This window comes from Elephas maximus, chromosome 5 (assembly GCF_024166365.1).
Source record: "Elephas maximus indicus isolate mEleMax1 chromosome 5, mEleMax1 primary haplotype, whole genome shotgun sequence".
Taxonomy (NCBI): Eukaryota; Metazoa; Chordata; class Mammalia; order Proboscidea; family Elephantidae; genus Elephas; species Elephas maximus.
The window spans coordinates 38,452,992-38,597,170 of NC_064823.1; the positions used below are offsets into that span (position 1 = coordinate 38,452,992).

The 144,179-nt window shown below is 38.5% G+C and overlaps 1 protein-coding gene across 1 annotated transcript; it reads right to left on the minus strand.

The window, feature by feature from the left end:
* Positions 1–8,629: 8,629 nt before the first annotated feature.
* On the minus strand, positions 8,630–53,760 carry FAM241A (family with sequence similarity 241 member A). The gene is made up of 2 exons (XM_049885516.1): positions 53,422–53,760; positions 8,630–13,978 (listed from the first exon to the last, which is right to left on the minus strand). Exons 1-2 carry the CDS (start codon positions 53,593–53,595, stop codon positions 13,733–13,735), a joined length of 420 nt encoding a protein of 139 aa, XP_049741473.1. The 5' UTR covers positions 53,596–53,760; the 3' UTR covers positions 8,630–13,732.
* Between the last annotated feature and the right edge of the window lie 90,419 nt (positions 53,761–144,179).

Sequence of the window (144,179 nt, forward strand, 5' to 3'; positions counted from 1 at the left end):
CCCCCACAGACCCAGGTGCATCTAAAGAAAACATCTCAGCATCTGGGCCTTCATTATCCTTCTTGTAATTCAGGCATCACCAAGCTTCCCCACCTGTGACCAGGCCTGACCACTCATGCAGTTTTTATGGGAGGAAATGAAAATAGTTTGGAAATTTCCATCTTGAAGGCCAACCTCTCATGGGAAGTCTTGAGAAGCATTTTATTTATTAGTAGAAACTCAGTTTACTAACATTCTTACTATGTATTTTTGAAGCTCTTTTATATTTCATTTACTAGATTAGCCTTTTAAAAATAAAAACAGAACACTTTTCTGCCAGGTAGGGAGCAAGTAGTAGGTACAGAAATTTAATGCACTGAATTTAGCATTGATTAAAAACAACTACCTTTTATTGTTCTAGTACAATATCTATATGTACTGCATTGCAGAAAAAAATACTGATAAGCAAAAATGATAAAATAAGAAAAAAATATGTTCCCCACTCAGAGATTACCATTGTAAACACTTTACTATGTCTACTGTAAAATGAATGTATGTAAAATTAAAAATATAACAAATATTCATAATAAATATAAGTATATATATTTAGCCCAGGTCAAAATGTTTTATAAACATCATTCGATAATATATTTTACCTCCTAGTGAGTTCGATTCAATTGGCATTTACGAATAGGGAAACCAAGGCCCACTGTGATTCCTGGAGAGCTGTTGTTGTTAGATGCCGTCAAGTCTGTTCTGACTCATAGCGACCCTATGTACAAAAGAACGAAACACTGCCCATCAAGCAGACATCAAGAATAGGCTGCAAGTGCAATTCTTTTTTGTCTATTATGTCAACTGTTAAATGTACAGACATTCTCCATAACCTTCAAAAAAAATGATAAAGAATATACGGGAGGAAGACATGTTTTTAAAATCTCATGAAACAGGAGATCTTTTAATGAGAAGAAAACAGGTGTTGCAGTCACAAGTAGCTATCAAACCTTGTAAAGCCTTACACTCCAGAGAGTATGCAACACCTATTATTTCCTCCTGAGAAGGGCTGCTAAATGATATGTGGGTATATTGAAGATGCCCCATGGTTAGGTATGAATGCAAAGGGATATTGCTCAGTTGTAGGGCCTTCCCTACATGCTTCTGCTCCAGGGTCCTCTAAAGCCACAGAGCCACATTGACATCAACCTGGAAAGTCTTTTTAAGATGGTTCTAGCTGGGAACTCTCTTATGGGTAGGCTGGCTCTGAGACCAAGTCTGTTGTGTTTGGGGGTTGGTGGGCGTAGGAGACTGTGTTCCAATTTGGTCTGTCCTAAGCAGATCAGAACACTCAATGGTGGTGAGGCTCTTCAGGACCTCTGAGCCAGCAGACTCTGTCAGTCATATCTCCCCTACTTCCAAGAAATTTTGCAGGCATCCTGAGAGCTTCCTAGTATTCATAGATAGGCTGAAGACCCCACAGCCAGCAGGAACCACTGACATAAAAGTATATGTAAAACTTGAGAAATGACTCTCTTGGGTATGAGCTAATCGCTTTGTATTAGGAATTCAGATTCCTAGTCTTTCCCCCTCCTCTGAAAAGTTAGTAAACATTAATCAAGTGCTCACATGGAAAGTTACAGATCAATAATTTTTCAAAGGAGAATGAGTTAATGTGAATTTTATGTTGCTGATATAAAATAACATAGAAGAACAGGGCAAAAATAGAGAAGATATTAAAAAAACTGTCAGATAACACAAATTACATTTATAGTAAAGGGGATAATATGTAGTAATTGACACAACTAAGGATCCAAGTGGAATTTGCTAAGGTTATTTTTTTAATAAACTTTTGATTTTAGAAGAGTTTTAGAGAAATTGCAAAGACAGTACCAATATTGATACATTATTATTAATTAAAGTCCATATTTTATTCAGAATTCCTGTTTTTACCTAATGCCCTTTTTCTGTCCCAGGATCCCAGTCAGGATACCACATTATATTTAATCTTGTCTCCTTAGCCTCCACTGGTTGGTGACAGTTTGTCAGTCTTTTCTCATTTTGATGACCATGACAATTTTGAGGAGTCCTGATCAGACATTTTGCAGAATGACCCTTAATTTGGGTTTTTCTGATGTTTTTCTCATGACTAGAATGGACTTATGGGTTCTTGCAAAGAAGACCCAGAGATAAAGTGACATTCTCATCACATCCTATCAAGGGTATATGCTGTCAACATGACCTTTCACTGATGAAGTTAAGCTTGATATCCTGGCTGAGGTGGTATTTGTCAAGCTTCTCCACTGTAAAGTTACTGCCCCTCCCCACCTTCCATACTGTCCTCTTTGTAAGGAAGTCGCTATGCACAGACTGCATTTAGGGATGGACGGTTAGGGGCTATCTCCTTGAGGGGGCAGGGCCTACATAAATTATTTGGAATACTTCTGTACAGGAGATATGTCTATTAGACTAGGATAGACTCACAGATATTAATTTTATACTTTGAGTTACAATCCGATGCTATCTTATATACTTTGTTGTTCAAATAGTTACAGATTTGGTCCCTTGGAGCTCTTTCCATTGGCTCCTGTACCACAGCATCATGTGATGTTTGTTTTGAGCACTTCCTTGCCTTCTGGCACTATAAGATGTTCCAGGCCACTCTTGTGTATTCCTGCCCAGCCCTGGAATCATCCATCCCCCCAGGGATTCTTGGTTCCTTTTAAAATTATAGAATAGTATTAGAAACAAAGATCTGGGTACAGGTGTGTTGGTTGGTTGCTAGTGAGTGTTGTTGCTTCTAGGCCCTCTCAGTAGACTGAAGGTGGAAATACATCTGTATATACCAATCCGTGTATACACACATATTTATAATTACTTCTATATTTATCCATGTCTTTATATTAAGGCAAACATGAATTCATACTGATGTCACTTGTTCTGCATTTAAAGAAAAAAGTTGGCAACAGATGGTGTCTCACAAAAAGTTTCATTTCAGTCTTGCTATAGGAGCCTGGGTGGCACAACCTAAAGGTTGGCAGTTCAAAACCACCCAGTGGTTCCACAGAAGAGAGGCCTGGTGAACTGCTTCTGTAAAGATTACAGCCAAAGAAACCCTGTGGAGAAGTTCTACTCTGCAACACAGGGGTTACCATGAGCTAAGGGCCAACTAGATGGTAGGTAAAACACCTACATGATCGTTGGTTCCAAATCTACTTCCGAAATCATTGTCTTAGTCCATTCTCTGGGCCTTCACCGAAGATAAGTTTGCATTGATAAACACAGTTCTACTAGGAAAAAAGCCGAGCATACAAGTAGAAGAGCAGTAAGCATCAGGAAAAAATAGAGGAGTTGGGGAGGTGGTACAATAATCTTGCTCTCTGATTAGATGGTAACTGTAGACACAAAATACGAAGTTTGGATATCCTTTGAGGACTCACTATTATCCTTTCCCTGATATGATCATTTCTGACAGTCACTGTAGAAGAGAAATGAGTCATCTGTAAGGAGTTGCATTAGCAGTTTGTCTTACTTGATTTGGTGGAGCTGAGCAGCACCATTTAGCATCAGTAGAGTGTCAGTAAGGTGCCTGTAATTTAAAATCCGTATTAAAGTCCATGTCGTTTAGTTTCTAAATCTTTTTGGCATTGTAAAAATAATGTCTTCTTTGTTTGCCTAGGGATTTTGCATGGCAGTTTGGTGGAAAGACGCCTTTATCATCTACTTGCCTGTCAGGGACCTGGTAAGGGAAGGAAAAGCACAGTGCATTTTCATTAGAGACAGGTGATTGTGAAGATCAGGTAGCCAGGTATGGAGCTCCAGAAATGTTTGCTAAAACATGAAACAAAAAAAACTTTGATTCTTCCAACTGAGGAAAACTATATTTGGCCAACATTAACTCTATTTGAGCATCTTATAAAAATATCTGCAGACATAAACGGACAGTTAAGGAAAATGTGGGAGAACCAGTTTTGAAAAGCATTTAGAGAGGGCACTAAAGATATGCTGTAGTTTATCATAAAATATTCATATCCTTAAACATCTGATCTGAGAAACTTTCACTTCTCATGTAGAAAGAATTACTTGAAAGAACATGAAACAAGAAAGAGGAGCCCAGGATGGAACAAAATAATTGAAACTTGTTAAAGACTAATTAATTTCATAATATGCTTCTCAGCATGTTTTTACACACTAAAAAGATAAGGCTCTATGAACATATTAATAATACTTTTTAAAATGAAACCAAAGAAACCAAACCCACTGCCATCGAGTTGATTCCAATGCATAGTGACCCTACAGGACAGATTAAAACGGCCTCATAGGGTTTCCAAGGAGTGCCTGGTGGATTTGAACTGCCGACCTTTTGGTTAGCAGCCGTAGCTCTTAACCACTAGGCCACCAGGGTTTCCACTTTTTAAAATACTGCATATTAATCAGCTTTTCTGGATTATACCACCTACCTGTTTACAGAATGTATCCATGTATATTTGGATGTACTAGATTTTTTTATGAGGGTGCTGATATAGGGTATACATTTTGAGTAGGGGTTACACTGGTTATGATTATATATATCTTGGTCAAACATTTTAAAATGTGTATTTAAAACATAATATAGACCAATGAATTAGTTTGATATTTCACTTTGGAATCAAAGCAAGATACTGCATGTGATTCTATAAACATATCATCATACTCTTGGTCTAGGCAATGGAGTAAAACTAAGTATTTCAGGATTTCATTTTGTAAATTTTGAAATCCATCCATAATTTTGTGTGCAATGCTAATATGTGGGAAAAGAAGACCTAAGTAAACTGAAGTTTACTAATGCATAGAGGCAACAGAAAATGCATGGGATTGTGGTGAGTAGATGTTTAAAGAAAGCACGCTTTGTTTCTGTTAATCAACTCTTTGGGATCTTCATTCCTTATTGTTACGACCATTTTAGTTGAAGAAGAACTAATAGTTAAAATTAATATAGAGAATTCATAAAGATTTCAATCACAAAGTATTGAGAACAGAACACTGTAATAGAATTTCATTCTATTTACCTATCTTTTGCCAACAATAAAATAATCAGAGCTTTTATGGCTCCAAATATATGAGTTTTCCATGGATAGTGAAGGACGTCCTCTCTTTTCTTATATGTAAATATTTAATAATAATGGCTAGCTTTTATGGAAACTTGCAATGTGCAAGGCACTGTGCTAAGATGTTTGATAGTTTATTCAGTCACAACAATTACCCCACTTTACAGATGAGGGAATTGAAGTTTAAAGAGATGTAGTATGATTGGTACATATTACAGAGTTAGTAAATAACACATAGGAAATAATATAGAACCAAGTCTTAAATTCAGGTTTGACATAAAGAGAACTTCTTATCTGGAATTTTGTTTGAACATTATTCTAATATGTTCCTGTAACCAAAGAGGGAAATCATGCCTAAACACTGTTATAGTTCTGGTACATAATTGGCTTGGGGCCACTGTCTTGCTTGATCTTGCCCACTCCTAAGATTTGAGAGATAAAAATAGCAGCTAAAATTACTCTTAGGGGCCCAAAATCATTCTGAGCCAAGCTTGGAGAAAGCTCTTCTCAAGAGCCTACTGAATTACCAAATCTGGCTGTTGAGACCCTTTGTGCTAAAAATAAATAGGAAAATTATGATTAGGGCCAAATGTCCAAGTCGTAAATCAGTTGTAGTAGTGTGTTGGGGAAGAGGAAGGGGAAGATATTTTTTCTTTATAAGTGAGTATTGCTCTTGCCATTGAAAATCTTATTTCAAACATGCTTCAAAAGTCTGAGTAATGATTAAAAGTGCTTTTGGGAACTTGGGAAAGGAGTCAGAAAGCATAAATCAGAGTTCTGGAGAGTCTTATCTACATCTAAGCTTGAAACAACCCAGCTCCTAAGACACATCCTGGTAATAGTTTGTACTAATGTTTTGTGAGGTTCCATCTGAGGGACTTATTAACTTAAATGTTGGTCTAAGCGGTTTATATACACAAAATCTCATGTATTTCCTACTCCGAGTGTTAAACAATGGGCTTTTGTGTCAATCATTTGTTCATCTGTCCTAATACTTCCAAGCCTTTGTTGGACCCTAATTGGCTACTGTTTAGTCACTTAAAGCTTTACCATAATTGCAGACCTGAATCTCACAAGAGAAACTGAACAACACAACAGGCTAAATGCTGTGCCCTTCAATTTTTTTTTTTTTTTTAATCCATCTTGACCAATGAGTTTATGGCTTAAGTTAATCATTTTTACACTGTACTCTGAAGAGTGGGATTTTTGGAAGTGTCAGGAGCCATGGAGGGTGAGGTGAAAGAAGAATGAAGTCTTCAGGAGAATGGAAGGATTTACTGATACATGCTGAGAGTGCTGCTAGATGACAACCCCCAACTGCCAGTTGTCTCTGAGAATTGTTCTTGGCTGAAGAGAACTGCCTTGTCCCAACACAGGTCAACCCTGAAGGGCCATTCCAGCTTCAGTGATCCCGAAGAGTCAGCTGAGGCCTAGCTCTGACTGTACTGAGTAACTCCTGCCCAGTCCTGCTTCCTTGACTTTCCTCACAGGTTTGGAGCCCAGAGCACTCCTAATAAACTTCCTGCAGGCTCAAAGTCTGATTCCCAGTGAACTCAACTTGCCGCAAAATCAATTGTTTACATATAGTGGATATTCTTGTAAGAGTTCCCTTAAACCAAACCAAACTTAAAGCCTTTGAAAGTCATTGGTCTAACAATTAAACAAATGCTTCACTTTATATGAAAAATCATCATCAGGGTTTGTGTAAAACCAATTTATTTAAGTTAATCATTCCAAACCAACATCCAGGGAGTATATTTTCCTTTTGTAGTTGTTTCTTCTTAGCTTTTATTTTATGTTGCATTTACACATATACTCATGTGCCTTTTAAAATAGAAAATACATTAAACACTAAAGTCATGAATATTTTTAATATTATACACTTAAAACCAGGGAAACATATAACAAAAGCAATCATAACAGACAAGAGGGCATTCAGTAGATGGCACATATTCTCAAAAGTAGAGAGAGTTTTTATACATCTACCCATCCCAGAAAAATAATTCTCATTATCATGTCTTAAATCAACCATGGTATCAATATACATATTATATATAGAAATTTCATTCTTCTGTTTTTAAAAATCTCACATTAAAAAGTATAAATCAACTGGCCTCTTATAATACAGAGAACCAATAACAGAAAGGTCCATAGTCTTATGATAAAAGTCGCTGTGTTCTAGGGTGCTTTGGAAAACTGGCAAGGAAAATTCCAACTAATTAAGTTGCTGAAAGGTTAAATGATAAAACTTTAATTGCTGAAAGGATGACAACTCAAATTTAATAAATATAAAATTGACTATGTTCTGGATCTTCACAGCCTCTGCAGAGCTCATTCAACAACTTCCACTATGGTCAAGGCAACAGGATGAAGAAATACAGCTTGGAGGTGGGGGTTGATCTTGACCGCAGTTTTCCTACTGTATTGCCTGGGAAGCCATACACATCAGCTTTGGCTTCCTGCTCCAGCAATAAGGAATGAGGAAAACAGACAAGCTCTATTCTGGTGTTTTGTTGCCTTAGCAATTTCCAAGCTTGATGTGGCAGCAATTAACTGATAAGTAGAACATAATATAGGGAATCAGAAGAGAGACTCAGAAAGTAGAACTGTAAAACCACTTTTTTTTTTTATTAGAAAGAATAACAAAGTACTTTATACACATATTATTTAACATATATGGTTTGGACTACTAGGATATTCTAGTAGTGAATTTATTCTGGACTCAAAGACCAAGTTTAGATTCTTGTGGACTCTTACTCAAAACATCAGAGTTTTTTTTTTTTTTAATTAAAGTTTAATAGACAAAGGTCTTTTGAGAAATACTAGAAAATATGAAATTTAGGTAGTATCTGTGATCATATGTATTGTAAAATATGTATGTATTCTGGAGAAGCAGAAGGACAACACTGAAAATACATTTTATTCTAAAAAACAGTAAGTGTATAGTAGCAATACTGTATGTGTATATAAATAATAGAAGTATTCTTCCATTAAAAGTGAATAAGCTTTACAAATGAAAACATATATAAATCCGTTCTCTTTATACACAATAATTTTGGAGTCAAAGAAATCCAAAGTGCGACCAGCTCTAGATTTTCTTTGCTCATACAGTAGAAGGAGAGCTTGGGTAAATGAAGTTTATTTACTCACTTGACAAATACTTTGAGCACCTAGTGTTATGGATTGTGTCCTCCAAAAATATAAGTTGTAAATTCTAATGCCTGTGGTTACAATCCCGTTTGGGAATGGTTGTCTTTGTTATGTTACTGAGACAGGATTAGTACAGGGTATGTCTTGAGTGAATCTCTTTTGAGATATAAAAGAGATTAAAGAAGCAAAGGAGTAAGGAGATGGGGTAAGATAGATGCCAAGACACGTGGAAATCTCCAAGTAACCAAGAAGCACAAGCTGAAGAGACAAGGACCCTCCTCCAGAGCCCACAGAAAGACAAACCTTTCCCCTAGAGTCAGCACCCTGAATTCAGACTTCTAGCCTCTTAAACTGTGAGAAAATAAATTTCCGTTCGTTAAAGCCACCCACTTGTGCTATTTCTGTTATAGAGACACTAGAAAACTAAGACACCTAGTATGTGTTAGACACTCATAACGCAATTAGGAATGAGATAGACATGTTCTCTGCCCTTGTAGAGCCTATTGCCTAATGGAAGAAGCCAACAATAAAGCGTGGGAAATACTGATAGAGAAGTATAAGATTCTTAGAAAGCACAAGGCACCAAAACTGGATTTAAAAGTGTCAGAAGTTTTCCTGGAGGACACGATGTCTAAGTTGAGGCTTTAAGCCTGTGCAGGTGTTGGTCAGTCTGGTGGTGAGGGGTGGAAGAAAGAAGGTAAAGTGTGTAGAGAGGTATGGAAGTGAGAAAGCATGTCTTTTTCAATGAACTGAAAAAAAAAAAAGTTCAGTATAGCTGAGCGTTGGAAAGGGAGTATAATAGTATAGAAAGATGAGGCCTTGTAAAACATATTAAGGAACAAGGACCTGACCATAATAGCAACAGGAAGCCATTAAAAAGATTTAGGTTGAGGAGACTGGAGTCATATTTTAGAAGGATCACTCTGACTATAATGTGGCAAATGAAGGCAGGGAGAACACTGAGATAGCAAACCAGGTGAGATGATAGTAGTTTGAACCAATTTTGTGATTATTGGGATGGAAAGAAGTGGAATGATTAGAGAAATTTTTAGGAAGTAAAATAGACAGGACTTGGTGGTTGATTATATGTGGGCAGTGGATGGTGCGAATAGTTTGCACTCCAGTACTAACCCTGGCGGCACAGTGGTTAAGAGCTACGGCTGCCTGGTCAAATCTACCAGGCGCTCCTATGGGCCAATTCTACTCTGCCCTATAGGGTTGCTATGAGTCGGAATCGACTCCACGGAAATGGGTTTGGTTTTTTATTTTTACTAACCTTACTAGTTGGCGGTTTGAATCCACTCAGCAGCACCACGGAAGAAAGGCCTGGTGATGTGCCTTATAGCCAAGAAAACCCTATGGAGCAGTTCGGCTGTGTAACACATGAGGTCACCATGAGTTGGAATTGACTCAATGGCAACAGATTTGGTTTTTTTGTTTGGCAGGACAGATAAGAGTCAAGGATGTCACCTACAATTCCTGCTTGATCATCTGGGGAGAAGACTGTGTCATTTGCTGAAATGTGGCACATAGAAAGAAGAAAGGTTTGGGAGAAGGATGCTGAATTCCTTTTTGGACATGCTGAATTTGAGGTACTATGGCACATCAAAGTGCAAATGTTGGGCAAGCAATTGAATGTACTGTGTACAGTGCTCTGAGCTGGAAATGCAGATTGGGTACTTGTTAGTATGCAAATGGTGACTAAAGCCATGGGAGTGATGACATGGTCCAAGGTGATATGCGAAGAGATGAGAGAACAGGCTAGGCTGTTGAACTGAACCTCAAGGAACACCCCAAACTGAGAGTTGCCCAGAGAAATAGGAATTACAACAGATCCCAGGTCTGCCAAGAATCTTCAAGCCATAATTTGTATATTATTTTATATTCTCCCTGTCCAAGTTTTTTCTAGAGATACTAAAAAAAAAAAAAAAAAAAAATTAAGAGATACTAACAGGTATAAAATAGCCTTATTTGAATTCTTCTGTTCTCCTTTCACCTTGTAAAGCCATAAATTGGTAATAAAAGTCAATTTTAAATAACCTGAAATCAATAAACATTTGTAAAATAAATAAGTTAGGACATAGTCTACATACCAAATAATTAGCCCTTGATTGTTAGATACTTAGTATTCACTATTAAGCTTTCTACATTAAAACAGACATTTACTTTTTGGGTTTACTTAAGCTGTAATTTGGCCCCCCACCCCATGATTCTTTAACAGTTTCTCATTTCCTGATCCTCTGGGCAGTCTTGAATGGATTTGCAGCTCAGTGACAGGCAGAGAGTCTCTGATCAAAACACGTGAGTAAACAGAGACATGATGGTCAGAAGACAACCATGGCTCATAATCCCCACATGAAAAAGGTTGAAATGCAGTTTTGATGGGTGAATGGGGATTCACCTTGTCTGCCTCCCTTTATTAAACAAAGTGTTTTCTTTTCTTCCCTTCTCTTTTTGTATGAGTAGAAATGGGAACGTGGCCTCTAGGGTGGTTAAATAGTGGTGTACTGGTAAATGTTTGGCAATATAAACCTTAATTAGTACTATTGGCCATTTTCTGTGGTGTAAATTCTCCCACCATAGCCAATTTCAGACTAAGAACTTGATTTCACTGAAGGCAGAATAGGGGGAAAAGATGAATACAGGTAGCCTCCAACTTATGATGGGGTTCTGTTCTGTGACTCTGTCGTAAGTCAGTTCTGATGTAAGTTGAATATCTCATTTCTTTTTTTAAGTTTTCATTATTATTGCCTTTTATTATCAGTATCTTTATAAACATGATCTTTGGGGGTTGGAACATTATATATAAATTTACAGATATATTTAACATCGTATGTAGTACATGGTACTAAGGATAAAATGTACCACAAAAAACAAAAAACAAATGATCGTAAGTGCGGCTCGTCGTAAGTGGAATACGTCGTAAATCCAGGACTACCTGTATAATTAGTTCTTACAAGCCAGTGAAAACTGACTCCAGCACACTACTGGACTGAGAATGATCTGAATGGTAGGTAGGAACAGGAAAATACTCTGCATATGACAGTTTAAGATATGAGAGGACTGAATTCTATAAAATATTGAGTTTCTACTTTAAGGAAAACAGATTTATTCCATGTGTAGTCAATTTGTAGATCTTGATCCTTTTTCTTCTAATTGAGGGCTGACAGTATGGGTGATGTATCCATTAATAAAAAAAAAAAATTTTTTTTAATCTTAGTGTTGTAACTTCTATGTACTTATAATTAATAACATTTTCTAAAATTGGCTTGTATCTGAGATTGAAATGACTGAGAATCATTTTCAATCCAATTCCTTATATCATGAACCAAAGAAATTACCGGTTTCTTTCTGTTTCAGGATATGAGTATAATTTACATTCTAATATATTTTGTAAAAGGAAATAATTTATCTCCATCAAATAGGCAAAGTTTGTTTTTTCCCTAGCAAAGCCAATGATTTAATGGTACACTGCACTAACCAGTGCAGAAAGAATAGCAGCAAAATATCTCATTTCCTCATATAATTTAACACATACCCTAAACAGAGTGTGCAGACACATAGGATTGATGGCTTACTAAGTAATTACCGTTAAAGCTTACTTTAAAAATATTTTCAACACTAGGCACTGGTGGAATCCTAGTTGTTAATATGCACACTATATCTTTTTGCATTCCAAAGGGAAATTAAAATTCTGGGTAGCTTAAGAAAAGAATGTACTTATTAATATTTTATGCAGATACACAAATTCTCATCACTCTTCCATTAAAAATCTTGCAACTCTACTATGCACAAATGAAAACACCTTTTCAAACAACTTGCACTTAGGCTGAGTACATAATACTAGAAAAATATTGCAAACGCAATAAAAACACAATGATATAACACAAAGTCTTTTCTTTTTTAAAAGCCAAATTTTAAAAGGGCCTGTATTTATACAAACACACAATACTTTTTAGTGTCCTCTGGCTGGCATTTGTGTTTAGAATTATCTGATTCCAGAAACTGAAGTCTAACGTTTTTCACTAATTTTGTGCTTTAGAGCGAGAAGACACTGAGAACTCAGAGAATAAAATTTTTAAACAGAATTGGGTAAAAATGTTACACAGTAGAATAATAAGCACTCTATAATAAACATGCTACAAAAGATAGAATGCTCCTTTGTCCCATTTTCCTCTATTTAACTGCATTATCTTAGCTACATCTCCTTCATCTATACAGAATCTTTGAGAGGAAAACGTAAAGATTTTAGGTTCTCTAACAAAATCCAAAATATCAAGTAGACCGTTTTTCACTTTTAAAATGTATTTTTTTTAAAAAATCGTTATTTCAATATAAGATCCCAAAGTGCTGAATTGAGACACATTAGTAATATGGCTAGCCAGTTCCTTACTTGGCTCTAGCTTTAAAGTAATATTATTAAAATTGACTGTGAAATTCCAAATCTAAGCATTTGATTTTATACTGTAATACTATATTTTCCAATACAGGTTTTTTTTTAAAAAAAAAAAGAGCTAATTTTTTAAAAAAGAATAAGAAAATATTTCAGCCATAAAATAAATCAATTTTTGGGAAAAAAATTCATGCCAAGATAGGAATACATTGTTTTAAATTTTAGAATAATTGTTATAAAAGAAGTATAAAATTGTAAATTTCTGGAAAAAATACACTGAAAATGTTTCTCTAGGAAAAAATATGCAGCTTGCTAGGTATAAGAAAATATAGCATTACCATAGAGTGCAACCAATTATGGACCTGGCTCATGAGAATTAAAAAATTCACAAGAAGTAAGTAGCACCAAAATTCTCTAAAACCTAAAATGGTATACTGAAGTGATTCCAGGCCCAAGTGTTACCTTATAAAAAAGTTACATTTAACTTGGGAAATTTCCCCAGCAATAATAATAAATATATATATATTTTTTCAATCTTTAGAAAACAGGCTAGCTTCACTGACTTTCATTGAAATATTAAGGTAGTGTATTTTTTTTTTTTGTATGGTAATTACCACTTGCATTGTTTTCGATAGAGCAGGGACAATGGAAACCCAAACATTTCTGAAATAATATGAAGTTATTTGGTAGAGTGGGGGTGAGTGGAGAGCAGTTCTCCAATGAAAACTTTTTTTTAGTTCCTTGTTTCATTCTTTTATAATTTTTTTAGAGATTTCTATAAGAACTTATATTTACTGATTTAAATTCCATTTCCTTTATTTTCCTTGCTTGCTTTTTGGTGATGTTATTTAAGATTTGGGGTGGGAGTAGAGGTGTCTAAAGTGGACACATACCACCGTAACGAAACCAGAGTTCTCAATAAGCTACAAGTTGTATAGTCAACCCTATAGTAATCAAGAGTTAAAGTTTAATTTTAGACAACATCCATTTACAAGTTTAATTAAAAAATAGCCAACCCACAATTTAAAACAAGGTAAAAAATTTTAACTTTCATACAGTGAAATATATAAATTCATCAGTTACATAATATGGCTACCAAACGTCAAACAGCAGTTCATTCGGCCATGTTTTACTGTTGCACATAAATAATGACAAGGCAAAGAACAGCAACTAGTCCGAGGGCTTGTATGCCAAGGAACCACAGCATAATCCAAAAGAAAATGACTATTACTGGTTCCACAATTCGTTCTCCAAAATACAACCTCGTGAAGCCCATGTTGATAAGACTTTTGTTCAGTTCGCCAAAAAGTGTTCCCATCTTTTTGTAGTCATCCACAACAGGCTCGCCACTGTGGTTTTGTGATTCTTTAATATCCTTTGAAAAGAAAACAATACAAAACATCAACATAAAATGAGAACTATGTGAAGGTGTTTAAGAAATAATGACTAATTCATATTTCTTTTTTACCTCCCAAAATACTGGGCATAATTTTGATATTCATTCAATAAATACTTGCTAACTTGATCGACATTTCAAACAATTGTGTCTGTGCTCACCTTCCAAGAACATGAAAAACACTGATTTCTGTGGAATCAAGATAGACTGGAATCTTAACTACTAGAGCACGAATTTATAAGATGAAGGAAGTAGATGATTCATTTTCATTCATTTTCTAATTTCCTGGAACGAAGAGTGATGAGGTTTGTATTTCTCTTGTCAGGTTCACTGACAAAATTTCATAACAACCTTTTCTACCACCCTTCTGTTCTACAAAGGAGCCCTGGTGGCACAGTGATTAAGAGCTCCGTGGCTAACTGAAAGGTTGGGAGTTTGAACCCACCTCATCCTGAGGGAGAAAGATACGGCAGTGTGCTTCCATGAAGATTACAGCCTTAGAAACCCAATGGGGCAGTTCTACTCTGTCCTATAGGGTTGCTGTGAATTTGTAAATCATTCCTCTTTTTATATTTGATTTCTAAATTATTTTTTCCTTCACTGATGTGCTAGGATGGGGTCAATTCTATGTTTCTCAGTTTCTCAAACTTTTATGTGTTCCATGAAAATATGCTACATTAAAAAAAAAAAAAAAAAAAAAACTTGTTCTTGTCTGATATTAAGCCTTTCTTTTCCATAGATAGAACCTGAGTCCTTGATTAACTGGTAATTCTTCTGTCCCTCATCCCTCCCTATTCCTCCAATGTCCAGCATTGTTGATATTATTTCTGACCTCTTTTTTTTTTCTTTAAGTTTTTCTTCTTTTTTCTTCACTGTTCCAGATTTCTTTTAATCTATGCACTCTTTGTACTTTGGGGTTTTATGTTGTTGTTACTGAATTTTTTTTTTTAAGACTTATTTTTTCAGTATTTTTGTGGTTTCAGTTGAAAGGAAAGAACCCTAAGCTGATGTGGTCCTCTTTGAAGATTCAAATTCTTGGGAAGATGATTTAATTCTACAAACTGCTTGTGGGTTTTTCAGGGGGAGAAGTCGGTGTTGCAACACTTAAATCTAAATAGGGGATTAGGTAACTCCTACAGGACAAGTGAGGGGACAGCGATGATCACATCATCTCAGATCTTAGGGATCATAATGGAATTGCAAATGCAACTGGGGTACCCAGTGAGGACTGGTTTGGACAAGCTACAACTTGCTTCTTCTTTTTATAATTATGAAAAGTTTTGTGCATACACAAAATTGGAGAAAATAATACAATAAATCCCTATCTATCAGCCAGACTTACTGCAATACTTCTTAATCTGGGAAATATAAAGGAGAGGAAAAAGTAAAAAAATTCTTAAAAGAATGCCTAAAAGTGACATATCTTCACAAATGAAGTTCTGTGGAAACATCAAAGATATCCAGGAAGGACTGGATAAGAAAAATTAACCTAAAGGAAAGACACTTAAGAACATGGAGAAGTAAATGGGCAGACATTCTTACAGCAGTGAGATTATAATCAATCTCATTAAGGTATTTTCTCTATGCAGAATGCCACTACTTCAGCGGGTTTGGACAGTGGTATGCTGGTAAACGTTTAACAGTAGGCTTTGCGAGGGGTGGGGAAGCTCTGACTTGTAGCATTTGTCAATTCTGCAGTTTTTGGCAATTTGTATAGTGTATTTCCACCAATTTCAAGCTACTAACATTTAACATAAGGAGCCCTGGTGGCACAGCAATTGAAATGCTCGGCTGCTCATCGAAAGGTCATTGGTTCAAATCCACCAGCTGCTCCACAGGATAAAGATGTGGCAGTCTGCTTCTGTAAAGACTTACAGCCTTAAAACCCTATGGGGCAGTTCTACTTCGCCCTAAAGGGTCACTATGAGTTGGAATCGACTCGACAGCAATGGGTAACATTTAACAACAGCTACAACAGACTCAAATATATCAATGATTATGAAGATTGTTTCGTTCTGTCATATATAAGGTCGCCATAAGTCGCAGCTCACTCCAAAGCAAGTAAGGACAACAAGAACATTTAACAACCGAACTCAAAAGAATCCTGAAGTTTTTTGGAGTGTGGTAGGAACCAGCACCAGCATACCACTCTACGTACCAAAAAAACAAAACCACTGAGTCAATCCTGACTCATAGTGACCCTATATGACAGAGTAGAACTGCCCTATAGGGTTTCCAGGGAATGGCTGGTGGATTAAAACTGCCAACCTTTTGGTTAGCAGCCATAGCTCTTAACCACTGTGCCACGAGAGCTCCACCGTAAGTATAGTAGTTGAGATAATAGATGAGTCTGCTCCCTCCCTTCTTTCCACTGCTGCATTTTTAAAATTATTTAAAAAGTTTAGAAGATTGACAGGTTAGGATAATTAAGTAAAATTATTGCATTACAATATACTGAAATTGGGAAAATTGTATTAAGAAACACATTATGACTTGAGTAGTAGGTGTGGTTAGGTATGGTTAGGCAGAATGTAATGCCATAAAACCACCACAAATAGAAGAACTGTGTCGTCTGTCTCATGCAGATGCCAAATGAGCACCCGATTCAATAATCAAAAAAAATTCTTACAATAAAATTTCAGCTGCTTGGATGATTTGTGAGGAAATGGTTCTTTCAGTGTTGTCTAGCTCAGTAAATAGCACCATTATTCACATGCCATATTCAAAAGTCAGAAGCATGAGGCACTCTTGACTCCTCCTTCTTGTCCACCTCCCATATCCAGCTCATCACCATATCTTCTTTATCCTGTTGTTGTTAGCTGCCTTTGAGTTGGCCCCTGACTCATGGTGACCCCAAGCGCAATGGAACAAAACCTGCCCAGTTCTGCACCATCCCCATGATCGGATGTGGATCAGATCATTGTGATCCGTAAGGTTTTCTCTGGCTGACCCTGGAAGCAGATCACCAGGCCTTTCTTCCTAGGTGATCTAGAAGCGACCCTGAAACCTGTTCAGCATCACAGCAACATATAAGCCTCCACTGACGGATGCGCATGAGGTGCATTGGCCAGAATCGAACCCCAGTCTCCCACACGGAAAGTGAGAATTCTACCGCAGAACTACTAACGCCCCATCCCTCTTTATCAGTGTTATACACTATTGCATCTACTGCTATAATCCTAAAACAAATTCCTTAGCTCCCTATATAGGCTATTTACCACACAGTAGCCACAGTGATCCTTCAAATTGCAAATCCAATCACGTCCCCTCCACCCAGCATTTAGGATCAAGGCCAAAACGTTTAATGTGCTTTATGAGGGCTCGCTTGGTCTGGCTTCCATCTGGGTCTCTGGCCTCATCCTGGCATCAGCCTCCCTCTGTCTTTTTCTGCTCCAGCCACACAGTGCTTCTTTCAGCTTCTCGATAGGCCATGCTCTCAGAGATTTATTTGTGCATGTTGTTTTCTCTCCCTAGAACACTTTATTCTCTTTTCTTTACTTCGTTAACACCTACTCTTCATTCAGTCTCAGCTCAAGCTTTAGCTCACTTTCACAGCCCACATAATGCTCTTTCAATGAATTCGAATTTTTTTGTGTATGTGATGATTTGGTCAATGTCTTTTTCTTGGCCTATACTGTAAGCTCCACGAGAGTATGGGTAAGATCTATTTTTGCTGACTACTGGTATCTTCTAATATATACAGAAGCTATGTCCTGGGAATTGCACTACACAATAGGGGATCAACAAATATTTGTGGAATAAATGGAAAGAATTTATCATGTGTTTTTCTGACAAACATTTGAACAATATCTTGAAAGATTTTCCTAACTTGCTCACTTCTTGCCAAACAAAAGATGGTCTTTATTTTCCAATGTATCATTTATTATTATGTTGTGGTTGTTAGTTGCCATCGAGTCAATTCAGACTCACGGTGACCACGTGTGTGCAGCGTAGAACTGCGTTCCACAGGGCTTTTCAAGGCTGTGACCTTTCAGAAGCAGACTGCCAGGCCTTACTTCTGAGGTGCCTTTGGGTGGATTTAAATTACCAAATTTTTGGTTAGTCCAGTCCTTAACCATTTGCGCCACACAGGGACACCTATCATTTCTTATAAAAAAAATTTATAGTAATGTCAAAATAATGTAAAGATTTCATGGGATTAGCAGAACTTCTATCGTGGATATTATTTCGCAGGCATACCCCTCTTTTCTCTCTCCCATCAACCAAGCAGTTGCCATCCATTTGATTCTGATTCATGGCAACCCCATGTGCTCCATAGGGTTTTCAGTGGCTGTGATCTTTTAGAAGTACATTGCCAGGCCTTTCTTCTACAAGGCACTTCTGGGTGGATTTAAACCTGCAACCTTTTGTTAGTATCTCAGTGCTTAACTGTTTGCTTTGCTCAGGGGCTCCTTCCTCTTTCCTATTAGAACTTTAATCCAGCCCACATTTCTCAGGTGAAGCTGATCCTACCTACAGCTCCTGGGATGACAGGTCTAAAGGCGATCCCATCTGCTTTATCAGACGCTGGTTTTAGATAGGGCATGTCATTCACTTTAAAACAATGACTTTTGCCGCGTCTTTCAGAAAAGCTCTTCCTAAACTCTTCTGGGACAACTTTGGAGAAGAATCCTGATCTACCATTTCTCCACATATACCGTATTTTTACGCAAACAACACATGCCTTCTCCATTTGTTTGCTGGCAGTACCTTTCCCCCCACAAGGCACCTTCACAAGCTCCACCATGACAATCCTCTTCCACATGTTGTTGTAAAAAAAAAATTAGCATAGTGCGCTTAGGAAAGTACCTTGGGGTGGGGGGTGCGGCTGGTGAACCAACGCAGAAGGTGAGCGTTATTTGTATAAAAATATATTACTCTATACGATGAAATCTGTGAGAGCTGGAACTTGATGGAACTGCCTTGGTTTTCTAGATCTCATAAGTTTTCTGCCTTTGATAGGGTGCAGTCTTACCACTTTTCTACTGTTCTCTATTACTGTAAAATGTTTGAATTTTCCTTCTCTGACAGGTTTCTGCCTTACACAGGTTCTGGCTTTAACAGATTTTACTGTAGTAAAGGGAATTTATTGTATTTGTATTAGTTTCCTGTTGCCAGCACAAATTATTATCTTACAGTTCTGTCGGTTAGAAGTCCTATTGGCAGGGCTGTTTCTTTCTTGAGGCTCTAGAGCAGAATCTATTTCCTTGCCTTTGCTAGCTTCTAGAGGCTGCCTGCATTCTTTGGCTCCTGGTCCCCTCCCCCTGTCTTCAAAGCCAGCAATGTTGCATCTCTCTGACCATTCTTGCATAGTTATATTTTCCTCTGATCACAACAGGGAAAGATTCTCTGCTTTGAAAAACCCATGTGATTAAGTTTAGTCCACCCAGATAATCTCCCCATTTTAAGGTCCTTAAACTTAATCACATCTACAAACTCCCTTTTACCATGTATGGTAACATATTCACAGGTTCTGCGGGTTAGGATGTGGATATGTGGTGGGGGAGTATTACTTTTGTTTTTATTTGTCATACTGTGGTGGCTTATATGTTGCTGTGATGCTAAAAACTAATCACAGTTATGAATTTGTTAAAAACCAAACCAAAACAAAAAAACCGTTGCTGTTGAGTCCATTTTGACTCATAGTGACCCTACAAGCCAGAGGAGAACTGTCCCATAGGGTTGCCAAGGAGCAGCTGGTGGATTTGAACTGCCAACCTTTTGGTTAGCAGCCGAGCTCTTAATCGCTGTGCCACAAATATTTATGTAAATATATTCCAGACTAGATTATAGGATATGGTAGATACTAGCTAAAATTTGTATGCTCAGCTCAATTCCTTAACCATTGCATTTTAAGAGCAAAGACTAATATGAACAGATAAGTCCTAGATGTCTAATTCTCAGGCGTCTGTAATTTTCAGAGTAACAGCAGTAGTGGTAGTATCACTAAATAGTATAGTATGAAAGCTTACACTGAGTGGCTATTATGTGCCAGGCACCGTGCTTTACATGCATTATCTTGTTGGATCTTTCCAACTCTCTGTAAGGGTGTCATTGTTATATTCCTCATTTACAGATAAGGAAACTATGTTTTGAAGGTGTTATAGGTCTGGCCAATGATTTATACTTAGTTATATTTGGCTGTGATATGAATCCAGACATTCCTACTCTAGAGCCCATACCATTATTCTCCATACTCTACTCCCTCCTGTTATTGTTACATTATTAATAGCTAACATGTCTAATGCTGCTCAGTTTTCAGAGAAAGTTTTACAAATATAATTTTTAAAAAAAGAAAAGTTACGGAAACACTTTTCACTTAACACGGAATGCACATATTTAACATTGTAAATGAACATCAGTATTTTTTTGTTTCACATCTTTTCTCATAGTTTATAAAAACCAAAAGCCAAACCCAGTGCCGTCGAGTCAATTCCGACTCATAGCAACCCTATAGGACAGAGTAGAACTGCCCCATAGAGTTTCTAAGGAGCACCTGGTGGATTCGAACTGCCGACCCTTTGGTTACCAGCCTTAGCACTTAACCACTACGCCACCAGGGTTTCCTCATAGTTTATAAAAAACTTAAAATTGAGTTTATCAAGCAGAAAAACTGAGGTTTAAATTTTCATACAAGATTAAACTTAAATTTAAACACAAGTTTAAATTTAAGTTTAATAGCCCTTTTAGTCATGATTAGAATTTAGATTCAAATATGGAAGAAAAAAAAAAGACTACAAGCAAGTAAGTACAAGCAAATACGCTTGACAGAATCGCAAAAAGGCAAACACACGTAACACTTCACACAAAGTACAGCAGTGCAGAAATGCAGATGGCACATTTTTCCCTGTTGTAACATTAGTCATTTTGTGTCTTTGCCAATGTTATTCTTTGAACGTGAGGCCTCATAGGAAGAATATTTATTAAATGCAGTTTCCTTCTTGATTACAGAGATAGTACTATGACATGTTCATTGAAAAGTGCTTCCACCAAAATAGTATATTATTCTTTTTTGTCTGTGGTTAAAGATACACATAAAAGGAGGGTTCTAACTGGTTCAAAATCTTTCTTAAAAGATACCTAAAATTAACAGATGAGAGAATAAAGGTGAACCTTAAATAATGATAGGGTTTTTGAGAGAAAGATCCTTAAAGATAATTACTAAATCAAAGTGTCTTATTTTAGAAACAAGAAATAAAGAGGGTGAGTCACACACTCAACGAGATAGACTGACACAGTGGCTGCAACAGTGGGCTCAAGCTTCACAATGATTGTGAGGATGGCACAGGACTGGGCAGTGTTTTGTTGTACATACGGTCGCTCTGAGTCGGAACAGACTTGATGGCATCTAACAACAAGTCACACAGCTTATTAACAAAAATCACTGGCTTTGGAAACCAGTAGAACAGATTTAAATGTTACATATTAGATGGGTGACAAATAGCAAATTACCTAACCATTTAAACTTCAGTTTTCCCATCTATATAAAGGGCATACTAATTAACTCATAGAGTTGTTGTGATCAAAAAAAAAATATAAGATAATGAATAAAAAACTTTTAGAACATACATAATAAGCATTCAGTATATGGTAGCTATTATTATTATTGTTTTTGGCAGAATTTATGTCTTGTGATTTTCACTTGTATTCTTTCTACTGTACCATGCTGCCTGAGATAATTAATACTTTGACAATTCTCTTTCTCATGATAATTAAATTCAGTAGTGCTTTTCTTCAAGTGTTATGACAACTTAATTACATAGAAATTGAGGTGGGATGTTTTCTATGGAACATCCTTACCCATGAAGCAATCTATGCACATTAGTATGGTAGAACCTCTGTCTATTCACTTTTAGAAGAACATAAGCTACATTCTAGAAACAGACTTTTCCTGAGTGAACAATTTAAGACCGACTTTCAAATGTTTTCTCTGATCCAGTATTATATGTCGTATTAGTTCATGGTATTACATGTGCAGTGTTGAAAATCTGCTGTTTTGGCCTGCCTAGCACTTATTCCTACAGGGTCACTATGAGTCAGAATTGACTCGATGGCAATGGGCTTGGGTACTTATTCCATGTTCTTCTGTTAGTGGCACCATGATTTAACTTTGGAGACACCAGCCCTCACCTACTCTTAGTGCATGTGTTTTGGGTGAAGGTATCCTCTTTCCAGTTCCAGGTCTGGCTAATCAGAACATTTCATTTCCTTAGGCATAATGATTAATTAAGGAATGAGCATGTAAACCCCAGACAAGCCAACGAAAGCTCTACCAAGATGTTTGTAGCACTACTGAAAAAAGGACACTTTTTTTCTCTTTCACTGGGGTTGGTTAGCTGTACTCCCATTGTTCTTCAACTTCACTGAGTCTGTACTTCACTGATATCTAATTTCTCCCGCACCATTAGCCCTCTCCTTTTTACATTTTCCTCATTCATTTTGAGTTCTATGGTCCAGAATTTCAGTAAAACCATAAACTCCTTTGCCTTATCGGCAAACCCTAATCTTACAGAACCTAACTATTTTTTCTGCCTATACCTGAGTACTGGAGTACTGAGTATTGGTGCTAGAGAAAGTCACACCATCGGGCATGTTAGTATTGCTCCAGTTTATGATCTCATCTGCAAACAGGTCTTCAAAGACCCCACATTCCTACTTCATTTCCCTACTCAGCTTTTTTTTTCTGCTCTCCACAAAGGCTATTTTAAACCTCTAGACTTTTTTTTCAAACAACTGTTCCTCTCTCTCTCCTCCTCCCCCCAAGGAAATAACCTGGCCTCCTATTTCTCAGGGAAAGGAGAAGTGGTCAGAAAAGAACTTCTTTAACTTTGTGATATAAATGTACCAAGCACCTAAGTCTGTGTTTATCTTCCCCACATTCCATTTTGTTACAGATAAAGGAGCCACTGTTCCTCCTCCTCTATTCAATTCTTCTGCCTGTTTAGGATCCCATCCCTTCCTGCCTTACATTATTCCTTTTCCATTATCCCTTCTCTCTCATATGTTCAATCTCTCTCTCTCTCAAATGGATCCTTCTATTAATAAATAAACATATTTAAATCTTTTCCCCTTTAAGACAGCACCCTGTCTACCCTCCATCCTTCACTAGTTTGGCTTTGTCTTTCTTCCCCTTCATAACCAAACTGTTTGGAACAATGATCTCTCTTTATTTCCATTTCTTCGTCTTTTTCAAGAACGGTGAAGGGACTGAGATTTTATCCTACCTGCCAGTTAACAAGTTAGCCTGCCACAGTTTCATGAATGCTGGCAGAAGACACAAGACACATAGGTCAGACATAAAGGACCTTATTATTCATGCCACAGCAATCAGCATGAGTTTTATGTTCATGTTGGCTTCTCTTACCCCCTAAGTCCTACGGGGGTGACAGAATGACCCAGATTGACACTGCATGCAGTGGACTTGTGTCACAGCTGAGGAACATTGAATTTAGGGAACTCTGGTGGCGTACTGGTTAAGAGCTACGGCTGCTAACCAAAAGGTCAGCAGTTTGAATCCACCAGGCATTCCTTGGAAACCGTATGGGGCAGTTCTACTCTGTCCCATGGGATCGCTATGAGTCGGAATCGACTTGATGGCAACGGGTTTGGTTTTGGTTTAATCTTTTATAATGGGCTACAAACAAACCTGCCCAATTTTTGTCCTAAAACCAAACCAAAACCTATGCTGTTGAGTTGATTCTGATTCATAGTGACCTTATAGGACAGGGTGGAACTGCCCCGTAGGGTTTCCAAGGAGCAGCTGGTGGATTTGAACTGCTGACTTTTTGGTGAGCAGCCATGCTCTCAACCACTCTGCCACCAGGGAGACATTACCTTTATTATAATGGACAGCAAACAAATCTGCTCTCCACTCTAGAGGGAGATACTATCTCCTCATTCCAAGGCTGTTAGCTTAAGAACATCCCTGAAAAAACAGTACTGAACAAGAGCTCTTACTGCCTTTTGTAACAGGATATGCAGAGGTGTGAAGGACCCATTTTTACAGACTGAGTTGTGCCCCCCCGCCCAAAAATACGTGTTGTAAAACCTAATCCCTATGCCTGTGGTAGAGCTCGGCTGCTAATCAAAAGGTCAGCAGTTAAATCACCAGCCACTCCGTGAAAACCTTAGGGGGCAGTTCTACTTTGTCCTGTAGGGTTGCTATGAGTTGGAACTGACTCGATGGCAACAGGGTTGGTTTTTTTTTTTGTTATATACCTGTGGTGGAGCCCTGGTGACACAGTGGTTAAGCACTCAGCTGCTAACTGAAAGGTCAGTGGTCAAACCCACAAGCTGCCCCATGGGAGAAAGATGAGGCAGTCTGCTTCTGTAAAGATTACAACCTCAGAAACCCTATGGGGCAGTTCTACTCTGTCCTACAGATTATATGAGCCGGAATTAATTCAACAGGTTTTTTTTTTTTTTGGGTATACCTGTAGTTATAATCTCATTTGTGAATGGGTTTTCTTTGTTATGGTAATCAGACATATATTAATGTAATGTGTCTTAATCCAATTACCTTTGAGATATAAACGAAGAGATTAGGCACAGAGAAGCGAGCAGAAATGGGGGAAGATAGATGTCAGGCCACATGAAGATTGCCAATGAATCAAGAAACAGAAGCTGAAAAGAGACAAGGAATTTACCCTACGGGTGGAAAGAGAGAGAGAGCGCCTTCCTTTAGAGCTGGTACCCTGAATTCAAACTTCCAGTTTCCTAAACTGTGAGAAAATAAAAGGCATCCATTTGTGGTATTTCTGTTATAGCAGCACTAGATAGCTTAAACACCTAGGAAAAACTGTCCCCCAATCTTCCATTCATATCTCAAACAAAAAAACCAAACCCACTGGCACAGAGTTGATTCCGACCCCTGGTGACTCCACAGGACAGAACGGAACTGTCCCGTAAGGTTTTCAAGGCTGTAAATCTTTATGGAAGCAGGCTGCCATATCTTTCTCCCTCAGAGCGGCTGGTGGGTTTGAACTGCCAACCTTTTGGTTAGCAGCTGAATGCTTTAACCACTGTGCCATCAAGGCTCCATTCATATCTCAACCTACCCCAGTCTGGCTTCAGTCTCCATTTATACAACCAAAACAGCTCTTGATAAGGTTATGGATAAACCACCACATCAAAAAATTAAATAGACATTTTCCAGTCCTCATTTTACTCCACTGCTAAGAAGCACTCACTACTGGTGACACTTTTTCTCTTCTTTTGAATTTTATGATAGCACATCCTTCTGGTTCTGTTTTTATCCCTCTGGCTGCTCCTTCTCAGTCTCTTCTGTGTCTTCACCACTCTCCACCCAGCTATTAAATATTGGTCCTCAACCTTTCGTCCTAAGCTCTCATCTCTTTTCACTCTATACTCTCTCCAAATAAGCTCATCCAAACCCGACAGTTTCAATTACCACCAATAAATCAATGATTTAAATATTTTCTCCAGCCGAGACTTTTCTTCTGCACTCTAGACCCAAATATTTAACTGTCTTCTTGACATTTATAGCTAGATATCTTGAATGTACCTCAATGTTCAACACACTCACGGCCAAACCCATGATTTTGCTCTTCAAACCTGGTCTTCATTCAATGAACAGAATCTCAGGAATGAAATCTATCGTAATTTCTACTAGCCAGAACACTAGGGATGATGTATAACATCTTTTTCCTCATTCCTATACCCAATTTATCAAAGAGACCTGTTGATTTTTACACCTAAATCCTAAATATCTCCCAAATCTATCCATTTCTTTCAATATGATTCTACATTCCTGTCTCACTCAGCCTCATCTTACCCTTGTTCCCTCCCCTGCTTTCTCTGCTTTAGCCTCCATGTTGTAATTTTAGTCCCTCATGCTCATCTGCTTTTTCCTGACCAAGAACTTTTTACAAGTCATTCCCTTTGCCTAGTATGTCCTATCTTTTTCTTTTAATCCCAACTTCTATTCATTCTTCAAATCTCAAGACAGCTTATCTTGATCTCCTTGCTGGAATTCTTATTAAATGCTCTTGACACACCACACAGCTATACTGATCACAGATGAATTTTATGTTTTGCTTGTGTGATTATTTCTTTTATGTCAATTTTCCTCACTGGCCTGTAAAAAAAAAACCCAAATCTTGTTTTTCCTCTTTAACTGCTGTATTCTTAGTGCCTGCCACATTTTAGGTACTTCTATTTAGACTACAAGGATTTACAAGGTAACCCATGTCACCATTCTACTAATTCAGCCTACTTTCTTACTGTTTCATAAAATGAGCTCTATTCCAGTCAAGTCCCCCTGCTCTGCTCATACTTCCCATTAAACTTAATGCTAATAAACATTGTATTAAACATCTACTATCTTTATCTCCTATGTTATCTTATTTAGAACTCAAAACAATCCTATGAGGTAGGTATATTAGGAGGAGTCTAAGACTTACAAATATTATGTTACTTTTCAAGTACAGATAATGCATTGATGAGCCAAGACTGAATTTTGGATTGACTCCACAATCATGACACCATATTAGTTATGTAATATTCCCATTTTAAACTCAGCATGTAAAAGGTTGTTTGTAGCTTATAAAGTATGAGATGACCATTTATAAAGCCCAAACCTGAGTTTTTGGATAAAATAGAAAATTTGGGGGCCAGGGCAAGGAGAGCCTCTTAAATGTAGGAGAACTCTTCTACGTGAGTGGGAGCCAATTACTGAATGCCAAGGAAATCAATATATGAAGAACACTATTAAAAAGTGCTTTATAAACTAGTTAAAATACTAACCTCCAGAATAATGTTTTCATTATTGCATTAACCATAGCATTCGGCAAGATTGTGCACTGTAGTGGTTTAAGAGGCTTATTTTAGCATGTATGCCCCTCCCCCAATACATTTATAGACATACTCATACACATACACTTTGTCTTTTGTTCTAAATCTTGATCTTTGTCCTTGTCAGTGGGATTGCATAAGCAGGGACGTAGTCCTGGTTCCTAGTCATAAGCAACTGTGAGGGCAGTATTTCAACAGAAGATAAAAACAAACAAAACAAACAAAACACAGGGATATATTGTTCTTCTACTCCACCTTATTCTTTCACTGGTATATAATCTTCCTTCTTAACACATCCCTACATAACTGAATGTTTCCAGAAAATGACCACTCTAATCCCAACACACTGTTTCACCATGCTTTTTGCAGCCTCAATGCAGGCAACATCTATCCTAGACTTTGCCCACATCTTGATGAAGGCACATATCCTACAAGCTGACTTCTCACATACTAGCTCTTGAATTAGAGTTTCACTTGCTCAAACTAGCCAGTTGATGAACGGCAGCTGCAAGTTTTGCAGACACTAACAAAATTGTGAGAATTTCTTTTAAGGGTGGGCTGAGGTCTACATGTTTCCTACTCAGCAGAGACTTGACTTCTGAATTTGTTATTTAGTTGGCTCCAGGAGGCTTGCACTCTTCAATGGCCAAGGTGCAACAGTGGTAGCAGAGATGAAATGTCCAGGGAGGCTTACAAAGTTGACCAGGAATATCTGTTTTTAAAATATACTTATTTCTGCTGTAATGAGAGTCCAACCTCTCTTGCCTAACTGACCTGGTTAGAATCTCCAGTACAATGTTGAGTAGATGTGACAAGAAAGGGCAACTTTGTCTTCCGATTACAGGGAGAACACTTTCAGTCTTTCACATTACGCATGATGTTTAGTTGTGGGCTTTTCATAGATGCCCTTTATCAGGTTGAGAAAGTTCCCTTCTAGTTTGAGCATTTTTTATCGTGAAAGTGTGTTGTATTTTGTCAAATGCTTTCTTAGTGTCTACTGTGATCATGATATGGTATTTGTCCTTTACCTATTAATACGGTGTTTTACATTGATTGATTTTTGGATGTTAAATCAACCATGTATTCTTGGGAAAAATCCTGCTTGATCATGCTGTATATGTTTTTATATGTTGCTGTATTCAGTTTACTAGTATTTTATTGAGGATTTATGCATCTCTAAGGTATACTGGTCTTTAGTTCTCTTGTGATGTCTGTCTGGTTTTGGTGTCCGGATAATACCGGCTTCATAGAATAACTCGGGAAGTGCTCGCTCCTCTTCATTTTTTATAAGACTTTGTGAAGAATCGGTACTAATTCTTCTTCAAATGCTTGATAGAATTTACCAGTGATGCCATCTGCCCTGGGCTTTTCTTTGTGGGAAGTTCTAAAATTACTAATTCAATCTCTTTACTTGTTAAAGATCTATCCGGATTTTCTATTTCTTCTTGACTGAGTTTTAGTAATTTGTGCCTTCTTAGGAAATTGTCCATTTTATCTAAGTTTTCTAATTTGTTGGCATGTACTTGTAGTATTCCCTGGTAATTTCTTTTTACGTCTATAGGGTTGGTAGTGATACCTGCCCTTTCATTTCTGATTTCAGTACTTTAAGTCTTCTTTCTTCTTTGTCTTTTTTCCCTTGGCCAGTCTAGCGAGAGGTTTACCAATTTTGTTGATCTTTTTAAAGAATCAACTTTAGGTTTTGTTGGCTTCTCCTATAGTACTCCTATTCTCTATTTTATTTATTTCCATTTTAGTCTTTATTATTTCTTTGTTTCTGCTCGCTTTGGGTTTAGTTTGTGCTTCTTCTTCTAGTTTTTTAAGTAGAAATTTAGGTTGTTGATGTGAGATTTCTCTTTCTTTTTAATACAAGCCTTTGCAGGTATAAATTTCTGCATCCCATACATTTTACTATATTGTGCTTGTTTTCATTCATCTCAAAGTATTTTCTAATTTCCCTTGTGATTTCTTCTTTGACCCACTGATTATTTGAATGTGATATTTAATTTCCATATATTTTGAATCCTCCAAATTTCTTTCTGTTATGAATTTCTAATTTATTTTCATTATGGTCATAGAACATGTTTTGTATGATTTCAGTCCTTTTATGAGCAGCCCTGGTGGCACAATTGTTAGGCACTCAGTTGCTAACTAAAACATTGCTGGTTCAAACTCACGAGGCACTCTGTGGGAGAAAGATGTGACAGTCTGTTTCTATAAAGGTTTATAGCCTTGGAAACTCTATGGGGCGGTTCTACTCTGTCTATAGGGTCAGTATGAGTCAGAATTGACTCGACGGCAATGGGTTTTTGAGTTCAGTCCTGTTAAATTTATTAAGGCTTGATTTATGACCTAGCATATGGTCTATCGTGGAGAGTGTTCTATGTGCACTTGAGAAGAATGTGTATTCTTCTGTTGATGAGTGTTGTATAGATGACTGCTAGTTCCAGTTGGTTTATAGAGTTGTTCAAGTCTTCTATTTCTTTGTTATTCTTCTGCCTAGTTGTTCTATTATTAAAAGTAGCTGTTACTGTTAATTTGTTTATTTCTCTCTTCAGTTCTGCTAAGATTTTGCTGATGTTTTGGATGTATTTTGTGGTTTTCTTGATAGGTACCCGTATGTTTGTAATCATTATATCTTCCTGATAGACTGACCTTTTTACCATTATGAAATGTCTGTCTTTATCTCTAGTAATAGTTTTTATTTTCAAATCTATTTTGTCTGTTATTAGTATAGCCGTTACAACTTTTTATGGTTGATATTTGTATGGCATATCTTTTCCTATCCTTTTACTTTCAACCTACTTGTATCTTTGAATCTAAAGTATGTCTCCTATAGACAACATATAGCTGGATTCTCTTTTTTTTTAAAACCCAATATGAAAATCTCTGCCTTCTGATTGTTTAATCCATTCATATCTAATGTTCTTATTGATTTGGCTGGACTTATATCTGCCATTTTGCTTTCTATATGTCTTATGTCTTTTTTGTTCTTGTATTCCTCTTATATTAGTTTCTTTTGTATTAGGTGAATATTTTCTAGTGCCACAAATGTAATCCTGAAGTAATTTTTTAACTATATTTTTTAGTTGCTTTCTTAGTGGTTGCTCTTGGGCTGAAAATATACACCTTAATTTATAAAAATATACCTCAGATTTATATTAAAGTAATTCCAGAATATGGAAACTTTACTCCCATATAGCTCTATTCCTCCATTTTGTGTGTATATACTACTTATCAGAATCTATCTCAAGATTTACACTAAATTAATTTGTGAAATGTAGAAACTTTACCTCTATGTACCTCCACCCACTTTTCCTTGGTTGTGCTATTACTGTTATACAAATCTATGTCTTTACATATTACAAACCCAAAAATATACTGTTAAAATTATTACTTTATATAATCTTATGTTTTGTAAAGAAGCTGAGAAAAGAAAGAAGAAAAAGCATATATCTATATAATTATAATACTACATTCTTATTTACCCTTCCTGGCTCTCTTCATTCCTTCTGTGAATTTGAGTTACCATTTGGAATCATTTTCTTATTCCAACACAACTTTATTCTCTCCTGCTTCCTTTGTGTCAAACATGTTACATTCCAGTTTGTTATAGGCTTAAGAACACAATTATATACATATTATTCTATGTAATTGCCTTTAAATCAGTCAAGAGATGATCATATATGCAATTATACTGTCTTTTATAATTATCTATATAATTATCTTTACCACAGCTCTTTGTTTTTGTTTCTTTGTGCGAATTCAAATTATCGTCTTATGTCATCTTGAAGAACTTCCTTTAATAGTTGTTAATAGATAGGTCTACCGGCCAAAAAAAGAAAAAAATTCAGTTTTTATTTATCTGAGAATTTCTTTATTTCACCTTTATTTTTGAAAGATAATTTTACTGGATATAAACTTCTTGGATGATAGGTTTTTACTTCCAGCCCCTTGAATATACCATCCCAATGTGTTCTGGCCTCCAATGTTTCTGATGAGAAGTCAGCTGTTAATTTTATTGGGCTCCTTTGTATGTGATGATGCTTCTCTCTTGCTGCTTTTCAAATTTTCTTTGTCTTCCAATATTTTGACTATGATATGTCTGGTGAGGCTCTCTTTGCATTTATCCTTCTCAGAGTTCATTGAATTTCTTTGATATGTACATTAATGTTTTTCATTAAGTTTGGGAATTTTTCAGTTATTATATATTAGGTTATTTTTTCTGCCCCCTTCTCTACCCACTCCTACTGTTACCACATTATTTGTATGTTGGTGTGCTTAATTGTGTCCCACATTTCTCTAAAGCTCTGTTCATTTTTTTTTTCTGTTCTTCAGATTGCATCATCTCTATCAATTTATTTTCAAGTTTACAATTTTTTTCTTCTGCCAGCTCAAAGCTACTACTGAATCCCTCTAGTAAATTTTCATTTTGTTTATTGTACTTTTCAACTCTAGAATTTCCTTTAAAAAATTTCTCTTTATTGATATTCTCTACTTAATGAAACACTGTTATCATATTTCCTTTCATTCTTTTAAGCATTGTTTTAATTCTTTGAACACATTTATAATACCAATTTTGAAGTCTTTGTCTGCTAAGTCCAGCATCTGACCCCTTCAAAAGCAGTTCTTATTGCCTGTTTTTTTTTGTGTGGGTCCAATATTAAGCATGTTTCATAAATTTTTGTTGATAACTGAACATTTTAAATAATATATTGTAGCAACACTAAATACTGATTCCTCCCCCCTCCCCAGAGGGTTGTTGTTGTTAGTATTGCTGTTTGCTTGATTGTTTTTTTGTTCAGTAACTCAGCTAAACTAATCATGCAAAGTCTATTTTCCTGTAGTGTGCAGCTTCTGATATTCCTATTCATATTTCCTGCCCCCACCCCCCTTGTTTTCATCCTCTAGCCTGCCCTGGGTTAGCATAAGCCACTTATTGGCTTAAGTCCCCTTAGCCAGTTAGATTTTTACCCTTTACCATTAGATGTATCTGTAGCATGGAGACTGCCATCACAGTTCAGGAAGTTTACATTTTTGTCTTATGTTAATCCAGGAGGTTCCCATTCTGATTGCTCCTAAGAGGGTGCCTTGGGCTTTTAGACAGTTTTTCAAACTGCTAGGGATGACTACGATATTGTTTTTAAGCCTAGCGTCTTAGGAGTTGACCCTGTGTCACAGTAACTTATTGTTCAATCAGTGTTTGGTCAGAGGCTGTGTGTTTAAGCCCCTTGTCCAGTGACGATTTTGCCCTGTGTTGACTGCTCTGTGTGAAGTTTGAGGGATGCTTTCAAGTCTGCCCCATATCCTGCTATAGTAGCTCCTGAGTGGGTGCAGCCTAGCACATGCACATTGCCTTCCTAATCTTCAGAGCTGACTGTGATCTTCTTGGGTGACTCTTGCCCTGGTTCTCCTTTTCAAACTTCTGTCTGCTCTGTTATTTTGATGTATCATGGAGCTATTAACCAAAAAACAAAAACAAACAAAAAAACCCATGGCCATCAAGTCGATTCCAACTCATAGTAACCCTATAAGACAGAGTAGAACTGCCCCATAGGGTTTCTAAGGCTGTAAATCTTTACAGAAACACATTGCCACATCTTTCACAGAGCTACCAGCCTCCACTTAATTGCACTCCACTAAGATCTGTATTGTTTTCAACACCATTTTAGGCATGGAGTTCTCCACTCTCTTTTCCAAATAAAGTCAGTACTCTCAGGCAGGTCTGGGGAGTCCTTTACCCTTATGATTTGCTAGTTTTCTGAATCAGTCCTGAAACTTTAAACATTTTAAAGAGTGTTTTTTATTCTTTATATGTCCTGTGGTGGTCAAATTCTGGGTACCATTCAACTTTTGAGGACGTATTTAATCAGATAGTTCTTCTAACATAGGAAAAAAAAAACCTTACATATCAATATAAATATATTTTATAAATATATGTGGATTTATATAAATAAATATAACTTTATTTATACTTAAAGTTTAAATTAATAAAAAACAATGGCTTCCATTTTCTCCTTCCTCGTCCTCTCACACCCACCATTAAGTAGGCAATTTCCCTTCTTTGCTCAGGACAGCCTACCAAGTATTTTAGCTGGTAATTAACTCGTGTTTTTCATTAAGACTAAGGCAAGTTTAGGAAACCCTGGTAACATAGTGGTTAACAGCTTTGGCTGCTAACCAAAAGGTCAGTGGTTCGAATCCACCAGGCACTCCTTGGAAACCATATGGGGCAGTTCTACTCTGTCGTATAGGGTCGCTATGAGTCAGAATTGACTCGATGGTAACTGGTTTGGTTTTTTTTGGTTAAGGCAAGTTTGGAGCCCTGGTGGACAGTGGTTAAAAGCTACTACTGCTAACCAAAAGGCAGGCAGTTCAAATTCACCAGGAACTCCTTTGAAAGCATATGGGGCAGCTCTACTCTGTTCTACAGGGTTGCTATGAGTCGGAATCGATTCCACAGCAAAGGGTTTGGTTTTCTGGTAAGGCAAGTTAACTGGAAATTCTAATCTCAGAATAGTCCTGTTTTTCCCTTAGTTGCTTTTACTATATTAAATATCACACTCAAATATGTTCTTTAAAACACTTTTTAGCATAATCAAAGTATTTTCTACCAATATTTACAGTCCTCTAGAAAAATTCTTAACTGACGCATGAATGTTGTTAGAAGTAAATCAAGAATGCTCTGTGAGCCTTAAAATTATCTTCTCTTTTTTACTCCCCACATGAAATAACTGGCAGTCCAGGAGGAAGAAAATAAAGACAAACATACTAATACACATAAAAACAAAAGAAAACTACCTTATGCTATCATTAATATTCAACATAACACTTGTGATTATTTTACTGTAGAATCATTTTCACTTTATAGAACCAATTCAATAAACATTTTTTTTCCTGATGCCTATAATATATTAGATAAATAAGACTACATCCTTAACTTCAAGAAGCTAACAGTCTAATACGGAGGTTAAGATTTATATACAAATTAGTTTATTTCAGAGTATAATGTGACAAGTGTTTAATAGTTCAAAATGCTTGGCATTTAGCTCAAAAAAGGAGTTGACCTAGTAAAAAAATTTTATCAGAAGAATTGGCAAAAAAAAAATTAGTGCAATCGTTTCAAATATTTGCCTGTTAGATGCTGTTCTTAAAAATGTTTAACTGCTTTTGTCTTGTTATATAACAGGATAGGTGCTTAAAGCACTGATGTACCACAAACTGAGTGTGTGGTTATCAAAAACATCTTTACTTCAGCATTCAGTCATGTGCAAAGACTCATTTCTTGTTTTTTTATTCCTCTTCATCTCAAAGTCTGGCTTTATATAGGGATGTTCTGAAATGTGTAAGCCTTGAAAACAAGAACTAAATAATGTTTAAATTAAGTCTTTAACCAATTTCACAACACATTTATTAATAAAGGAGCCCTGGTGGTGCAGTGGTTAAGAGCTCAGCTGCCAACTAAATGGTCCGCAGTCTGAATCCACCAGGTGCTCCTTGGAAACCCTACACGGCAGTTCTACTCCGTCCTGTAAGGTTGCTATGCGTTAGAGTTGACCTGATGGCAACAGGGTTTATTAATAAAAACAATAGCTAACATTTATTAAATATCTGTTATGTGTCTAGTATTGTTTTAAGTACTGCTATCTTCAAAACAACTCCATGAGATAAGAATCATTATTATCCTGAAATAAGGAAATTGAGCAAGAAAGATTACATAATCTAGTTAAAATCATATAGTAACTGGTGAAGTAGACACACATTTAGGCAATCTGTCTCTGAAGCCCATGTTCTAAAATCCTATACTACCTGCTTTCTTATAATTATAAACTCAATCTTATGATTATTCACATTCTATTTACTTTAATATATCAGTATTTGACAGCAGTTCAAACAGTTAAACTTGCTTTGATTCATTTATATTCAACAAAAATAAATTATTTAAAAATGGTTTTGTGGTGTTTACATTTGGCCTTCTGTACAGTATAGTACCTCATCTCAATAGTGATTCTTACTATTTGGCCAGGATTTTAAAATTTTCTTAAAAATAAACACCAAAATCAACCTCTAACTCTTAATCCCACTCCTGTCCTTCCAGAAGAAAAGGAAAGCAACAGAAGTTGGTATAAGGACTAAGCACACAGAATACTTCAGAAGCAGATTTTTCCTCCCAACCACCTCTAATTAAGAGAGAAAATGTATCTTCTTTAGCAAGAAAACCACCACCTTTTTTTCATGAAATTTCTTGCCTTAGTAGTATATGTTTAATAATGACCAAGAACAATAAATTAGCATGTGCAAAATGACCATGGAAAGGTTACCTTTACTGATAACAGAATTTTTGATTGAATATTATTATGAAGTGACAATAAGAAGGAGGAAGAACAATGATAGAAAGAAGCAGGTTGGGCGTCAGTTTTGGAGGGATTTTGAGTCACTAAAAATTCTTCTTCCAAAAAGTAACTGAGATTTTGCTCTACTTCATCTTCTCCACCATCCCACTCTGCCTCTCACAAGGAAGACTTTTTTGAAAAAGAACTTGTTACCTTCTTATGAAGGGCAGGAGTACCATATTTGGGAAACACCAATTGGATGCAGTATCGCACAGGAAGAAAAGAAGACAAACACATCAAAATTATTGAGGAAGAAGCATTATGAGTTTTAGCTGCTCATATAAAATGGTTGCATATTTAGCCCATTTTTGCTCCATTTTTAGGTTAGTAGTCAAGTGCTAAAGACTGGTGGTTCAGTGGTTAAGTGCTTGGCTGCTAACAAAAAGGTTAGCAGTTTGAACCCACCAGCCACTCCACGGGAGAAAGATGTGGCAGTCTGCTTCCGTAAAGGTTATACCCTTGAAGACCCTATAGGGCAGTTCTACTCTGTCCTATAGGGTCCCTATGAGTTGTGATCGACTCAATGGCAAACCACTTGTGCTACCCAGGGAGTTGGTATGTCTAATGGACCCACACAAATATATGAACCATCCTTGTTAGAATTAAGTTGTCTTTAAAATTAACTTCTCATTATTAATTTCTTACTCAGATCTGTAATAGAATTTGTCTCCTAAAGAAGTTAACAGTACTTACGCATCTGACAATTTTTCAAAAAGCTATGAAAATGCCATTCATATAACGATGCTGGGGAGTTGTCTATTATGCCTTGCATTCTAAGAGCTTCTTGTTTTGTATGCTGCACTTTTTGTCAAACCTAGTGACTTGCCTGATTCTTTTCTTTGTAGCTCTGAAATAACCATTGTTGTGTTGGAACTGACCTGAAGGCAATGGGTTTGGTGTTTTGGTTTTTGGTGCAATTCTTAAAGAGCCCTGGTGACTCAGCGGTTAAGTGCTCACTTGCTAAACAAAAGGTGCAGTTCAAACCCACCAAGTGCTCTGCAGGATAAAGATCTGGCAATCTGCTTCCATAAAGATTTACAGCCTTGGAAACCATATGGGGCAGTTTACTCTGTCCTATAAGTTACTATGAGTGTGAACCGACTTGACGGCGATGGGTTAACAGGTGCAATTCTTATTAAATGAAATGCCTATTAAGTTATCAATCCATCACTTGGACTAAGTGAGGGGAAAAGTTTAATTATTTTTCAATATTTATTTATGGCACTAAACAATCTGCAGTACTCTAGTCTTTAGGTAAAGAAAACTATATGTTTATGACATTTTTTATGGAAGAAATTCTTTGAAAAGCAGTCTATCTATACGAAGCAGCCATATTTTATAATGAAGATTATTAGTTGTTTTAATTTTAGGTGCAGGATGGTGTAGTGAGAAAGACCAGAAGTTTTCAGCTTATATGATAAAACTTGTAGTTACATTCCAAAGTTATGATCTTCTCGTCTCAGAAAGTTTTGCACCTGTACTTTATGCAAGATGCGTCGTGCCTTATTTGTGGTAAGCCTGCAGGCCTTTGTGACTTACCAGACTGATAGCTGCTTACTTTCAGGAAACCACACTCTGGTTTCTTGATGTCTCCCATGTTCTCCCTGAGTATCATTAATCTTTGATTACTGAACTCTAGCTCCGATAATTCACAAAACTTGACTCACAGAATATGCTGTCTTGTTAAAAAAAAAAAAAATCAAAACAAATAAGCAAAACCCTTCAGCCAATTTAGTTCAACAAATAATTAAATTCCTACCAGGAGCAAAGTAAGTACTGTGAGATATACAAAATAAATGATCCATATTCTCTGCTATTAAGCTGCTTAATATATGGGGAAAGATATGTACCCAAATCGCCACATTAAAACACTGCTGCACTCTTCTTTACTAAAAAAAAAAAAAAAGATGAGTACTTTTATAAAAGATTCACAGTTTTCTTCTTACTCTTCTGAGTATTCTCCGCTCAGGTAACTTCTGATTCCAGATTTGTGTGCTCAACTGCATATTCAACATTTCTACGTGAATGTCTTAAAGGAGCTTCAAACTCAACATGCCTAATATTAAACTCAAAATTATTTGTCCTACATTTGGGTCTTCATCTAGGGTCCCCTACTTGAATGAATAGTAGCCCAGCAGTGCAAGTCTGAATGAAGCCTAAGAGTCATTCTAAATGTCCTCACCTCCTTCATCCTCTTTGGTTTACCTTTGCTGGTTTGTTCCTTCTGAGTTTATGTGTTAGAACTCCTCAGGGGCTTATTTGTAGGCCATCTTCTCTTCTTACTTTATATTCTTTCCTGATGGAGATTTCATCTAATGATTTAATTGAGGGAAGTGGTAGTTCAGTAGCATAATTTTCACCTTCCATATGGGAGAACCAGGCTGGATTCCCAGCCAATGCACCTTAAGTGCAACCACCGCTAGTCTGTCATTAGAGGCTTGCGTGTTGTTACGATGCTGAACAGTGGAACTTCCAGACTAAGTCAGACTAGGAAGAAAGACCTGGTAATCTACTTCTGAAACTCAGCCAGTGAAGACCCTATGCGTAACAACAGTCCAATTCCATTGTGCATGGATTTGCCATGAGTCAGGGGCCGACTTGGCAGCAGCTAATAACAATGATGATTTAATTAATGCTTATATGGTTTATATGCTGAAGCCTCAATTTTTAATCACACCTTGGCTAACAGAAAATTAGTGAAATATTTTTCATCTTTCAGAAAAAAATTCTGTAGTTTTAATTTGATTTTCCCATTTTTAAATAAAAAAGTTTTTTTTTCTAACTTCACTTGCTTATTAGCCTTTTGTTCAATAAACTTGTTAAACACATATATTCCAAGCATTAGCTTCTCACAAAAACTCTTTAGAATAGGTGCCATTAGGCTTTAGAGGTCAAGTGACTTCTTGAGAGTCAGACAACCAACAAGGATTTGAACCAGGAATCTTCTGACTACAAATTCTGAGCTTTTTCCAATAAACTTAGATTCTAATTCATGGCAGTCCCGCGTGTGAGAGTACAACTGTATTCCATAAAGCTTTTAATGGCTCGAATTTTTAGAAGGAGGTTACCAGGCCTTTCTTCCAAAGCACCTCTGAGTGGACTTGGACCTATAACCTTTTGGTTAGCAGTTGAGTATGCTAACCATTTGCACCCCCCCAGGACTCTGTAGTTTACCAGAAAATGCCTTTTTTGAAAATGCACTTTGCTACAGGTAACTTACATCTATACTTCTTGTCCTCGCCCCCTCATATCAGGTAATCAAACCCCAAAATCTCTTAGTGCAAAGGAACTGAGCCAGGTATTAAAAATAAAGAAGAAAGCAAAATCTTTAAACAAACTCATTATAAGATACAATACCTAATTCTCCTTAAGAAATTCACTTAAAAAAATTGCGAACTGAGGTAAGTCCGTAATTAATTGACCTTTTCCTCTCATCTTTCCGCAAAGGAACAAACGAATAAAATGATAATAAGAAACAGAGAATGGAAAGGGGGGGATGGGTGAGAAAAACTGAGAATCTAGGTTCAGGAGAGATATAAGTTATCACGATTACTAAGACTGAACTTCAGGTTCGGCTATGCTCTCTCGGGGAGTCAAAGCAAAAGGAGGGGCACTGTCAAATGAGTAATTCTCACTTCCTTTAGGTGTCTGCTCAAATATCACCTCTGTGAGCCCTTCTATTACCACCTAATTTAAAATAGCAGCCCCATCCCACACCCATTATCCCCCTTCCCTGCTTTTATTTTTCTCCATAGCACTGATGTACTTGTTCATTTATTCATTGTTCCTTTCTCCCTACTACTGATAGTAATGCAAAATAATTCTTATCTACAGACCTGCAAGACTCATGAAGGGAGAGATTTATGTTCGTTTGTATACCTGGTACCTAGAACAGTGCCTGGAAAATAGGAGCTGAATATATTTTTTGAATGAATGGATTAAAAAGCTATCTGGTAACTATATGCTAGCCAGAAAGATAAGAAACAAACAAATAATAAGTACAAAAAAAGTCTGTAATATAATGACTACAATCAGTTATTAAAGCAATTGACATTCAGTATGATGTAAGTGGAGAAAGAAAATACCTTCATTACATAGACAGGTTGTCAGCGCAACTAGTGTCTTAAAACAGCCAAGTACAGAGTACCCAAGGACATTGATAACCAAACAACTAATCATTTAAATTTCAAGGGAAAAATATTATCATCTAGAAATGGTAGAGTCATTATGCATTTTTTAAATTATATTACTGTTAAATAAATTCTACATAGCAAATAACAAAGGAAGAAGTTCGGTACTTTAATTTTTTTCTTCACAAATTTATTCTCAAGTGTTTTACATCGGGTAATTTTATTGCTGTCAGTGATGGTCATGCTAAATGGTTAATTCTCTATGAAGAAATCATTCATGCTTGCCCTGCTTTAAATTTAAAAGCTTAAACTACATCTGTTTCACTCCTGTGAAACTCTTCAGTAGACAACCCAAAAGTTGTCTCTGAAACCAATGACCACTCAACACATGGAAAAATATGCTAGGATCACATGAACAACCAACTGGGATTTGTATGCTAAATAAAAACTTGACATAGATATGGAATCCCTGGAGCAGCAATCTTGTTCTCATCAAAATTTGTTTTTCAGCAGTCATATTAGCATCAGGTTAATTTTAGTTATATACCTCAACAGAAAGAACTAAGAAAAGGAAATCAAGCCATGCTTTTTTACATGTGTATAAACTATGCATTTTTACATGTACACTAAATGTATGCATTCAGTATTTCCATGGGAGAAGATCAGAACAGAATTAATATTTTCTAGAGCACAACACTGTAAAGGGAGAGATGAGGTACCCTCAATATCCTCATTCAGTATAAGCAAAAAAGATAACTGAGTATCTCCAATGAAAAACTATGCATTATTTAGAACACTGTTTAGTCTTCATGACCTTCGAGCTGCTCTACAAATCTGTAAATTATAGATAGCTAGCAATGCAAACTAATTCTTACAGATAGACATGTAAACAAATTCTGTTCCAGTGGCAGTTAAATTCACCTCCCTCCCCATCACAGAAAAATCCAGTTTCATGTCTATTTGTAAATTCATCTCAACATTTTCTTTACTCTCTCTCTCTGTACATATATTTGGTTCTTTGATTTCTCCTTTGAACATGTGTAACATTTACCTGGTTCCTTCATTAATAGTGAGATAAACAATATCTTTAACGTTCACTTTATATTTAATGAGAGCCATGATTTTACCCGCCCCCCCGCCTCCTTTTTTTAAAAGTATCCTTTAGCATGGCCATTATTGAAATGGCTGGTCTGAATTTTAACTTAAGCTAGCTCTGGGCTTCATTTACTATCTTTTCTATGTTCAGTTCAGGAAAAAAAAAAAAAACAAAAACGCAAATTTAGATCAAGCACATTAATTAATACCAGGTAACATTCTAAGTTCCTATGTTTGTTAGCCTTTCATCTTCCTTATATTGCAGTGGTTTTTAAATACAGCATAAAAGTAATCTAATCTTTGTCTAAATTCTTACAAACCTTACGGTGGTCTTTAGCTCAGTGCACAACGAACACCACCAGTTTCTTTTCTGTTGATTCTAACAAGACAGTATGCTCCTACTATACACAATGACCAAGTTTTTCCCTCCTCAAAGCTCATTTTTGTCGTGGTAATTTCTCCTGGTAAGCCATATTGCTTCAGCAAAGATATAAATTGAGATTTTTACCAGCAGTGTCTTTTTAGAGAGGAGTTTCGATAGAAGCTCAGAGAAGTTTTATACTAGCTCAGAGATGCCGAAATAATTTCCTGAAGCACTTGCCATATGATGTGATCTCTGCTCTCATGGAGGTTATGTTGTGTGTGTGTGTGTGTGTGTGTGTGTGTGTGGGGTGGGGTGGGGAAGAGAATGGGAGAGGAATGGAGAACAGAAAACAAACATGTTAACAAACGAATAAATGAGGTGATTTCAAATAGTGATATAAGGTATGGAAAAGAAAAGAGGGTAATGGAATAGAAGAAGACAGGGTGGGGTTGTTCCTTCTATAAAGCAGTCAGAGTTGAGATCTTTGAGAAGGTAACAGTTAAGGCAATGACATAAAGATCTGCCAAGGAAAGGTCTGGAGGAAGGAGTTCCAGGCTGAGGTCCTGAGATAGAAATAAGCTGGCTGTGTTAGTGCAGTGATTTGCACTGTGACCCACAATAAGAGATATATTTTATATCCCAACCCAGTACATACAAACTAAAGTTCCACAAAATGGCACTCATACTATGTGGGATCACTCTGACAATTTCTATTCTATCCTGTCCTATCCTAACCTATCCACAATCCACTAAATTGATTTCATGGCCCAACACTGGCTTGGTGGTTAAGAGCTTGGGCTTTAAGCATAGAGTTGAAGCTCAACTCTGCAACTTACTAGCTGTGATACTTTCAGTATGTTATTTTACCTCCCTGTGCTGCAGTTTTTTCATCTTTAACGTAGGAGTAATAATAGTATGTACTTCGTGAATTTGACTGATACCAGATTGCCCACCAGAAGCACTGCACCAATTTATACTCCTAACTTTGTTGTTGTTGTTGTTAGGTTCCTTGAGTCAGTTCTGACTCATAGTGCCCTATGGTGCGACAGAATGAATCACTGCCCGATCCACTGCCATCCTCATAATCGTTGCTGTGTGTGAGCTAATTGTTGCAGCCACTGTGTCAATTCAACTTGTCGAGGGTATTCCTCTTTTTCACCAACCCTCTACCTTATCAAGCATGATGTCCTTCTCCAGGGACTTGTCCCTTCTGATAACTTGTCCAAAGTACGCAAGAAGAAGTCTTGCCATCCTCGCTTTCAAGGAATACTCTGGCTGTACTTCTTCCAAGACAGAATTGTTTGTTCTTCTGGCAGTCCATGGTATATTCAATATTCTTTGCCAACACTATAATTCATAATTCATTAACAACCTGTGATATGCAGATGACATAACCTTGCTTGCTGAAAGCGAAGAGGACTCGAAGCACTTACTGATAAAGATCAAAGACTACAGCCTTCAGTATGGATTACACCTCAACATAAAAAAACCAAAAATCCTCACAACTGGACCAATAAGCAACATCATGATAAAAGTAGAAAAGACTGAAGTTGTCAAGGATTACATTTTACTCGGATCCACAATCAATGCCCTTGGAAACGGCAGTCAAGAAATCAAATGACATATCACAGCGGGCCAATCTGCTGCAAAAGACTTCTTTAAAGTGTTAAAAAGCAAAGATGTGACTTTGAGGACTAAGGTGCGCCCAACCCAAGCCATGATATTTTCAGTAACCCCAAATGCATGTGAAAGCTGGACAATGAATAAGGAAGACCTACGAAGAATTGATACCTTTGAATAATGGTGTTGGCAAAGAATACTGAATATACTATGGACTATCAGAAGAACAAACAAATCTGTTTTGGAAGAAGTACAGTCAGAATGCTCCCTAGAAAGGAGGATGGCAAGACTTTATCTCATGTACTTTGGACATGTTACAAGGCAGGAGCAGCCCCCTGAGAAGGACATCATGCTTGGTAAAGTAGAAGGTCAGCAGAAAAGAGGAAGACCCTCAATGAGACAGACTGACGCAGTGACTGCAACAATGGGTTCAAACATAGCAATGACTGTGATGGCCCAGGACTGGGCAGTGTTTCGTTCTGTTGTACATAGGGTCACTATGAGTCATGTTATAGGTTGAACTGTGTCCCACAAAAATGTGTGCCAACTTGGCTAGGCCATGATTTCCAGCACTGTGGCTTTGTCCTGCATTTTGTGATCTGATGTAGTTATCCTATGTGTTGTAAATCCTAACCTCTATGATGTTAACAAAGCAGGACTCAACCTACATGATTAGGTTGTATCTTGAGTCAATCTCTTTTGAGATATAAAAGAGAGAAGCCAGCAGAGAGAGAGGGACCTCCTCTCACCAGAAAGAAGAGTCAGGAGCACAGCATGTCCTCTGGACCCTGGGTCCCTGCGCTGAGAAACTCCTACACCCAGGGGCCATTGATAACAAGGACCTTCCTCTAGAGCTGACAGAGAAATCATTCTTCTGGAGCTGTCGCCCTGAATTTGGACTTCTAGCCTCCTAAACTGTGAGAGAATACATTTCTGCTTGTTAAAGCCATCCACTTGTGCTGTTTCTGTTATAGCAACACTAGACAACTGAGACAAGTTGGAGCCCACTTGACAGCACCTAACAAGAACAAAATGTAACTTGGCTGCAATTTTCACTTCCTGCAAAATATACAAAAATTGTATGTCATATATATAAATTTACTAACTATATAAAGCTTTACCTAACTGCAACATTGTAGAATTATATGACTTATAACTTGCTTATCATTTACAACTAAATGCAAAGTTATAGCATTGTCTTGAACACTTGACTCCCACTAAATTATGCAGAGCCAATAAAGGAAGAAAAAGCTTTTTGGGTGGATAGATAAAATCAAATGTGACTACCAACTAGTTCATGAATTAATTTTGAAATGGCTATAAATTGAAAAATACTAAAATTTGTTTTCATTTTAATCAGTAATGATCATTATTTAAAAAACCATAAATTACAACTGCAAACATACACAGCCCTTCTCCCCTCCCCAAGTATTTAAAGAGATACACACAACTTCAGGGCTATCTAGCAAATATATTAAAACATTTGTCTAGTGTAGGGGAAGGAAATGGGTATATGAAGAAAAAAATAAATAAGAGAAGTGCTTTGTCTGAACTAATGATAGATAAGAGTAGGCCATAAAGTGAAAAATATGATTAAACTGCAGGTTAAAAAAATGCTCTATTTGTACTTTTCCTAAAATCTACTTTAAAAAAATTAAGTCTCTGGTGACATTATCAAGTTGCATATGCAGGATTACCCTGGTGGCGTAGTGGTTAAGTGCCACAGCTCCTAACCAAGAGGTCAGCAGTTGGAATCCGCCAGTTGCTCCTTGGAAACTGTATCGGGCAGTTCAACTCTGTCCTATAGGTTCGCTATGAGTCTTAATCGACTTGACGGCACTGGGTTTGGTTTTTTTTGTTTATGCAGGATAGTTTGCTAGATGGTACTACAAGTAGCCGGAAAAGCTTATCTATTGAAAGTAGCCAAAATCAAACATCTTTCCCTTAAAAATGACTTTCCCTCTCAATTCTCAACTTATGCCAGTGACAATTTCACTTTTGCTATGTGTTCACCTCCGAAAACTATAGAAGAGGAAACATTAATTCAAGCACAGTCATGGATTTGCGATTCACAAGACATTAAACTTCAATTTCTTGTCCCCGCAGATAGGGTGTATACATGCAAGTAAAATTTTGATCAGGAGAATAAAAAATAAAAATCAATTTTTTTGATTAGTTGGAGAGGAAATGTAAAAAAATCTCAAACACATATTAGAAACAAAGCTATCAAAGGAAATACAGTGAAAAGCACAAATGGAAATTTGTTTAATTTTTTTAAACATTATGTTTAGATATTAAATATTAATAATAAATTTATTTTTCATTGTCCATGAAGTTCAAAACATTTGCACCATGCTTTCTTTTTGATCAGAACTCTGATAAGCTACAGTTGTTGCCATAAGAAAACAGCAACAACAAAAGTCAACCATTTCCTCTTTCCATGCCAAGAAAAGGCACAGTTAAGAATGAGACTAAATGAAAAAAGCAAAACAACCCCCCACCACTGGATATGGGGGAAAAAAATTAGATCAGAAGCTAGAATGTATCTTTTGCATCAAGTCCGTTGGAAATTGAGTTTCTCTGCTCAAATGAAACTTCTCTTAGAATGTCTTATCAATTCCTTTAAGCACTCCCCCATCCCCCACACATAAAAAAATACACATGCTTAATGAGTCAAAACACAACTAGTAGGGACCCTTAAGGTTTTTGAAGACATGTGGCTGCTACTACAAGATAAGACTGTAACTCCAGAGACTAGCAAAACTGAAGGTACTGTGGCTAAGGCTCAGGAAGATGGGGATAGAGATACAGAGTTTCCACTTCTGTCTCTCATGGCAAGGCTGATGTCATGGTACTTTTAGTTTTTTCCCTCTAACCTTAATTCTTTTTTTTTTTAATATACCACTTCTTTTGAATAGAAAATTGAGAATAACGTCTACAAAGGCAGGTAGGCACTCTTTTTCCTACTAACGGTTAATGACCATAAGAGAAAAACAAAACAAAAAAACTGAATACACAAAAAGCAATATAATTTAGGTTGGGAATTCACCTTTGTCTTAGATAAATATAAAACACTTAATTTACCCGATGTTTAGATTATGAACTGTTAATACTTCATTCAATAAATAAATAATATTCAGTAAATCTGAAACCTACCTGTACTAAAAACATAGTTCTATAATGTGGTTAGTTGAGAGGAAAAAGCAGAAGGGAGTAAGAGAAAAAGATGACAAAGAGAGAAGGTGAGGGAGGAACAAGTAGCTAGTATTTATTGTGCTATGCATTTTATATACTTATATACTTCACTGAATCCTCATAAGAACTTTAAGAGGGGAGTAGTCTTATATCCATTACAAAGACGAAATTGAGTTTCTGAGGGATTAAGTAATTAAGATCACAGGGCTAATAACGTAAATTCAGGACTCAAACTTAGAATTGCCATATTCCAAAACTTTTCATTTTTCTATAATGCTCAGCTTCTGAAAAGGAGAGAAAAATGGAAAGTGGGGAGGGGATGGATGGAGAAGTGGTGAAGATAAAAGAATAAAAGAAAATGGAGTAATGAGACAGACAAAAGGAAGCAATAGAAAGGAGATTAGTAGCAAAGAGGGACAGAAAAGGAATGGGAGAGGGAGAGTGAAATAGAGAAAGTCACAAATGAGGAGTTGTTGAAGAAGTGACACAGAAAAGATCTGTTGGGAATTACCTGTTTGGAATGTATGCATCATGAAAATAAACATTTTTTAACCTATCCATTGGAGTATCTATTAGCAGAGTAATTATCTTGACAACTCAAATCACTGTAACCCTTATATATTCAGATCAGGGTTTCTCAACTTTGTTGCTATTGACATTTTGAATTGGATAATTCATTGTTGTGGAAGACTGCTCTGTGCATTTCTAAGATGTTTGGCTGCATCCCTGGCCTCTCTGCCCATCAGGAAGACCTCTGCCATCTTGATTATAAAAATATCTCCAGACTCTTCCAAATGTCACCTGGGGGGCAAAATTGCTCCCAGCTGAGAAGCACTGATTTAGAGATTCCACTCCTGATAATGATAAAAAAAAAAAAAAAGAACAAAAAATGCTTACCATAGTCAAAATTATCCTCCTAGTTATTCTAGTAACTGGAGTATCTTTAGGAACAAAATGAGATTAAGTTGAGGGCTGAATTCACCTAAACTCAAGTATAGGATTGCCTGCAACCTGCTTTTAAAAAGGAGGTGGATTTAAATGAATATCTTTTGTCAAAGTCTCTGTTCTCACATCATGTGGGAGGGTTCTTTGTATATATGGAACGAACACTGGTTTGGGAGTTGGGAGACTTGGATTCTGGCCTGCTGTAGTACTAGTTAGTTGCAGGTTGTAGTACAAATCATTTGGCCTGGGGGAAAAGTGTTGGCTTCCTCGTGCCTTACGAAGCGTTCAAATATACACTTTTGGGGAAACAGGTGAATAACTTCCTTGTATATATTACTGATACTAGGTTAAACAACAAGTATGGTGAATACAGTGAATTGGCTTGCTTATCCTCTATTCCCTTGCCAATCTAAGTGTAGTTCATGGGCACAGTATCCGTATCACTCAGAGGCTGGTTAGAGATGTAAAATCCCAGGCCCAACCTCAGACCAACTGAATCAGAATCTGCATTTAACAAGATGCTGAGATGACTGGTACGCGCATTAAAGTTGACAAGCACAGTTCTATTCCACTTATAGCCTAGGGTACATCTCTAACTGCAGAGGCTGGAAAACTTAAAAATTACATTTCTCACAATTCTTTTCAGTTAGGAGTCTAGTTGAAAAATAAGTTGGACTGTTTGATCACAGGTAATACTTATATGCATAATATGTGCTGGCAATTGCTCTAAACACCTTACGTATATCATTAACTCATGTAATCCTCCCAACAGTTTTATGAAATTGATACAATTATTATTCCTATTATACAGATGAAGAAACTGAAGCTCAGAGAGGTTAATGAACCTGCCCATTTACAGTTAGTGAATGTCAGAGTCAGGATTTAAACTTAGGAATTCTGAATCTAGAATCTGCGCTGTTAATCATCTGTCTAATGATAGATCAAAAAGTAAGCATAGAACCCTCCGTCCCTCCTGTTTCTTTTTCCAAGCTCACCTCACGGAACATACTTATGTAAATGCTTTTATAGAGGTTCTTTCACTTATTTACTTAACAAATATCTATGAGCTAGGTATTGTTCTGAAAGTTCCAGGCATTATAAAAGGTATGAATTATGAAATGAAGCATTACCATTTGAAAGTAAGCAAAATTATTCTTATCTATAGACCAAAACCACCAAACCCATTGCCGTTGAGTAGATTCTGCCTCATAGGGACCCTAGACAACACAGTAAAACTACCCTATAGGGTTTCGAAGGTGCGTCTGATGGATTTGAACTGCCAACCTTTGGGTTAGCAGCTATAGCTCTTAACCACTGGTACCATCAGAGTTTCTATCTATAGACAGGATGATTATTTACAAGAATATGCAAAAGAATTAAGTCTAAGAGGTATTAATGTTAAAATTAATAAAATAATTCAGAAAGGTAGCCGGTTAAAAACTACATGTATAAAACCCAATAGCAAGAAATCAACAAGAGGAAAACATGATGTGAGGGGGAAAAAAAGAAATCCCTTCTACAATACTAACAAAGGTATAAAAGTTTAATATAGACCTTAGTATATATAACTACCACAAACCATAAAACCAAACCCATCACTGTCAAGTCGATTCCAACTCATAGTGACCCTACGGGAAAAGAGTAAAACTGTCTCATAGAGTTTCCTAGGAACAGCTGATGGATTCACCTGCCAACCTTTTGGTTAGTAGCTGAGGTCTTAATCACTGTGCCACCAGGGTTATAACTACAATAAAGTATCATGAAGCAAGGGAGAACATGGATTATTCAATGATTAGAAAAAAAAAAAAATTAGCTCCCAATTTCATACAATCCAACAAATCATTCAAAAGAGATTAACACATAAGATTGAAAAAGAAAAGCATAAAAACACATATACAAGAAAATATAGGTAGATATTTGACTGTAGGATTAGAAAGACTTTTCTAAACAAACATATAAGTATGTGTAGGTACATGTGTGTGTTTTGTGGGTGTATGAAATTACCAAAAAAAGAAATTCCATTGGCAAATAAAAAGTTAAAGCATTTCTTGGCAAATGTTTTATTACCTATATATTTACCACATAAAAATAAATAATTTCTAAATAAAAAATATCACAAACAAAATAATAATGTAAATAGCAAATGGAAACATTTAAAATCAATTTGAAATAAGGGATTAATGTCTTTATAATTTAATATTCTTTCAAATTATTAAGAAAAACATTAATATGCTAAAAATGGTCAAAGAGCTGATTAAAAAGAAATACAAATGCCCAATAAATATACGAATGGTTTAGTAAACTTCTCTAGCAATATCTTATAATAACAAGACATAATTTTTTCTACTAAACTGGCAAAGATTAACCTATAATTATACTGTTCAAAGTTGGCATGGCTGGTTTCCAATCAGCACTCTTACACATCAGTGCTGCAAGTGTATACTGATAAAACCTTTCTTAAATGCAATTCTTTAGGATTTTCAAGAGGCCTCTTGAAGACCTAGTTCTTCCACTTCTAGGACTCTATTCCAAGGTAGGACTGTGGACAAAGATTTACAAGTAAAGATTTTCATTACATTATTTATAAAAGAAAGTTGGAAACAACTTACATGTGCAGTGTTAGGGGACTGGACCGTTAGGCAGCCCTAAAAATAGTTTTTATAAAGAATTTTTGGTAGCAAAGAGAAAATCAACAATATGTTAGGAGATAAAACAAAATGCTAAATTCTATTTGTGTTAAATATGTCAAAAGTATAAATGTACACATCTATATACACACACACACAGGGATAGATATATGAATATAGTAATATCATATATTTGATACCAACATATTACCTGGAATGGGATTTCAAATGCTACTGTTTTCTTCTTTACATCTTTCTCAATTTCTTTATTTTCCAAAGTATGTATTAATTTTATAATAATAAAGAACTTAAAGCCAAAGTCAACCTAAGGATAATGGGGACCTCCCAAACTCTAGGTAAGTAGGGCCATCTTAAGTTACCCAGGTTGTGAACTGTACGCTATGCCACACCTAAGCAGGTGCCATTCCATTATAGTCATATAGTAACAGGACTGGTATTTAGTCTCCCAGCTGGTCAGTAGGGCAGAGAATCTCTTACATAAAGCCACAATGGCTCTCCCAGTCCTGGACACAATGGGATCACCTCTCATACACATGATTATCAACATGCATGTGGGATAGTTATGCCTTGCTCCTTGGGTGTTCCCTACAGTTGCTTTTCTCCCTGCTCATCTCTCTTAAAGGCCCGACTTCAAACCAGAAATGGTTCTTTAATCTAGTGGGTTTGACCCTTCCTTCCCTAGGCTACTTGATTTTAACCAGGCCTCCTTCATCAATCATCCTACCTGGAAAGAAGGACAGAGGAACTTGTTTTCTCTTAGATGGAGTAGTATGGCTATAATACTTTAGTTATTAATAAAATACCTCTATTAATATCAATATTTCAGTATTATATGAAATAAATACTAAAAAATGGATACATTTTGATAAGGCATTCTAAGCTAATGCAAGAGCCTTCCAGGTTGAGGGAAGGACAGGAATCTTTCAGACGGGGATGGAAATCAGTGATAACGCAAGGATGTATGTACGGAAGCGTTTAGCTTGGGGAAAAGCCCAGGCAGAAACCTCCTTAATCAACATATGGGGCAGGGAAAAAACTCTCTGTGATGGAAACTGAAAGAGAAAGGGGTTTAATACAAATAAAATAAAATGTTTACAAAATCATTGAAAGAGCTAGAGGGGCAAAAGCTCCCGGAGTTACTGAGTTCAAGAGCACACCACCATAGCCCTGATCAAGATGTGAAGAGGCCTCTGCTGCTGCCACAAGTCCCTCTCCACATCCACCAGGCTACTAAGGTTCTGGAACACCGAATGAGAATATTAAGCAGAAAGAACAGCAGGAAGATGGCCTCTGTCTCATTTCCAGCTAATTAGTTTTGGTTCTGTTTCTGTTTATCTTGTTTCTATGGGAAATTTTACTCTAAGTTCTAAATAACCAACCTACAAACCAATTTTTCAAAAATAATCCATTTGTATCCATTGTAATTTGGAATCTCTATGTCCTTAAAATAATCAACAAAACAAACAAGTGAACAACCCCCGCAGCCCCATCAACCTTAGGAAAAAACTAAATGACTCCTTGGCCTATGTTTGATAGTTGTTAATTTCATTTACCTTTTCCTCAAATATTTTTATACCCATAAAGTTATCTATGAGTCGGAATCGACTCGACGGCAGTGGGTTTGGTTTTGGTTTTTGGAAAGTTATCTCAATCATCATTGCAAGGCAGTATACAAAAATTAAAAATTTCACTTGCAGGACCCAGAAAAAAGGCTACAAAAGAAATCTTTGTGATAGCATCCCCAAGAGCTGATTTATCATGAAAATTTGCTTCTTACACCAATGGGTTGGGTTGGACCAAATTTTTGCTTGTTTTTGGCTTATTCATAAGAAGTTCTTTGGTGCTGATGTAAGAAGAAATATAGCATATCTAATTAAAACATAAATTTTAATTATTGTGGATGTAAGCTTAAAACCCAAAACCAAAAAAAAAAGCTTAGAGTACATAAATAGGTCATGAAATAAAGTAAAAGCAATAACATTTTCAAAAGAGAACAGGAAAATGAATTTTCACAACACACAATGAAAGAGAAAGAAGTGGGTATGCAAATTGATATCTTTTTTAATAGCATACATGTTTCCTTCTTTTTCGTTTTGTTCTTTTTCTTTGTATGAAACAATTTTGGAAGTCCAGAGCTATTGATGGTACAAAATCCACAGAAGTTTAAATGAAGTATTTTACCTGATTCCTGTGATGGTTAATATTATGCGCCCACTTGGCTAGGCCATGATTCTCAGTATTATGTAAGTATCCTCCATTTTGTGATCTAAGAGGCGTTTCCTTGGGGGTGTGGCCTGCATCCAATATCTATGGATCTCTCCCAGTCTTTTTCACTCTCTCTCTGCCTTGATCCCACATCTGACTCATTATCATCTGACCTCCAGTTCTTGGGATGTGAGCCAGCAGCCTGTCGCCTGACAAGCAGATTTTGGGATTTGCCAGCTCCTGCAGCTCCGTGAGCCAGCAGCCTGCCATCCAACCTGCTGATTTTGAGTTCGTCAGCCCTGCAACCATGTGAGTCAGGAGAAAACTCCAGCCTGACCCAGGGATTTGGGATTTGCCAGCCATCACAACTGTGTGAGCCATTTCCTTGAAATAACTCTCTCTCTCTCTACATATATATACATATATATGGAGCCCTGGTGGCGCAGTGATTAAATGCTCAGCTGCTTACCTAAATGTCAGCAGCTGGAATCCACCAGCTACTCCTTGGAAACCCTACCAGGCAGTTCTACTCTGTCCTACAGGGTGGCTATGAGTCAATATTGACTCTACGGCAATGGGTTTACACACACACACACACACACACACGTATGTGAAGCCTAAGACAACCCCTCACAATCATTTGAAAATTTACTTTGGAAACTTCACCCCCCTCTCCCAGGTGAGTTCCTGTGGGGTGTTTTCTTCACTTTTCCAGTTGAGCAAGCAAGGTAAAAGGAAACCAAGTCCTTTAACTACTGAGTCATGGTACAGTTAACACAGGAAAACCACCAGGAAGGGAATCAGAAAGATCTCCTAGCTACCAATTATTTGCTTCAGTCACCATCTCTTAAATTATCACATGGATGAAAAATTCACTCCTTCAGTTTCCTAAGTAACATAATTATATGTTGAAATTATATTATTGAAATAATAGAAGTTATGCTTTATCTGTTAATGCATTTAGCGATGAGACTCAAGGTTGTGAAATGTGACAAAAAGGGCAAACGGAGAAAGAAGGATGATGAGAGGAGACAGGTATCAACTGATTATCCCAGCAGTACAGGCTCTAGTAAAGGCAAATAATCATTTGAATTACTCCTCCTTAATGCATTATGAAGGCTGACTTATCTCAGGAATTTTTGAAGGTCTAATTACTGTATTTGCTGGTGAAAATTCATCCCACATGTAACTCAATTTCTCCTGCCCACGCGCTTCACTTTCTTTCATTAAACTTCTTGCCTGATATTGTACACATTTAATGTGTTGGAATGCCCACTGTCACACTTTACTTAGTGAGATCAAATTCAGGGAATTTCAAAAATTAGTCAGCTTCTCTTTTCCCTTAGCATGGCTGGTCTCTTATACTCTTTCCCTTTGATAATTTCTCGCAAACGTTTCCACCTTTTAACTCAAATTTAGATCTCCTTTCTTTCCACCATGTGAAGACCTTGCTCAGAGAGTCTCTGTCTGTTGTAACACTCGCTCCTACACATGCCTTCAGGCACCGACTGCACCGTCTAGAGAAAGGCACCCACACCTTACAGACACGCTATTTATCCACTCCCGCAGGTCTGGGTGTGTGTTCAGAAACGCAAGATGGAGGGCGAGGGGAGCAGCACGTCCCCTAAAACACGGCACAGGGATACGGATTTGAACCTGAAGTTTTATATGTAAGGTTTTCCCGTAGGTGACCGTTATGGGGGGGCATTTCCACAGAGCCTGGAACGCCGACCCGAGCGAGAATCGCCTGCCCGACGGCGTAGCAGGGCCGTCTGTCACCGCGAGCTGCCGGACCCGGGGCGGAACTTCCCTTCGCACGCGCGCCACCTGCAGCCCGGCCCGGACGCGCCGTCTAATCGCTCCTCCGGGCGGCTTCCCCGAGCGCCGCGGCGACAAGCGCCCCAAGAGGGGCAGAGCCGAGGCGCGGCCGGCCAGCCGGGCCACTTCCCTCCGCCGCCGGCTGGGGCTCCGGGCCGGGGCCGGGCCACTTGCCTCCGCCGCCCCTCCCCGGGCTCACCTGGTCGTGATCCTCCTTTGGGAGCCGCTCTTGCCGCCGCGGGCTCGCCCCGGGCTCCGGCTCGCTCCCCGCCGCCGCTCGCTTCGCCAGCGCGTTCCCGTCCTCGTCGCGTTCCCCGCCGCCGCCGCCGCCGCCTCCATCGCCGCCCCGCAGCAGCTGCCCGGCCGAACACATCCCGCTGCCAACTGCCGCCGCCGGGCACGGACGCCGGAGGGCCGAGTTGCGACGCGCGAGGCAGCGACCGCCGCCCGAGGGCCGCCCTAGGATCGGCCGCGCCCGCCGCTGACAGGCGCTCGCAGAGCCCGCCCCACCGGCCTGGGAGCCAGAAGTGCCAGCCCGGTCGGGTCCCTCCTGTCACCGGCTCACCCCGCCCGGGCCGCCGGGGCGGAGCCCACGCGGGGGCGGGGCTAGAGGGGGCGGAGCCAACAGGGCGGGGCGGGAGGTGCGCGTGAGAGAGACTGAGAAAGGACGTTTGTGTATGTAAGTGCCTGTGTGAGAGAGAAGGACACACACACACACAGTCACACTCCAGCGGGGTTCCTCTGTTGTTGCTTGGCCTTGGAATGTGTGCTTGGGTGTGCTGCTGACTGCCTGTCCTTCCAGTAGCTCTCTGTTGTTTGCAAGGAATACACATTTCTCTTTTGCTCCTTTCAGGTATCTCTCTGAAGGCCTGTGTCTTTGTGTCTGTTGAGTGCTTTTCTGGTGTGTGTTGGTTGCTGGAGGCTTAGGGGCATTTGGTGGTGTATCTGCCTTTGTGTATGGTTGTATAAAACCAAGCCAAACCAAACCGGTTGCTGTCCAGTATCTTCTGACTCATGGTGACCCTACGAGTGCGTCAGAGTAAAAGTATGCTGCATAGAGTTTTCAGCGGTTGATTTTTCAGAAGTAGCTCATCAGGCCTTTCTTCCAAGGCACCTCTGGGTGAACAAATGGGTAAATATATGTCTCTCTCAGTGGATGGTAAAGGATACAGCTAACTTATAATTCTTTTTTTCTTATTACTCCCACCCATTTTGTTAAAGAGAAATCGAGGTACCTTTAAATAAAACATCAATTTTTTCTTTATGTCTTCTCTGTGCATTGAGAAAATGATGGACTATTGTATTGATAAAGTACCGGGCTGTCCGCCAATGGTAAGTAAATATGCCTGGGTATGGAGAACAATAAGTTACTTGGAATCGTCTATTAAAATTTCATCAAGCTGAGAGAATGAGATAAAATCAGCAGTAACTCAGTTATTTTAAATATCTATTTCCTGTTTTTGGTAGTCAGGACAGTCAAAAGGACTAGAAAATATGTCTTTGGATATCACAAATTAGGAAGAAAATAAATCTGGCTTATTTTCTTTCTTAAAAGACTCTAAAGCCCTTGTTGTTGTTGGTTGCTGTATAGCCAATTCTGATTCCTGGCAATCCCAGTTGGACAGAGAACTGCTCCACAAGGTTTTCAAGGCTGCGACCTTTCGAAAGCAGATCACCAGGCCTGTCTTCCAAGTGCTTCTGGGTGGGTTTGAACCACCAACCTTTTTTAGCGTAGTAGTCAAGCACTTAACCATTTGTGCCACCCCAAAACCTTAGAGGAATGTATTTAACATTAAATATATACCATCTGCCATGGAGTCAATTCTAACTCATGGCAACCCTGTGTGTGTGAGAGTAGAACTGTGCTCTATAGAGTTTTCAGTGGCTGATATTATTTCAGAAGTAGATCACCAGGCCTTCTGAGGTGCTTCTGGGTGGACTCAAATCTCCAACCTTTCCGTTAGCAGCCAAGTGTGTGAGCTACAAATGCCACCATGGGAACCAGAAACGTTCCATGATGGCCCTTATTGTTTTCTTCAAATGACATTTTCATGCCTGAATTTTGCTTTGAGTGTTCGTAGTGTTTCTACTGAAAAATGACCTTATTATTATTTTAACTTTAGAATTATATACAGTGACAAACAGCGTCAGCCATTTATTGTCAATGCTGTGGAACTTATGGCACTTTTTTTTGCAGTTCTCTCTCTTTTGACTCGTATCTGTTGATAAGTCAAGCAGCTATGCACGCTTCAATAAGGCTAAAGAGTGAACAGAAACTCCTTGTATATGTAAGGACTCAGCAGGCACAGAATATGTAGAGGTAGGCAGGTAAAAAAGGGTAATACACAGCTTAGTTTTATTCAGCTTGGGGAAAAAGTCTTCCAGAAGTCCTTCAGTCTAGAATCTACTGTTTGGCCTATTATATGTTCAACTTCTTCTTGATTCTTTGAGAAGTGTATTCATTCATTTAGCAGGTATTTATTGAACTCCACTAAGTATTAGGCCCAGCTCTAGGTCCTTCAGAGCTCTGGTAGCACAGTGATTAAGAGCTCGGCTGCTAACCAAAAGGTCAGTGATTTGAATCCACTAGCCTCTCCTTGGAAACTGTATGGGGCAGTTCTACTCTGTCCTATAGGGTTGCTATGATTTGGAAACGACTTGTCGAGAATGGATTTTTTGGTTTCTAGGTCCTTACTCTCATGAAGCTTTCATTTTAATGCCCTTCCAATTCTAGTCTGGAGCCCTGATGGTGCAGTGGTTAAGAGCTTCAGCTGCTAACTAAAAAGACAGCAGTTCAAATCCACCAGCCGCTCCTTGGAAACCTTATGGGGCAGTGCTACTCTGTCCTATAAAGTCACTATTAGTGGGAATTGACTTGATGGCAACGGATTAATTCTAGTCTGTGTGTCGTGGAAAAGGCCAAGAACTCTCACCAAAGGGTAGCTAGAATCTTCTGGCCCCCACCTAGAACTGAATCAGACCTTTTTGTTCTTCTCAGTATTGTCTGCCTTTGATTTAACAGACAAGATTTTCTTTAAACTGTTATTCTTTTGTTCATAGAGACTTTGGTCTTTCCTGGGACCCAGAGAAACATCTCTTTTAAAGATATCTAATAACAGCATTGTACACAAAAGACATTGTTCAGATTATGTCACAGATATCACACTTTCAAGCACACCTTGTGGGAGAAGAAGGCTCTTTTACCCTCATGTATAATATGAGTAATATACACATAAAGAAATTACTTCAGTTTCCCATGGGAAATGTAGGATTGTTATTGCCTAGACAACTGTAACATGCTGGCCTCAAATTGTATGTAATTTAGTAGTAAATTTAATAGTGTGTTTACCTTCTGTTTCCTCAGATTTAGTAAATGGCAAGAAACAGATGCATGTGTAAGGTGGGGCCTGTGGAACAAATACACTCGCGTAGTTGCTGTGGGAACAAGGACTTTTAATCACTCACTTTTATGCCGTTATATCTTATTTTTAATGTGCTTCTACTCTTATTTTATTTGTACATCTTTCCGGTGAGGAAAAATGAATAAATCAGAGTGATCAGTACTTACTTAGTAGAATAACCTTAGAAAAACAAATGCAGTTATTTGTGGAAGCTATCTCAAACTTAATTTCCGCTTTGATTTTTGACACATTGTTGTTATTGTTAGTTGCTGTCAAGTTGGCCCCCAACTCATGGTAACTCCATGCACAACACCAGGCCTTTCTTCTTAGTCCATCTTAGTCTGAACGCCCCACTGAAACCTATTTAGCCTCATAGCAACATGTAAGCCTCCACTGACAGAACTGGGGCGGCTGGGAATCCAATCCAGGTTTCCCTCATAAAAGGCAAGAATTCTACCACTGCACTGTGAATGTCAGCATACTGTGGTATTACTTTATTATGTACTTCCTGTGCTTTAATTTTTTGCCTCTCATACAAGTTTTTATCAGCTATCCTCTTGTTTAGCAAAGCCTTCGGTATTGGGAATTATTTTTGAGATGTTTGAAATCTTGACTAAAATTCCAGGAAACCGTGTGGTTTCTGGACAACATATGTACATGTAAAGGAAAAGGAACTTATTAGAGAACTCGTTTCTTTTAGAGTTCCTTTGGTTTAAGGAAGCTACATGAGGGTGATGCTGAATCAATGCTCACACAGTGTTCTCTGTATTTCCCAGAAAAATGGAATCTGATTGGGAGAAGAAAGAATTTGCCCTTCCAAAAAAAAAAAAAATTTTTTTTTTTTTTGGAATTCATTTGCATCCCCTCTGTTGTATCCCCATTCTCTGGTTTGTGACTTCTTTGCATTCAGGTGCATGCTGAGTTCCCTTCTACTGTAGGGATGTAGACTGAGAGGTGTGTTTTTACTTAAAGGGGGAAGAAAAAAAATTAGAGGAAGGCATTCAAACCCACTTGTAGAGAAGAAAAATGGAAATGTAAACAATTATAATTTGCCACTTAATATCTGTTTTTTTTTTTTATCTGTTAGCAATTTTTTAAATGTTATTTTCTCCTTTTACATGATGTTGCTTGTGAGGATTTTTGTTTTCTTCAGGTTGAAGTGTAATCCATACTGAAGTCTGTGGTCTTTGATTTTCCTCAGTAAGTGCTTCAAGTCCTCTTCACTTTCAGCAAGCCAGGTTGTGTCATCTGCATAATGCAGGTTGTTAATGAGTCTTCCTCCAATCCTGATGCCCTGTTCTTCTTCGTACAGTCCAGCTTCTCAGATTATTTGCTCAGTATACAGATTGAATAAGTATGGTGAAAGGATACAACCCTCATGCACACCTTTCCTGATCTGAAACCATGCAGTCTTCCCTTGTTTTGTTCAAACAGGTGCCTCTTGGTCTATGTACAGGTTCTGCATGAGCACAATCAAGTGTTCTGGAATTCCCTTTCTTCACAATGTTACCCATAGTTTGTTATGATCCACATTTGAATGCCTTTGCGTAGTCAATAAAACACAGGTGAACATCTTCCTGATATTCTCTGCTTTTAGCCAAGATTCATCTGACATCAACAATGATATCCCTCATTCCATGTCCTCTTCTGAATCTGGCTTGACTTTCTAGCAGTTCTCTGTGGATGTACTGCTGCAACCATTTTTTAATTATCTTCAGCAAAATTTTACTTGTGTGTGGTAATAGTGATTAGTTTCCACATTCTGTTTCATCACCTTTCTTTGAAATGGGCACAAATATGGATCTCTTCCAGTAGGTTGGCCAGGTAGCTGCCTTATAAACTTATTGGCACAGATGAGTGAGCACCTCTAGTGCTGCATCCATTTGTTGAAACATCTCAACTGGTATTCCAAAAGAATATGGAAGAAATACACAGAGTCACTGTACCAAAAAGAACCTCTTCCCCAGTCGTATTTTGAGTGCCTTCCAACCCCAGGGGCTCATCTTTCAGCACTACATCAGACAATGTTCTGTTGCTATTCATAGGTTTCCACTGGACGGTTTTTTAAGAAATAGATGGCCAGATCCTTCTTCCTATCCTGTCTTAGTTTGGAAGTTCTGCTGAAACCTGTCCAACATGGTTGACCCACCTGGTATTTGAAATACCAGTGGCATATTTCACGACACCCAGCATTACAACACCTGAGCCACCACAGTATGACAAACTGTATGATGAGTGGTGGGTCCCAGGAACTAGGCAAAAAGAGTAAGTAATACAGAGCTTAGCTTCATTCAGCTTAGGGCACACGTGTTACCAAAGCGAAATTATGTAAACATGTAGGTCAAGTGTGGAAGAATATTTTAAAAAATGCTATTTTGGATGATGAAATTATGAGTGACAAGTTTCCTTGTAAAATTAATTTTAATGTTGTAATTTAAAAATAACAATTTGAAAAGATCTTATCTGTATTCTTTGAAAATGGGATTGCTGCTTCCCAAAGTCAGGTTGGTTCAGCTTCATAGCTGAAAGTTTTCTTACCTTTTGTTGAATAATTTAGTTCTTGAATGGGTTTGGATCTTTTATTCATGCTGGTTTCAATAATTTAGAATCTTAGAGCTGGAAGGAATCTAAGAGGCAGTTTAGAGCAACCTCCCACCCATTCTAGGGATCCTGTCTATAAAATTCCTGACAGATGGTCACCCTTCTGCTTGAAGGCTTCCAACTATGGGAAACTCATTACTTCATGATGCCACCTGTTCCATTACTGGATATCTCTAATTGTTAGAAAGTTCTTTCAATCTACTGAATTGAAATCTGTCTCCTTCTCTGCCTATTGGCTCTCATTCTTTCCTGAAGTACAAGAGAACAAATTTATCTTTTTTTTTTCCTCTGATCTTTATTTTTTTAAAAAGCAATTTTTATCTTGCCTTAACCTTTTCTTATATAAGATAAACATTATTCTTTCAGCTATTCTTTAAGGATAGATATTGTAGAACTTGTGGATTGTGCCATTTGTTATTTGCACCTACTTGTTATGATAACAATACCCCGATGTTTTTAGTGATCCATCTCTTTCCCACTCTTGGTTTGTGCTTTCAGTGAAGATGCTGCTGTCGCCGGGTCTAGCTGTGGAGCACATGACCCTTACTGGGTAAATAAAATGCATTTCACCTTCTCCCCCTCCCGTATCCACATTAATTGGTTCGGAGATGGGAAAGGCCAATCAGAGCCAATAAAAACCCAATTCTGGCTGATGGAGTACTGAGTTTCAGTTTACAGTGAGGAAAAATCACATTGATTAAATATAACCTATTCATAATTCTAGCAATGTCCTTGCAAAAAAAAAAAAAGAGCTATGTATTATTTGAGTTTTATATGCAAGCATTGTATGGGGTGATTTATATGAAGGGACTGGCACAGAGAATATAAGATCTAATAGGGAATATAAAGCATTTCCATAACTAGGAATAATGTAGTGTAGAATGAGGAAAGTGTCATAAAAAAAAAAAATAAATGAAGTGCTATGTAGTTTAGAGGAGAGGGAAATTACATAGTTACCCAACTTCCTTTCCTACAGTATACATCTGAAATAGCAAATTTTGGGAAGGGGAGGCTTGCTGTTGTCAGCTGCTGCTATTACAGCTGACAAGTCAGCATCAAGAGAGGACTTAGCAATACTTTAGAAAGCAGGTGCATGAACTTAAAATGTGTAGTAGTCTGGAGATGCTCAGTATAAGGGCAAATTTTAATAGACTTTGAGGACATCAGGGAATAATACGATAATCAGTATCATAATAATTCATAGACTTTTAAAATTAGAAGTTCTCTTAGAGACCATCTAGGCTCCATATTTTACTCATGACGCTTAGAAAGGGCAAGTGACTTGCTTAAGATGGTCTGGGGGTCATCATCTGTGACTCCTTTTCCTCTTTCCCCAACCATTCCATTCTTTCCACCTCCCAACCCCATCTAATCTGTCACCTTGTCTTTCTGTCTCCATTTCTCTCAAATTTATCTTCTCCTTTCTATTTTGTTTTTCATTCCTTTGTATCAGCCCTTTGATATCTCTTGCCTGGAATTCTTCCAGGGTCTACTAATTCATCTTTCTCCTTCCATTTCTTCTGTCATTTTGGCCAATGGGTTATTGATTTTGTTAATCCTTTCAAAGAACCAGCTTTAGGTCTTGTTAACTCTTTTTATTTTATTTTGTTTTTTCATTGCACTTTAGATGAAGGTTTACAGAACAAACTAGTTTCTCAATAAACAGTTAGTACACATATTTTTTTCCCACACATATTGTTTGATGATATTGGTTAATGTCTGAGTCATCTAGTGCTGCTATAAGAGAAATACCATGAGTGGACGGCTTTAACAAAGAGAAATTTATTTCCTCACAGTAAAGTAGGCTAAAAGTCCAAATTCAAGGCATCTGTTCTAAGGGAGGGCTTTCTCTCTCTGTCAGCTCTGGAGGAAGGTTCTTGTCTTCAATCTTCCCATGGTCGAGGAGCTTCTCAGGCGCAGGGACCCTAGGTTCAAAGGACGCGCTCTGCTCCTGGTGCTGTTTCTTGGTGGTATGAGGTCACTGTGTCTTTCTGCTTCCTTCTGTCTTTTATATCTTAAGAGAGTGCCTCAAGACACAATCTAATCCTGTAGGTTGAGTTCTGCCTAACTAACAACTGCCGCACATGCCCATTCTCCCTCACTACCATCATAAAATTTACAACATATAGGAAAATCACACAATACCGGGAATCATGGCCCAGCCCAATTGATACACACAATTTGGGTGGACATAATTTAATCCATGACAGTCAACAGCCCACAACATGTCAACGCTCTCCCTTCTCAACCCTGGGTTCCCTGTTACCAGCTTTCCTGTGCCGTCTTGCCTTCTAGTACTTGCTCCTGGGCTGGTGTGCCCCTTTAGTCTCGTTTTCTTTCATGGGCCTGTCCAATCTTTGGCTGATGGGTGAACCTCAGGAGTGACTTCATTACTGAATTGAAAGGGTGCCCAGGGGCCGTATTCTCAAGGTTTCTCCAGTCTCTCTCAGGCCAGCAAGTCTGGTCTTTGTTTTTGAGTTAGAATTTTGTTCTACATTTTTCTCCAACTCTGTCCAGGACCCTCTATTGTGATCACTGTCAGAGTAACCAGTGGTGGTAGCTGGGTACCATCTAGTCATACTGGACTCAGTCTGGTGGAGGCCATGGTAGATGTGGTCCATTAGTCCTCTGGACTAATCTGTCTCTTGTATCTTTGGTTTTCTTCATTCTTCCTTGCTCCTGAAGGGGTGAGACCAGTGGAGTATGGCTGCTCACAGGCTTTCAAGACCCCAGACACTACTTACCAAAGTAGAATGTAGAATATTTTCTTTATCAACTATGTTATGCAAATTGAGCTAGATATTGTCGGAGGCCATGGTCCCCACAGCCCTCAGCCCAGCAATTTGGTCCCTCAGGGAGTTTGGATGTGTCTATGGAGCTTCCCTGACCTTGCCTTGTACAAGTTGTGCTGGCTTCCCCAGTATCGTGTACTGTCTTATCCTTCACTGAAGTTACCACTTATCTATTGTCTATTTAGTATTTTTCCATCCCTACCCCTCCCCTCCCTCAAAACAAAGATTTTTTCTTTTTGTGTGTAAACCTTTTCATGAGTTTTTACAGTAGTGATCTCATACACTATTTGTCCTTTCATGATTGACTTATTTCACTCAGCATAGTGCCCTCCAGATTCATCCATGTTATGAGATGCTTCACAGATTTATCATTGTTCTTTATCATTACATAATACTCCGTTGTGTGTGTGTACCACAGTTTGTTTTTCCATTCATCTGTTGATGGGCATCTAGGTTGTTTCCATCTTTTTGCTATTGTGAACAATGCTACAATGAACATCGGTGTGCGTATGTCTATTCGCCTGACTCTTATTTCTCTAGGACGTATTCCTAGGAGTGAGATTGAAGGATCACATGGTGTTTCTATTTCCAGCTTCCTAAGGAAGTGCCATATCATTTTCCAAAATGGTTGTGCCGTTTTGCAATCCCACCAGCAGTGCATAAGAGCTCCCATCTCCCCGCAGCCTCTCCAACATTTGTTATTTCCTGTTCTTTTGATTCATGCCAGTAATGCCAGGGTGAGATGGTATCTCATAGTGGTTTTGATTTGCATTTCTCTAATGGCTAGTGATCACGAGCGTTTCCTCAGGTGTCATGTGGCAGCTTGGATGTTTTCTTTGGTGACGTGTTTAATCATTTCCTTTGTCCATTTTTTAGTTGGATTATTTGTCCTTTTGTTGTAGAGGTGTTGGATTTTCTTGTAGATTTTAAAGAATAGACCTTTGTCTGATCCGTAATAGCCAAAGTTTTTTTTCCCAGCCTGTAGGTTCTCTTCTTCCTCTTTTGGTGAAGTCTTTTGATGAGCATAAGTGTTTAATTTTTAGAAGATCCCAGTGATCTAGCTTATCTTCTGAAGTTTTTATGTTGTTGGTTGTGGTTTGTATCCTGTTAATGCCATGTATTAGGGCCTCCCGCATTGATCCTATTTTTTCTTCTATGAACTTCATGGTTTTTGAGTTTATATTTAGGTCTTTGATCTATTTTGAATTAGTTTTTGTATATGGTGTGCAGTATGGGTCCTGTTTCATTTTTTGCAGATGGACATCCAGTTTTCCAGCATCATTGATTAAAAAGACTGTCTTTTCCCCATTTGATGGACTTAGGGCCCTTGTCAAAGATCAGGTGACCATAGGTGGATGGATTTACATCTGGATTCTCAATTCTGTTCCATTGGTAAATGTATCTGTCGTTGTACCATACCAGGGTGTTTTGACTACTGTAGCTGTATAGTAGCTTCTGAGGTCAGGTAGTGCAAGTCCTCCTATTTTATTCTTCCTCTTAAATAGTGCTTTACTTATCCGGGTTTTCTTCCCTTTCCATATAAAGTTAATAAGTTTTCCCATCTCTTTTAAGAATGTTGTTGTTATTTGGATGGGTATTTCCTTGTATTTGTAAATTGCTTTGGGTAAAATTGTCATTTTCACAATGTTGAATCTACCTATCCGTGAGCATGGTATGTTTTTCCCTTTATTTAGATCTCTTTTGGTTTCTTGCAATAGTGTTTTGTACTTTTCTTTGAATAGGTCCTTTACATCTCTGGTTAGATTTATTCCCAAGTATTTTATTTTTTTAGGGGCTATTATAAATGGTATTGTTTCCCTGATTTCGTTTTCGTTGTTCTCTTTATTGGTGCATAGGAATCCAACTGATTTTTCTATGTTTATCTTGTATCCTGCTATTCTGCTGAGTCTTTCTATTAGTTCCAGTAGTTTTCTTGTGGAGTCTTTTGGGTTTTCTATGTATAGTATCATATCATCCGCAAATAGGGAGAATTTAACTTCTTCACTACCAGTTTGGGTTCCCTTTATTTCTTTTTCTTGCCTTATTGCTCTAGCTAGAACTTCCAGCACAATGTTAAATAGGTATGGCGATAAAAGGCATCCTTGTCTTGTTCCTGTTTTCAGCCTCTCTCTATTAAGAATGATGTTAGCTGTTGGTTTTGCATAGATGCCCTTTATTATGTTAAGAAATTTCCCTTCTATACCTATTTTATTGAGAGTTTTTATCATGAATGGGTGTTGGACTTTGTCGAATGCCTTTTCTGCATTGATTGACATGGTCATGTGATTCTCTTCTTTCCTTTTATTTATGTGGTGGATTATGTTGATTGATTTTCTAATGTTGAGCCATCTTTGCATACCCGCTATGAATCCTACTTGGTCGTGGTATATTACTTTTTTGATATGGTGCTGAATTCTATTGGCTAGAATTCTGTTGAGAATTTTTGCCTCTATACTCATGAGAAATATTGGTCTGTAATTTTCTTTTTTTGTGGTGTCTTTGTCTGGTGTTGGTATCAGGGTTATGCTGGCTTCATAGAATGAATTCAGAAGTATCGCTTCCTTTTCTATGTTCCGAAGTAGTTTGAGTAGTACTGGCGTAAGCTCTTCTCTGAATGTTTGGTAGAATTCTTCTGTGAAGTCATCTGGGCCAGGGCTTTTTTTTGTTGGGAGTTTTTTTTTTTTTTAATTACCTTTCCAATCCCTTCTCTTGTTATGGGTCTGTTCAGATTTTCAACCTCATTTTGTGTTAGTTTGGATAGGTAATGTGTTTCTAGAAATTTGTCCATTTCTTCTAGGTTTTCAAATGTCTTGGAGTATAGTTTTTCATAATACTGTTATGATCCTTCTTATTTCAGTTGGGTGTGTTGTAATGACCCCCATTTCATTTCTTATTTGGGTTATTTGCATACTCTCTTGTTTTTGTTTTGTCAATTTGGCAAGTGGTTTGTCAATTTTCTTGATCCTTTTAATGAACCAACTTTTGGTTTTATTGATTTTTCTATTCTCTGTTTCATTTATTTCTGCCACAATCTTTATTATTTCCTTTCTTCTGGGCCTGTGGGCTTCTTTTGCTGTTCTCCGTTTGCTCAAGTTGTGTAGCTAATGTTTTGATTTTGTCCCTTTCTTCTTTTTTGATGTGTGTGCATCTACTGCTATAAATTGACTTCTGAGGACTACCTTTGCTGTGTCCCAAAGGTTTTGGTATGATGTGTTTTCATTCTTGTTTAAGTCTAGGAATTTTTTTATTCCATCGCTGAATTCTTCTATTACCCAGTGGTTTTTAAGCAGGGTTTTATTCAGTTTCCATGTAATTGATTTTTTTTCCTTGCTGTTCCTGTTGTTAATTTCTACTTTGATGGCATTGTGGTCAGAGAAGATACTTTGTGTTATCTCAATGTTTTGGATTTTGTTGGGGGTTGCTCTGTGGCCTAAGATGTGGTCTACTCTAGAGAATATTCCATGTGTGTTGGAAAAGAATGTATACTTTGCAGCTGTTGGGTGGAGTGTTCTACATGTCCATGAGGTCATGTGAGCTGATTGTGCCCTTTAGCTTTTCTGGTATCTTTGTTGAGTTTCTTTCTACATGTTCTGTCCTTTACTATGAGTAGTGTGTTAAAGTCTCCTACTGTTATTATGGAACTGCCTATCTCTCTTTTCAGTTCTGTTAGAGTTTGTGTTATGTATTTTGGAGCCCTGTCATTGGGTGTATAGATGTTTTTTATGGTTAAGTCTTCATGATGGATCATCCCTTTAATCATTATGTAGTGCCCTTCTTTGTCTTTTATAGTGGATTTTGTTTTAAAGTCCATTTTATCTGAGATTATTATTGTCACTCCTGCTCTTTTTTTGGTAGCTGTTTGCTTGATATATTGTTTCCTATCCTTTGATTTTTAATAAATTTACATCTTTTTTTCCAAGATGTGTCTCTTGTAGACAGCATATTGACGGATCCCGTTTTTTTAATCCATTCTGTCACTCTCTGTTTCTTTATGGGTGCATTTAGACCATTTACATTCACTGTAATTATTGATAGGTGTGAGTTTATTGCTGTCATTTTGTACTGCTTTTTTTTTTTTTTGTCATGTTGACATTTTCTTTGTTCTTCTTACTGTCCTGTGCTGAATTCCTTTTGTTTGTGGATTTCTTATGTTTTCGTAGATTTTGTTTTTATTGAGACTTTTTTTTCCCTTCATTTTGATGAGTAGGTTTGTTAACTTTCTTTGTGGTTACCTTGAAATTTATGCTTATCTTCCTCTATTATTGCTTAGTATTGCCTTGCCTTCCTCTTCATTAGAAAGTGCTATACCTACACCGTTTTTTCCCTCTTTTATTTTTCTGACATTATCGTCATTTACAGGTTAACCTTTCTGGTTCCCCGTTGTAATTCTTGTTTTAGATAGTCCTCGAGAGTTAATTTCCTAGGTTGGTATCTGGCTGGTACAATCTTGTGTACTAGATTCAGGCCGTGGTCTGGTATTGTTTGTTCTCAGACCGAAGGACTCCCTTTAATAATTGTTGTACATTTGGTTTGGTTTTTATAAAAAAAAAAAAAAAAAAACCTATTGCCATCAAGTCAATTCTGACTCATAGCGACCCAATAGGATGGAGTAGAACTGCCCCATAGGGTTTTCAAGGAGCCCCTAGTGGATTTGAACGGCCAGCCTTTATGGTTAGCAGCCGTAGCGCCTAACTACTATGCCACCATGGTTTCCTTAGTTTTTACATATTTCCTTAATTTCTGTTTATCTGGAAATGTCCTAATTTCACCATCATATTTGAATGAGAGTTTTGCAGGATATATTATTCTTCATTGGCATTTTTTTTTCTTTCAAGGTTTTAAATATGTCATCCTATTGCCTTCTTGACTGAATGGTTTCCGCTGAATAATCAGAGCTTGGTCTTATTGTTTCTCCTCTGTATGTGACTTTTTTTTTTTTTTTTGAGCTGCTCTCAGTATTTTTTCTTTGTCTTTTGTTGTAGTGTGATTATGATATGCCTTAGTGATTTTCGAAAACCCTGGTGGCGTAGTGGGTTAAGAGCTACAGCTGCTAACCAAAGGGTCAGCAGTTTGAACCTGCCGGGCGCTCCTTGGAAACTCTATAGGACAGTTTTACTCTGTCCTATAGGGTCACTATGAGTCGGAAACGACTCAACGGCACTGGGTTTGTTTTTTTTTGTTTTTTTAGTGATTTTCTTTTGGGGTCTATCCTATATGAGTTTCATTGAGCTTCTTGGATGGCCATCTTCTCATCTTTCATGATATTAGGGGAGTTTTCTGTCAACAATTCTTCAGTGATCCTCTCTGTGTTTTCCATTTTCTCCCCCTGATTTTGAACTCCGATTGCTTGCAAATTTTTGCTTTTGATTGTATCCAACATAATTCTCAGGGTTTCTTCATTCTTTTTAAAAAATTTTTCCTCAAACAGAGTTGTATTCAAGAGTATGTCTTCAATTTTGCTGATCCTGTCTTCCGTCATTTCAAACCTGTTCCTCGGCCCTTCTGTGACACTGTTCATTTCTGAAATCTTGTTTATCTTTTGGATTTCTAATTTATTGTTTTTGTATGATTTCTAGTTGTGAATTTATTTTGATATTTTTTTCCTATACTGTTTTCCTGAATTCCTCCATTTTTTGTCTGTATTTTCCACAAATTTTTCTGCCTTTTCCTTGAATTTGTCTATTTTTTTCCTTCATTTTTGTCTGATTTTTGCTTCAACTCTTGGATAGCTCTGAATGTTAGAGATTTGAATTTCTTATCAGGTAGTTCTAGTGCCTTTTCTTCTACTGGAAAGCCATCTAGTGTTTTATTTTGGGTACCTACTGAAACCATCCTGTCCTTTTTCTTTTTTTTTTTTTTAAATATGTTTTGATATTGTCTGCTGTCTTCAGGACATTCAGTAGTTAATTTCTTCATTTATTGATTGTAGATATTTTCATTTCATCCTGCTTTTTTTCTTTTATTTGGTTATGTCTGAGCAGGCGGGCTGTAAGTTCTTTGTTGTTTACTCATCTGTGGTCATGCTACTTTTCACCTCCTTGTCCAATGGGTAGGGCCAGTCACTCAGCTTTGGTGCAGCAGGGCAGGTCCAGCTGAAGGGGAGGGGCTGGGATGGGTTTTTTGTAGCCCATCCTAGGGCTGACAGGGTGGGCCAGGAATCAGTGCTGAGCAGGTTCTGGTAGGCTGTGCCTGTGCTGCTTAGGGATTTGATGTTCAGCACATGGTACAGGTAGGCAGGAAAGAGGAGGAGGTTGTGATGTGTGGAGCTAGTATGGGCATGTGAAAGAGGAGGGAGAAACAGAAGCAAAAAAAAAAAAAGAGTGCTAAAAGATCTTGCCATTGGAGTAGAGAGAGGAGAAATCAAGAAATGGAGAAAAAACAAAAAGGCAAAAAAGAAAAAATTAACTAGATAAAATTTGGGGGAAAAAAAGGAAAGAAAAGCCCCCAGTGTTCTCACCAGTGTGGCTTCAAAGACTGGGGGAGTGGCTCCCAGGCTGCACAGTATAGCCTGACTAGAGGAGGTATAGATGTCACACAGTGCCAGGTGTTCAGGAGACAGGAAAAGAAGGTAAGTATAGACAGACAAGAAGTGAAAAATGGAGGAAGAGAGAAAGGAAAAAAGACAAAAGAAAGAAAAAAGAAATGCCCCAGGTATTCCACTGACACAGATGCGCAGACTGGGGAAAGAGTTCCTGCTGTGCAGTGCAGCCCAGCTAGAAGGGGCTCCCAAACCACGAAAAGAAAACAAAAACAAACAAAACAAAACAGAATAAAGGAAAACAAAACAAAGCAAAAAAAAAAAAAAAAAACCCAGGGATCCCACTAGTGTGGTATCGCAGCCCGGGGGAGTGGTTCCCTGGTCAAGTGGCATGTCACAGCCTTTCAAGAAGAAGCAAAGATGGCACATGGAGCCAGGTGTTCAAGAGAAAGGAGGGGGAGGTGGTTGGAGGCATGGAAGAAACCAAAAGGATCAGACAACAGCAACATCAGCAACAGACAAATGGCACTCAGGGAGCCAGCCAGTGTGGACAGGGTGAATCCAAGCCACCTGGGGCAGAAGCAGTTGCCTCCCAGTTAAGAATCTGTGGCCAGCAGGAAACAGAGGAGGCTGGGGAGGTGGGTAGAAGGGTGGAGGTTAGGAAAGCATATATCAATGGTTACCGGGTGCTCTGTCTCCTGCTGGGAACTTTGTGAAGCTGCATGCCTGTACTCCCTGTCCACCGATCTCCGACGTGGGTGGGGCAAATCCAAGTGGCGTGAATGCTGCATATCCTGGCCAGCTGAGCCACCGCTGCCAGTCAGGAAATGTGGAGGTAGAGCAGCAGGGAGAGGACGGGGGTGGGAAAACATGTATCACTGGTTACTGGGTGCTCTGTCTCCTTCTGGGATCTCCTTGAAGCTGCTTTTTCATGCTCCCTGTCTGCCGATCTCCAACAGGAGTCCAAGATGGCTAATCTGTGCTGTTAGCTGATAGGGGATGTTTGCACGAGTCTCTTCTCGCTCTCTCTTCTCTGTCAGTTTCTTATTCCATTTGGTGCTTGGCTGAATTCTTTATCTCTTCATTTGACACTTCAGGTTCCAGTATTGATGTTTGTCTCTGTTTTACTTAGTTTTTCGGGTCTTTGCTGTGGAGGGAGGGCGTGGTGCTTCTGTGTATGGCACCATGTTGGCCGGAAGTCTTGTCTCCTTCCATTTCTTACACTTCTTGGATATGTATTCCAGTTATTAAGTCAGAGCTTTCTCACTGAATGTAAATCTGATGGTGGCTTTATACTTCAACAGTTTTCCACTGCCTACAACGTAAACTTCAAACTCATTATCAGCCCTTCCCTGCTTTCTACCACCAACTCTTGACACTACATGTATAATTTAGGGGAGTGGTTAGAATATTGCCTCCTTTTTCCTTCTCATTCACTCTCCAAATTCACTTGGCTAATCTCTCAACCTTAGGACTTACTTCAGATATCATCTCCTCCAGGAAACCCAGGCTAAGTTAGTTTTTCACTGTCTAGGAGTAGATTTCCATTTTGTCTTATTACTGAATTGACCTCACTACACCATAATTATGTATCTATGTATTTGGCATCCCTATTTGAATGTTAGTCCTGGCAGCACAGTGGTTAAAGTGCTAAGACTGCTAACTGAAAGACTGGCGGTTCAAAACTGCCAGCAGCTCCATGGGACGAAGATGTGTCAGTCTGCTTCCATAGAAATTTACAGCCTTGGAAACCCTATTGGTTGAAATTGACTCAATGGCAGTGGGTTTGGGTTGGGGTATTTGAATGTGAAGGAGCCCTGGTGGTGCAATTATTAAGCACTTGGCTGCTAACCGAAAGGTCTAAAGGTCTGCGGTTTGAGCACACTGGTAGCTCCTTGGGAGAAAAAACCTGGTGATCTGCTTCCATAAAGATTATAGTCTAGGAAACCCTAAGGGGGCTGTTCTACTTTGTCCTATAGGCACACAACAGCAACAACTACAACAAACTTGAATGTGAACTCCTTGAGGACTGAGACCATGTTTTAGTCATCTTTGATTATGCCAAAGCCCAGCGTTGAGCCAGGGCGTATTAGATGCTCAGTAAATGTGTGTTGAATGCACGCACAGCTATCAGAAGGAACACTACACAAATATTGGTGGTCAGGCAAGTGTTCTATCTCTTATACTCTTACTTCCTGAAACTGGTTATGAATCAAAATCACCTGGGAAGGACTTAAAAAGCTGAGTTTTGAGCTTCACTGCTGCCCTAGTGAGTCCAGACCTTTTCTCTGTATTTTTATGAGGTTTCCCAGGTGATTCTTATGAGTCAACATAACACCTGTTCTTTCGCTGGAGTCTGTAAATCAGTGACTAGATTTCTTTTCATGAGCCTTTAAGAAAAGTGTTATACTCTTGTTTAAGAAGTCAAAACAATGTGTAATAGATTTAAGAAAGATTTGCATGCAAGGTGGCTGAATTTGTTTTAAATGTGTATTACTTAGAAGAATAAACTCTCAGATCTCCAGAAAACTCCACGTACATAATGATGCATTCACTAATGATCCAGGAGGTGTGAGGTTTTAATTTTTGTTTACATCATTCAGTTATTTACTTTCTTTTTTTCCCCGAATTCTTCTGAAATGAATTGTTTTCTCCTATTTTCTTTGTGTGACTACTTAGTATGTTTTGCTCCTTTCTTGATTTATGCTTAGGAAAACTATTCCTAATGAAAGGAGCCTTTTCAGCTTTTGCTTTTTAAAACTCTGATACTTAATTCAACTGGTCTGTAGGTCAGTCTGCAATGCACCTAAAGATTTTCACTGATGAGAGGAGCAGGTCCTGGCTTTCATCTCGCTATCACAGTGAGCGGGTTGGTTTCCGCGTGTTTTCAGAGCACTGCTGAGGAGAGGAGCTGGTGTGGGTGGGAATTTGGCTGACTCCTCAGTTTTCCATATGCACTGCATGCTCCTCATGCCTGAGCAGGAAGCTGGACTCTGCTAGCAGACCTGAGAGCAGGAAGACAGCCACTGTGTGGGTGGTTTTGAAGAAACCTCCCTCTGTTTTTCCTGTGCCCAGCTGGTTTTCAGTTTCTGGATGGTAGTGCTAGAGCAACCCTCAAGTTTTGCCTTTGATTTATTCTCAGTGTTATAAATGTTTTGGAGTTGAGAAAATGTCAAAATAAGTTAATGGGTATCTCTAGGGTCTTCAAAGATTTACATTCTGAAGAAACATCTTCATTCTGCGTTGTCCCAGAGCAAGACTGGCTGATTCATGTAAGAACAGGAGGGCAATTTGAGTTAGATACCCTATGATTGTTTACATTTGTTACCTAGTTACAGTATAGTCCTGAGCGTATACAATGGCACAGTCCTCAGCACTTTTTATTTGAGTGTCGGTGAAGTGGTTCACTTTTGTTATTTAATGAAATAACCTTTTCCAAATTTTGCTAGACTTTTCTGTATATCTCAGGAAAAGCTGTATTATAATCTCGTATGCTATCTTAAAACATTAGGTTTTATGGTTAAAACATTTAAACCTATCATTTGTTAGGGTTAAAAATCCACAAAGGCTCATGATTTTTCCAAGGTAGTTTTTAGGTAACATAGGGTGATAGTAGTAATAGCCATAGGTTTTACTACTGTATCTTCTCAATGCTGAAAGCAGGTGACAGTTTTACATATAAATGTATAATATAGGAGCCCTGGTGGTACAGTCCTTACAGCGGTCATCTGCTAACCAAAAGGTCAATAGTTCAAACCCACCAGCCACTCAATGGGAGTAAGATGTGGCAGTCTACTTCAGTAAAGATTTACAGCCTTGGAAACATTATAGGGTCGGTATGAACCGGAATCGACTAGATGGCAGTGGGTTTGGTTTTTAGTTTGCTGAGTCGCAATCGACTCGAGGGCACTGGGTACTGGGTATGTATAATATAGATTTAAAAACTTCCATAGTGACTAGTTTTAAGTATCATGCAGTGTACTTTTTAGGTTGTGGTTTTAGAAAAATTCTTTCAGTCATAGCCCTCACAATTGCAGCTATTTCATTTTCAAGGACATATTCCATTTTGAACTATTCCTTAGATAATTGGCCTCGATAGACTTGGTGTTTTTAATACATTCTAACAAATATTAAATACACTGTTTTTTCCCCCATTTAAACCAAGGGAGTGACTATTATCACTTGTGATAATAAGCAATTGAGTGATTGTTACAAAGTCTATGAAATATGATATTTTTGTATATGTCGAGGCTATCGGTAGAATGGGAGTCCTTGGCTGGTTCAAACAGTTGATATACTTGGCTGTTAACTGAAAGGTTGGAGGCTCAAGTCTACCCAGATGTGCCTCAGAAGAAAGGCCTGGTGATCTACATCCAAAGAAATTAGCAGTATAACCCTAGTCAAGTTTCTAATTTCTGTTTTCCATATCTGTAGAAGAGAGCTAAGTTACCCACCTCACTGTAATGATTACATGAGAAAATACGTACTGTACTTAGCATAGTGCTTGGCATGCAGTAAATAGTCAATGTTAGCTTACTTTTCAAGATTACAGTATTTATTATGTGCCAAGCACTATAGGGTCACTATGAGTCAGAATCGAATCGACAGCAATGGGTTTGGTTTTGGTTTTAAGCACTATGATTATAAGCTATTAGGTAAAAATCTTACTCAATTCAGTTTGCCTTGTGCAAAAATATTGTGATTCTAAAAATCTTTTTTCCTAAGCAGAAAGTTATTTTTAGTCAAACTTTTTTGTAGAAACGTTTCTGATTTAAAAAAAAAACCAACAACAACTGTATTTTCAAATTGAAATCATTGGATGGAAGAGCTTGAAAAAAACTATTGAGAACATTTAAGAGACCATTTCTTCCACAGATTTACTGGTGAGGGGACTGAGTCCTTTAGAATTTAACTGCGTTAACTCCAACTGAAGTATAAAGGGAAGACATATCCATGGATTTGATCATCGTTTTTTATGATGGTGGATGTTAGTCCCTTATGGAAAGTGGAGAAATGGGGTGGTCATCTGGACAATAGAGACTGGATACATTGTTAAATAAACTTCAAATATTTAATGATGACATTTTCCATATATAGATATATAGATATATATATATCATGGTCTTCCATTGTCCAATTTTTAGTTGGGTGTATCATATATTTTTTGAAATGGTATTGACTTTTATATGTTTTTCAATTACCACTCATCTGATTACATGGGTGACTAACATTTATTGACAATTGTGCCTTGTTCTGTGCTAAGAACTTTCCATGCATTATCTCATGAAATCTTTACATGAACTGTCCTCTCTGTTCATCTGCTTTATACGACCAGATGAGACATCAAAGTGGAATATAGTGACCATGAAGCCCATTTGTGTTTTTAGCATTTCGACACTTTGAGTAGATAGTCTTTCTTTTTAAGTCAAATGGGCATAGAAGACATCTTAATAAGCATAGAGTAGCCACTTGCTTCTTTCATCAATCTTGCCTTTAACTCTCCTTATATTAGACATGGAGATCATTTTTCCCCATGAAATAAAATCCAGTTTGGTGTACCAGTTAGATTCTGGCCACAAACTAAGGGCATAATAATCCTAACTACCTGAAGTAGGATCTAGGGGTTTGAAAATGTGTGAAAGGATTTAAATATAACAAGGAAGAGCAAAAAGCAGGGGGGAAAGAACTAACCAAAGATCAGGCTTATAATCTAGTGGTACTTTTATTTATATGGCATGGGTGTAGACATATTTTCCATTGCCTCACCAGGGCTCCAGACATGCTTTACCTCATACTAATTGAATGCTTTAGAGGCATTAGACTTTTTTGGGTAGTATATTTATGCATCACAGAGTAACTAGTCTGCTAAGATTTCAAATAAACCTCAAAGATGCCTTGTGCATTTAGTGACTTTTACAGTTAGCTTAAAGGAGCCCTGGTGGCATGACGGTCAAGTGCCTGGCTGCTAGTTGATTCTACCCAGTGGCTCTGTGGGAGAAAGACCTGGTGATCTGCTCTGTAAAGATTAAAAACAACAACAACAAACCAAACCCGTTGCCATCGAGTCAATTCTGACTCATAGTAACCCTATAAGACAGAGTAGAACTGCCCCATAGGAGCAGCTGGTAGATAAGAACTTCTGACCTTTTGGTTGGCAGACGAGCTCTTAACCACTGCACCGTTAGGGCTCCCCCATATAGATCACAGCCTAGAAAACCCTATGAGGCAGCTCTACTCTGACACAGCATCTGACAAGAAAAACAATAGTTAGTTTCAGATAGAGTTACCTTCAGATTTTCCTTCTGTTCCTGGTTTTCTTTCCCCTGCTAATTTATCTAGTTATTCAGAGCTTGCCTGAGTTTAAAAACAAACTCTTCTATTACCATTGTCCAAAGGAATTTCAGAAACCCAACGTTCAGTGTCACCTTCATTCTTATAAATTGGCTCTCCTTTTAGGTACTTCACCTCAGAGTGATATTTGTCAAGATTTTCTCTCAGTGCAGATTAAGTCTTAAAGGCTTTGTGTCCTGTTAATGGCAGTTCATATAAGAATAAAACATGAGGGAAAAACTCTGTATTTGGGTAGAAGGGGCGGGAATTCCATATTTAGGGGAGGGGAATATAGGGAGGCACAAAACCTTCCCCTGGCCACCAAAATTCTAATATCCAAATGTCTAAATTTCCTGGGTGAGGGAGGCTGCTTTCTCAGCTAACCTGTTCCACTTTGTGCAGATTGCATCAACTTGGGTTGTTGCGTTATTTCTGGTGGTCACAGCATTTTATAGCATTATCATGGCATCAAGGTTTGAATAAAAACATCCCCATTGTTAAGTGGGTCCTCATTAACAAATGAGAGCAATGAATTGGCCCAAACCTAGCCTGTAATTCTTGAAGAGAATAGTTTAATTGTAGGGTGACCATATGCCATGGTTTGCCCTGTACAGTCCTGTTTTACACCTGTTGTCTTGTTGTCTTGGTGTAACTATTGTTATTTAGTGCCCCTTTTGCCCTCAGAAATGTCTCAGTTTAAGTATACCTGTTTGTGTTTGTATGGGCGAAGAGTAGCAACCACCTGGTGAATTGTGAACTGGGTCGATCTCAGAATAGACTAGTTCTTTTTTCTTATTCTGAAATTGGGGAATGACTGGGCCAATTCAACCGTTTCTTCAACTTCTGGGATTAGTACTCTAGAAGTAGAGTTACTAACTGATGGCTTGGTGAGGAGGGGCGGATCTATTAACCTGCTGGAATTATATGAAAAATGGCGTGTTTGTGTGTGAGAGCATTTTCCTGGGAAGTGTGTCCATATTTTCTGTTAGAATCTCAGTGATTCTGTGGTACCTCAAAAGACTGAGAACCATTGCTTCACCATATGGTCCGTTCACAAGTTCCTGGCCCTTGTTGCCCTGTTACATTTTTTATTACCAAATTTGTAAAAAGCAGGAGGAGGTTGCTTTCAAATGTTTTTATATTTAATATATTTCTATAAATTTAATGCTGTTTAGTGAGAATTATTACATTGAGCCATATGAAATACTGACCAAAATATTTGGAAGTAAGGTGCCCAATAGGAGATCCAGTTACGTGGAGGGAAAAAGATGACTTTGAACAATGGCTTCTGAATTTTGAGGGGGCAAGGGAATAGAATGCTTGCCAATTGGGACCTGAGGAAACGACCTTTTCATATGGTGCAAATGAGTAACCTCACAAGTGAATTCCATTCAACCAACTGTATTGAAAACCCTTTTTATGAAATCATTATTCCAGGGGCTATTCAAGGAATATAAATATCATTTAGACATATCCTCCCCTCAAGAAAGTCCAGTTCTGGTGGGGAGAGGCGCAGACATTTAACTAACTAATGTAATGCACCATAGAATAAAATTAGTATTACATAGAGTGTCAAGTAGCATGCTGAGGAAAGGCATGGTTTTTGTTCTCCAGTGATGAAGGCGGGCCCCTTGGGCAACAATAAAGATCTCTCCTTGTGGCCAGCAGATGGATGACACAGCAGGATTGAGAAACTTTATCTTATTTTTTTAAACTGATATTCCTCCCTTCCTGCTACTAGTCAAACTATTACCTATTTCTTAGCCGCATACTTCATTTATGGAGAAAGGAAAAAAAAAAGATTTCTTAAAATGGCTACTAGAAGAGCACATGCTTTCAGAGTACAAAGCACTCAGCTCCCTAAGATAAAGAGCCTAAATATATAGTTCAAACCAAATACAGACAGGCAGAACAGTATCTGCTGTGTTTCAAGTGGGCACACTGACCAGTTGAAGGAGACGAGCTTTATTCTCTGTTGTATTCAAAAACAAGTTCCATGAGTTTTTGAAAACAGTCACCATAAGAGAGGAAAACAAAAGTATAATCAATGGCTCACTTTTAAATAACTGCGTAGCTAGGGAGCAGAGCGCCCTGAGAGGGCTGGCAGAGAGAGCTTATGCTTCTTTCAGCTGCTTGTATATTAACTCTACCCGGTGAAAAACTGAAATCTATGCAGTCAAAGCATGCACAAGTATAGACAGAACTAGAAAGCCTAAGTTGCTAAGGGGGGATAGAATTTCTTTTTAAAGAATATATAGAAATTTAAATATAATAATATTTTAACACACACACACACAAGGGTTATGATTATATACTTAAAGAGACACAGGCTCTATCAGGAGAAAATAAAAACATAATGTAGTTCTGTTGTCGATGTTGCTAGATGCCATAGAGTTGTTTCCCACTCACTGCAACCCTACGTACAATAGGAGGAAACACTGCCTGGTCCTGCGCTATCCTCACAGTCCTTGCTATGTTTGAGCCTAATGTGGCAGCCACTGTGTCACTCCATCTCTTCAAGGGTCTTCCTCTTTTTTGCTGACCCTCTACTTTATCAGCCTTGATGTTCTTCTCCAGGGACTGGTCCCTCCTGATAACATGTCCAAAGTATGTGAGACAAAGTCTCACCGTCCTTACTTCTAAGGAGCATTCTTGCTGTACTTCTTCCAAGAGAGATTTATTCATTCTTCTGGTAGTCCATGGTATATTCAATATTCTTCGCCAATACCATAATTCAAAGGCATCAATTCCTCAGTCTTCTTTATTAACTGTCCAGCTTTCACCTGCACTTGAGGTGGGTGAAAATACCATGGCTTGGGTCAAGCACACCTTATCTTTAAAGTGACAGCTTTTCTTTTCAACACTTTAAAGAGGTCTTTTGCAGCAGATTTGCCCAGTGTGATTCTTCTTTTGATTTCTTGACTGCTGCTTCCATGGGCATTGATTGTGGATCCAAGTAAAATTAAATCCTTGACAACTTCCATCTCTTCTCCATTTATCGTGATGTTGTTTATGGGTCCAGTTGTGGAGATTTTTGTTTTCATTATGTTGAAGTGTAATGCATACTGAAGGCTGTGGTCTTTGATCTTCATCAGTAACTGCTTGAAGTCTTCTTTGCTTTCAGCAAGCAAGGATGTATCGCCTGCATATCACAGATTGTTAATGAGTCTTTCTCTAATCCTGATGCCCCTTTCTTCTTCATATAGTCCAGTTTCTCAGATTATTTGCTCAGCATACAGACTGAATAAGTATGGTGAAAGAATATAATCCTGACACAGCCTTTCCTGATTTTGATTCATGCAGTATCCACTTGTTCTGTTCAAACAACTGACTCTCGATTTATGTACAGGTCCCTCATAAGCACAATAAAGTGTTCTGGAATTCCCATTCTTTGCGATGTTATCCATAATTTCTTATGATCTACACAATTGAATGCCTTTGCATAGTCAATAAAACAAAAGTAAACATCTTTCTGGTGTTTTCTGCTTTCAGCCATGATCCATCTAATATAAGCAATGATATCCCTCTGAGGTACAATGAATTGCTTAATATGGCCCTTCTAGCCATGGGCTTTGTGACTTACACACAATGACTGAATGGGACTATGCAAGTGAGGTATACAGAAACTGTGATGGCTGAGGTTATGTGTCAACTTGGCTAGGCCATGATTCTCAGTATTATATGATTATCCTCCATTTTGGGATCTGATGTCATTATCCTCTATTTTACATGTTGTAAATCCTAGCCTATATATGTTAATGAGGCAGGATTAGTGTGGGGTATATCTTGAATCACAGACTTGCACGAGGGTATGACTCTAATCCCACCCTTACTCAAGTTATGGCCTTCCCTGGGGTGTGGCCAGCATTCAAGGTATACATGTGGGTGCTTGGCAGAGCTCTCTCTCTCTGCGCCTGGGTCCTGCATCATTGTGTGACCTCCAATTCTTGAGACTTGATCCAGTGGCCTGCAGCCATTGGGTTTGCCGATTCTGGGATTTGCCAGCTTCTGTAGCCCTGTGAGCCAGCAGTCTATTGTCCAATCTGCTTCATCAATTTCCTCAACCTTATGAGCCAGCAGTCTGTCGTCTGGCCTGCTGATTTGGGTTTGTCGGCCCAGTTGCCACATGAGTCAGGAAAAGCACATGTGTGATCACAGATTTGGGACTTGCCAGTCTCCACAACCATGTGAGCCATTTCCTTGATATGGTTCATGAGTTCTGTGAGATGTTGCAGCAAATTACGGAACCCAAAGATTTCATACCAAGCATGATGGTAACAATGGAGAATGCTGAGGGGTGGGGGAGTAGTTGACGTTAGAGATGATGGAGTGGTACAGCAGTTTGCAAAAGCTGGACATTTGGGACATCTTTAACCTTTACCTCATCGGAACCAGCTTTGTGCTGATCCTTAAAGGAATTATTCATTTACCCTCATTCCACATCCTCTTCCGTATACAGCTTCAATTTCTGGCAATTCCCTGTTGATGTACTGCCGCAGCTGGTTTTGAATTATCTCCAGAAAAATTTTACTTGCACATGACATTAATGATTTTGTTCAATAATTTCCACATTCTATTGAATCACCTTTCTTTGGAATGGGCACAAATATGGATTGGTTCCAGTCAGTTGACCAGGTAGCTGTCTTCCAAGTTTCTCGGCATGGATGAGTGAGCATTTCCAGCCTCGCATCCGTTTGTTGAAACATTTCAATATATATAGTTCTACCCACATTTAATAAGAAATATTTTTGTCTGAAAATAATTCTTCTTCTTATTTATTTAATTCATAAACAGTGTCTTTGAAAATCTGATTTTAAAGCTATTTTTCTAGGATGAATGATAGAAACATGCAGATACTGGAGATCATTTATCCAACATTCTCATTTCACAGTTGGGGAAATGGAAGCCCAGGGAGGGATTAGGTGAATTGCTCAGATCATCTATTCCATTGATTATTTAGCCTCTTAGCCTCTCTACTATCTCACTTGTTTTTCATGAGTTTTCAAAATTCACATCGTTGTTGTTAGGTGCCGTCGAGCCAGTTCCGAGTCATAGTGATCCTATGTACAACAGAACAAAACACTGCCCGTCCTGCGTCATCCTCACAATTGTTGTTATGCTTGAGTCCATTGTTGCTGCTGCTGTGTCAATCCATCTCGTTGAGGGTCTTCCTCTTTTTTTGTTAACCCTCTGTTTTACCAAGCATGATGGTAACATATAATTAGACATGTTTATATGAATGTATGAAACTTGAGGCTACTGATTACATTCCAATTTTCTTATATCCTAATTGTCCCAAGAAAAGAAGGAGAACTTTTATTTTTTGATACAGGTTTTCTGGATATAACTCTGTACTTGAAAAGGAAAGAAGAGAATAGAAGTAAATGATGAAAACTTAAAACATTTCAAATTGCAGTTTTGCTGAGATATTATTAACATACCATAAAGTTCACCCTTTTAAAGTATACAGTTCAGTGGTTTTTAGTATATTCACAGAGTTGTGCATCACACACGCACACACACACACACAAAACCCATATTTGTTAGCAGTCATTGCCCATTCCTCCCTCTACCTAGCCACTGGCAACCACTAATCTACTTTTTGTATCTATGGATTTATCTATTCTGGACATTTCATATAAACAGAATCGTACAATATAATTACATTGCATTTGTTGTAGTAAGGTGTTATTGAGTTGATTCCGACTCATGGTGACCCCGTGTGTGCAGAATAGAACTCCGTAAGATTTTCAAAGCTGTGACCTTTTGGAAGCAGATCACCAGGGCTGTCTTTCAAGGTGCTGCTGGGTGGGCTCTAACCACCAACCTTTTGGCTAGTAGCCCAGCACTCAAACTTTTGCTCTACCCAGGGACTCTGGATTCCTTGCATTACATTACAATCGGAGTGGATTAACCAGTAAGCAAGTATACTGGCTTGACGCAACCTGTGTGGTGAGAAAAACCAGGTGAAATTATGCACTACAGATTAATAAGTAAGCACAAGTAAGCTGGTGTGTACCTTGCTTATTGGGTAATCTGATTACAATGATACAATAATTACACAGTAGCTCTTTGTGTCTGGCTTCTTTCAATTAGCATAATGTTTTAAAAGTTTACCCACGTTGTAGCATGTATCAATACTTTATTCCTTTTTATGGGTATTTTATTTTATAGATATACTCACATATATAGGACACATTCTGTATTCTATTCATCAGTTGATGGACATTTGAGTTGTTTCCACTTTTGGGATATTATGAATAATGCTTCAATGAACATTCATGTACATGTTTATGTGTGGACATATATTTTCAATTCTCTTTCAGTTCTAGGAATGGATTGACTGGATCGTATACCATTTCACGCTCACTTGATGTCTATAATGAGCCCTGGTGGTGCAGTGGTTAACAGCTTCGCTGCTAAACAAAAAGTTGGCAGTTCAAATCCACCAGCTGCTCCCTGGAAACCCTGTAGGGCAGTTCTACTCTGTCCTACAGAGTCACTATGAGTGGGAATTGACAGCAACAGGTTTTTGCTTTTTTATGCTAACCCTATGTTTAACTTTTTGATGAACTGCCAGACAGTTTTCCAAAGTGACCCCTCCATTTTAAATTCTCACCAGTAATATATGAGGGTTCCAATTTTTCCACATCTTCCCCAACACTTGCTATTGTCTTTTCAATTATAGCCATCGCAACTCATTGCCGTTGAGTCAATTCTGACTTATAGTGATCCTGTAGGACAGAGGAGCCCTGGTGGTGCAGCAGTTAAAGTATTTGACTACTAACTGAAAGGGTGGCAGTTCAAAACTGTTAGCAGCTCTGTGGGAGAAAAATATGGCAGGCTGCTTCCATAAAGATTTACAGCTTTGGAAACCCTATGGGTTCGATATGAGTCAGAATTGACTCAGCGGCAGTGGTTTTATGGTTCAGAGTAGAACTGCCCCCTAGGATTTCCAAAGGTATGATCTTTATGGAAGCAGACTGCCGCATCTTTCTCCAGTGGAGCAGCTGGTGGGTTTGATCCACTGACCTTTCAGTTAGCAGCCGAGCACTTAACCATTGCACCACCAGGGCTCCTTATAGCCATTACAGTGAGTGTAAAATGGTATCTCATTGTGGCTTTGATACATAGCAAGGTCATTGGGAGCTTACTAGGCTAATGATGTTGAGCAGCTTTTCATGTGCTTATTGGCCATCTGTGTGTTTTCTTTGGGTTAATGCCTATTCAAATCCTTTGCCCATTTTAAAATTGGATTATTTGTTTTTTATTATTGTTGAGTTGTAAGAGTTCATTATGTATTCTGGATATAAGTTCCTTATCAAATACGTGATTTGTAAATATTTTCTCCCAGTCTATAGATTGTCTTTTCTCTCTCTTGATGATGTTCTTTGAAGCGTGAAAGTTATTTATTTTTTTAAATTTTGATGAAGTACAGCTTATCAATTATTATTTTTTGTTGTTGCTATTGCTTGTATATCCGGTGTCATATCTAAGAAATCATTTTCTAATCCAAAGTTGCAAAGATTTACTTCTATGTTTTCTTCTAAGAGCTTTATAGTTTTAGTTCTTACATTTAGACCTATGATCTATTCTGAGTTAATTTTTGTATATGGTATGAGATTGAGGTCCAGCTTCATTCTTTTGCATGTGGATATCCAGTTGTCTCAGCACCATTTGCTGAAAAGATGATTCTTTCTCCATTGAATTGTCTTGGTACCTGTGTTGAAAATGAACTGACTACAAATGTAATGGCTTATTTCTGGACTCTCAATTCTACTCCATTAATCTACGTTTCTATCCTTATGTCAGTACCACACTTTCCTGATTACTGTTAACTTTGTAGTAAGTTTTGAAATCAGGAAGTATGAGTCTTACAACTTTGTTCTTCTTTTTCAAGATTGTTTTGGCTATTCTGAGTCCCTTGCACTTCCGTATTCATTCTTAGGATAAGTTTGTCAATTTCAGAAAAAAAAAAAAACAGCTAGTTCTCAAGATTTATTGAGAAATGGTTGATTATAAGAGCTAAGCACCAGACTACAATGATGAAACCTTGTCCTTAATCTTAAAACAACCAATAACCTAGGAATTACACAGATATGCCAATTATCAATTTATTGCCTCTTAGCTCCAAATTCACCTTTCAGTATATGCTCTTTGATAATGGACAGAATTCTTCCAAGCATCTCACCTTTACAGTTAGTACAATATTAAGCTTTCTTAGTAGAGGGCATTAGAGGGGTATCCCCTGCTGTTTCTGGCTGCTGCATGGTGGGTCAGCCATGGGGTATACAACCTCTGGTGGAACTCAGCTTCAGTTTGGCATCTAGAGTGCATGGTCACTAGGTGACTTTACAGTCCCAGCCTAGGCTGGTGATAACATTCTCGCAGCCCTCTTGACATAGAAACTTGTGGCCTGAAGACTCCATGCCCACGCTAGTACCCTAACTCCCTCTGTAGACCTTTGTAACTTGCCTGCTGCCTGGCCTCTTACCTCCTCCCCATGCCTGTAGCACTGCTTGCTGATAAATTCCATCTGCACTGCAGAAAGTTGCTTCCTGCTTGCCCAGTAACCCAAACCAGTGAACTTCTCTGCTGAGTGGGCTGGACTACTCCTTTCTTTCTCCAGTGGCGTCTGAATCCTGGCCTTGGGGAGGAGGTTCCTTTCCAACTTCGCCCTTCCTTGGGTACACTCCTTCAGCCCAGAGCTTCCTATATACTTGTTTCTCAGGTTTAATAATTCTTTATTTTTGCTTGCAGCCTCATTTTTTTGTTTTTCTTTTTAATTTTATTGTGCTTTAGGTAGAAGTTTACAACACAAATTATTTTCTCACTCAAAAATTTATACACAAATTGTTTTGTGACATTAGTTGCAAACCCCACATGTCAGCACGCCCCCCCCTTTCCATGTACACCCTGGTTCCCCATGCCCATTTGTTCAATTTTCCTGTTCCTCTCTGCCCTCTTGTCTTTGATTTTGGGCAGGTGTTGCCCATTTGGTCTCATACACTTGTTTGAACTAGGAAGCATGTTCCTCACATGTGTTATTATTTGTTTTGATTGTCTTGTTTAATCTTTGACCAAAAGATAGCCTTTGGGAGTGGCTTCAGTTCTGAGTTAGCAGGGCATCTGGGGGCCATAATCTCAGTCTCTGTTAAACCAGTAAGTCTGGTCCTTTTTTTGTGAATTTGAATTTTGTTCTACATTTTTCCCCTGCTCTGTCTGGGACCTTCTCTTGTGATCCTTGTGGTCGTAGCTGGGCACCATGTAGTTCTTCTGGGCTCACGTGGGGGCTGTGTGGTTCATGTGGTCCATTCATCCTTTGAACTAATATTTTCCTTGTGTTTTCATTCTCCTTTGCTCTGAACAGGATGGAACCAATTGATGTATATTAGATGGCACTTTGCAAGCTTTTAAGACCCCAGACGCTAATCACCAAAGTAGAATGTAGAATACTTTCTTTAAGAAATGTTATGCCAATCGACCTAGATGTCCCCCAAGACAATGGTCCCCAGCCTTCAGCCCCAGTAACTTGGTTGGTCACTCAAGGTGTTTGGATGTGTCTAGTAGGCTTCTCAAATGGATTCCAACTCATGGAGACTCCGAGTATGTCAGAGTAGACCTCTGCTCCATCAGTTTTTCATGGCTATGACCTTTTAGAAGCAGGTCACGAAGACTTTCTTCTAAGGCACTCCTGGCTGGGCTTGAACAGCAAACCTTAAGGTTAGTGCCCAACACTTAACTGCTTGTGCTGCCCAGGACTGAATTCTCAACAAAAGGGTGCAGTGCTGGAGGTGCTCACTTGTCAATACCAAGAAATATGGAAGACCGCTTCCTGGCCAACTGACTGGAAAAGGTCCATATTTATGCCTATTCCCAAGAAAGGTGATCCAACCAAATGTGGAAATTATAGAACAATATCATTAATATGACACACAAGCAAAATTTTGCTAAAGGGCTAAAGCAGTATATCAACAGGGAACTGCCAGAAATTCAGGCTGGTTTCAGAAGAGGACGTGGAACCAGGGATATCATTGCTGATGTCAGATGGATCATGGCTGAAAGCAGGGAATGCCGGAAGGATGTTTACTTGTGTTTTATTGACTATGCAAATGGATTCAACTGTGTGGATCATAGCAAATTATGGATAACATTGCGAAGAATAGGAATTCCAGAACACTTAATTGTGCTCATGAGGAAACTTTACATAGATCAAGAGGCAGTTGTTCAGACAGAATAAAAGGATTCTGATTGGTTTAAAGTCTGGAAAGCTGTATGTCAGTGTTGTATCCTTTCATCATACCTATTCAACCTGTATGATGAGCAAATAATCCTGGAAGCTGGACTATATGAAGAAGAATGGGGCATCAAGATTGGAGGAAGACTCATTAACAACCTGCTTTATGCAGACGACCCAACCTGGCTTGTTGACAGTGAAAAGGACTTGAAGCACTTACTAATGAAGATCAAAGACCATAGCCTTCAGCATGCATTGCACCGCAACATAAATCGACGGCACTGGGTTTTTATAAAGAAAACAAAAATTCTCACAACTGGACCAATGAGCAACATCATGATAAAAGGAGCAAAGATGGAAGTTGTCAAAGATTTCATTTTACTTGGATCCACAATCAACAGCCATGGAAGCATCAGTCAAGAAATCAAATGACGCATTGCATTGGGTAAATCTGCTGCAAAGGACGTCTTTAAAGTGTTTAAAAGCAGGGATATCACCTTGAAGACTAAAGTGCGCCTGATCCAAGCCATGGTATTTTCAATTGCATCATATGCATGTGAAAGCTGGACAGTGAATAAGGAAGACCAAAGAAGAATTGATACCTTTGAATTGTGCTGTCGGCAAAGAATATTGAACATACCATGGACTGCCAAAAGAATGAACAAATCTGTCTTGGGAGAAGTACAGCTGGAATGCTCCCTAGAAGTAAGGATGGCGAGACTGGGTCTTACATACTTTGAACATGTTGTCAGGAAGGATCAGTTCCTAGAGAAGGACATCATGCTTGGCAAAGTACAGGGTCAGTGGAAAAGAGGAAAACCCTCAACGAGGTGGATTAACACAGTGGCTGCAGCAATGAGCTCAAGCATAACTATTGTAAGGATGGTGCAGGACCAGGCAGTGTTTCGTTCTGTTGTGCATAGGGTCGCTATGAGTCAGAACTGAGTCAATGGCACCTAACAACAACAACAGTAAGCTTCTATGACTTTGCCTCGGTCAAGTTGTGCTGACTCCCTCTATATTGTGTGTTGTCTTTTACTTCACCAAAGTTAACACTTTTCTACTATCTATTTAGTTATTTTCCCTCCCTACCCTTCCCCTCCTTCATAACCATTAAAGTGCTTGACTATTTCACTCAGCATAATTCCTTCCAGATTCATCCAAGTTTTGAAATGTTTTGTGGATTCATCATTGTTCTTTATTGTTCCATAGTGTTCCATTGTGTGTATGTATCCATTCTTCTGTTGATGGGCACTTAGGTTATAAAGCTGCAATGAACGTGGGTGTGCTTATGTCTATTCGTGTGATGGCTCTTATTTCTCTAGGATATATCCCTAGGAGTGGGATTGCTGGATCATATGGTATTTCTAACTTTTTAAGGAGGTGCCGTATGGTTTTCCATAGTAGTCATACCATTTTATATTTCCACCATCAGTGCATAAATGTTCCAATCTCCCCCACAACCTCTCCAACATTTGTTATCTTCTGGGTTTTTTTTTTTTTGATTCGTGCCAATAATATTGGGGTGAGATTGTTTCTCATCGTGGTTTTGATTTGCATTTATGCTCACTTGTCTATGTCAGGAAATTCGGAAGATAGCTACCTGGTCTACCAACTGGAACAGATCCATGTTTACAACTATTCTCAAGAAAGGTGATCCAACCGAATGTGGAAATTATCAAACAATATCATTAATATCACACACAAGTAAAATTTTGCTGAAGATCATTCATAAGCAGCTGCAGCACTATATTGACAGGGCACAGCCAGAAATTCAGGCTGGATTCAGAAGAGGACATGGAACCAGGGATATCATTGCTGATGTCAGATGGATCATGGCTGAAAACAGAGAATACTAGAAATATGTTTACCTGTGGTTTATTGACTATGCAAAGGTGTTTGACTGTGTGGATCATAACAAATGATGGATAACATTGTGAAGAATGGGAATTCTAGAGCACTTAATTGTGCTCAGGAGAAACCTGTACATAGATCAAGAGGCAGTTGTTCAGACAGAACAAGGGGATACTGATTGGTTTAAAGTCAGGAAAGCTGTGCATTACTGTTGTATCCTTTCACCATACCTAGTTAATCTGTATGTTGAGCAAATAATCTGAGCAAATAAATCTGGACTATATGAAGAACGTTGGTGGTGTAGTGGTTAAGAGCTATGGCTGCTAACCAAAAGGTCGGCAGTTCAAATCCACCAGGCACTTTTTCGAAACTCTATGGAACAAGTACTATTCTGTCCTACAGGGTTGCTATGGGTCAGAACCAACTCAATGCAATGGGTTTGGTTTTGTTTTTTATATGAAGAAAAAGGGGGCATCAAGATTGGAGGAAGACTCATTAACAACCTGTGTTATGCAGATGACACGGCTTGCTTGCTGAAAGTGAAGAGGACTCGAAGCACTTACTGATGAAGATCAAAGACCACAGCCTTCAGTATGGATTACACTTCAACATAAAGAAAACAAAAATCCTCATAACTGGACCAATAAGCAACAGCATGATAAGTGGAGAAAAGATTGAAGTCATCAAGGATTTCATTTTACTTGGATCCACAATCAACACCCATGGAAGCAACAGTCAAGAAATCAAAAGAAGAATCACATTGAGCAAATCTGCTGCAAAAGACCTCTTTAAGGTGTTGAGAAGCAAAGATATCACTTTGAGGACTAAGGTGCACCTGACCCAAGCCATGGTATTTTCAATAGCCTTATGTGAATGCAGAAGCTGAACGATGAATAAGGAAGACTGAAGAATTGATGCCTTTGAATTGTGGTGTTGGTGAAGAATATTGAATATACCATGGACTGCCAAAAGAACTAACAAATCTGTCTAGGAAGAAGTACAAACAGAATGATCCATAGAAGCAAGGATGGCAAGACTACATCTCACATAATTTGGATATGTTATCAGAGGGATCAGTCCCTGGAGAAGGACATCATGTTTGGTAAAGCAGAGAGTTAATGAGATGGATTGCCACAGTGGCTGCAACAATGGGCTCAAGCATAACAAAGATTGTGAGCATGGCACAGGACCAGGCAGTCTTTCCTTCTGTTGTATATGAGGTCACTATGAGTTGGAATCGACTCGACAGCACCTAACAACAACAACAAAGTGGCTAATGATTGGGGAGCATTTCCTCATGTATCTGTTAACTGCCTGAGTGCCTTTTTTGGTGAAGTGTCTGTTCATATCCTTGGCCTATTTTTAAACTGGATAATTCTTTTAATTCTTTATATTAAACTTCCTCTGTTTAACCCACTGTGTGATTGGCCTACACTGATAGAACAAAAAACTTTTACAAGTCGGAATGTAATAAGTATTGTCCTCAGAGAGCTGAAACTGAGTTCCCAGTCTGATGATGGGATCAGGAAAGTTTTAATGAGAGAGTGCAATTTGAGATGAACCTTGAAGGATAGATAAGGGTTTCCCTTGAACTTGTCATTGGGGAGCTTATATCTTTAAGATGATTGCCTCAGATCTGTACTTCACTGGTAAAGGTATTTGCAAACTGTATTGTACTATTTGTCCCAAGCATCTGCCCTTTACTCCCAACTGACAAGCTCCACCCTGCCTTTTGTTACTGGTCTGGGTAGAGTTGTTAAAGAAGAGATAAACAGAAGAGAGAACCTGAGTGGGTCCCTAACGCCCGAGAAAGAGATTTTTAAATGGCATCATCTCCTTGGAATTGTCTAGTCAAATATTTAAAAGAAAGGCTTTGATGGAATCTTTAGAAAGGTTAGAAACTAACACCCACATCCATATGTACCAACTAATTTTCTTTCCAAATGTTTTTATACTGTTGGGTAGACGTGCCCCATGTTTTGGAAGGATTCTTTTCCTTTGAAGTAGTCATTAAAAAAAAAAAAAAGTCATTACGCTGTTTTATTTCCTATATGAATGCCAAGTACACATTACTTTTCATTTTCCTTTTTGCTTGCCAAAGGCTTTTAATTTTCTTTCATCTCTTCACAAATATCTAATAAATAATTATGAGCTGCAGGGCTATTTAAAGCATGGCCCCTGGACCAGCAGAATCAGCATCATTTGGGAGCTTGTTAGAAAAGCAAATTCCTGGGCCCCACCTCAAACTTCCTGAATCAGAATCTCAGTGGAGAGGGGGCCGTGGGGGTGAGGCCCTAGAATGTATTATTTAACAAGCTCTCTAGGTGATTTTTTCTAGGTGATTCTTATGCACACTAAAGTTTGAGAAGCACCAATTAAGAGTTTTACTGATAGCATTTTACTTAGGACGTGTTCTAGAATTTAAATGATTTGAAATCTTAAAGGCCATCTAATCAATTCAAATCAGTAGTATGTTTCTCCAACATCCCTGGTAGAGGGGTATCTACTTCTGCCTGAAAACTTTCACTGATAAGAGTTCACCACCTCACAATGTAACCTATTACACTCTAGAACAATTCTAATTATTAGAATTTTCTTTTATTCTGGATTTAATCCAGATTGGCTTCATTGCACTTTTTACTCAGTGTTCCTAATCTTCCTTGTCAGGAGCATGACATAAACTTAGTTTCCTTTGTTCAGTCCAGATATTTCAATATTTGAGACACAACTGTCTCCTCTCGCCTAACAGTGTTCTTAGTCCCTTTGCCATTCCCCATCTGATAATCCCTTTTGGGTCTTTTACTCTCAGAATGTACTTACATATCAATATTCTGTTTATAATATAGGGGCTTTGGTAGTGAAGTGGTTAAGCGCTTGGCCGCTAACCAAAAAGTCAGCCCTTCAAATCCACTAGCCACTCCTTGAAAACCCTATAGGACAGTTGTACTCTGGCCTGTAGGGTCACTATGAGTCAGAATCAACTCAACGCAATGGGTTTGGTTTGGTTTTGGCTTACAAGGTAGCTTCCAGAATAAAATATGAAATGTTTCATAAAGTATGACCAGTGAGGGCTATTATGTGACTGTTTCATCTGCTGCCACAGACTAGGAGAACATATTTGTAAATAATAAATCTGATAAAATATTTGTATCCATACTATATAAAGAACTCTTATGACTCAAAAATGGGAAGACCAAGTAACTACCCAATTATAAAATGGTCAAAAGATACGAATAGACATTTCATAAGGAAGATATAAAAATGGCTAATAAGCTCATGAAAAGATGCACATCATTATTTCTTTAGGGAAATGCAAATTAGAATACTAAATACCCACTAAAATGGCTATAATCAAAAAGATTGAAAATACCAAGTTTTGGTGAAGCTGTGGAGAAATTGGAATCCTCATGAATTACTGATGGGAATTCAAATTGTACTGCCCTTTTGGAAAACAATTTGGCAGTTGCTGAAAATGTTAAACAGTATCAAAGATAAAAACTAATAGCAGTCATCTTAACTTTGAGTTTTACATTTTTTCTTATCCACGAAACCAAATATTTATAGTAAAAATTCCTGACCTAAAATTAATCCTTCATGCAGCTTTGCTGGCCCATTTTTTTTTTTTTTTTACCCAAATTTGCTGATGGACTTTTCCTTCCTGTTCAAAGAGCAGCAAATAACAAGACCATCACCTCGTATTTTAATTTAAAAAAGACAGTGGAGTTACTTAATTTAAATTTCAAAAGATCTCATGGCTGCAGGTGGGTGGAGGGCCTAATCTTTCTCGCAGCCAGGCCAGAGACCACCATGTGACCTGATATCAATTGATCTCAGTAAAGGAAGAGGGCAGGGTTCAATTAACCACGTTAAGTTAGTTAATGGTTGATTGTCTATTCTCTCTCCTTTTTATTAGCTTCATTGTAACTGGACTACTTCCAGCCATTTGTATTTTTTTTTTTTTTTTTAATCAGAATGGTCTCCCTATTACACATAGAATAACTGCTCAGAATAAACCTCACGTTTCAATTTCTTTAAGCTTTGATTATTTTCAATAATAGAGTTACCATATGACCCAGCAATTCCACTCCTTTAAGAGAACTGAAAACTTGCACATGAATTTCCACAGCTGCATTGTTTAAAACAGCCAAAAAGTGGAAACAACTCAAATGTTCATCAACTAATGGAGAGATAAAGTGTGGTTTACCTATCTATGCACTGGAATAAAAAACAAAACAAACCCCATTGCTGTTGAGTTAATTCTCTTAGCGACCCTATAGGCTGAGTAGAACTACCCCATAGGGTTTCCAGGGCTGTGATCTTCAGGGAAGAGACTGCCACATCTTTCTACCGCGGAGCAGGTGGTGCATTTGAACTGCTGACCTTTCAGTTAGCAGCAGAGCACTTAACCAGTTTGCCACTAGGGCTCCTTGAGATAATGGAATACTGTCAACAAAAAGGAATGAACTATTGATAAATGCTACAATAGGAATGAAATTTGAAAACATTTTATTTTGTGAAAAAAGCCAGACACAGAAGACGACATATTACATGACTTTATAAGAAATTTTAAGAAAAGGTCAATTTATAGAGAGAAAGCAGATCAGCTCCTGCCTGGGGCTGGGGGTAGGAATAAATCCTAGTGTAAATTATCCAGGAGAGATTGCAAATAGGCATTGGGAAAATTTGGGGTCACGGAAATGTTCTAATACTGGATTGTGGTAGTGGTTGTATAATGTAAATTTTCTAAAAATTATTGTACACTAACAATGAGTAAGTTCTATGATATATAAATTGTACCTGAATAAATCTGTTAAAAAAAAAACCCTGAATGTCACAAATTTACTCTTTTACGTTCTCATTAACAAACAAAAGTACTACATAGATATGTTATGGATTGAATTGTGTCCCCCCAAAATGTGTGCTAACTTGGCTAGGCTACGATTCCCATTATTGTGTGATTGTCCACTATTTTGTCATCTGATGTGATTTTCCTACTGCTGTAAATCCTACCTCTGTCATGTCAATGAGGCAGCATTAGAGGCAGGTATGTTGCCGAGGCGGTACTCAATCTACGAGATTAGGTTGTGTTTTAAATCAATCGGTTTTGAGATAATAAAAGGGAGAAGTGAGCAGAGAGATGGGGGACCTCATAACATCAAGAAAGCAATGCTGGGAGCAGAGGGCATCCTTTGGGTCTGAGGTTCCTGTGCCTGAGAATCTCCTAGACCAAGGGAGAGTTGATGACGAGGACCTTCCCCCAGAGCCCACAAAGACAGAAAGCCTTCCCATGGAGCTGGTGCTCTGAATTTGGACTTCTAGCCTACTAGACTGTGAGAGAATAAATTTCTCTTTGTTAAAGCCATCCACTTGTGATATTTCTGTTATAGCAGCACTAGATAACTAAGACAAGGTATTTAGGGCATTTAATCTTTCAGTTTCAGCTTCCTTTATTTGCTGGCTTCAATCTTGAGTGAGGAGAGTGCGTTCAGAAATATTGAATAGATAACCATTTCTAAAGAAAAAGATATTTGCATTTCTTTTCCATTTCAGAATCTAGCCTAGAAAATGCAAAACCTTTCAGAGTTACATTATAATTTAGAGACAGCTTATGTAGAAATATCACAAAGAAAATTGAGAGACATTGCCAATGGCAAATTTGCCAAAGCAGAAACACTTTTAATGACATAAAAACGGGATTAAATAAAAGCACATTGAAAGGTGAGCTCATGCACGTGCATACACAAACGCACACACACATACCCCAGAAGGACTTTATTCTCAAGGATAGTTTTGCGTTTCTTTATCTAATCTTATTCACTTCTGAGAGAAGCGATGAATGAGGATTTGTCACACAGTGGCAGAGAGATGCCCTGGTGGTACAATAGTGGAGAATTCATCGCTAACTGAAAGGTTGGAACCTGCCAGTAGCTCCTTGAGGAGAAAGATGTGGCAGTCTGCTTCTGTAAAGATTTACAGCCTTGGAAACCCTATGGGACAGTTCTACTCTGTCCTACCGGGTCTCTATGAGTCGGAATCAACTCAAATGGCAGTGGGTTTGGTTTTTCTGGTTTGGCAGAAAGATAATCATAACCTAGTATAAACCATCCAGAGAGACAGCCGTTTTTCTTTTCATAATATTTTCAAGTATGAAACATTATAATTTCCTCTTGGCATTCCTTTTATTATTTTATTGTTCTGATCATAAGAAAATCATTCTTCATGCAATTAGAACTGAAACCTCAGTTCCCTCAGCCTATCCTGACCAAAATGCGAGAAAGGTTTCGCTCTGTTCTAAAAATGGGCTTTTTGAGTCACTCGACAAGCCATAATTTCAAAGTTCCTACTGGTTTCTCATAGATGTAAGGGGAGCTTCTAAGATGAATTTAAAGAAGAAAGTTGGAGAGACTTGACTTTTTTTGCATCAGGACTTTTTAAATTTTCCTAAAGGAGTTGGAGCCTAGAAGACAGAAGCCTGAACATCCTGGCAGGAGGCTCTAGGTCAAGTTGCAGAAATGATCACAAATCGTTTTAGGAACAGGAATTTAAAACTTCAGGGTTTAGGTCATGGAAGCTCCAAGACACAACCAAACTCCCTGAGGGACTGAATTACTGGGCTGAGGCCTGGGGAGCAGGGTCTCAGGTACCATCCAGCTCAATTGGCATAACATAGTTTATAGAGAATACGTTCTACATTCTACTTTGGTAAGTAGCATCTGGGGTCTCAAAAGCTTCTGAGTGGCTATCTAAGATACTCCACGGGTCCCACTGTCTCTCGAGCAAGGGAGAATGAAGAAAACTAAAGACACAAGAGAAAGATTAGTCTAAAGGACTAATGGGTCACAACTACCACAGCCTCCACCAGACTGAGTCCAGTGCAACTAGGTGGTGCCTGGCTACCACCACTGACTGCTCTGACAGGGATCACAATAGAGGGTCCTAGACAGAGCTAGACAAAAATGTAGAACAAAATTCTAACCCACACACAAAAAAAAGATCAGACCTACTGGCCTGACAGAGACTGGAGAAACCCCAAGAGTGTGGCCCCTGCACACATTTTAACTCAGTACTGAAGTCATTCCTGAGGTTTACTCTTCAGCCAAAGATTAGTCAAACTCATAGAACAAAATGAGACTAAAGGGACACACCAGTCCAGGGGCAAGGACTAGAAGGCAGGAGGGGTCAGGAAAGCTGATAATGGGGAACCCAAGGTCTAGAAGGGGAGAATGTTGAAATGTCGTGGGGCTGGCAACCAATGTCACAGAACAATATGTGTATTAATTGCTTAATGAGAAACTAATTTCCTCTGTAAACGTTCATCTAAAGTACAATTAAAAAACAAAACAAAAAGCCCAAACTTCAGTTTTGAGATGTTTATATTTCGTCAAAGCAGATTCTCGCTATCTTTCCAATCGTTAAACAAAGTCAGCTACTCTCACAAGCTTGTGTAAAAGTGCGTGCATAAGTATCTTTTACGGTGGGAGAGTGGGATGGAGAAAGAAAGAAAAGGAGCCGAGCTTCCTGTGTGAATCCATCACAGCTGACAAGTGATAGCAAATTCTTAATTTAGTAGAAGCAGGAGGTCAGGATCAAAAGTGATCATAGAAACATAAACTTCCTGAAAATTCTTGGAAATTAGGGGCAGAGTAGCACCTGTTGCCACTGAGTTGATTCTGACTCATAGTGACCCTATTGGACAGAGTAGAACTGCCCTATAGGGTTTTCAGGGAGTGACTGGTAGATTTGAACTGCTGCCCTTTTGGTTGGCAGCCGAGTTCTTAACCACTACACTACCAGGGCTCCACTTTCTGCATATAGCTTATTAAAAAGAAAGCATCAGAATGTTCTGTTTGTATTTGTTGTTGTGCGCAGTCAAGTGGATTCTGACACACAGCGACCCGTAGGACAGAGTAGAACTGCCCCCTAGGGTTTCCAAGGCTGTAATTTTTACAGCAGCAGACTGCCACGTCTTTTAACCGAGGAGCTGGTGGGGGGTTCGAAATGCTGACATTTTGGTGTGCAGCCAAGGGCTTAACCACTGTACCACCAGGGCTTCTTGTTTGCATTCACACATACTAATTGTTTTGTTTTTAGAGGTCAATAAATTATGTTGTTGGTAGGTGCTGATGAGTCAGTTTAGTAAGGTATATATTATCAATTGCTTGGGCATACTTTTTCTTTTGACTGTGTTAATGCTATAAACCTGACTTAAGAAAAGCTTTCAGAGAAGAGAGCTGGCTTATGTATATGTGTTAAAAACTACCATACAGTAATGGTATCTTTAAACTTATAACAATATTAGATCAATGAGGCTAGTCAGATCCGGGTCACACTTTTAGGATACGTGTTATATAATTTATATATTATATTCACTTCTACCTGTTCCTAGGCCTGCTCTCTGATGCCAGTCTCCCCACTTTGCTAGTTCATTCACTTGGTAACTAATGCCAGATTTCTAAATAGTGTGGCCCTACGGCTATTTCTCAGCTTGTAATTTGGGACGTAAGCTTTCTTCCTGTAGCAGGCGGTATTCAGCTCTGGACATGGAAACCATTCTAGTGATTCAGTGCAGGGAATTAGAAAGAAAAAAAAAAATTGTTGGAGGGACTGAGAAGGAGGTAGAGACCCACCACCACACGACTATGGGTTCAATGAGATACGGTGTAGCCTTGATACAGAGACCAAGAAGGTGCTGCTGGTATTGCCAGTGCTAATGCGCCTACCCCTGCAGTCCTGAATAGACATGGGAATGTGAAGGCAGCCTACTGCACCACTCTTATTGGTCCAACCTTTGTTTACCAGCAACTATTTTTTTTTTATACCCAAAAGGCAATAGCCTTTGCCTCTCTTCTGCCTTCCAAATCTCAAGTGACAGCATCTTAGTGACAGAACTTAAATTGCATCCAGAACAGTAGCTGCAAGACTGCCTGATAAATGTGGTCGGTTTTTAACTTTCCACACTCTGTGATTAAGGGTGTACCTAGTAAGGGTGAGAATGAGTGTTGAAGGTCAAGAGGCCATAACTAGCACACTCCCATGTCTCACTACTTTCCCTCCTTTGCCTCCTAATGTACTATATGACCATTTTTGGCCAAATCAATACACAGTGTTTACATCAGCATGGCTGTGCAAATATTGTGAACGACACCACATGTCTTTCTCATGTAATCTTTTTTCCTGCCATTAATAATTATCTCATCTTTTCATTTGCCAGGTTTGCTAAGAACCTCTTGTTAATTTTTCCAATTGGTACAACATCTCTGCACATGCCCCTTAATAACATTCTGAGTATATTTAAATACAACGTGAATTGGGGATGGAGAAGTAAATGTGAAGGAGCTGGTGTCGAAGTCTGGGTGCTGTTGTGCTGAAAGTAAGGTAGGAAAAAGTAACTGAGAGTCCCAGCATTCAGTATTCAGGTTTTCCCTTAATCCTCTCCCTTGTTTTCAGCCTTCTATTCTCCTGCATGAGTCAGAATCCACTCGATGACAATGGGTATCCCCACTCATTGTGTCTTGAGATTCTGAGACCAGTGTTCTCGGAATGAATTTCACCAGAGGATCAATGCTGCGTCACACACACAGGAAGAGGACCCAGACTGCCAACTTCTTCACATAAAATACACAGCCTTTCAGCTAGCTCTTGATCTCAGCTTGAGTGTCGCCCTACTTTCCATGGGAACTGGTGTGTTCTAGCCCTGAACCTCTTGGGGACAAACTGGTTTACATTTACTGGTATCCCTTTCTTTCTGTAGACACTTAGGTTACATCGCTAAATCAGTTATCTCTGTTCTATCTTCTCTCCCACTGAATTTGTTTGAAATACTTCTCATCTACTGTTGTCTGTTCTTTTTGGTTCTTTATACTTACATCTCTTTTTAATTCCCCTGAGCTTTAAAAAAATCTTTTTAGGGTTTTTTTTTCTGAAAGGAGAAGAAATAGAAATGTGTTCAGTTTACTGTGCTGAGTTAAAGTCTATGTCTTTTCCACTTTGACCCATAGTTTCTCAATAAGGTTTTGTGTAATTTTTCTTAAATAATTATGCACTTTTTTTTTTTTTTTACATACAAGGAAATCAGACTCAGAAAGATTAAATAATGTATTCAAAATCAAATAGCAAGAAAGTAGTAGAGCCAGGAATAAAAAATTTGGCTTCATGAATTTCTAGGATAGCATCAGTGTCTGAAAGAGTGACTGACATTTAGTAGATATAATACAAATATTGATTGAATGAATAAATGATTTCTCATCCAAACTTTGAGTGAACTACCTCATGAGATGTGTTGGTAATATTTGTGTCTTGACTTGGACTCTCATTTCATGGTATGTTCAGCTTTGTGAAAATTCCCTTTTTGGACGTTTCTTACCTCATGAGAGGAATCCCTGGGTAGTTCAAACGCTTACTCGGTTGCTAGTTGAAAGGTTGGTAGTTTGAGTCCACCTTGGAAGAAAGGCCTAGTGATCAACATCCAAAAAAAAAAAAAAAAAATTCAGCCATTGAAAACCTTACACAGCACAGTGCTGCTGTGACACACATGAGGTTGCCATGAGTCGGAGTTGACATGATGGCAACTGGTTTGATTGGTTATCTCATGAGAAAGCCGGACTCAGTGGACACGGAAAGGCCAGAAAGTAGAAGTGGGGATGGGAAAGCTATTCTGTCATTGACTCTGCAGGACATGCTGTGGGGAAGTCTGGCCTGCAGTAAGATGCTGGTATACAGAAGGCATTGGCACGGAAAGCACAGTCCACCCCAGTAGAGTGAATTGCAACAGGGAGATGGAAGATGTAATAAGTACCGTCAAGCTAGTGGAGTGGGGGAAAGGAATATAAAAAAGCTAGAATTAAAAAAAAAAAAAAGAATTAAAGCACGTAAAAATCATACCATAGATTAGAAGTAGATGTTAGGACTCACACTGTTAAGAAGAATATAGGAAACAAGATTTAAAGAGTTGGTAGATTTTCAAGAATAAATTTATGATTCATTTCTTGAATCATCATGTTTACACATATCCTTATAAAACCATGGGGATAAAAATAAATCTAGTGCTATGAAGATATGACTAATATTTTAGTTGGTGTACTACAGTTTAAAAAAAATGAAACTATAGAACAAAAATGAGACACAAGAAAAGGAACTGTTAAGAAAATGTACTAAGCTTATTTTTGTATAATATTTTAATTTTAAACCATTTTAATCTAAAAATACAAATAACTCATGATTCTACAATTTTATTGAATATATAAAAAATTTGGGGGACATAAAGTTACTGACAATATCCAGTTCAACTGCAAACATTAACATATAACTGATACCTACATCCTTGTTTAAACCTTCTTATTCAAGTATGATAAACATGCAGAAAAGTGAGCACGTTATAATTGTACAGCTCAACCAATTTTCATCTGTGAAAATTGAACACACCTATGTTGTGAAACCCAGATCAAGACACAGAACATTCCCAGCACTGCTGAAGCCCTCCTTGTGTTTCAAAGCCACCATCCAACCTCCCACCATCCCCATCATGGGTAACCACTATCCTAGTTTCTAAACCTCATACACTAGTTTTTTCAACTTTTGTATCTTAATAGAATCCTACGGTATACACAGTTTTGTGTTTGGCTTCTATCATTCAATATTGTTTATAAGATTCATTCATATCATTAATTGTGCTCATGAGGAACCTGTACATAGACAAAGAAGCAGTTGTTCGGACAGAGCAAGGGGATACTGCGTGGTTTAAAGTCTGGAAAGGTGTGTCAGGGTTGTATCCTTCTACCATACTTAGTCTGTACGCTGACCAAATAATGTGAGAAACTGGATTGTATGAAGAAGAACAGGGCATCAGGATTGGAGGAAGACACATTAACAACCTTCATTATGCAGGTGACACAACCTTGCTTGCTGAAAGTGAAGAAGATTTGAAGCACTTACTGATGAAGATCAAAGCCCACAACCTTCAGTATGGATTGCACCTCAACATAAAGAAAACAAAAATCCTCACAACTGGACCAATAAATGACATGATAAACAGAGAAAAGATTGAAGTTGTCAAGGATTTAATTTTACTTGGATCCACGATCAATGCCCATGGAAGCAGCAGTCAAGAAATCAAAAGACACATGGCAAATCTGCTGCAAAAGACCTCTTTAAAGCATTAAAAAGCAAAGACGTCACTTTGAGGACCACAGTGCACCTGACCCAGACCAGGGTATTTTCAACAGCTTCATATGCATGCAAATGCTGGACAATGAATAAGGAAGATCAAAGAAGAACTGATGCCTTTGAATTATGGTGTTCACAAAGAATATTGAATATACCGTGGACTGCCAAAAGAACGAACAAATCTGTCTTGGAAGAAGTACACCTAGAAGGCTCCTTAGAGGCAAGGATGGTGCCTCTACATCTCACATACTTTGGACATGTTATCAGGAAGAACCAGTCCCTGGAGAAGGACATCATGCTTGTTAAAGTATGGGGTCAGTAAAGTGAAGAAAACCCTCAATGAGATGGAATGATACGGAGGCTACAACAATGGGCTCAAGCATAAAGACAGTGATGAGGATGGCACAAGACCAGGCAGTGTTTCATTCTGTTGTACGTAGGGTCCTATGAGTCAGAACTGACTTGACTGCACCTGTCATGGATTGAATTGTGTCCCCCCAAAATATATGCCAACTCGGTTAGGCCATGATTCCCAGTATTGTGTGGTTGTCCTCCATTTTGTTATTTTCCTGTGTGTTATAAATCATAATCTCTGCCTGTAGTTAAAGCGGATTAGGGTGGGATGTAACACTTGCTCAGGTCACATCCCTGATCCAAAGTAAAGGGAGTTTCCCTGGGGTGTCACCTGCACCACCTTTTGTCTTACAAGAGATAAAAGGAAAGGGAAGCAAGCGAGAAGGGGGGACCTCATACCACTAAGAAAGCAGTGCTGGGAACAGAGCACATCCTTTGTACCAGAGGTTCTTTTGAGAAGAAGCTCCTAGTCCAGGAGAAGGTTGTTGAGAAGGACCTTCCTCCAAAGCTGACAGAGAGAGAGAGGCTTCCTCTGGAGCTGACGCCCTGAATTTGGACTTCTAGCTTACTAGACTGTGAGAAAATAAATTTCTCTCTGTTAAAGCCATCCTTGTGGTATTTCTGTTATAGCAGCACTACATGACTTAGACAACACCTAATAACAACAACATTCATATCATTGAGTATAGTAGTAGATCATTTATGTTCATTTTTGTATAATAGTCCAAATATACTACACTTTATCCAATCTACTCTTGATGGACTATGCACATACCACTTATTTTAAAAAAGAGAATTTCATGTAATTGGTTTAAATATAAATAGGCATTGGAAGACTAAAATGGTAAAAGGGGTACATTCAGGGAATACAAAGATAATAACTTCAGGTTACACTTGTTAGGTTGGTTGACAAAGGGAAGAGGTTGAAATCATTAGAACCTAGAAGTTTGGAGGAGTAGTTCTGCAGAATTGGGATCAAGACCTCTGAAGACGGGTTGCTGCTGAGCTGGTACTAGGGCCTCCATATCTTGGAAGATGGAACTGGATGTCTCTGAGAAGGGTGCGTGGGCTAGTTATGGGAGTGTGGAAAAACACGGCAACTGCCACAGATGCCATGGTGAAGAACCATTGTTGGGGTGATGCAGACAGAAACAAAAAGCAAAAGAAAAAGGAATCAAATTCCTTTTCCCTCTTCCAGCCCCCCAGCCCCTTTTAAATGGCCCCATTGACAGGAGCTAATACAGATTCATCTGGTAAAGTAGAAATGTGGCTTGCAGAATTTTAACCTCAGGTTTACAAAGCAGAATACAGAACAGTAGTTTTAGAGTTGAGAAACAAGTTAAAAACCAAAACGGATAGTTTCCAAGTTGTGACTATTACTAATATAGTCCTGCTGTGAACATTCTAGTACATGCCTTTTGGTAAACATATGGTTACATTTTTGCTGGTGTTATACCTAGAAGTGGAATTGCCAGGTCATAAACTATGCATGTGTTCAGTTGTAGTAAAAAAAAAAAAAAATTTTTTTTTTTTTAGATACCGCTAAAACGTTTCAAAAGTTATACTAATTTATATTCCCACCAGCAGTGTATGAAAGTTGTAGCTGCTTCACATCCTTGTTATCGTATTAGCTATTCTGGTGGGTGTGTAGTGGCATCGCATTGTGATTTATTTGCATTTTTCTGACAAATTAAGTGGAGCACATTTTTGTAAATTTATTGGCCATTATCATCTTCTTTTGTAAAATGTCTATTCAAGTCTTTTATTCATTTTTCTATGGGCTTGCCTGGCCTTTTCTTATTGACTTTCAAGGGCTTTTTGTATCTTCTGGATAGTAGTTCTTTGTCAGATATATGCATTATGAATGTCTTCTCCCACTCCACTGACTGTCTTTTTATTCTCTTATTTGTTTTTGTCTTTTGATGAAAAAAAAGTTCCTAATTTGAAGTTTCAAAAGTTTCCTTAAGAGCACTTCTTGAGTCTTGTTTAAGAAATCTTTGGCTGCTTCGAGATTGCAAAAATATTTTCCTCTAAAAATCTACTTTCCCCATGCCTTTCACATTAGTATCTGCAAATCACCTGGAATAGATGTTGTTTATGGTGTGTGCCTTAGTTACCTAGTTACAAATGGGCAGCTTTAAAAAAAAAAAAAATGGGGGGGGCAGCTTTAGAGACCATAAATTTATTTTCTTACACGTTTGGGGGCTAAAAGTCCAAATCAGTGTCTCAGCTGTGTCAGTTTCTTCTGTGGGCTCCTCACCTAGTGTCTGCTGGGAATCCCTGGCATCCTTTGCTCATAGGCAGGTCTTCACATGGCATCCGCCTTCCTCCATGTTTGCCTCTGTGTCTATTCTGTTCTTTTTATAAGACACCACTCAGAAGTGATTAGGTTTAGGACCCAGGCTATGCTTGTATGATCTCATTAACATAACAAAAGAAAACCCTATTTCCAAACAGGGTCATATTTACAGATACAGTGGTTAGGATTTTGGAAGGACATAATCCAACCCATAACAGCATGAAATAGAGGTCTCAGCACATTTGGTAAAACTTTAGAAATCAAATTGATGTAGCACTATTTGCTCAAAAGATCACCATTTTCCACTGCTTTGCAGTGTCACCTTTGCTATACGTGTATAAATCTGTTAATGGACTTTCTATCCTTGGTAAGTGTGTCACCTTTCTTTTGCTGCCATTACAAGTTACCATAAATTTAGTGGCTTAAAGCAACACTCCCCCTTTTATTTTTTTCCACAGTTCTATAAGTCAGAAACCTGAGTACATAGTGTGGCTCCACTGGGTTCTTTGCTTAGAGTTTTAAAACAAACAAACAAAAAAAACAGTTCTGACTCATGATGTTGTAGAGTTGAACTGCACTCTACTCTTGAAAATAGGCTGTTACCTTTTGGAAGTGATTGTTAGGCTTTTCTTCCAAGGCCCCTCTGGGTGGGTTCAAACTGCCAACTTTTTGATTAGTAGTCGAGCACTTAATTGTTTTCACCACCCAGGGACTCCTGCTTAGAGCTTAAAAGCAAAAACAAATTGGTTGCCATTGAGTCAATACCAACTCATAGTGACCCTATAGGACAGAGTAGAACTGCCCCACTGGGTTTCCAAGGCTGTAATCTTTACAGAAGCAGACCACCACATCTTTCTCCAATGGGGCAGTTGGTGGGTTCGAACCTCTAACAAGGCCAAAATCAAGATATTGGCAGGACTGGGCTGCTATCTGGAGGATTAATCTGCTTCCAGGGTCATTCAGTTTGTTGGCTGAATTCAGTTCCATGTGGTTAGAGGGCTGAGACTTTTATTTCCCTGTTAGCTCTCAGCTGGGGATCAATCCTGGCCCTAAAGACTGGCCACTTTCCTTCTCATACTTCCTACGACCTTTCTCTAGAAATAGGGTGTTGAGTTCCTCTCACATTTTGAGTCTCTTTGACTTCCCCTTTTGCTCCATCTCTCAGACTGTCTCTTCTGCCTTCCTCTTTTGCTTTTAACGGTTCATGTGATTGGCCTACCTGAATAATCCAGGATAATCTTCCTTTTTTAAGGTTAGCAGATTAGTAACCATAATTACACCTGCAAATTCCCCTCACAGTAGTACATAGATTAGTATTGATTGAATAACCAAGGGCTGGGAATCTTGGGGTAACATCTTTAGAATTCTGCCTACCATAATTTGTCTATACTTGCAGCATTACCACACTGTCTTAATTATAATAGTTTTATAAAAGTTTTTGATGTTTGGCAATATGAATTTTCAGGTTTGTTCTCATTCTTCAAGATTATCTTGGCTTATGGCCACCAGGTCTTCAGCAAAACCCAAAATCTATCAAATGGGGAAACCAAAAAAACCAAACCCAGTGCTGTCGATTCCAACTCATAGAGACCCTGTAGAGACCCTGTAAAACAATCTTTTAAACAAATGGTACTGGCAAAACTGGAGGTCCATCTGTAAAAAAATGAAACAGGACCCACACCCCACATCACATACAAAAATTAATTCAAAATGGATCAAAGAACTAAATATAAAATGAAAAATTAAAAGATCATAGAAGAAAAAATAAGGTCAATGCTAGAGGCCCTAATACATGGCATAAACAGGCTATAAACTATAACTAACAATGCACAAACACTAGAAGATAAGTTAGATAACTGGGATCTTCTAAAAATTAAACATTTATGCTTATCAAAAGACTTCACCAGAAGAGCCTATAGACTGGGGAAAAATTTTGGGCTATGACAAATCCAGCAAAGGTCTAATCCCTAAAATCTACAGGAAAATTCAATACCTCTACAACAAAAAGACAATCCAATTAAAAAATGGGCAAAGGATATAAACAGACACTTTACCAAAGAAGAGATTCAGTTGGCTAACAGACATATGAGGAAATGCTCGAAATCGCTAGCCATTAGAGAAATGCACATCAAAACTACAATGAGATACCATCTCACCCCAATATTAATGGCACGAATAAAAAAAATAATAAAACAGAAAATAACAAATGTTGGAGAGACTGCGAAATAGAAATACCATATGATCCAGCAATCCCACGCCTAGGAATATATCCTAGACGTGTGCACACCCCTGTTAATTGCAACATTATTCACAATAGCAAAAAGTTGGAAACAGCCTATGCACCCATCAATGGATGAATGAATAAATAAACTATGGTACATACACACAATGAAATACCACACAATAAAGAACCTATAAAACATCTCTCAACATAGATGAATCTGGAGGGCATTATGCTGAGTGAAATAAATCAATCACAAAGGACAAATGCTGTGTGAGACCACTACTATAAAAACTCACAAAGAACAACGATGAATCTGTGAAACATTTCATAACATGAAGGAATCTGGAAGGCATTATGCTGAGTGAAATTAGTCAACTGCAGAAGGACAAATATTTTATGAGAGCACTATTATAAGAACTCTAGATAAAGTTTAAACACAGAAGAAAATATTCTTTGATGATTATGAGGGTGGGGAGGGAGGGAGAGGGATATTCACTAGATAATAGACATACTTTTTTTAGGTGAAGGGAAGGGCAACACACAATACAGGGATAATCAGTACAACTGGATTAAACCAAAAGCAAAGAAGTTTCCTGAATACAACCAAACGCTTCAAAGGCCAGAGTAGCAGGGACAGGGGTCTGGAGACCATGGTTTCAGGGAACATCTAGGTCAATTGGCATAATAAAATGTATTAAGAAAATGTTCTGCATCCCACTTAGCTGAGAGGTGTCTGGGGTCTTAATCGCTAGCAAGCAGCCATCTAAGATGCATAAATTGGTCTCGACCTACCTGGAGCGAACGAGAATGAAGAACACCAAAGACATATGGTAAACATGAGCCCAAGAGACAGAAAGGGCCCCATAAACCAGAGACTCCTTCAGCCTGAGACCTGAAGAACTAGGTGGTGCCCAGCTACCTCTGATCACTGCCCTGAGAGAGAATCCCTGATGGAGCAGGAGAAGAGTGGGATGTAGACCTCAAATTCTCATAAAAAGACCAGGCTTAATGGTCTGACTGAGACCAGAGGGGCCCTGACAGTCATGGTCCCTGGACCCTTCGATAGCCCAAGATTGGAACTGTTCCTGAAGCCAACTCTACAGACAGGGATTACCCTGGAATATAAGACAATGATGCCAGTGAGGAGTAAGATTCATGGCTCAAGTAGACACTCGAAAATATGTGGGCAACTCCTGTCTCGTGGCGAGATGAGAAGAAGAGGAGGACAGGAGCTGGTTGAATGGACATGGGGAATACAGGGTGGAGAGGAGGAATGTGCTGTCTCATTAAGAGTAGAGCAGCTAGGAGTACACAGCAAGGTGTGTATAGCTTTTTGTATGAGAGACTGACTTGATTTGTAAACTTTCACCTAAAGCAAAAAAAAAAAAAAAAAGACCAAAAAAAAAAAAAAAAACAAAAAACTCATGAAGAGGTTTACATACAGAAAGAAACAATCTTTGATGGTTACTAGGGAGAGGAAGGGTGGGGAGGGAAAAACAATAACTAGACAATAGGTAAGTGGTAAGTTTGGTGAAGGGTACATAGCACACATTACTAGGAAAGGCAGCACAACTTGACCAAGGCAAGGTCATGGAAGCTTCATAGACACATCCAAACTCCCTGAGGGACCAAATTGATGGGCTGAGGGTTGGGACCGTGGCCTCGGGGGACATTTAGCTCAACTGGCACAACACGGTTTATAAAGAAAATGTTCTACATTCTACTTTGGTGAGTAGTCACTGGGGTCTTAAATTAGCCACCTAAGATACTCAACTGGTCTCACCCCATCAGGAGCAAGGAAGAAGGAAGAAATACAAAGACACAAGGGAAAGATTAGTTCAAAGGACCAATGGACCACAACTACCACAGCCTCCACCAGACTGAGTCCAGCACAATTAGATGGTGCCTGGCTATTGCCACCAACTGCTCTGACAGGGATCAAAATAGAAAGTCTCAGATAAAGCTGGAGAAAAATGTAGCACAAAATTCTAACTCACAAAATAAGACCAGACTTACTGGTCTGACAGAGACTGGAGAAACCCTGAGAGTATGGCCTCTGGACACATTTTAACTCAGTACTGAAGTGACTCCTGAGGTTCACCTTTAGCCAAAGATTAGACAGGCCCATAAAATGAGACTAAAAGGACATACCAACCCAGTGGCAAGGACGAGAAGGCAAGAGGGGACAGAAAAGCTGATAATGGAGAACTCAAGGTCAAGAAAGGGAGAGTGTTGACATGTCATGGGGTTGGCAACCAATGTCACAAAACAGTATGTGTATTCATTGTTTAACGAGAAACTAATTTGCTCTGTAAACCTCCATCCAAAGCACAATAAAGAAAAAATTTGTTTTTCATAGCAGTAGGACTCCAAGCAAAATGATAATAACAATACTCTATTTTAAAAACCATCTAAAAAAAATGATCTTGGCTAGCATACACATAATCAGAGTGCCAGAAGAAGACAGCGATAACGGAGAAGTAATATTCAGATAGATAATACTCAGTAATTTCCCAACACTAATGAAAATCTCAAAGATAAATTTTGCCAAATTGCCCTCCAGAATTTGTGTAACAATTTGCTGTGTAATTAACAGTGTATGAAAAGGCCTATTTCCCTCCATTCATGAAAACACTGGGCTTTATCAAATTAAAAAAAAAAAAAAAAAGGAATGCTTACCTGATAGGTAAAGTACTTAACTTCACCACTTTGATTTCCATTTAAAAAATTATGAATGAAATGAAGTATTTTTCTTACGTTTATTTATCACCATCTTCATTTCTGTGAATGGCCTGTTCATATCCTGTTCCCAGTGGCTTTGTTTTGTTTTGTTTTGTTGCCATGCAGAAAGTTTAATCGGTTTTGTTTTATGGCTTCTGTGTTTGGGTCATGCTTAAAAGGCCTTTTCCTTTCAAGATTAAAAAATAATGTCTCATCTTTTTCTGGATCTTTTATGATTGTTTTGATTGTTTAAACCTTTTGTCTTAAGTCTAAATTTAGTTTTAGTTAAGGAGTGGCCATTTACTTTTGGCGGGGTTGTATAAAGACCCTTTCTCTACCCTTAGGCAACTCTTTCTTCTCACTGCTACCCCTGTTCTCAACCAGAATATTTTTTAAAGAGTAAAAACCATGCAAATTGGAAAGTGCCTCAAATTTCAGAACAAAGATAGGACTCTGACTGAAATGTTGGTCACCAAGGTATGAGGTTTTCTATATGCTGTTATGATAGCCAATGTCATAGTTGAGGCTCATTTATTACCTCTATCAGTAGAATGAGAGTTTGAATGCAGACACACAGAATCTTAGGAATTTTCAGTTTGTAGACGAGTTCTCTTGCTCAGCAGCAGTTTTTAGGAAACCAGTAAGAATTTGGACAGCTTACAGGCGGAGCTAAGACAGTGGAATAGACAGACGCTTCCAGCGAGCCCTCTTTACAACAAAGACCCCCCCCAAAAAAGTGAAACGAGTATATTTCTGAAAAGCTGGGAGCCCTAAGCTTCAACGGCAAGCTTAGAACTGAGAGGATGGGGGAGGAAGAGCCCCTTCAGAAGCAGAGAGGAGTTAACGGGCCTGAATTGTGGGGAGCCTTCAGGCTCCATTCCCGGAGCGGTGGTGGTGGGCTGGTGCTAGAGTTTGGCTGCAGTTTCCTCGGGAAGAAGCAGCCAGCCACACAGCCTACTCACACCTCTGGAACCTGAGGAGAACGGCACTCTCACGTATAATTTAATGCTTCCCCCACTTGCAAACTGGCTTCAGCGGCTGAATTCCCTGGGCCTGAGATAGGCACTGTTGAGCACCTAGAGCCATCCTCCTGGCCTTGGAGAAGGGAAAAATTTGCATTTTGGGGAAAAGATAATTTGCTAGCTCCACTAACCGGGGGAGCTCAGGACAGAAGCAGCTCCTGTCCAGGCATCAACCTTGCATGGACTTTGAGCACCTTTCCCTTCTGCATGGACCTGTGTGGGCCTATTTCAGGAGAATAGGCCCTTGTTGGCAGACTCCAACCATTTCAGCTGTGCGGTGGAGAGGTGGGTGTTTGACGTTTGACATTGCTTTGCATATTAAACAAGGTCTTCACCTACCCACATAAGGGACCTAAGGACTGGTAGCTCCACTTGGGTCACCCAGCCACCCGCGACAGGGGTCCAAAGATAACTGGTACCTCCCAGTCCTTACAACCAAAAACTCTGGGTGCCTATGGTCCATCTGCAGAACACACCCACCTGCACGCTCTAGGGAACAGGGATGTGCTTTCCTCAGAGAAACTCGGGAGTCAGTTCTCAGCCCCCTGCCTTGGTCAGAGCATGACCCCCTGTTGCAATCAGATACCGGTATATATGCCAATCACCCCTGCCCCTCTAAGACTGTAGGACAGAACCTGTACCACACCCTTGATGATAGGCTACCTGGAAACCTGAGCTGAATTCATACAAGAAAACTGAATGGATTCCTAAACTGATATACCTGGTAACAGCTCTAGCTATCTTGGGACAGGACGTCAGAGCTCCAAAGGCAAAAAAAATCAAGCTAGCTCACTCAAGCAACCCACAGGGGTATACCAAACAAAACAAAGCAAGAAGCTATGACACAGTAAGCAAGCATAAACAAATACAATAACTTATAGATGGCTTGGAGGCAACAGTCAATATCAAGTCACATAAAGAAACAGACCATGATCACCTCAACAGGCTCTCAAAACACAGAATCCAGGGATCTTCTAGATGAAGTGCATTCCTGGAATTACCAGATGAAGAATACGAAAGTTTAATATACAGAACCTTTCAAGACATCAGGAAGGAAATGAGACGATACCCAAAACAGGCCAAGGAACACATAGATAAAGCAATTGAAGAAATTAGAAAGATTATTCAGGAACATAATGAAAAGTTTAACAGGCTGGAAAAATCCATAGACAGGCAGCAATCAGAAATTCAGAAGATTAACCATAAAATTACAGAAGTAGACAACTCAATAGAAAGTTAGAGGAGTAGAATTAAGCAAGTAGAAGCTAGAATTTCTGAACTTGAAGATGAATCACTTGGCACTAGTACATTTGAAGAAAAATCAGATAAAAGAATTAAAAAAATTGAAGAAACCTTAAGAATCATGTGGGCCTCTATCAAGAGAAATAACCTATGAGTGATTGGAGTACCAGAACAGGGAGGGATAACAGAAAATACAGAGAAAGTTGTTGAAGATTTGTTGGCAGAAAACTTCCCTGATATCGTGAAAGATGAGAAGATATCTATCCAAGATGCTCATTGAACTCCACATAAGGTAGATCTGAAAAGAAAGTCACCAAAACATATTAAAATCAAACTTGCCAAAACCAAAGACAGTGAGAGGATTTTAAGAGCAGCTTTTTTTAGAGATAAACGAAAAGTCACCTAAAAAGGAGATTCTCGGACTACTTGGAAGAAACCATGCAGGCAAGAAGGCAATAGGATGACATATTAAAAAAATTGAAGGAAACAAATTGCCTGCCAAGAATCATATATCCAGCAAAACTGTCTCTTAAATATGAAGGTGAAATTAAGAAATTCCAGATAAAAACAAGTTTAGGGAATTTGTAAAAACCAAACCAAAACTACAAGAAATACCAAAGGGAGCTCTTTGGTTAGAAAATCAATAACATCAGGTATCAACCCAAGACTAGAACACTGGGCAAAGCAACCAGAAGTCGACCCAGAGAGGGAAATCCCAAAAAACAAAGCAAGATTATGAAAAAAAAAAAAAAAAAACAAAACTCAAAACAGGATAACAGTGAAGTTGTTATATAAAAGATGACAACATTAGAATAATAAAGAGGGACTAAGAAATGTAATCATATGCCTTCCATACGGAGAAGAAGATACGATGATACAAAGAAATAAAAGTTAGGTTTAAATTTAGAAAAATAGGGGTAAGTAATAAGGTAACCACAAAGGAGACAAACTATCCTACTCATCAAAATAAAATACAAGAAAAAAATAGAGACTCGGCAGAAACAAAATCAACAACAACAAATATGAGGAAAGGACAATATATAAAGATAATCTACTCAGCACATAAAATTAAGTGGGAAAAAGAAAGTCTCTACAACAATCAAGAAAGACATAAAAATGATAGCACTGAATTCACACCTATCCATAATTACCCTGAATGTAAATGGACTAAATGCACCAATAAAGAGAGAGTTGCAGAATGGTTTAAGAAACAAGATCCGTCTATATGCTGCTTATACGAGATACACCTTAGACTTAGAGACACAAACAAACTAAAACTCAAAGGATGGAAAAAAATAGATCAAGCAAAGAACAATCAAACAGAGCAGGAGTGGCAATATTAATTTCTGACAAAATAGACTTTAAATCTATCATAAAGGATAAGGAAAGACACTATACAATGATTAAAGGGAAAATACACTAAGAACATATAACCATATTAAATATTCATGCATCCAATGACAGGGCTGCAAGATACATAAAACAAAGTCTATCAGCACTGAAAAGTGACATAAGCAGCTTCACAATAATAGGAGACTTCAACACACCACTTTCGATGAAGGACAGGACATCCAGAAAGAAGCTCAGTAAGGGTACCGATGATTTAAATGCCACGATAAATCAACTTGACCTCATAGACATGTACAGAACACTCCACCCAACAGCAACCAAACATACTTTCTTTTCTAGTGCACATGGAACATTCTCTAGAATAGACCACATATTAGGCCATAAAGCAAGCCTTAGCAAAATCTGAAACATTGAAACATTACCAAACATCTTCTCTGACCATAAGACCATAAAAGTGGAAATCAATAACAGGAAAAGCAGGGAAAAGAAATGAAACACTTGGAAACTGAACAACACCCTGCTCAAAAAAGACTGGATTATAGAAGACGTTAAGGATGGAATAAAGAAATTCATAGAATCCAATGAGAATGAAAACACTTCCTATCAGAACCTTTGGGACACAGCAAGAGCGGTGCTCAGAGGCCAATTTATATCAATAAATACACACATCCAAAAAGAAGAAAGGGCCAAAATCAAAGAATTATCCTTACAACTTGAACAAATAGAAAGAGAGCAACAAAAGAAACCCACAGGCACCTAAAGAAAACAAATAATAAAAATTAGAGCTGAACTAAATGAAATAGAAAACAGAAAAACAATTGAAAGAATTAACAAAACCAAAAGGTGTTTTTTTGAAAAAATCAACGGAATTGATAAACCACTGGCCAAACGGACAAAAGAAAAACAGGAGAGGAAGCAAATAACCCAAATAAGAAATGAGATGGGCGATATTACAACAGACTCAACTGAAATTAAAATAATCATGTCAGATTACTATGAAAAACTGTACTCTTAACAAATTTGAAAACCTAGAAGAAATGGATGAATTCCTAGAAACACAGTACCTACCTAAAGTAATTCAAACAGAGGTAGAACAACTAAATACACCCATAACAAAAGAAGAGATTGAAAAGGTAATCAAAAAATTCCCAACAAAAAAAAAGCCCTGGCCCGGATGGCTTCACTGCAGAGTTCTAACAAACTTTCAGAGAAGAGTTAACACCACTACTACTAAAGGTATTTCAGAGCATAGAAAAGGACGGAATACTACCAAACTCATTCTATGAAGCCACCATATCCCTGATACCAAAACCAGGTGAAGATACCACAAGAAAAGAAAATTATAGACCTGTATCTCTGATGAACATAAACCCTAAAATCCTCAACAAAATTCCAGGCCATCGAATTCAACAACATATCAAAAAAATAATTCACCATGACCAAGTGGGATTCAGGTATTCAGGGACGGTTCAACATTAGAAAAATAATTAATGTAATCCAGCACGTAAAAAAAAAGACAAGAATCACATGATTTTATCAACTGATGCAGAAAAGGTATTTGACAAAGTTCAATACACATTCATGATAAAAACTGTCAACAAAATAGGAATAGAAGGAAAATATCTCAACATAATAAAGGGCATTTATACAAAGCTGACAGCCAACATCACCCTAAAGGGAGAGAGCCTGAAAGCATTCCCACTGAGATTGGGAACCAGACAAGGATGCCCTTTATCGCCGCTCTTATTCAACATTGTGTTGGAGGTCCTAGGCAGAGCAATTAGGCTAGATAAAGAAATAAAGGGCATCCAGATTGGCAAGGAAAATGTAAAAGTATCTCTATTTGCAGGTGACATGATCTTATACACAGAAAACCGTAAGGAATCCTCAAGAAAATTACTGAAACTAATAGAAGAGTTCAGCAGAGTATCAGGATACAAGGTAAACATACAAAAATCAGTTGGAGTCCTCTACATCAACAAAAAGAACATCAAAGAGGAAATCAAATCAATGCCATTTACAGTAGCCCCCAAGAAGATAAAATACTTAAGAACAAATCTTACCAGAGATGTAAAAGACTTATACAAAGAAAACTACAGTACATTTCTGCAAGAAACTAAAAGAGACTTACGTAAGTGGAAAAAAGTACCTTGCTCATGGATAGGAAGACTTAATATTATAAAAATGTCTATTCTACCAAAAGTGGTCTATACATTTAATACAATTCTGATCCAAATCCCAGTGACATTCTTTAATGAGATGGAGAAACAAATCACCAACTTCATATGGAAGGGAAAGAGGCCCCGGATAAATAAGGCATTACTGAAAAAGAAGAACAAAGTGGGAGGGCTTACTTTACCTGATTTTAGAACCTATTATACCGCCACAGTAGTCAAAACAGCCTGGTACTGGTACAACAACAGATACATAGACCAATGGAACACAATTGAGAATCCAGACATAAATCCATCCACATATGAAAAGTTGATATTTGACAAAGGCCCCAAAACAGTTAAATGGGAAAAAGACAGTCTTTTTAACAACTGGTGCTGGCATAACTGGGTATCCATCTGCAAAAAAAATGAAATAAGACCCATACCTCACTCCCTGTATAAAAACTAACTCAAAATGGATCAAAGACCTAAATATAAAATCTAAAATGATAAAGATCATGGAAGAAAAAATAGAGACAATGTTAGCAGCCCTAATACATGGCATAAACAGTACATAAAACATTATTAAGAATGCAGAAGAAAAACTAGATAACTGGGAGCTCCTAAAAATTAAACATCCATGCTCATCCAAAGACTTTGCCAAAAGAGTAAAAAGACACCTACAGACTGGGAAAAAGTTTTTAGCTATGACATTTCTGATCAGCATCTGATTCCTAAAATCTACATGATACTGCAAAAACTCAACTACAAAAAGGCAAATAACCCTATTAAAAAAATGGGCAAAAGATATGAATAGACACTTCACTAAAGAAGACATTCAGGTAGGTAACAGATACATGAGTAAATGTTCACGATCATTAGCCAATAGAGAAATGTAGATCAAAACTACATCTTACTCCAGCAAGGCTGGCATTAATCCAAAAAACACAAAATAATAAATGTTGGAGAGGCTGTGGAGAGATTGGAACACTTCTACACTGCTGGTGGGAATGTAAAATGGTACAAGCACTTTGGAAATTGATTTGGCACTTCCTTAAAAAGCTGGAAATAGACCTACCATAGGATCTAGCAATCCTACTCCTTGGAATATATCCTAGAGAAAGAAGAGCCTTTACATGAACAGATATATGCACACCCATGTTCATTGCAGCACTGTTTACAATAGCAAAAGTTAGAAGCAACCAAGGTGCCCATCAATGGATGGATGGATAAATATATTATGGTATATTCACACAATGGAATACTACTCATCTATAAAGAACAGTGAGGAATCTGTGAAACATTTCATAACGTGGAGGAAGCTGGAAGGCATTATGCTGAGTGAAATTAGTCAGTTGCAAAAGGACAAATATTGTATAAGACCACTATTATAAGAACTTGAGAAATAGTTTAAACTGAGGAGAAAATATTCTTTTGTGGTTTTGAGAGGGGGGAGGGAGGGAGGGTGGGAGAGCTGTATTTACTAATTAGTTGGTAGATAAGAACCACTTTAGGTAAAGGGAAAGGCAGCACACAATACAGGCAAGGTCAGGACAACTGGACTAAACCAAAGCAAAGAAGTTTCCTGAATAAACTGAATGCTTCAAAGACCAGTGTAGCAGGGGCAGGGGTTTGGGGACCATGATTTCAGGGGACATCTAAGTCAATTGGCATAATAAAATCTGTTAAGAAAACATTCTGTATCCTACCTTGGAAAGAGGTGTCTGGGGTCTTAAATGCTAGCAAGCAGCCATCCAAGATGCATCAATTGGTCTCAACCCACCTGGATCAAAGGAGAATGAAGAACACCAAGGACACAAGGTAATTACGAGCCCAAGAGACAGAAAAGGCCACATAAACCAAAGACTACATCATCCTGAGACCAGAAGAACTAGACCGTGCCCGGCTACAACTGATGACTGCCCTGACAGGGAACACAACAGAGAACCCCTGAGGGAGCAGGAGAGCAGTGGGATGCAGACCCCAAATTCTCATAAAAAGACCAGACTTAATGGTCTGACTGAGACTGGAAGGACCCCGGTGGTTATGGTCCCCAGACCTTCTTTTGGCCCAGGACAGGAACCATTCCTGAAGCCAACTCTTCAGACAGGGATTGAACTGGACAATGGGTTGGAGAGTGATGCTGGTGAGGAGTGAGCTTCTTGGATCAGAAGGACACTTGACAGGATGTTGACGTCTCCCGCCTGGAGGGTAGATGAGAGGTAGAGGGGGTTAGAACCCAGGGAAACAGACAGGAAAAGAGAGAGTGGAGGGAGGGAGCAGGCTGTCTCATTAGGGGGAGAGTAATCGGGAGTATGTAAGTTTTTATGTGAGAGACTGATTTGATTTGTAAGTTTTCACTTAAAGCAGAATAAAAATTATTTAAAAAAAAAGAATTTTGACATCTTAGAAATATTCACAGCCTAGTTGTGCATTGGATCAGACATAGGGACCTTCCTTTTAACCTTTTCATTATTCGTTCAAAGATAAAAGCTTTGTTCAAATATGTTTTACTAAAAGGAACCACAGTCTTTCAGAGATTGACCTGTAGATAAGTTTGTGTGAAAATATCACGGGATTAGCCATAGAAAAGAAATCTTCCTCTGAGGTCTCTTATTTCAACATAGATATAAAGATTCAAATAATTAGATCTAATTCCACAAAACTTGTTTTTGTAAAAATGTTGTTATGAACATCTGTGGTAAAAGGATTTAGGAAAGACCTGGGTTGTCCAAGGGAAAGGTAAAGAGAAATGATATAACAAACAACTGTCTTGTTTTTTTTTGTTCAAGATGCTCTCACTTCTTTTTCTTCAGTTTACCTCTTCTGTAAAAGCCTTACTAAAATATACTATCATCAAAGCTTTTACTGCGTGTTTAGTTTCTAGTGCTGCTGTAATAGAAATACCACAAGTGGGCGGCTTTAAAGAATAGAAATTAATTTTCTTAATGCTCTGGAGGCTAAAAGTCCAAATCAGGGTTTCAGCCATGCCAATTCCTTCCCTGTTGGTAACCCCAGGCATTCCTTGGTTCCTTGGTACCCGCACATGTCTTCTGTCTTTCCCCATGTATACATAACTCTGTCTCTGTCATGGACTGAATTATGTCCCCCCCAAAAATATGTGTATCAGTTTGGCTGGGCCATGATTCCCGGTATTGTGTGATTTTCCCATATGTTGTAAATCCTGCCTCTATGTGTGGCAGTTGTGTTTGTGAGGCAGGACTTAATCTACAAGATTGGATTGTGTCTTGAGGCAATCTCTTGAGATAGAAAAGAGAGAAGTGAGCAGAGAGACAGGGAAACTTCATACCACCAAGAGAGTAGTCCTGGGAGCAGAGCACACCCTTTGGCCCTGAGGTTCCTGTGCTGAGATGCTCCCAGACCAGGGAAAGGTTGATGACAAGAAATCTTCTTCCAGAGCCAACACAGAGAGAAAGCTGCCCCCCTGGACCTGATGCCCTCAATTTGGACTTGCAACCTAGTAGACTGTGAGAGAATAAATTTCTCTTTGTTAAAGCCATCCACTTGTGGTATTTCTGTTATAGCAGCACTAGATGACTAAGACAGTTTCTAATCTGCTTTTTTTTTTTTAATAGATAACTCAAAAATGATTAGATTTAGAACCCACCCTACTTCCGAACACGATCACCAGGGGTTAGAATTCTAACATGTATTTTGAGGAACACAACTTAATTCATAATATTTGTACCTCTTTCTGTGTTTTGTTATTTAGTTCATGAGAAAATATAAACAGAGTCTCAGGTGTCTAAAATGTTATAAAATAAAAACATAATTGAAACGCATCATTGATGATAACCAGTCTAATATAATCTTTGATTTAGTAATCTCTACAATATCCTAGAGTGTGTCTTCTGAGCTTTTTTTCAGTGACAGAACACTCAGTGTCTTGTAAGGTAGTCTATGGTATAGCTGGACAATTGTTATTATAGGAAATTTCTTCCTTATTTTGTTACAAATGAACTCAGAATCGGAGGAGAATAATCATGGTGGTGAATGGACATGAAATGAAATCATATAAGGAATAGCTGAAAGAGCCTGAGGGTGTTTCTTTTGTTACTTTTGTATACTCAGGGGAGACAATAGACCTGTCTGAGAATATGTAAAGGACCATTATACATAAGGAGGATTAAATTCGTTCTGTATGATGCCAAAGAAGATAAATAGGTAGAAGTTAAACAAAGAGATGGATTTGAGCTTACTAAAAGAGTTAACAGTGTTGGTTAAGGATGGAATGGGTTGCTTTGGGAGGTAGTAAGGCAATTATGTCAGTGACCCCTTGTTGGGGCTACTGTAGATGATACTCAAACATCCAGTTCCAACAACAGAGCATGTGACCCTGTGAAATCTGCCTCCCTCTAACTTCCATTTGCTCCTGGAACCTGGGAGTCTTCCCTGTTTGTTGGTCCTAGCTTGGATGCATAAGGAAAAAGTGGACCTATTGGATAAAGAGACTGAGGGAGCTTGTGAATTCTAGGAATCATCCAGGCCAGCCAATATTTTGCAAAATATCTATTGTACTTAGTATTGCAATGTAACAAATTACCCCAAAAGTAGTGGCATAAAATAAGTGTTTAATGTGTTCACAGATTCTGTGGATCAGGAATTTGGACAAAGCATACTGTGACTGGCTGGTCTCTGCTCATAATGTTTGCAGCCTCAGCTGGGAAGACTCGATAGCCGGGGCTAGTGGGAGTGCTGGAGCAGGAATCATCTGGAGCTGGAAGCTGGCATCATTGCCTTCACTCTCATGTCTGGTGGTGGATGCTGTCTGTCAGCTGGGATGTTAGCAGAACGGTATACTGAAACACCTGCAGGTAGTCTCTCCTTGTGGCCTGGCTTTTGTTAAAGTATGGTGACTTCAGGGTAATCCCCTTTGTGTGGCAGTCAGGACTCCAAAAATGAGTGTCTCAACAAGCAAAGTAGGAGCTGTATCACCTTTTCTGGCCTGGCCTTGGAAGTCACACAATGTCACTTTTGCTGAATTCTGTTGATTAAAACTGAGTCACCTGTCTACCCAGATTCTAAAGGAAGGGACATAATCTCTTCTCTTAAAGAATTGGTGAACATTAAAAAAAAAAAAAAGGTCATTTAAAGGGAATTTAAATTAACGGACATATTGTAAAAGACGTTAGAAGAGCAAAACAATCTTCTGCTTGTTTACCATTTGGGAGGAAATAGAAAACAGACTGCATGCAGAAGAGAGGCTCATTTGGGGCTTATTTTGGCTTACTAATGCCTCTTCATATACTGGCCATGTGTGTCTTCCTGCGGCGTAAACTAATTTTTGATTTTTAAGCTAATCCCACACTGCTCAGCATCCACAGGGCTTCTAAGAATTAAAATAAATAAAAAATTTAACAGGAAAAGTATAAAATAGAAAGGAGCAAGTATAACCCAGCTTTTCTTTCATCAGTTTCTTGTGACTATTCCAAATGATCACACTAGCAAACTTGTGTAATTTCACATAAACTCCTAACTCTGATCTAGCTAAGGACTTCTGCTAACCTTGATATCATCAATGGATGGCCTTCACTTTCTATGTAATTCCAATTCTCCATTGACTCTATAACTCCACCTCAAAACACGTTGCAATTTATGTAGCCGTTTTGTCAAGTAAGTTGGACTCTGTAGTATACAGACTAATTTTTATTCTTTCTTTTCAAATCTGCTCTTGGATTTACTCTTTTCTGCCCTGGATGAAACATTTGTCAGGTCTAATAGCTTTCTGGTTCCTTCAGTTACAAAAAGACCTGATTTTAGCACATAAAAAATCCTGTGAAGTATAATATCAAAACTCAGAATACATGATTAGTTTGGGGTTCCCTTGTTCCACAGCTTGGGCCTGACCAGGAATGGTGAAAGAGAACATGTTCTGGTTCTTCATGATTTCCTAATTCTACTTCCTTTTTCACTCTGAGGTATGATTTTCTGCCCCTCCAGAGAGGAAAGATAATAGGTAAGAAAGGTTTTATTTGGCTGATATTGTTGTGTCTAGCAACAAAATGGAAGTTGTTTTGCCTTTTCTGAACCAGCCTCTGAAGACACACAATGCAACTTTGGTCGAATTCTATTAGTTAAAGTGAGTCACGTGCCCACGCAAATTCAAGGGGTGGGGACATAGTCCCTATATCTATCTTCACAGGTGGCATGTCAAAGGTGACAGATATAAAATCGTTGGCTCTTTTTTTCGTGGGTTACTTTTGTTCCTGGGGGATCCTCCTGCTAGGGGACCTATGACTACAGTTTCCTTTAAACAAGCAATGTTTCCACATCTGGCTACTCTGGAGTCCCTGGGTGGTGCAAATGGTAACTGTTAACTGAAAGATTAGAGGTTCAAGTCTTCCCAGAGGTGCCTTGGAAGAAAGGAGCCCTGGTGATCTACTTCTGAAAAGTCAGCCATTGGAAACCCTACGGAGGGTAGTTCTTACTCTAACACACATTGGAATCAACTCTACATCTACTTGTAGAGCTTCCAGCAGTCTCTACCTCCATTTTAGGCCTTTGACTCCTTTGAGCCCCGGCTGCCTCCCTGGCCCAGGATCTACATCTGGGTCCTAATAGAATCACACATGTGCTTGGTGGCAGTGGAAATGTAGATCTCGTCCATCACAGCCTCTCCCTCTTTTTGCTGTTCATGATCAGACCAATCTGATCACAGCCTTGCATCTTTAGACTTCTCACAGCAGAAAAAGAGGAAGACTCTCAATGAGATGGATTGACACAGTGACTGCAACAATGGGCTCAAACATAGCAGTGATTGAGAGAATGGCACAGGACCAGGCGGCGTTTCGTTCTGTTGTACATAGGGCCGCTATGAGTCAGACCTAACGACAACAACATATAAGCCACACCTAACACAATGCTTGAAACATATTCAAATATTCAATGAATATTTCTTTGGATCAATGAGTACATTAGTGTTTGCTTGGTTTGCTAAAACTTTCACAGCATTTCTGAAGGGTTTTTTTTTTTTTGGTGTGGCTGTGAATGGCTAAGGTACCGGTACTGAGAGAGGGGATGAATAGTGTAGAGTGTGACTATCTAGGCAACTTCTATATAGATAGTATGCAGCATAAATTAAGGAATAGAGGCATAGGCTTGAGGCAAGGAATTTTTAAAAAATTCTCCAAGTAGCCCAATGAATATGAGCTGGATACTAATTGCAGAACAGGCTTCATTCATTCCTCATGCTCCTTGATTCTATATATGTGTTTCTTAAAGAAACACATGAAATTACCCAGTCTTTTTGTATTCAATAAGAGCAATATGATTGTAAGTGTGCGAATTTTCTGCTTTGTTTGAAGCAAGTTATATACAGCAGGATACACTTAGAGCTGAAATTACGGGAACTTTTAGTCCATTCTTCATAACGATTTTGAATCAAATGAATATTGACTAAGAATGCTTTGTAAATAATAGTACAGTAATTGGTAATGTGCCATGGAACAAGGAGTGGTCTGTGAAAGGGAAAAAAGGCCAAGTTTTACAATCAAAGGTTACTTATTATTCTAGTACACAGACTGCCTTTGTAATCATAATGAAATCCTATAGAAGAAATAGAAATGTTCAGCATTCATAGAATGATATTTATCCCTGCCTTCTGAAAAATGCCACATGGACTTACGGGAGGCAGTCATTGAATACATTTTCGGGAAGTGAGATTAGGTAGAAAGGGGGGCTAGAATAACAGTAGGTATATAGAGTGGTGGGAAGAAAATTTGTTTATTTCCACCAACAAGTTGAGTCAATTCCCGGATACCGAATCACTAGCAAGTTTCTAGAGGAAACGGCTGTTGACCTTTGTTTCTTGTTCACTGACACTGAAGCTCTGTAATTAAAAACAAAAAATTTAACTCCCAAGTTGCTTTTGGCGGAGGCATTGGGAGAAGTTTCTCTGCTCCAGCTCTTTCTATGGATTATACAGGGCCTCAAAACCAAAACCAAACCCGGTGCCGTCGAGTCGATTCCAACTGATAGCGACCCTATAGACAGAGTAGAACTGCCCCATAGAGTTTCCAAGGAGTGCCTGGAGGATTCGAACTGCTGACCCTTTGATTAGCGGCTGTAGCACTTAACCACTATGCCACCAGGGTTTCCATACAGGGCCTCAGCCATCCTTAATAAGCACGTTCATGGAATAACAAATAATATAACTAACACCTAACTTTGGACTTTTGCTCTGTTTATGTGTATAAGATCATGTCATCTGCAAATAGAGATACTTTTACTTCCTCCTTGCCAATCCGGATGCCCTTTATTTCTTTGTGTAGCCTAATTGCTCTGGCTAGGACCTCTAGCACAATGTTGAATAAGAGCAGTGATAAAGGGCATCCTTGTCTGGTTCCCGTTCTCAAGGGAAATGCTTTCAGGCTCTCTCCATTTAGAGTGATGTTGGCTGTTGGCTTTGTATTAAAAAAAAAAAAAAAAAAAAAAATTTTTTTTATAGCCCTTTATTATGTTGAGGAATTTTCCTTCAATTCCTATTTTGCTGAGAGTTTTTATCACAAATGGGTGTTGGACTTTGTCAAATGCCTTTTCTGCATCAATTGATAAGGTCATGTGGTTTTTGTCTTTTGTTTTATTTATATGGTGGATTACATTAATGGTTTTTCTAATATTAAATCAGCCTTGCATACCTGGTATAAATCCCACTTGGTCGTGGTGGATTATTTTTTTGATATGTTGTTGAATTCTATTGGCTAGAATTTTGTTGAGGATTTTTGCATCTATGTTCATGAGGGATAAAAAAAAAAAATCTATGTTCATGAGGGATATAGGTCTGTAATTTTCTTTTTTTGTGATGTCTTTACCTGGTTTTGGTATCAGGGATATGGTGGCTTCATAGAATGAGTTACGTAGTATTCCATCATTTTCTATGCTTTGAAATACCTTTAGTAGTAGTGGTGTTAACTCTTCTCTGAAAGTTTGGTGGAACTCTGAAGTAAAGCCATCCGGGCCAGGGCTTTTTTTTGTTGGGAGTTTTTTGATTACCTTTTCAATCTCTTTTCTTGTCATGGGTCTATTTAATTGTTCTACTTCTGATTGTGTTAGTTTAGGTAGGTAGCATTTTTCTAGGAATTCATCCATTTCTTCTAGGTTTGCAAATTTGTTAGAGTACAATTTTTCATAATAATCTGATATGATTCTTTTAATTTCAGGTGGGTCTGTTGTGATGTGGCCCATCTCGTTTCTTATTCGGGTTATTAGTTTCCTATCCTGTATTTCTTTAGTCAGTCTGGCCAATGGTTTATCAATTTTGTTAATTTTTTCAAAGAACCAGCTTTTGGCTTTGGTAATTCTTTCAATTGTTTTTCTGTTCTCTAATTCATTTAGTTCAGCTCTAATTTTTATTATTTGTTTTCTTCTGGTGCCTGATGGATTCTTTTGTTGCTCACTTTCTATTTGTTCAAGTTGTAGGGACAGTTCTCTGATTTTGGCTCTTTCTTCTTTTTGTATGTGTGCATTTATCGATATAAATTGGCCTCTGAGCACTGCTTTTGCTGTGTACCAGAGGTTTTGATAGGAAGTGTTTTCATTCTCCTTGCATTCTATGAATTTCTTTATTCCCTCCTTAATGTCTTCTATAACCCAGTCTTTTTTCAGCAGGGTATTGTTCAGTTTCCAAGTATTTGATTTCTTTTCCCTAATTTTTCTGTTATTGATTTCCACTTTTATGGCCTTATGGTCTGAGAAGATGCTTTGTAATATTTTGATGTTTTGGATTCTGCAAAGGTTTGTTTTATGACCTAATATGTGGTCTATTCTAGAGAATGTTCCATGTGCACTAGAAAAAAAAGTATACTTTGCAGCAGTTGGGTGGAGTGTTCTATATAAGTCTATGAGGTCAAGTTGGTTGATTGTAGCAATTAAGTCTTCCGTGTCTCTATTGAGCTTCTTACTGGATGTCCTGTCCTTCTCCGAAAGTGGTGTGTTGAAGTCTCCTACTATAATTGTGGAGGTGTCTATCTCACTTTTTAGTTCTGTTAAAATTTGTTTTATGTATCTTGCAGCCCTGTCATGGGGTGCATAAATATTTAATATGGTTATATCTTCCTGATCAATTGTCCCTTTAGTCATTGTGTAGTGTCCTTCTTTATCCCTTGTGGCGGATTTAACTTTAAAGTCTATTTTGTCAGAAATTAATATTGCTACTCCTGCTCTTTTTTTGCTTATTGTTTGCTTGATATATTTTTTTCCATCCTTTGAGTTTTAGTTTGTGTCTCTAAGTCTAAGGTGTGTCTCTTGTAGGCCGCATATAGACGGATCGTGTTTCTTTATCCAGTCTGAGACTCTTTGTCTCTTTATTGGTGTGTTTAGTCCATTTACATTCAGCGTAATTATAGATATGTGTTTAGTGCTGTCATTTTGATGCCTTTTTATGTGTGTTGTTGACAATTTCATTTTTCCACTTACTTTTTTGTGCTTAGATATTTTTCTTTGTAAATTGTGTGTTCCTCATTTTCATAGTATTTGACTTTACGTTTGCTGAGTCGTTACGTTTTTCTTGGTTTTTATTTTGAGTTAGGGAGTTGTTATACCTCTTTGTGGTTACCTTAATATTTACCCCTATTTTTCTAAGTAAAAACCTAACTTGCATTGTCCTATATCGCCTTGTATCCCTCTCCATATGGCAGTTCTATGCCACCTGTATTTAGTCCCTGTTTTTGATTATTGTGATCTTTTACATATTGACTTCAATGATTCCCTGTTTTGAGCGTTTTTTTCTTTTTAAAATTAATCTTAATTTGTTTTTGTGATTTCCCTGTTTGAGTTGATATCAGGATGTTCTGTTCTGTGACCTTGTATTGTGCTGGTATCTGATATTATTGGTTTTCTGACCAAACATTTTCCTTTAGTATTTCCTGTAGCTTTGGTTTGGTTTTTGCAAATTCTCTAAGCTTGTGTTTATCCGTAAATGTTTTAATTTCGCCTTCATATTTGAGAGAGAATTTTGCTGGATATATGATACTTGGCTGGCAGTTTTTCTCCTTCAGTGCTCTATATATATCATCCCATTGCCTTCTTGACTGCATGGTTTCTGCTGAGTAGTCTGAACTTATGCTTATTGATTCTCCTTTGTAGGAGACGTTTCTTTTATCTCTGCTTTTAAAATTTTCTCTTTATCTTTGGTTTTGGCAAGTTTGATGATAATATGTCTTGGTGCTTTTCTTTTTGTATCAGTCTTAAATGGGGTTCGACGAACATCTTGGATAGATATCCTTTTGTCTTTCATGATGTCAGGGAAGTTTTCTGCCAACAGATCTTCAACTATTTTCTCTGTATTTTCTGTTATCCCTCCCTGTTCTGGGACTCCAATCACATGCAAGTTATTCTTCTTGATAGGGTCCCACATGATTCTTAGGGTTTCCTCATTTTTTTAAATTCTTTTATCTGATTTTTTTTCAGCTATATTAGTGTCAATTCCCTGGTCCTCCAGATCCCCCACCCTGCATTCCAATTGCTCGAGGCTGCTCCTCTGACTTCCTATTGCGTAGTCTAATTCTGTAATTTTATTGTTAATCTTTTGGATTTCTGAATGCTGTCTCTCTGTGGATTCTTGCAGCTTATTAATTTTTACACTATGTTCTTGAATAATCTTTTTTTAGTTCTTCAACTGCTTTATCAGTACGTTCCTTGGCTTTTTCTGTAGATTGCCTTATTTCATTTCTGAGGTCATCCCTGATGTCTTGAAGCATTCTGTATATTAGTTTTTTATATTCTGCATCTGGCAATTCCAGGATTGTATCTTCATTTGGGAAAGATTTTGATTCTTTAGTTTGGGGAGTTGTAGAAGCAATCATGGCCTGCTTCTTTATGTGGTTTGATATCAACTGCTGTCTCCGAGCCATCTCTAAGATATTGTAGTGATTTATTCTATATTTGCTCACTGAGTCTTACCTTGTTTTGTTTTCTTTCAATATATGTAGATGGGCTACTAGATTGCGCTGTCTTGAGTGTTGTAGCCCTTGAATCACTTATGTCCTATTACCAGCTGGTTTGAGCTGTTACCAGATATATAAGCCTAATAGTCCATTCACTATTCTTGAGTAGAATCTGATTTTGGGTGATCAAGTGTGTGGTGCAGACTGTCACCTATCCACCTAGAGAAGTACTGGTGATAGTTGTGTGCACCAGATTTTAGTAGCAGCAAGGTTTCACACTCCGGGGGGGGGGCAGGATGCTGACAGGCTTCCCCCAAGTGCCAGTGAGGTAGGTGTGCCTCTATTCCTAAAGCACTTTGGTGGGTGGGCTCTGCAGCTGTACCTTAGGCCCCCAATGCAAGTACCTCTACAGATTGGTAGATGTCACCCTCCTTAGACCCCTAAGGCAGGAGGCTAGGTGGTCTGGGGGGAGCTTCAGCCCTCAGTTCCCTGTTGTGGGTCAGTGAGGGCTCTGTTGAATACACAGAGATATCAGACCTGGGAAACTTGTCTTTCCAGTAATCCGCTAAAACAATTACAGTCAGATCCCTATCAGAAATGTCTTTGCATTATAATAGCCACCTTGTTCCCTGCAGGGATGAAAGCCCAAGACTGTGGATCACATATGTTTGGCTGGAGCTGGTTCTGTGTTTTTAGTCCAATTAGGGAAGGATTTTTGGTCCCTGGGTTTTTTGTAGTCTCTTCTCTCAGGCCAGGAGAATGGGTTAGGAAAAGACCAAAAAAAAAAAAAAAAGAAAGAAAGAAAGAAAAAGCACAGTGCGCTTCTCTCTCTGGCTCAGGAAATTCCAATGTTAATGAAGCCACCTGGGAAAGGGAGGGGAGGGTTCAGAGAAATAGGAGGAAGTGGCACCCCGGAATATAGACAAAGTTACTTATCTTGCTTGGGATGACTCTTTTATCTGAGATTCCTAAGGGATGCTTGGACTGTGTGCGCTGGCTGGGTATAGATTGCCCCCGAGGGTCAGGCCCGCATCCCGTGCTTGCTCTGTCTCCGAAGCCATGGTCAGTTCCTCTGCTCCCAGTCCAAAGCCCAGCGCCAAGGTTCCCCGGCTGGGACGCTGCACTCCAGACTCCAAAAGCAGTCGCTGCCTCCCGGTTACTTCTCCTCCTGTCAGCCGCGGTGCTGTGCTGCCTGCATGCACTGGCGGGGCTTCCCCCGAGGTCACTTCAGGGGGCTAGGGCTGCATCCCGTGTTTGCACCGTCTCAGGATGCTGTGCTCAGCTCCCCTGCGCCCAGTCCAAAGCCTGGGGCCAAGGTTTCCTGACTGGGATGCGGGCTCCAGTCTCCGAAAGCAGTCATTGCTTCCCCATTGTTGTTTGTTCTCATTCTCTGTCACTCAGGTCAACTCTTTAGATCTGTGTTTGATGGTCAGGGTTCATAGATTGTCATGTATGTGATTGATTCACTTGTTTTTCCGAGTCTTTGTTGCAAGAGGGATCTGAGGTAGCTTCTACCTAGTCAGCCATCTTGGCCCCGCCTCTGTGCTCTGTTTCTACATGTATAATTTAGTGATATTGATTACATTCTTTGAGTTGTGCAACCATTCTCACTCTCCTTTTCTGAGTTGTTCCTTCTCCATAAACATTGAGTATTTGTTTTAAAACTTGAATGAATTCTAATTTTGACTTTAACTGGCTATTTGCAGGATATCCAGAAATACACTGTTTTCCCTCTTAAGATTTTTTTTTTTTTGGTAGTCCAAAATATTTGAAAAAGGTTGTGGTGAGAATCAATTATATAAATGAACCCCCCATTTCCACACTCATAATTTAAAAAAAATTTTTATTGTGCTTTAAGCGAAAGTTTACAAATCAAGTCAGTCTTTCACACAAAAACTTATATACACCTTGCTACATACTCCCGATTGCTCTCCCCCTAATGAGACAGCCCGCTCCCTCCCTCCACTCTGTCTTTTCCTGTCCGTTTTGCCAGCTTCTAACTCCCTCTACCCTCTCATCTCTCCTCCAGACAGGAGATGCCAACATAGTCTCAAGTATCCACCTGATCCAAAAAGCTCACTCCTCACCAGCATCCCTTTTCAACCCATTGTCCAGTCCAATCCCTGCCTGAAGAGTTGGCTTTGGAAATGGTTCCTATCCTGGGCCAACAGAAGGTCTGGGAACCATGGCCACCGTGGTCCTTCCAGTCTCAGTCAGACCATTAAGTCTGGTCTTTTTATGAGAATTTGGGGTCTGCATCCCACTGCTCTCCTGCTCCCTCAGAGGTTCTCTGTTGTGTTCCCTGTCGGGGCTGTCATCATTTGTAGCTGGGTACCATCTAGTTCTTCTGGTCTCAGGATGATATGGTCTCTGGTTTATGTGGCCCCTTCTGTCTCTTGGGCTTGTAATTACCTTGTATCCTTGGTGTTCTTCATTCTCCTTTGATCCAGGTGGGTTGAGACCAATTGATGCATCTTAGATGGCCACTTGCTAGCATTTAAGACCCCAAATGCCAGTCTCCAAAGTGGGATGCAGAATGTTTTTTAATAGATTTTATTATGCCAGTTGACTTAGGTGTCCCCTGAAACCATGGTCCCCAAACCCCCGCCCCTGCTACACCAGCCTTCGAAGCATTCAGTTTATTCTGGAAACTTCTTTGCTTTTGGTTTAGTCCAGTTGTGCTGACCTTGCCTATATTGTGTGTTGTCTTTACCGTCACCTAAAGTAGTTCTTATCTACTATCTAATTAGTGAATGCCCCTTTCCTACTCTGCTTCCCTCCCCCCTCTCATAACCATCAAAGGAAATTTTCTTCTCTGTTTAAACTATTTCTCGACTTCTTATAATAGTGGTCTTATACAATATTTGTCCTTTTGCAACTGACTAATTTCACTCAGCATAATGCCTTACAGGTTCCTCCATGTTATGAAATGTTTCACAGATTCCTCACTGTTCTTTATCGATGCGTAGTATTCCATTGTGTGAATATACCACAATTTATTTAACCATTCATCCATTGATGGGCACCTTGGTTGCTTCCATCTTTTTGCTATTGTAAACAGTGCTGCAATGAACATGGGTGTGCATATATCTGTTTGTGTAAAGGCTCTTATTTTTCTAGGATATATTCCAAGGAGTAGGATTGCTGGATCGTGTGGTAGTTCTATTTCTAGCTTTTTAAGGAAGTGCCAAATCGATTTCCAACGTGGTTGTACCATTTTACATTCCCACTAGCAGTGTATAAATGTTCCAATCTCTCCACAGCCTCTGCAACATTTATTGTTTTGTGTTTTTTGGATTAATGCCAGCCTTGTTGGAGTGAGATGAAATCTCATTGTAGTTTTGATCTGCATTTCTCTAATGGCTAATGATCGTGAACATTTCCTCATGTATCTGGTAGCTACCTGAATGTCTTCTTTAGTGAAGTGTCTATTCATATCTTTTGCCCATTTTTTAATAGAGTTCTTTGTCTTTTTGTAGTTGAGTTTTCGCAGTATCATGTAAATTTTAGAGATCAGGCACTGATTGGAAATGTCATAGCTAAAAACTTTTTCCCAGTCTGTAGGGAATCTTTTTATTCTTTTGGTGAAGTCTTTAAAAGAGCATAGGTGTTTAATTTTTAGGAGCTCCCAGTTACCTAGTTTTTCTTCTGCATTGTTAGTAATGTTTTGTATACTGTTTATGCCATGTATTAGGTCTCCTAAAGTTGTCCCTATTTTTTCTTCCATGATCTTTATCATTTTAGATTTTATATTTAGGTCTTTGATCCATCTTGAGTGCAGTGTGAGGTATGGGTCTTATTTCATTTTTTTGCAGATGGATATCCAGTTATGCCAGCACCATTTGTTAAAAAGACTGTCTTTTCCCCATTTAACTGTTTTGAGTCCTTTGTCAAATATCAACTTTTCATATGTGGATGGATTTATGTCTGAATTCTCAATTCTGTTCTATTGGTCTATGTATCTGTTGTACCAGCACAAGGCTGTTTTGACTACTGTGGAGGTATAATAGGCTCTAAAATCAGGTAGAGTAGGCCTCCCACTTTGTTCTTCTTTTTCAGTAATGCTTGACTTATCTGGGGCCTCTTTCCCTTCCGTATGAAGTTGGTGATTTGTTCCTCCATCTCATTAAAGAATGTTGTTGGAATTTGAATTGGAACTGCATTAAATGTATAGATCACTTTTGGTAGAATAGACATTTTTATAATGTTAAGTCTTCCTATCCATGAGCAAGGTATGTTTTTCCACTATGTAGATCTCTTTGTTTCTTGCAGAAGTGTTTTGTAGTTTTCTTTGTATGTCTTTTACATCTCTGGTAAGATTTATTCCTAAGCATTTTATTTTCTTGGGGGCTACTGTAAATGGTATTGATTTGGTGATACCCTCTTCTATGTTCTTTTTGTTGGTGTAGAGGAATCCAACTGATTCTTGTATGTTTATCTTGTATCCTGATACTCTGCTGAACTCGTCTAACAGTTTTAGTAGTTTTTTTTTGAGGATTCCTTAGAGTTTTCTGTGTATAAGATAATGTCATCTGCAAATAGAGATAATTTTACTTCTTCCTTGCCAATCTGGATGCCCTTTATTTCTTTATCTAGCCCAATTGCTCTGGCTAGGACCTCCAGCACAATGTTGAATAGGAGTGATGATAAAGGGCATCCTTGTCTGGTTCCCGATCTCAAGGGGAATTCTTTCAGGCTCTCTCCATTTAGGATGGTGTTGCCTATTGGCTTTGTATAAATGCCCTTTATTGTGTTGAGAATTTTTCCTTCAGTTCCTATTTTGCTGAGAGTTCTTATCATGAATGGGTGAACTTTGCCAAACGCCTTTTCTGCATCAGTTGATAAAATCATGTGATTCTTATCTTTTGTTTTATTTATGTGGTGGATTACATTAATTGTTTTTCTAATATTGACCCGTCCCTGCATACCTGGTATGAATCCCACTTGGTCATGGTGAGTTATTTTTTTGAAATGTTGTTGAATTCTATTGTCTAGAATTTTGTTGAGGATTTTTGCATCTAAATTCATGAGGTATATATGTCTGTAATTTTCTTTTTGTGTCTTGTCTTTACTTGGTTTTGGTATCAGGGATATGGTGGCTTCATGGAATGGTTTGGGAGTGTTGTGTCCTTTTCTATGCTCTGAAATACGTTTAGTACTAGTGGTGTTAACTCTTATCTGAAAGTTTGTTAGAACTCTGCAGTGAAGCCGTCCAGGCCAGGGCTTTTTTTTGTTGGGAGTTTTCTGATGACCTTTTCTCTCTCTTCTTCTTCTTTTTTTTTTTTAACCTCTGTTTGTGTCAGTTTAGGTAGGTAGTGTGTTTCTAGGAATTTTTCCATTTCTTCTAGGTTTTCAAATTTGTTTGAGTACAATTTTTCATAGTAATCTGACATGATTCTTTTAATTTCAGTTGGGTCTGCTGTAGTATCATCCATCTCATTTCTTATTTGGGTTATTTGCTTCCTCTCCTGTTTTTCTTTTGTCTGTTTGGCCAATGGTTTATGAATTTTGCTGATTTTTTCAATGAACCAGCTTTTGGTCTTGTTAATTCTTTCAATTGTTTTTCTGTTTTCTATTTCATTTAGTTCTGCTCTAGTTTTTATTATTTGCTTTCTTCAGGTGCCTGAGGGTTTCTTTTGTTGCTCTCTTTCTATTTGTTCAAGTTGTAGGGATAATTCTTTGATTTTGGCCCTTTCTTCTTTTTGGATGTGTGCATTTATTGATATAAATTGACCTCTGAGCATTGCTTTTGCTGTGTCCCAAAGGTTCTGATAGGAAGTGTTTTCATTCTCATTGGATTCTATGAATTTCTTTATTCCATCCTTAATGTCTTCTATAATCCAGTCTTTTTTTGAGCAGGGTATTGTTCAGTTTTCAACTGTTCGATTTCTTGTCCCTGATTTTTCTGTTATTGATTTCCACTTTTATGGCCTTATGGTCAGAGAAGATGCTTTGTAATATTTCAGTGTTTCAGATTCTGCTAAGGCTTGCGTTATGACCTAATATGTGGTCTGTTCTAGAGAATGTTCCATGTGCACTAGAAAAGAAAGTATACTTGGTTGCTGTTGGGTGGAGTGTTCTGTACATGTCTGTGAGGTCAATTTGGTTTATCGTGGCATTTAGATCATCGGTGCCCTTATTGAGCTTCTTTCTGGATGTTCTGTTCTTCACTGAAAGAGGTGTGTTGTCTCCTATTATTGTGGAGCTGTCTATCTCACTTTTCAGTGCTGATAGACTTTGTTTTATGTATCTTGCAGCCCTGTCATTTGGTGCATAAATATTTAATATGGTTGTATCTTCTTGGTATATTGTCCCTTTAGTCACTATATAGTGTCCTTCCTTATCCTTTATGATGGATTTAACTTTTAAGTCTATCTTGTCAGAAATTAATATTGCCCCTCCTGCTCTTTTTTGATTGTTCTTTGCTTGATATATTTTTTTTCCATCCTTTGAGTTTTAGTTTGTTTGTGTCTCTAAGTCTAAGGTGTGTCTCTTGTAGGCAGCACATAGACGGATCTTATTTTTTAATCCATTCTGCTACTCTCTGTCTCTTTATTGGTGCATTTAGTCCATTTACATTCAGTATAATTATGCATAGGTATGAATTTAGTACTATCGTTTTGATGTCTTTTTTTGTGTGTTGTTGGCAGTTTCTTTTTCCCACTTTATTTTATGTGCTAAGTAGATTATCTTCATATATTGTCCTTTCCTCACATTCGTTGCTGTTGATTTTGTTTCTGCTGAGTCTCTATTTTTTTCTTGTATTTCATTTTGATGAGTAGGATGGGTTGTCTCATGTGTGGTTACTTTATTATTTACCCCTATTTTTCTAAATTTAAACCTAACTTTTATTTCTCTGTATTGCCGTATCTTCTTCTCCGTATGGAAGATCTATGCTACATTTTTTAGTCCTCTTTATTGTTTTAATGTTGTCTTCTTTTACATAATAACATCGCTGTTACCCTGTTTTGAGCCTTTTTTTTAAATCTTGATCTATTTTTTTGATTTCCCTGTCTGGGTTGCTATGAGTTGGAATTTACTTGATGGCACTGGGTTTGGTTTTGGTTTTTTGTCTGGGTTGACTTCTGATTGCTCTGCCCAGTGTTCTGTCTTGGGCTGATATGGATATTATTGATTTTTCAAAGAACTCCCTTTAGTATTTCTTGTAGTTTTGGTTTGGTTTTAACGAATTCCCTAAACTTCCATTTATCTGGAAATGTCCTAATTTCACCTTCATATTTGAGAGGCATTTTTGCCGGATGTATGACTCTTGGCTGGCTATTTTTTTCCTTCAATTTTTCATATAAGTCATTCCATTGCCTTCTTGTCTGCATGGTTTCTGCTGAGTAGTCCAAGTTTGTTCTTATTGGCTCTCTTTTGTAGGTGACTTTTCGTTTATCTCTAGGTGCTCTTAAAATTCTCTCATTATCTTTGGTTTTGGCAAGTTTTACTATAATATGTCTTCGTGACTTTCTTTTAACATCTACCTTATATGGAGTTCAATGAGCATACTGGATAGATATCTTCTCATCTTTCATGATATCGGGGAAGTTTTCTGCCAACAAATTTTCAACAATTTTCTCTGTATTTTCTGTTACCCCTACATGTTCTGGTACCCCAATCATTCGTAGGTTATTTCTCTTGATAGAGTCCCACAGGATTCTTAAGGTTTCTTCATTTTTTAAAATTGTTTTATCTGATTTTTCTTTAAATATATTAGTGCCAAGTACTTTTTCTTCAAGTTCAGAAATTCTGCCTTATGCTTGCTCAGATCTGCTTCTGACTTTTTATTGAGTTGTCTAATCCTGTAATTTTATTGTTAACCTTCTGAATTTTTGATTTCTGTCTGTCTATGGATTTTTCCAGCTTCTTAAATTTTTCATTATGTTCCTGAATAATCTTTTTAATTTCCTCAATTGCTTTATCTGTGTGTTCCTTGGCTTGTTCTGCATATTGTCTCATTTCCTTCCTGATGTCTTGAAGGGTTCTGTATATTACTCTTTTGTATTCTGGTTCTGGTAATTCCAGGAATGCACTTTCATCTAGAAGATCCCTTGATTCTTTGTTTTGAGAGCTTGTTGAAGTGATCATGGTCTGTTTCTTTATGTGACTTGTTATTAACTGTTGTTTCCGAGCCATCTATAAGTTATTGTATTAGTTTATTTTATGTTTGCTTACTTTGTCATAGCTTCTTCCTTTGTTTTGTTTTGATATGCCCAAATGGGTTGCTTGAGTGAGCTAGTTTGATTATTTTCACCTTTGGAGCTCTGACGTCCTGTCCCCAGATGGCTAGAGCTGTTATCGGGTGTATCAGTCTAGGAGTCCATTCAGTTTTCTTCTATGAATTCAGCTCAGGCTTCCGGGTAGCTGATCATCAAGTGAGTGGTACAGGTTCTGTCCTACAGTCTTAGAGAGGCAGGGGTGATTAGTGTAGGTACTGGTATCTGGTTGCAGCAGGGTGTCATGCTCTTAACAAGATAGGGGGCTGAGAATTGTCTCTTACATATCTCCAAAGAAAGCGTGTCCCTGTTCCCTAGAGCATACAGGTGGGTGGGTTCTGCAGACGGACCATGGGTACCCAATGTTTTGGTTGTAAGAACTGAGAGGTACCAGTTATCCTCGGACTGCTTTCATGGGTGGCTGGGTGACCTGAGTGGAGCTACCAATCCTTAGGCACCTGATGTGGGTAGGTGAGGACCCTGTTTTATAGGCAAAGCAATGTCAAACATCGAACACCCACCTCTCTGCTGCATAGATGAAACAGTTGGAGCCTACCAACAAGGGTATATTCTCCTGAAATAGGCCCACACAGGTCCATGCAGAGGGGAAATGTACTCAAGGTCCACAGACCATTTATGCCTGGATAGGAACCGCTTCTGTCCTAAGCTCCCCCAGTTAGTGGAGCTGGAAAATTATCATTTCCCCCAATTGCAAATTTATTCCTTCTCCACGGCTGGGAGGATGGCTCTATGCACTCAACAGAGCCTATGTCAGGTGTAGGATAGTCAGCCGCTGAAGTTGGCTTGGGAGTGGGGGTGCGGGGGTGCTGTAAAATATACGCAAGACTTAGCTTTTGCTGGGAGCACCGTTCTTCTCTGGTTCTGGATGTGTGAGTCTGCCATGCAGCTGGTTGCTTCTCCCTGAGGAAACTGTGGCTGAACGCTAGTACCAGCCCACAGCAGCCACTCTCAGGAATGGTGCCAGAGGGTTCCCCACGATTCAGGTCTGGTAACTCCTCTCTGCTTCTGAACTGTCTCTTCCTCCCCCTGCCCCTCAGTTCATTTTGTAAGCTTGCCTTTGATGCTCAGGGCTCCTACCTTGTCATAAATATACTCTTTTCAATTGTTTTTTCAGGTGTTTGTTGTAAAGAGGGCTCGAGGGAAGCGTCTATGCCACCATCTTGGCTCCGCCTCCACACTTATAATCTTTATAAAGTGTGTTTTTTTTATAGTTAAAAAAACAGATTATATCATTCTAATTTGAATAAAGGACTTTTTAGTTTGACAGCATAGAAAGTTTTTGATGAATTATAATTTAATATGTAGAATATTAAGAAGAGGATAAACGAAAACATTCTCCATCAAATAGTTGTTTCTGAAATCTGGTAAAAAAATAAATCATGTGGGATGGGCTCAATGAAAGCAATTTCTGCTTCAAGGATAGGGTTCAAAGGTTTCACCCTACCAGGAAAGTGGCCACATGTTACTAACACTTGAGTCTTGACGGTGTTTCCTGACCCCGGGTGCTTCAGAGCTGCTTCACGCTTGCTTTATGGCCTCTTAGAATGACCTGGAATGGCTTCCTTGCATCCTCTTTGTTGCTTTTCCTCCTGGCTTCCCTATCCGTTACCAACCTCCTACTCTCCAGCTCTTTGGTTCTTGGATTTTGGATTATTTTTAAAGTTGCTATTATTGTACTATGTAGGCCCTTACTTACAACTTTAGATTCTCAAATATCACAGTCACATACTTTCTTTTTCTGAATTAGATCCTGAGGGGAACAAAATAGCAGCTTCTTTCCACTTCCATCCTTTCTTCCCCTTTTGACAGAAAAAGAAACCTAGAGCTCTCAAAATGAAAATATTCTTTCCCATAAATTAATTCTACTTTCTGTTGCAATTGCACTTGATCAATGTTTTGTTTACAAATGCTTAATTCCACTTTCTACAGCAAGGAGTTCCTGTGGACTAATTTTCAAGGATGAATTGACTCACTGCAATTCCATTTTACACATTAATCCATAAGTCAGGTAAGAAATTTTGTTTTCCTTTTTTTCTCCTGGTGGGAGGTAACTTAAAACATTTTTGGTGCAATATTTGAATAGCATGTGAAATTTCAAAAGAATTTCACTTTTGCAGCTGACATCTTGGACTATGTTCTCCCTCATGGTTACTCAAACTTGCTCTGTCCTTCTAGTTTTACTCGCTATTTAAGTTTCCTTTCTCATTGTGACTTAAAGTAGTCAGATGGGACTTAGCCATTAGGTGCAGTAGGCAGTGCCTAGGTCTGAGGATACTTTCAGGGCCCCACAAAAATATTTTAACTTGTTTTAAATTCATAAGAAATGAACATAACAATAGTAAGATATAATAATGAATCCAGCCTTGGTTATATTTGTCTTTATACCAAAGCAGTCATAGAATCTATTGTAGGACTTTTTTTTTTTAATGGAGAAAGGGGCCTACAGAGGCAAAAGTGCCCAGGCCCATGAAAGTCATAATGCAGCCTAGTGGTTTTATAGCAATTATTTCCTAATTGACAACCATATTCAACATCACTTACAGTTTTTTATGGTTGTGGGTTTGATGATCATGTGAGCCACTGGCTGTTACATTTCTAGCTAGGTTGTGCAGTTTTAAAGCAAGAGGACGGTATAAAATTCTGAGTAATACGTGTTTTGGACAATAAGTAAGCCTTCAGGTATTGATCTAGTATCTTAATTTAGTTTTGTCTTTCCCTTACCATGAGTTTTTTTTCTTCTTCTTTTTTTTTTTTTTAACAAGGTTTTAAGTTTAAGATCGTTGGCACTGGGTTTTTACTGGGTTAGTTACCTTTATTTATCAAGACCATGGCACCATCTACTGGCAGTTTAAAGAACAGTCCTACATGCTTGGATTAAGAGAAACTATGGGAGATTTTTTTTTTTTTTTTTTTATGGGAGATTATAAACCATAACAAAGATTGTGAGAATATGGCTCAGGACCGGGCAGTGGTTCATTCTGTTGCACACGGAGTTGCTACGAGTCGGAACTGACTCGATGGCACCTGACAACAACAACAATAACAACAACAACAACATGAGATTGAATCTGATATCCTGTATGTTTACAAAATGAAGAGACAGCTCATACTACCTTTTCTCCCCTTGATGATTCAGTGCCTCTTTTCTTCGTTCTGACTCTTAAAAGTCAGCTTTCACATCCTCAAGCAATGCCCTCTCCTCCGTAGTTTCTATTGAACCGTAATGCCCGAACTCCAGCCCTAGTTTTCATTTCCTGTTCTCTAGAGTTCTCTTTTCAACTGCTAACAAAACTGGGTGTCTTTTTAACTCCAATCGAACTCATTTCCTAGATTAAGGACAGCTTCTGCTAAATTGTCTCATCTGAGAGTGTCTTGCAGAATTCAGGGGGTCCATCCCTGCTGATTTATCTAGGACATCTCTCTGTCTCATTTTGCCTTTATTTCTAGAAGCTGCCTTCTCTGTTCACACCTTCAAATGAGTTGTTTCAGTCCAACTCATTTACCAAACTATCACCTTTTTAATCTACCTCTTTCTCTATGGAAATTTTCTGGTACTGATGTATTTTTGGCTACAGACCTTCTTCTTGATTGTTCTGTTCCCCTGGCTACATCTTTCCTGATACTAACTCTCAGTGCTCATCTTCTTTAAGTCTCTGGTTTGGCCCTGCCCTTAATCTACCAGTTGTTCCCATAATGACCTCCTATCAGTATGCCTGGGGACCCTTGTTAAAAGTCCAGATACCCACGTGTCAAACTGAGAGATTCTGATCCAGTGGGTCTATTGGAGACCTGGAAGTCTGTATTTTAATAGGTGCCTCAGGAGATTTCTGATGCAGCTGCTGTGTTTGGGAACCACTAGCCCATAAAGTAAACTTACTTCTCTGAGCCTAGGATTCAAAGCTCTCCAGAAGAGGGCCCAAGTCTATCCTTATAGTTTCGAATTTGCTATCTCTATCTACCATTCTTCTATGCTGCGTGCACTTCTCTTCCTCCTGGTTCTTTCCCTTCTTTCCTTCTCCAGCTGGAAAAATTCTTTTCATCCTTTTAATCCCAGATTAAATATTGTGTTCTCATTGACGTTCTTCTTTATCCTCCCCCTGCTTTCCCTTTGCACTGAACAAAATTAATCTCTCTCTACCTGCCACCAAGCTAAAATTAGAGACATCACTGTCAGATTTACACCTCGAATACAGGTATTTAAGGAAACTTAGATAGCAAGTGATTTTGTAAACATGGCTCATGTACCTCCTGCCTAAAAGTCATAGGGTGCATGTCCAGTGAAAGATTTCCACCCCAGACTTATTTAATCAGAAACTCCAGGGTTGCCATCTGCAACTGGTAAAACAAATAGTTTGGGCAAGTCTCCTGCACATTAAAGTTTGAGAACTTATGCTGTATTCACTGCAGAAACCCAAGGTATCAGTTGAAGTGGCAATCACTTCATTAACTGTATCAATCTACAAGACATGCCAATAGGTCTGAGCACTCGTAGCTTTATTGGCATCAAGGCAAAGGGCTTGGCTTTAGTTATCAGCATTGCAGTTGATGGTAATGGTGCCAGCGTGTTTTTTTTTTTTTTCTTTTTAAAGCATTGTGTTGCTTTCAGTCAGGCCTCCCAATTAAAAAAAAAAAACCCACATAAAAACCCACATAAAAGAAAATATACTTGAGAGCAGCATCTTATTTACTTATGTAACCATAGAAAAAACCATAGACCTTCCCCCAAACCCTAAAATTTCCTGGTGTTAGACTATCCTGAGTTTAAGAGGTTGTCTTAGGTTGGGTTCTCTAGAGAAGCAAAACCAGTAAAGCATATAAATATATACAGAGAGGCAGATTTATATCAAGGAAATGGCTCATGCGGTTGTAGAGGCTGGAATGTCCCAAGTCCATAGGTCAAAATAGAGGCTTCTCCTGATTTACATAGCCACAGGGGCTGGCGAACCCAAGACTGGCAGGTCAGAGACCAGGGCTTTTACTCACAGGCTGCAAAGATCGACGAATTCCACGATCAGCAGGCAAGACCACAGGTAAGCTGCTAGCTCAAGTCCCAAGAACCAGAGGTCAGATGAACAGAAGCCAGCTGCAGGATCCAGTGCAAGCAAAAAAGCCCCTGAGTTTTGCCAGAATGTCCGCTTATATTAGATGGAGGCCACATGCCCAAGGAAACTCCCTTTCAACCAATTGGTTACTCACAGCAGATCCCATCATGGAGGTGGATCACATAGCAAATCTCAACATGGAAGTGATCTCAACACTATACAACTGCCAAAACACTGAGAATCACGGGCCAGCCAAATTGACACACGATCTTAACCATCACAGAGGTTGATCTATATCCTAGTTATTGCTTAGTCTTCATTTCCCCCTTGTACATTTCTTGAAGGCAGGGACTGTTTCTTATTCTTTTAGTATTTTTAACCTGCAGTTTCTTGTCATATAAAAAGAAATCCTCATTTTTCATCATCATTTTTTAGCAGGATAAATGAGATTAAACATTTTGTTATAGTTATTTAGTAAACAATAATGGGATCACCATGTGTTCTCTTTCCTGGACCAGTGCCATAATGAACTCATTTTCCTATTGACTCTTAAAACAATGCAAACAATATAACCTTGTCTGTTACATTAGGCACATATTTGAAGAAGATAAAAAACAATAAAACCAGCAGAAACCAATCTGCCCATTCGACCTAAATCTGTAATGTTGGATAAAGAACCAGCCATAGCCTCTACCCCTGAGGAATTTGCAATCTATACAGGAAAAAACATATTAATACATAACCATCATATAATTAGAGGTGAAAAATCTTCTTCACGATACCTTTTCTTAAGCCAATACTTATAAAATTAGACCTAGCGCTAATAGTTTTCCTTCTTCCATCGTTTCAATTACCCAAGTTCAGGACTCCACCGAGCCTAAACTGTATGTACTTATTAGCTCTTAACTATGCTAATGTAATAGTCTTCTAACTGGTGTTTTTCTCTCCAATCCATACAGTAGACTGTTGCTGGATTGTTTTTTCCTAAAACATTGCTTTTATTGTATAATTCTCTGCTAAATGCACTACTTCAGTTTTACCACCTTAAAAAAAAAATGTATATATATATATATTTTTTTTCTACTTCAGTTTTACCACATTACTTTTATAAAATCAGGTTTTGTTGCCTCTCTTGACATTTAGGGTCTTTTAAAGTCTGGGGACAACTTACAACTAGTTCCTTGTGTGAATCATATATTCCAGATAGGTGATCATATGCTCAAATCTTCCTCCTCTTCATCCAAGGGCCAACAAGGTTAAGCTAGCTTTCACATCCCTGACTTACCTTATACCTCTCTGTCTGAGCACTGTATTTTCCCTTTATCTGGAAGCCCCTTCCTCCCATCTCCTCACAGCTAACTCCTATTCACCATTCAAGAAGCAATTCAGATTTCATCTTTTTTTTTTTAACTTTATTTATTTTGTTGTCATTGTTGAGAATGTACACAGCAAAACAAACACCAATTTAAGTTTCTACATGTACAATTTAGTGACATTGATTACATTCTTTGAGTTGTATAACCATTCTCATTCTCCTTTTCTGAGTTGTTCCTCCTTCATTAACATAAACTACTGCCACCTAAGGTTCTTGTCCAATCTTCCCAGTTGCTGTTGTCAATTTGATCCCATATAGATACTTCTTAAAAGAGCACAATGCTCTAGGCAGTTTTTTTTTTTTCTTTTTTTTACTAGTTAAGCTATTCAGTTTTAAGAAGACATTAAGGGATATTTTTGGTTTAAGGTCTAAAGATCATCTCAAACCAATAGTTTCAAGGGTTCATCCACCCTTCATGGCTCCAGAAAGTCTGGAGTCCATGAAAATTTGAAATTCTGTTCTGCATTTTTCCTCTTTTGATCAGGATTCTTCTATGGAATCTTTGATCAAAATGTTTAGTAATGGCAGCTGGGCAACATTCAGTTCTTCTTGTTCCCTGGCAAAGGAATCAGTTGTTCATGGAGGCAATTAACCACATATTCCATTTCTTCCTTCTATGCCTGAGTCTCTTTTGCCTCTGTTGCTCCAGGTGAATAGAGACCTGTTTTTGTGTCTCAGATGGCTGCTTGAAAGCTTTTAAGAGCCCACCCACTACTCAATGAACTAGAAGATAGAACAGAAACACTAAACATGTTATTAGGCAAATTAACTGGGATATATCATGAAAGCATGGCTCTAAACCTCCAAACCAAGGAACCTAATCATGTGAGGTATTTGATTGTACACAAGCAGGCTAAGCAGCTACTCTTTTTTGTTGCTGTTGTTGTAAATCACACAACATTGGCTAATTCAACTTACAGGTATACCGTGTATTGACAGCAACTACAATAATCAGCTGTGCAACTTTTCCATCACCGTTAACCCCGTTTTACCCCTTCCTTCCTGCCCCTGGTAACCACTAATAAACTTTGTTCTTTATACATTTGTCTTTTCTTGTCTTTTTATACAAATGGGTTCATACAATATTTGTCCTTTTGAGATTAGCTTATTTCACTCAGCATAATGTCTTAAAGCTCCATCCATACTGTAGCATATGTCAACACTTCATTTCTCCTACTGACTGAGTAGTATTCCATTGTATGTATGTACCACATTCTGTTTATTCATTCATCTGTTGATGGGCATTCAGGTTCACCTTTTGGCTATTGTGAATAGTGCTGCAATGAACATTGGTGTACAAGTCTCTGTTTGAGTCTCTGCTTTCAAGTCTTTTGGGTATATATCTAAGAGTGAAATTTCTGGGTCATATGGTAGTTTTTTTATGTTAGTTCTGTTTTTAGTTTTTGAAGGAACCGTGTTCCACAGCAGCTGTACCATTTGCATTCTCACCAGCAATAGATAAGGGTTCCAATTTCCCCACCTCCTTGGCGACATTTGTTATTTTCTATTTTTTTTATCTTGCCATCTGTTGTTGTTAGATGCCATCTAGTCAGTTCTGTCTCATAGTGACCTTATGTACAACAGAATGAAACACCGTTGGGTCCTGTGCCATCCCCACAATTATCACTATGTGTGAGCCCATTATTGCAGCCACAGTGTCAATCCATCTCATTGAGGGTCTTCCTCTTTTTTGCTGACCCTCTACTTTACCAAGCATGATGTCCTTCTCCAGGGACTGATCCCTCTGATAACATGTCCAAAGTATGTGAGAGGAAGTCTCACCATCCTCACTTCTAAGGAGCATTCTGGCTGTACTTCCTCCAAGACAGATTCATTCTTTCTTCTGGCAGTCCATGGTATATTCAATATTTTTCAACAACACCATAATTCAAATGCGTCAATTCTTCTTCATCTTCCCTTATTTATTGTCCAGCTTTCACGTGCATATGAGGTAATTGAAAATACCATAGCTTGGGTCAGGTGCACCTTAGTCTTTAAAAGGCATCTTTGCTTTTTTAGTGGGAGTGAAATGGCATCTCCTTGTGATTTTGATTTGCATTTCTCTGATGGATAGTGACAAATTCATGTGTCATCTTCTGACAATTCCCCACTCCAGGCCCCATACATGAGCAATGTGCTCTTACTCTGTGCCCTCATAATGCATTGTGCATGTAGCTCTGCTGTTGAACTTACCACTTCTAGTGAATCTTCTATATGATCATCTACCGCCACTAGACAGTAAATAACCAGAGGATAGGAACCTTGTTTGTAGGGGACAGAGACCTTATTTTTATATCTCAGCATGTAATTATGATCACTGACTGTGCCTTTAACTGATCTAAGCTAAGAATTTCTTTTTTTCTTTTTATTGTGCTTTAAGTGAAAGTTTACAAATCAAGTCAGTCTTTCATACAAAAATTTATATATACCTTGCTATGTACTCCTAGCTGCTCTCCCCCTAATGAGACAGAATACGCCTTCTCTCCACCCTGTATTTCCACGTCCGTTCAGCCAGCTTCTGTCCCCCTCTGCCTTCTCATCTCCCCTCCAGACAGGTGCTGCCCACATAGTCTCACGTGTCTGCTTGATCCAAGAAGCTCACTCCTCACCAGTATCATTTTCTATTTTATAGTCCAGTCCAATCCCTGTCTGAAGAGCTGGCTTCGGGAATGGCTCCTGTCTTGAGCTGACAGAGGTCTGGGGACCATGACCTCCGGGGTCCTTCTAGTCTCAGTCAGGCCATTTAGTCTGGTCTTTTTATGAGAATTTGAGATCTGCATCTCACTGCTCTCCTGCTCCTTCAGGGATTCTCTGTTGTGTTCGCTGTCAGGGCAGTCATCGGTTGTAGCTGGGCACCGTCTAGTTCTTCTGGTCTGCTGCTGATGTAGTCTCTGATTTATGTGGCCCTTTATGTCTCTTGGGCTCATAATTACCTTGTGTCTTTGGTGTTCTTCATTGTCCTTTGCTTCAGGTGGGTTGAGACCAATTGATGCATCTTAGATGGCTGCTTGCTAGCAATTAAGACTCCAGATGCCACTGTCCAAAGTAGGGTGCAGAATGTTTTCTTAACAGATTTTATTATGCCAATTGACCTAGATGTCCCCTGAAACCATGATCCCCAAACCCCCACCCCTGCTATGCTGGCCTTTGAAGCTTTCGGTTTATTCAGGAAACTGCTTTTGGTTTAGTCTGGTTGTGCTGACCTCTCCTATGTTGTGTGTTGTCTTTCCATTCACCTAAAATAGTTCTTGTCTGCCATCGAATTAGTGAATACCCTCTTCCACCCTCCCTCCCTCCCCACTCTCATAACCATCAAAGAAAATTTTCTTCTCTGTTTAAACTATTTCTTGAGTTCTTATAATAGCGGCCTCATACAATATTTGTCCTTTTGCAACTAATTTCACTTAGCATAATGCATTCCAGATTCCTCCATATTATGAAATGTTTCACGGATCCATCATTATTCTTTATTGATGTGTAGTATTCCATTGTATGAATATACCATAATTTATTTATCCATTCATCTGTTGATGGGCACCTTGGTTGCTTCCATCTTTTTGCTATCATAAACAGTGCTGCAGTGTACATGGGTGTGAATATATCTGTTCGTGTAAAGGCTCTTAGTTCTCTACGATATATTCCAAGGAGTGGGATTGCTGGATTGTATGGGAGTTCTATTTCTAGTTTTTTAAGGAAGTGCCAAATCGATTTCCAAAGTGGTTGTCCCATTTTACATTCCCACCAGCAGTGTATGTGTTCTGGTCTCTCCACAACCTGTCCAACGTTTATTATTTTGTGTTTTTTGGGTTAATACCAGCCTTTTTGGGGTGAGATGGAATCTCATTGTAGTTTTGATTTGCTTTTCTCTAATGGCTAATGATCGTGAGCATTTCCTCATGTTTCTGTTAGCTACCTGAATGTCTTGTTTAGTGAATTGTCTGTTCATATCCTTTGCCCATTTTTTAATTGTGTTATTTGTCTTTTGTAGTTGAGTTTTTGCAGTGCAATGTAGATTTTAGAGATCAGGCGCTGATCGGAAATGTCATAGCTGAAAACTTTTTCCCAGTCTGTAGGTAATCTTTTCACTCTTTTGGTGAAGTCTTTGGATGGGCAACGGTGTTTGATTTTTAGGGACTCCCAGTTATCTAGTTTCATTCCTGGTGTCTTGAAGGGTTCTGTATATTAACCTTTTGTATTCTGCACCTGGTGATTCCAGGAAGACACCTTCATCTGAAAGATTCCTTGATTCTTTATTTTGAGAGCTTGTTGAAGTGATCATGGTCTGCTTCTTTATGTGATTTGATATTGACTGTTTTCTCCGAGCCATCTATAAGTTATTTATTAGTTTATTTTATATTTGCTTACTGTATCCTTGCTTCTTGCTTTGTTTTGTTTTGATATGCCCAAATAGGCTGCTTGAGTGAGCTAGCTTGACTATGTTTGCCTTTGAAGCTCTAACGTCCTGTCACCAGATGGCTAGAGCTGTTACCAGGTATATGAGCCTAGGAGCCCATTCACTTTTCTTATATGGATTCAGCTCAGGTGTCCAGGTAGTTGGTTATCCAGTATGTAGTACAGGCTCTGTCCTATAGTCTTAGAGGGGCAGGGGTGATTGGTGTAGGTACAGGTATCTGATTGCAGCAGGGGGTCATGCTTTGAAGAAGGCAGGGGGCTGACAACTGTCCCCCGTGTGTCTGTGAGGAAAGCACATCCCAGTTCCCTAGGGCACACAGGTGGGGGGGTTCTGCAGCTGGGCCATGGGCACCGAATGCTTTTGGTTGTAAGGACTGGAAGGTACCACTTATACTTGGACCCCTGTTGTGGGTGGCTAGGTGATGTGGGTGAAGCCATCAGTCCTTAGTCCCCTGATGTGGGTAGATGAGCATCCTGTTTAATAGGCAAAGTTGTGTCAAACATCAAACACCCACTTCTCCACCTCATAGTCTGCCAACAAGAGCCTATTCTCCTGAAATGGGCCCACACAGATCCATGCAGGGGTGGAAGGTATTCAAAGTCCGGGGGTCATTTGTACCTTGACAGGAGCTGCTTCTGTCCTGAGCTCCCAGCTTAGTGGAGCTGACAGATTATCTTTTCCCTCAGTTGTGAATTTATTACTTCTCCAAAGGCAAGGAGAATGGCTCAGGACTTGTAGCAGGACCTAACTCAGGCCCAGAGAA

What these genes read in the sequence shown, in the direction of transcription:
- FAM241A (XM_049885516.1), bottom strand. Translation starts at nt 53,595, where the DNA reads ATGTGTTCGGCCGGGCAGCTGCTGCGGGGCGGCGATGGAGGCGGCGGC. An exon ending in CAAAGGAGGATCACGACCAG is followed by an intron (nt 13,979 to 53,421) that starts GTGAGCCCGGGG and finishes TTCTTTTCAAAG; the next exon opens with GATATTAAAGAATCACAAAA.